The sequence below is a fragment of the Rattus rattus genome, chromosome 6, assembly GCF_011064425.1.
Source record: "Rattus rattus isolate New Zealand chromosome 6, Rrattus_CSIRO_v1, whole genome shotgun sequence".
NCBI classification, from domain to species: Eukaryota; Metazoa; Chordata; class Mammalia; order Rodentia; family Muridae; genus Rattus; species Rattus rattus.
The window spans coordinates 100,575,733-100,719,911 of NC_046159.1; the positions used below are offsets into that span (position 1 = coordinate 100,575,733).

At 41.1% G+C, this 144,179-nt stretch overlaps 3 protein-coding genes across 3 annotated transcripts in view; 2 read left to right on the forward strand and 1 right to left on the reverse strand.

Moving 5' to 3' along the window:
• Positions 1–9,004: 9,004 nt before the first annotated feature.
• Kdm7a (lysine demethylase 7A) lies at positions 9,005–73,679 on the forward strand. Its single transcript, XM_032906712.1, has 20 exons — positions 9,005–9,360; positions 32,511–32,596; positions 38,799–38,916; positions 40,803–40,963; positions 42,701–42,842; positions 43,307–43,493; positions 44,605–44,767; positions 48,133–48,220; positions 49,532–49,638; positions 55,424–55,515; positions 57,935–58,024; positions 59,422–59,631; positions 61,095–61,219; positions 61,416–61,570; positions 62,799–62,896; positions 63,263–63,411; positions 63,543–63,739; positions 65,082–65,167; positions 66,104–66,371; positions 67,191–73,679. Exons 1-20 carry the CDS (start codon positions 9,167–9,169, stop codon positions 67,283–67,285), a joined length of 2,811 nt encoding a protein of 936 aa, XP_032762603.1. The 5' UTR covers positions 9,005–9,166; the 3' UTR covers positions 67,286–73,679.
• Positions 73,680–90,097: 16,418 nt separating this feature from the next.
• Parp12 (poly(ADP-ribose) polymerase family member 12) lies at positions 90,098–136,867 on the forward strand. The gene is made up of 12 exons (XM_032906714.1): positions 90,098–91,014; positions 94,900–95,035; positions 97,752–98,052; positions 101,991–102,086; positions 107,314–107,437; positions 111,894–112,089; positions 117,926–118,067; positions 121,165–121,261; positions 132,059–132,134; positions 133,064–133,194; positions 134,080–134,231; positions 135,632–136,867. The coding sequence occupies exons 1-12, from the start codon at positions 90,671–90,673 to the stop codon at positions 135,955–135,957; spliced, it is 2,121 nt and encodes a 706-aa protein (XP_032762605.1). The 5' UTR covers positions 90,098–90,670; the 3' UTR covers positions 135,958–136,867.
• Positions 136,868–138,783: 1,916 nt separating this feature from the next.
• Tbxas1 (thromboxane A synthase 1) overlaps positions 138,784–144,179 on the reverse strand; it is a 168,371-nt gene continuing 162,975 nt past the window's right edge. Inside the window, exons 11-13 of the mRNA XM_032906715.1 lie at positions 142,143–142,280; positions 139,411–139,573; positions 138,784–138,988 (exon numbers count right to left, since the gene is read on the reverse strand). Of these exons, the coding sequence (XP_032762606.1) occupies positions 138,914–138,988; positions 139,411–139,573; positions 142,143–142,280 (376 nt within the window). The 3' untranslated portion in view covers positions 138,784–138,913. The remainder of the gene's footprint in view (positions 138,989–139,410; positions 139,574–142,142; positions 142,281–144,179) is intronic.

Here is a 144,179-nt window from a genome sequence, read left to right on the forward strand (position 1 = left end):
TCATGAGAACACAAAGATATGATTCGTACACTGTAATGGTTATTCTTCTTGATGTGAGCAATTCCTGCCAAAAAAGCAACTTGAGAGGAAGGTTTACTTCAGTTCACTGTTTGAGTCTATTACTGGGGACAGATCTGGGTAGAGAAAAGGGGGTACAGGTGGTTAACTAGCTTTTTTCCTTCTCCACTTCTATTCAGTTTGGGGCCCTGGCACATGGGGTAGTGGGGACATCTTCCCCCTCTCAGTTAAGTAATTCGGGAGACCCTCTTACAGATATACCCAAAACAAGGTATGTTTGGTAATCCCCTAGGAGCCTAGGGTTTTTTTTTGTTTTTTTTTTTTAAAGATTTGTTTATTTTATTTATATGAGTACACTGTAGCTGTCTTCAGACATACCAGAAGAGGGCATCAGCTCTCATTACAGATGGTTGTGAGCCACCATGGTTGCTGGGATTTGAACTCAGAACCTCTGGAAGAGCGGTCAGTGCTCTTAACCACTGAGCCACCTTACCAGCCCCCCCCTTTTTTTTAATCTTATTTATGTATATGTAGGTATGAAGGTTAGAGCTGTGTACTACCTTGCCCAGTTTTACTTGAGTTCCTGGAATCTGAGCCCAGGTCCTCATGTTGGAGTGGCAAGCCTCTTTATCTACTGATCTATCTCCTCGACCTGACCTGTGATGTATTTCTTAATCTGATCAAGTTGCAGTTAAAATTAATCATCAAATATATCAAGTGTTGTGAAATGGTTCCTAGTGACAAAGGCAGTAACATTATGCTCTAACCAGCCCCTCCCTGCACGATGTCCAGACCCATCCACTACTGGTGGCTGCTTTGACCTTGTGTAGCCATTTTTCTGCTGATTCCACATTTCTAAATAAATGTAGCTCTTTCTTCACATTTGGACATTAGCTGTTGATTTTTTTGCTACTGAAGATTTAACTTTTATCTCCTCCTTGTTCTTTTTCCATCTTTAAAAGTTTTAAAATATGTTTTATTAAGAGAAGAGAGGAGAGGGGAGGGTAGAGGGAAGAGGGGGAGAGGGGAGGAGAAGAGAGGAGGGGGGAGAGAGAGAGAGAGAGAGAGAGAGAGAGAGAGAGAGAGAGCACGCAATGTCATAGCACCTTTATGAAGGTGAGAGGACTTGTAGGAGTCAATTCTTTCCTTCCACTATGTGGGTCTCTGGAATCAAACTTGGGATGTTAGACTTTCTTGGATGAGCCTCTTTCCATCTTGTTTGTTTTTGCTTTTTTGAGACAGAGTTTCTCTGTGTAATCCTGACTGTCCTGGAACTACCTCTGTAGACCAGGCTGGCCTTGAACTCAGAGGCTGCGTCCACCTAATGAATGCTGGGATTAAAATGAGGTGCCCGAACCATCTTTTTTTTTTTTTTTTTTTTTTTTTTTTTTTTTTTTTTTTCCCCCGTTGAGGACGGGCCAGGCCTTACGCTTTAGGCAAGCACTCTACCTCTGAGCTAAATCTTCAACCCCCCAAAACCATCTTTTAAGAATAGTTATATCCTTTCATTTTTATTTAAACAATAGGGTTTAAGTGCGATGCACACAAAGCCCACAGTGTGCTGTGATAGCTTCTTTCCTCTTACAGTTTTGTTCTGAAGTTAAAGCAGATTTATTTTCTTGCACATTTTTCTAAGTGTTTATTTATGAACACTCCCTTCTCTGATGCTCCCATTTACTCAACTCATTCTTATCAGACTTTTTTTTCTAGTGTTAAAAAATGTATTTCCAGGGGCTGGAGAGATGGCTCAATGGTTAAACAGCATAGACTGCTCTTCTAAAGTCTGGGGTTCAATTCCTAGCACCCACACGGCAGCTCACACCTGTCTGTGACTCCAGTTCTAGGGCTTCTGACACCTTCAGACGTGATCATAACATTAATGAACATAAAATAAAAATAAATTATTATTTAAATTTTAAAGAGAGCATTTCCAGTGACCTTTTTTGTTTTCAGAGACCTTCATCTCCCATGCAGTCCCGTCTTCCTGTCTGATCTGACAGCTTCTTCTCTGGGCCTGGCGCTCAGCTTTAGTCCTGGGGTTCGTCTTTTCTATTCTGCCGTGTTCATGAATCTTAGCAGGAAGTACTTAAGCAACCAGCATAAACCATCCATCCTTCCTTGAATTGTACTTCCCATTCCTGACCCTGGGTCCCAGTCCCTATGAATAGATCACTATTTTGACATATTCAAGATAATTTAGGTACAGTACCTAACTTTTTTTGTTGTTTTCTTCATGCATGTAAGGTATGCACTTCACCACACTGAGCTGTATCACCAGCCCCTGTCTAGTCTTTTTATTTTGAAACAAGACCTTAACTAAGTTGTTCAGGTTGGCCTTAAACTCACTTTGAACTGCAAGTTGGGGCTTGACTTTGTTATCCACTTGCCTTATTCTCTTTAGTAGATAGTTACAAGCCTCTGCCACTAAGGCCTGCTACTTTATTCATGTCATTTTTGGTTTTTAGAGATAAGGTTTCACTCTGTAGCCTTAGTTGATCTTGGAGCTCGATATGTAGACCAGGTTGGCTCCATGCTCACAGAGATCTGCCTATCTCTGCCTCCTGAATGCTGAGATTAAAGACATGTGCCACCATGTCTGGGTCTAGATGATCATATATTATCATATCACATATCCTTGTTGTTGTTGTCATCATCATAATCATCATCGTCATCATCATCATCGTTATTGGTTTTTCAAGACAGGGATTCTCTGTATGTAGCTCTGGCTGTCCTGGAACTCTGTAGACTAGGCTGGCCTTGAACTCAGAGATCTCCCTGTCTCTGTCTCCCTCGTGCTAAGATTAAAGGGATACTCCTGCCAGTATGTCAGACCGTCTACTTTGTTTTTTAAAATAGTTTTCTTGGACAGCTGTAGGAGCACATACATTACAAGACCCTGTTTCAAACAAACAAACAAACAAACAAACAAAATCAAATAACTTGGACTGGTAGCACATTCCTATAATCTTAGCACTTGGGAGATGGAGCCTGGAGGGCTATCAAGGCCATTCTTGGCTACTAAGCAACTTTGAGGCTAGCCTGCATTGTCTACATACATGATTCTGTCTCAAGACAACAACAACAGTTTCTTTTATCAGGAGGCTGAGTCAGGATGGTGGAAAGTTCAGGTGCATACGCGCGCGGACACACACACACACCCACACACACCCACACACACGCATGTGCGCACATATGTATAATGTATATGGTTGCACAAATACTAACTACAGTGCACGTGTAGAGGTCAGAGGACAGCTCTGAGTTGTTCTCTCCTTCTTTACATGAGTTCCAAAGGTTAGATCGAGGTCATGAGGCTTGTGCAGTAAGCAACTTTAGCCATCATGCCATCTTGCCCATACCAGCCTGGGTTTCTTGAAGTATACCTGATATATAACAAATAAACTGCACACATTAATGCACAGTTTGGATTTAGGGATGTGCCTGTGAGACTATTGCCACAAGTTGGAGCACTAGACTTATCTGTTTCCCTTGTCTTGTCTTCTTATCCAGGGAGGTTCATCCTACCATCATGGAGGCCCTCACATCTGCTCACAGGTCTCCTTGATGCCAGTGAGCACATCAGCCTCTTGAGTTTACTATTATCTCCTGGGTTCCACATGACTGTGCCTTCTTCAGCAAATGGATGAGATGGAGTGACATCATGCAGACCTGTGGCGGAATCTCACCTGTTTCTGTCAGAGTCAGAGGACCACAGCACTACTCACACGAAGGCTGTAGTGATCAGAGAGAACATGTACCATAGTACTGGAAGAGCTCCTGGCATACAATATCTGCTCCATTCTCCAGTCTCTGCTCTCTTTCCACAACAGCTTTCTGTGTTGCTATCAGTTCTTCTATTTCTCTTGGACAATGGCATTTCTCCTTTCCCTGTGTAATGCCTTCTTCCTCCTGTATCAGCTTTCTCTAGCCTCACCACTTTCTACCTTTGTATGGTTCCCTTTGAAACATCACTCAAGAAATATAAGTCTAGGGTAGGCAGTGCTGTCTGGCATATGCCTTTAATTTCAGCATTCAGGAGGCAGAAGCAGCCAGATCTCTGAGTCCAAGCCTATCCTGAACTACAGAGTGAGCTCCAGGGCAGCAAAGGCTACACAGAGAAAACCTGCCTCAAAAAACTAAAATCAAACAACAAAAAAAGGAACAGAGTCTAGGGCTAGAGAGATGGCTCAGCAGTTAAGAACACTTGCTGCTCTTGTACAGACCCAGGTTCAATTCCTAGCACCCACATGGTGACTCACAACCACCTGCAATTCCAGTTCTAGGAGATCTGATGCCCTAGTCTGGCCTCCATGGGCTATTGTACTGTGGTACACATAAGCTTGTGCATAAACACATACATATAAAAATAAATACATGAATAAATGTCTAGATTCAAGCAGAGAACCTAGGTCACTCAATCCTGTTACAAATAAGTCAAATGGATTTGTTTCTTGTCTTTTTCTTCTTGTTGAGACAAGATTTCCTGGATAAAGGTGACAAAACCAAACCAGAGGTTGAACAATTTTGCTTTATCATACATCCACATTACCTCATCTGCCTCACGAATTGTGACTACACTTTCCTTTTTGATTCTAAATATAAAGGGTCCTTTCAGTTGCCCTTATTTTTAGCAAAGCCCAGCTCATCCTAAGCTTTGATCTTCCTGACACCTCTCATCCAAATCTGTGCCATAATTCTATATGTTTTTCATTGAGTGCCCCTTTCTCTAAGTGAAAATCTTGGGTTTGGAGGACCTTATTATCAACTCTTCTCTCACGGCCTCTTCCTTTCTGTTACTTATCATTTTCTTAAAAGCAAGAACTATTTTTATATTCCTTTTCTTTCCTTCATGGCATCTACATTGTAAAATCTTATTTTATTTCCCTGGGGGTGGGCATGCTAAGGACTGAACCTAGAGTCTCATTCATTCTAAGCAGGTTGTTCAATCACTGAGCTGTAACTCCAGTCTCCTCCAACTATAGTAAACTCTTTAGTAATTAAACTTACTTTTATTGCTATGAGCTAAAGTCATTTTTCACTGTATTTGTTTAAAAGTATCTTTAGGTGTGGTAGTGCATTTTTTTTTCTTTTTTCTTTTTTTCGGAGCTGGGGACCGAACCCAGGGCCTTGCTAGGCAAGCGCTCTACCACTGAGCTAAATCCCCAACCCCAGTAGTGCATGCTTTTAATACCAGCACTTAGGAAACAGAGGCAGACAGATCTCTGTATGAGGCCAATCTGGTCTACATACCAAGTTCCATGCCAGTCAGCCAGTCAGCCAGAGCCCCTGTCTGTGATATCTCACTATATGTAGTGAGACTCCATCTCCAATAGTAAGTTAACTATCAAACATATGGAGATACTTTTTTTTACCTTAATAAGTCCTGATTATTAAGGTTTATTATACAGTTATTACTGTTTTTGAGGTACTTAAAAAGATAGCTTGAAACTCTGATTTCTTTCCCTTTTCCTGTGAAGCAAAGTACTGAGTGGCAGTTTACATGTGTGCTGGCACCTGCCTTTAATCTCAGCACTCATGAGAGTCAGACGCAGAGGCAGATCAGTCGTTGTGAGTTTGAGGAGAGCAAGAGCTACAAACTGTGTTTCAAATTTCTTTTATTCTCAGTGAGCACATATGTGTTCCTGAGTGTGAGGAGGCCAGAGACAGACACTGGGTGTCTTCAACAACCCCCACTTTAGTGTTTGGGACACAGCCTTTCACTGACCCTGGGGCTCACCTGGCTAGCCTGGCTGGCCAGCATTTTCATCTCCCCAGTGTTGAGCTTTTTACTCAGGTGTCAGGGATGGAATTCAGGTTCCCAAGCCTGTGTGATAAGCACTTTACCAGCGGAGCCATCAACCCAGCTCCATATTTTACAACTTCTATGTAATTAGAAAACAACACTCAAGTTTCACATCCCTCTGGATTTAATGTTAAGGTCTTAATTCATACCGATAAAGAAATGAATCTGAGGTAATAGAATTGAGGCAAGACTCACAATTTAATCAAACCTACAGCCTTTTTAGAAATGACTTATCTATGGGCAGAAAGGCTGATGAAATGTATATAGAGATGGTTTTTTACATTTGTTTGTACAGTGTGTCTGGGAAGTGGGAGGATTTGAGGTACACGCATACTAAGCATGTGAGGGTCATGAGTTGGTTCTCTCCACTTGGGGATAAAATTCAGCTTGTCAGGCTCGGTGACAAGCACCTTTACCCACTGAACCATCTTACCAGTCCATACTTTAAAAATTTCTTTCAAACTCTAATTTGGGATAATTTCCTAGCTGCTGTTAGTCCTCTCTACTACTATTAATAACCAAACAATTATGGATAATTACAGTTAACAGCTATAAGGTTTATTATGTGCTATGAACTGTCCTCAGCAGTTGGTTATCTCATTTAATGAACCCTAAGCTGAGGCAGATATTCTTATCATTCTCATTAAAATGAAAACTCTAAAGCTTGAGCAGTTGTCATAGAGATAGTAGGGTGCAAAATCCAAACCCATGTACGTAATTGCTATGTCTGGAAGCTGCCACAAAAATGTTGGCATTATCCAGAGTTCTACTGTGCATCCTTTTTGCCTCACACTGAACATTTGTGTGTACAGCTTCTTACCACCCCCCTTTAATAGATTTTTATCTTTATAGTGTTATGACTTATTTTCTCATCTTTAAACCTATCTTCATCTCCAAACCCTAGAGTCAATCACGTACACCAAACAGAAATACAGGGGTTTATGAAACTTCTCTTAATGAATTCCATTGAGTGGAGTGTAATGTCTGATTGTCACAGTATTGGGGGCACTTGATCAGATGACTAAGGTGCTGTCTTGGGTGTTGTCTAGCATCATGGCTAGTTTTTAGTTGTTCTGGTTCTGATGGTTTAACCTCAGGTCTTAGGCAAGCCTAAGCTCTATCTTTAAGTTACACCTGCCTTCCCATTGGAATTACTAAGAATTTTGTGGGGACTTACTTGAAATTATGCATGTTATAATCTTTGTCAAATTTCAATGTATATATCTTGCTTTTTTCTTCTTTCCCAGTCCTGGAATCAACTACTTTGCTAAGGAAAATGAGGAATTATATTCAGAAGCCAAACTCTGGTGTTTTATGGATTCGTTTGCTCACAGATCATCTGAATGGACAGAGTATGTTCATATTTCTACAAATAGAGACGGACTCTATTACTTGCCTACCAGAAAAGGTGCTCTAGTTTTCTTCTTCCATATTTGTAACTCTCCTTTTCAACAGGGCAAAACCCAGCTCCCTCTTCCTTAGTATGATCACCTATTGAAACAATGTGCTGTCTGTAACCAATACTCTCTCTACTAGGTGTTACTCTTCTAAAGCCAGGTGTGCCTTCAGAGAACACCGTGCCCCAGGCTGCTTTCTGCATGGATGCCTCTGGCTTTAACGTGATAGCTTTGGCTGCCTTTCTTTCACTGGTTGTACAGTCCTCACGCAACCGCTTTAAAACACATTAAATAATGTCCTTTTACTTTTCTTCTTTCCCTCCTTTCTTCTTCTGCCTGAGGTAATTCAAGGAGGCATTATTAGCTATAATTTTTAATAGCTCTTTCAGGAATTGGTCAACCCATGATACATATGCTAAAATTACATATACTTCAAATTCATTGGGTTTGTGTCGACCATGATTTTCAGGCCTTTCTTTTCCTGTGATGTATGTGAGAAACAGTGGTGTAGTACAGAAAGGATTGGACATAGAAGAACCAAGTTTAGTCCCTATTCTGAGACTGTGGTAATTTACTAGGTTTCCTCTACTTAAAAAATAAAGGCTAGACTAAAGCAGAGAGGTTCACTGCCTGCGGACAGTGAATTGACTCACCTACTCATGTTCCCAAACAAAAGTTATCTGGGAGTTTTTGCTTTCTCTGGATATAAGGCTCACAAAAATTCAGCTTCCAAGTTGAATTGATAATCCTTAACATTCTACTCATTATTCTGTATTTGAAATTTGTTGGGTACTTTTATTCTTCAGTTTATCACCTCACATCTGATTCAGCCTCATCTTTGACTGAAAAACAGAGATGGCCTGTGGTACACACACACACACACACACACAAACACACACACACACACACACACACACACACACACAAACTCCTAAAGGACCCTTTCTTTTTCTTTTCTTTTCTTTCTTTTTCTTTCTTTCTTTCTTTTTTTTTTTTGTGGCATCTCCCTTCCCGGGGGGGAAAAGACGTTTCAAATTTTCTTCCTACTTTCCCAAATAGCAGAGCAGAGCAATCACAGCCAAGTTATGTTATTTATAAAAACACCGGTTCTTCATTCCTCTCACCAACTCCATCTCAAGACTGGTTCCCCCTTGGCGACAGATATTAACGGAATTCCTCCTGGAGACAACGTTCTTCCCCCTAGCAGTGGCTCCAATCAACACACAGATTACCAAGTTGCTCTCTGGGAATTTGGGCGCGACGCTTTCGGAAGTTTGAGTGCGTTTCACAAGGCGTTCCTCCACCTCGGGAGGCACAACTGCCTGACGTGTCACCCCAGTTGGGGCCCACGCAGGACGGGGGTGGCATCCTCAGTGGGCGGCTGCTAACTGACGTGAGGCGAGGCGACCCTGGAGGGCTGAAACCTCCTAGCTTCTCTGCTTCAGAACACAGCCACAGCGTCCACCTTTCACACGGCAGGAGCTTCCCCGCAGCCTGGGCTTTTCACTCAGGAACAGCGAAACCCGCTCCACGCACGCTCCCGCCGTTCTCCTCCGTCCCGAGTCGCGCGCCCGTCGCAGCCACTGCGGCGCGTGCCCTCGCGGCGTCTCCGCCCCCTCCCCGGGCCGCCAGCCCTTCTGCGGGTCGCTGCGCAGGTCGACGCGGAAGGTGCAGGGAGCGCGCGCCGAGGCTGAGAACGTGCGCGAGGGCACGGCCCCGCGGAGCGCCGGAAGCAGCAGACAGGCCTCGCGCATCGCGCGCGCCGCCCCCGCCCCTGAGCCGCGACCTTGCTCGCGCGCGCACTAAGGCGCCGCCGCCGCTGCCGCCGCCGCCGCCGCCGCCGCCGCCGGGGCTGCTGCTCCGGCTGCTGCAGGAGGCGGCGCTGGCTGGCGGCTGCGCTCGCTCCAGTCGGCAAGCGGAGGAGCGAGCGTGTGTGTGTTTTTTAAAGATGGCCGGAGCGGCGGCGGCGGTGGCCGCGGGAGCAGCAGCTGGAGCCGCCGCGGCAGCGGTGTCGGTGTCGGCTCCAGGTCGGGCCTCGGCGCCCCCTCCGCCTCCGCCTGTGTACTGTGTATGCCGGCAGCCGTACGACGTGAACCGCTTCATGATCGAGTGCGATGTCTGCAAGGACTGGTTCCACGGCAGGTAAATAAACCCCCTTAGTCCCATTGCCGTCGTCTGCGGCCACGGACCAGCCGCCGCCGCTGCCGCTGCCGCCTGCGCCTCCCTCGGGCTGGGCCGCCGCGTCGCGCCCCACGTCCCGACTCTGAGGCACTGAGCCCCCGGGCCGGGCGGAGGCGAGAGCGCCCCCCCCCCCGATTGCCCGGCAGGCTGCGGAGCGGAGCCGGTGGGCTCGGCCGGCCCGGGCGAAGAGTCGCCACAACAAACAGGAACAAAGGGGCCGGCGGAGAAGTTGGCAGGGGAAGCCGGGGTGAGGGGACGCGGCGGGCAGCGCAGCTCGGGTGGCGGCGGAGCGCAGGCAGGCCCGCTGCCCGCCGTCCCCCACTTCCCTGGCTGCTGCCGGCCGCTGTGTCCCGGGCTCCCGCCGCCCCGTGCTTGCCCTCGCCGGCCGCCGCGCTTGCTGCGCTTCCGGGCGGCCGCCGCTCGGTCCCGTCGCGGGTCGCCCCCGCCGCGGGTCCCGTCGCGCCCCCTTCTCTCTTTTATCAAACTTCCTCGCGCGGCGGGACGGGGTGGCGGGACGACGGCAGGAGTAAACAGAGCAACAGATGTGGCACTCGCGGCTCGCGAGGTGCGGGGCCCCGTCAGGGCACAGTTTAGCTATCCGCTGGCCCACCCCGCAACACACCCCCTACGGCCGGGGGCGGGCTGTCCGGGCGGGGGGACGTCGCCGCAGACCCTCCCGGGCGTCGCTGTAGCGCCTCAAACTTTAGACTGAGTGCGTCTTTGGCGACACCCGGACGGCCCGCAGCGGCGGCCCGGGCGCTGCGGCCATCCAACTTTGGGGCGGTGCGGTGGCGAACGATGCCCTCCGATGCCGCCGCCGCACCGCAGGTTTGACGTTTCGGAGAGCTCGGGCCGCCTCCGCAGCCAGGCCGCCGACTCGTGTGTTTTGTAATCAAAGTGTGAGGCTAATAAAGGGCGGCGCCAGAGCCTCTTGACTCCGGCGTGGGAGGGATTCGCAGGCATTTAAACAAAGAAACTAGTTGGGGTTGGGCTCCCAAAGTCCTTATTTGGGTGTTGTGGCAAAGCCTGCGGTCACCTTTAGGTGAGGCAGGTTTTCTGGGCACCGTTGTATGTTGTATCTTGACAAGAGCCCGCTTGGGAGTTATAGCTGATATGGTGACTGTGGTTGTAGGAAGTATCCTTTGATTGACAGCAGGACATTTAAATACAACCTCCGCTCCCCCTCCCCAATTTTACAGAAACAGTGCAGCACCAGGCCAGATGTCTTAGTCTCCCTCTACTGGTCTGGGGAGAGAAAACCACTGAAATTACAGGGTTCTTTCTGTGTTGACAACTAACTACATAGAGTTTGACTTAATATTCAAGTGCAGTTAAATTTACAGAGTTTTAAAATTATACGACTCTGATAACAGATAGCACACACAAACTTATCACTTCAAAAGAAGGGTAATATGCTCATTTTTGTAAAAGCAAACTTTAACAGTCTGATAAAAGTCACTTAGTAAAATGTTTTCCTATATTTTGATTGTACATAAAACTGAAATTTGTAGATACCAAACGTTTCCAATTTTATGCCTACAGTCTATGCTCCTATAACATTCCAAGCAACCAGAATTGACTATCCAACATTAAGTTCTAAAAAGAATAAAACAAGAATTAGTTGTAATTACTGAAAAGCCTGAAGTTTCCAGGGAACTAGTTGACAAAAATATATCTCTTTGTGTAATTCAGAGATTAGATAGGTTAATAAACTATAGATTTGAGGTTTTTAAAGCTTTTTTTATTGTAACGTGGGTTCTGGTGAGTCAAAACTCAGGTGCTCATGATTAAGCTGCAAGCCCTGTCATCTGAGATTTTTGTTTTTGTTTTCTCCTTCAAGACAGATTTTTAAATTGTGTAAACTTAGCTATTCTGAAGCTCGTTTTGTAGACCAGGCTGGCATTGAACTCAGACTTGTTTGCTTCTGCTTCCCAAGTGCTGGAACTAGAAGCATGTACTACCATGCCCAGTTGCACCTTTTGGTCTTAAATTAGGTGCCTCAATGCTAGAACATGACAAACCTCAGGTGTTTCCTGACTATTTTTGTCACACATTTAAGTACCAATTTGTAAAGAGCAGTTGAAGAATTTCATCTGTGCAGGTGACTCAGGTAAGTCCAGGGGCTTTTTGACCCCTAATTTTTGAGATGTTAAAGTGGTTCATTTATCAGGCGTTAGAAAAGTTAGTTTTATTGCTAGGCCCCATAAAAGTGGTATCTTTGGGGAGGGTGGGGCAAAAAAAAAAAAGTGGTATCTTCTTAGTAAGTATAATTTTTAAATATTGATAATTTAGAACCTATATGCTTTTTTATGATTGGTATTTATTCTAATGAGTCATTTTCTAAAAAGTGAAGTTACTTATGCATTAATTATTAAACATTATTTATATGAGAATTGGTTCCTAAAGTACAGAGAGGTATACCTACCTTTAATACCCATCCTCAGGTTTCCAAAAGTAGTCCATCTGCAGAGGAGCAGAGCAGATAAACAGCCTTTACATGAATAATTTTTTTTCTTTTCTTTTTTTTCGGAGCTGGGGACCTATCCCAGGGCCTTGTGCTTGCTAGGCAAGAGCTACCACTGAGCTAAATCCCCAACCCCACATGGATAATTTTTTAAATTTAATTTTAAATCTGTTATTATTGTGTCCTTATGTGTGCATGCTCCAAGGGGATGGCGCTCAGACAGTTAGGCTTGCATTCAGGTATCTTTACCAGGCACGTCTACTGTATGGGAAACCTCGAAACTTGTCTTAATTTATTTTGGAAAAAAGAAAAAAAGGAAAAAGAAAGATAGGGCCTTCCTTGGTGTAGCTAGGTGGAGACTCAAGCTTTGGTGCTTTCGTAGTGAGCAGGAGTTTCTACCCTATAGCTTTCTTAAGCCAACAGGTTGTGATTGTGTACTAGACACTCAGTGAGGCAGGATTCTATCTACTAGGGGCTTCTTTCCATCTTAAGCACAGAGTTTTTCCTCTCCAGTTCTGGTGGAAGTGAGGTGTGAAGGGGCTGCCCGCCCCTGAGCTCCAGGCTGTATGACTTTGATGTCATCCCATGAACAACAGCATTACTGTTCAAGTTAGTTAAACTCTATGACAGTGTTTGCTGTGTCCTGTTTAGTCATTTATATTAGTCTTTGTAATCACATTCTTTTGATTTTATAAAAAATAAAGAGAAATATAAATAACATATAAGGCCATATTTTTTCATGAATAACTATTTAACATTTGAGGTGTGACTTCTTTATATCCTTAAAAGAAAAAAATTGGAATTTGCTTTTTGAGTTGTTACTTTTTTTTTTTTTTTTTTTTTTTTTTTTTCCGGAGCTGGGGACCGAACCCAGGGCCTTGCGCTTCCTAGGTAAACGCTCTACCACTGAGCTAAATCCCCAGCCCCACTTTTTTTTTTTTAGTAGGGTATACTTTTGGTCATATTTTAAATCCCATTTGAAATTTGTTTTTGTTGGTTGTATGGCGTTCTTTGGTTGTATAGTGTTTAATTCCACAAAAGTACACTATTTGAAAGTCATTTTCCTATTATTTCTTACTTTGTTTTACTGCTTCTTGAGTTTACTAATGGTAATATGACTTATACTCTTTCTTTCTTTTTTTTTTTTTTTTTTTTTCTTTTTTTCGGAGCTTGGGACCGAACTCAGGGCCTTGCACTTGCTAGGCAAGCGCTCTACCACTGAGCTAAATCCCCAACCCCGACTTACACTCTTTTAACCAAAATTTTATGGATATCTCTTGTTCCTTAGATTAAGTCAAATCAGTTATTACAAGGAAATATTTAGAAGACCTGGCTCATACCAGGTAATAAGAAATTCCTTGAAACTGTTGCTGGTTAGAGATGCAGGTGTTTTTGATGTGACCTGTCTTTGCCAGGCTGTCCCCTGAAAGGGAAATCTGTTTGTTCTTCAGCAGTGCCCCTTCAGTTTCCTATGTTTTTGGTGATATAAAGTTAACAAACAAACAACTTTGGCATTTTATATATAAGTGGAGATTATCAAAAAAATTTAGGTACAATGGCACATGACTATTAGCTTGCATTCTGGAGATGGATGGTGGGGAAGCACAAATTTGATGCTAGCCTGGGATACTTAGTGAAACTGTCTTAAAACAAAACAATCTTTGCCAAAAAAGTACCCTAAAATGGTTTGTAACTGTCCTCAGATATGACAGTAGACTGCACAAATCTGATACATTCATAAAGTAGGCATAATAGCAAGCAGTAGAAAGGATGTGCTGTGACTCAGCTGCATGGACTGAACTCACAGGAAGGTGGATAGGAAATATATACTGCTTTTAATCCCAGGACTTGGGGGACACAGGCATGCAGGGCTCTGTGAGTTGCAGGCTAGCCTGGGCTACATAGTAAGTTCCAGTCCAGCCAGGCTACATAGTAAAACTGTATCCCCAAACAAACAAAAAAAAACATTTTTTTTTTTTTAAAATTAAGAATTGGCCATTTTGGTAGCGGACAAACAAGAGTTTATAATTTCCCGTCTCCCTTGAATGGAAACGCCTGCTGTGTTGCATCGTTGAGTTGTTTGCTTTAGTTTATAATACACTGGGCGCTGTTCTTGGTGCTAGGAGAGTAGCAGAATACAGCAAAAGCTTCATTCTGTACTAACAAGTTCTAGGTGGGAAGAGTGAGACAAATATGACAAGTAATGTGAGGAAAATTGAGCTGGGGAAAAGGCAGGTCAGGGTGTTGATATTGCCTCTTCTCTGTGCTGAGCTTGTGAAATCCTTGTGCTCATGATGCTGACAAGTTACTGGGCCAGAGAAAAAAGAAGTCCAATATCCTGAGTGCGGGCCATGCTTGAAATCTTCTAGGAGAGTCAGAACACCCATCTGGAGAGAAGTAGAAGAGACCACTGTTGGTTTTGTAGGCCAGGGCTAGTTAGTACTTTGAATCCTTGTGTGTGTGTGTGTGTGTGTGTGTGTATGAGAGAGACAGACAGACAGACAGACAGACAGACACACACACACACACACACACACACACAGAGGGATTGAACCTGAGGCCTTACCCATTTGAGGCAAGCCTTCTACCTACCATTGAGCCATATATATCCCCAGCTCTCTTTATTTTTTTAATTTCAGTCAGGGTCTCACTAAGTTGCCTGGGCTAGCCCTGAACTTATTCTGTAGCCAGACACACCTTGAACTTGTGGTCTTCCTGCCTCGACCTCCGAGTAACTAGGAATACAATCTTTTCCCATGAGACCCAGTGTTTTAATGTCTTATATTATCCCCCCCCGAGGTTTGAATGGAGAAATTTGTACTTGGGGATAGAAGAATTTGATTGGGTAATACTGTTGAATGGGAAGTTCTCAGATACTTGTTATGCAGAGCTCCAGGAATTCATCCAGGACTTGTACTGAATGCTTTAACCAGTCCTAGGCACTGTTAATTAACATATTTAGTTTTCACATCTTGGATAAGTGTTGTTATTATCATCCACATTTTACAATAGGAACCCAAGGGATAGAATTAAATAACCTTCCCAGGATGTAGAACAGGAAGGTGAGATAGTATTTGATCTTAGCACAGCTCTGTGGTCCTAAGTCTTCTCTGGGGCTGTAGCTAGCCTAGGAACAGGGTCTTGGTTTGTCTGTGTTGGAGGTGTGCAGACAGAATAGATGTTCCAGAGATGCCTGAACACAACTTACTATCTTGGTTCTTTTAAGGAAAGATTATTTTGAGGGGCAGGACAGATAGCTCCCTTGTGCATGCACTTGCAGGAGAGACACATTTGGTTCCCAGCACCAGTGTTGGGTGGTTAAGAGCTCTCTATAACTGTATAGCTCCAAGGAATTGGATGCCCTCTTCTGGCCTCTGGGCACCTCCCACACACTACAAATAAAAATAAAACTTAACAAAAAAAATTTTAAGTGAAATATGTTAAAATTATAAATGCCTGGGGGGGGTCAGAATGTTTAATTAATAAAATATTGGCAGCTTTCCTTATTTAACTGCTTTTATCCTTGTTAGAAGTGATTTCTTATTGGGGAATATTTAGCTTTCCTTGTTTTTTTGTTTTTGTTAAATAGGAGTTGGCAGAGGTAAGTGGATCTCTGAATTCAAGGTCCTGGTCTAAATATCAAGTTCTAGGCTGGCCGGGAGTATATAATGAGACCCTGTCTCAAACAAACAAACAAACAAACAAACCCTACCCCAAAACAAACAAACAAACAAACAATCAAACAAACAAACATTGCAGGGTGAGGACGAGTGTAGTGGCTTACACTTGTGATCCTAGCACCAAGCACTGAATTCAAGGATTCTCACCTCCCACTCCACTGATGGACCTCCCCAATAATGACACAAGAGATTATTGTTCATTGTAGGTTAGGCACTATAGTGGGGAACCTCCCGACTAGCCTTGTCTAACTTAAATAAACCTGACTATTCTAGTCCATGTCTGCCACATAGCCCATTACCTCTCACTCAGCTCTGGGACCTGTCATTCTGGCGAATTCTTCTGAGCCTGAGTCTTCTCATGGAGCCCGGAAGTCCCACCATTTCTCCCCTGTTTCAGCTATTGGCCGTCAGTTCTTTATTAAACCAGTCAGAAGGGGAGGGAAGTGTGTATTTACAAAACACTGAGGCAGGTGATGATCTGTGCAGGTACAGAAAGCAACCTTTGAATAATACAGAGACAGTCTTTACACAATGCACAAAATGATCACCCCAACACCACTCTGTAGCCCCCTTCCTCAGTAGGGATTGGAATAATTTTTTTTTTCTTTTCTTTTTTTCGGAGGTGGGGACCGAACCCAGGGCCTTGCGCTTGCTAGGCAAGCGCTCTACCACTGAGCTAAATCCCCAACCCCTGGAATAATTTTTAAAAGTTGTAGACACTATCCTTAATAATGATGTCTTAGTATTAATATAAACCTAAGTGAGCATGTATTTTCCTATAAGAAGACAAGAGGTCAATTATTGAACTTTTGGGTTACTTTTTAATTTTTTACTTCTTTTTTGGTAGGGGTAGGACAAGGTCTTGCTGTGGTTGTCATGATCTTCCTGCTTCCGCTTCCTGAGTATGGGCCAACTTCTTTCCTTGATAGGACAGTTTACTCTTAGGGGAGGCAGTGCTTTTTAATTAAACCTTCTGTTGACTGTCGCTGTACTAAAATCTTAACTATTAGTTTGGAGTTGATTTCTGCTTGTTTACCTTTTTTTGTCACTAGTGTTCTTCCATATTTAATTGAGTTTTCTGTTCTTTTCTTTTTGAAGTGAGTTGGAGGACTTGAAATAAGAACAGAACAGGTGTAACAGTCTGTGACAGGAGCTTTAGTGGCTCCAGGCACAGAAACTCAAGATCCTTTGCACAACTTTTGAACAGCTGGTGGGTGCTGCTCTTACAGCTGCTGAGTACTAAGGCTTTTGTTCTCTGTCGTTGTTGTTGTGGTTGTTTTAAAGACAGGGCTCTCTTTGTTGCCCTGGCTATCCTGGACTCACTTTGTAGACCAGGCTGGTCTCGAACTCACAAGAAAGAGATCACCTACCTCTGCTTGCTGAGCAGTGGGGATAAGGGTGTGTTTTGTTCTTTAGGCACTGCATTTTATTTCTGTAGTCAACCATGAGTTTTCCATTCAAGACAGCTCATGTTTCTTATCCAGTATAGTGTGGTTTAATGCTAATTTATGATTTTTCTGTGAGCGCCCTGGTCCGTTTATTTATTTATCTATTTATTTATTTATATTTTATTTTATTTAATAGAGAATAGTGTTTCGAAGTCAAGATCTGGTTGGCTGTAAACTTGACGTTATGTCTGGGCTTTCTCAGTGGACAGAGTTAGGAAATACAGTGTCATCCACAGGCATGCACCTTTATTTTTAGACCTTCTTGTCCCACATACAATACAGACCATAAGCTTTCACAGTGGTACCTAACAGCACAGGGATCCTTTTAGTTTTTATCTTTCTCACTATTACTTTTTCTTTTTCTTTTTTTCTAGTAGTGGGAAACTTAGCTCTTATCTAAAACATTCTTATTTGTTGAATCTTAGTACATTTATAATTGAGTCCTAGAATTACTAACCTATCCCCTCGTGAGAAACAAATTTGATAGATAGATTACATTTTTATATAGTTGCTTTTAGCTTTACAACATTTAGTAAAAATTATTGTATAGCATTGTTTTAATTTTTTTCAGGTATGTAAAACATTATTCAATGGTCCCAAGAAGTCAGTTATATGAGAGATAAACTCACTGCCTCCCCATCCCTTCTATAGTCTCTCATTTCTCTCTTCGTTCTAATCCTTTCCTATCCACCCCTTTTAAAAGTCACTTTGGCTTTTGTTTTTCCTTGAGAAGGTCTCACTATGTAGTCCAGGCTGGCCTTGAAATAGAGATCCATTTCTGTGCTCTCAGCACTTGGGACCCTGAGGCAGGTGGATCTCTGAGTTCAATGCCAGCTAAGGCTATATAGTGAAAGTGTCCCCCCTGCCCCCTTCCCTTCCCCTCCCCCACCCCATCATGTGTGCATGCCACCCTCCCCAGTCCTAGGACTTTTAAATTTGATTTAAAGATTAAAAACAAAACAAAACAAAACAGTTCACATGTAACAGTATTTTGCCTTCATTTATGTATTTGTATGTTTGGTTCCTTGGAGGCTAGAAGGGACAATGTTGTCTCCCCTACCCTGAACTGGAGTTAATGGACAGTTGCTCGATACTATATGGGTGTTGGGAACTTAACTCATGTCCTCTGTAAGAGGTGCTCTTAACGGATGAGCCACATCTCCAACCCCAGGTTTGCTTTTTTAATGACAAAGTTTCATGTGTCCTAGATTGGTCTCAAACTTGCTGTATAGCTGATGGCCTTGAATGTCTGACCCTCCGGCCGAGATTTTTCACTACACTTGGTTTAGGTGGTGTTGGGGTTTCACCCAGGGCTTTGTGAATACTAGGCAAGCATTCTACTAACTGAGCTGTATCACTAACCTAACCCTGGTTTATCTTTCTTGCATGCATGCATAGATGTGCGTGCTAAGGATTGAACCCAGGGCTTCACAAATTCAAAATCCATTGTCGACTAATGAATAGCATCTCTAGCTCTTGTGTTTTCTTTTAACTTAATTATATATGGGTGATGATGGCACACACCTTTATTCCCAGCACTCAGGAGGCAGAGGCAGGTAGAAATGTATATGAGTTTAGGCCAGCCTGGTCTACAGAGTGAATTCCAGCACAGCCAGGGCTACGTAGTGAAATCAGGTCTTGAAAAACTAAACCAATCAACCAACCAACCAACCAACCAACCCTCCCTAAATCCAACCAACCAAACAAACCAACCAATCACCACCAACAAAAACTCTTAAATTATGTTTTTTTATTTATTTTGTGTGTATGTGCATGTGTGTGAGCATGCGTGTTCTGTGGTGTATGTACCTGTGGAGGTCTGATGACTTGTGGAATTGGTTCTCTTCTCCCACTAGGTGGGGTCCAGGGATTGAGCTCAGGTGGTCAGGCTTTTTATACAAGCCTTTACACATTATTTTACTTTTCCCAGGCTTGGAATCAAAACCAGAGTCTTATACATACTATGCATCTTCTTTTTTCCTTTTTTTAAAAAACAAAACAAACAAACTTTGCTGTATAATTTCCCACGTTCAGTTTGAAGAAGTTTGTCTTATTTTTTAAATCTCTGAAACCACATAACCTTTGTGTGAATCTTTTGGGTCTTATTCTACTTCTCAGATGTAGTTTATAGTGTTTTGTAGTTACTAATAGCACTCTTATATTTATATACAGTAACTACCTTGTGTATATATGTATTTTCATATTGTTGGAGATCCATCTTTAGATTGTCAGTAATGGTAAATGGAGTCACAGCTATAATCCTGTCTACTTGGCAGAAGCAGAAGGATTGCAAGTTCAAGACTAGTCTGGGTAACTGAGTTAGATCCTGTCTCAAAACAACAAACAAAACCAAAACAAAGAGGCTAAGGAGGCCCTGGGTTCTGTCCCAGTGCCCTCACTGCCATCACCCTCCCTGCAGAGAATGACACATACACTGCTTTGTTACCATTACTATATTTCTTCCTGGTAATTAGACCAGTCTGAATTACCACCAACATTGTGTGGATCTCACCGTGTAGCCCAAATTATTTTGAAACTATTTAGCCCAGAGTGATTTTGAACGGAGGTCATTCTGACTCTACCAGAGGACAGGCCTGTGCCTCCATGCCTGGCTTCTGTAAGTGTTTAAGCTCTCTTGGTATATTAGGGATACTAGCCTTTTGTGGCAGTAGTGAATAGTTTCTTCCACTGTTCAGCTTGTTGTTCAGCTGTCTTCAGTTTGTTGTGGCGATTTTAGAACCATGGAAACAAAGTTTTAAGTTATATAGTCACATTTATTAATCTTTTCTTTTAGTTAGCTCTGGACTTTGAGTTTATTTTTTTAAGCATCCAGATTTCCTTTCTTTTCCTTTTTAATTAAAATGTCTGTCTCAAGCAGCTTTGGTATCAGCAGTATAAAATTATAATTTTTTTTTTCTTTTTCTTTTTTTTGGAGCTGGGGACTGAACCCAGGGCCTTGTGCTTGCTAGGCAAGTGCTCTACCACTGAGCTAAATCCCCAACCCCATAAAATTATAATTTAATTATTTCCTTAAATGGCACTGTAAAACTCCATATTGGTAGGCTAGGGAGATGGTTCAGCTGCTTGTGCTCCCAAAGACCCAAGCTCTATTTCAAGCCTCCATGTCAAATGGCTTACAACCATCATAACTTTGGCTTCTGGAACTTTAACACTTCTGGCTTGCACAGGCACTTGTAGTCACACGCACACATCTACATCTGCAAATAATTATTAAAAAGAATAAAAACAAAACTTTAAGAAATCCATCTTGGGGCTGGAGAGATGGCTAAGTGGTTAAGAGCACTTGCTGTTCTTTCAGAGGATTAGGGCTTGGTTCCCAGCTCCCATGTGGCACCTTACAACTGCCTGTAACTACAGGAGATCTGATGCCTTCTTCTGGTCCTATGAACATCAGGCATGCATGTGGTACACATACATATACACAGAAATTCACACATACCATAAAATAAATAATATACAAATAGATAAAATCTTTTTTAGAAAGTCTGTATCGACCCCAGTGTTTTAAGATGCTAAAACCTTGCATGCATGGTTTGTTGCATACAAACAAACATACATACATACATACATACATACATACATGGCTGAAAATTCCATGTGTGGTTGATTCTGTTTGCATACATTCTGTTCCACTAGTCTCTTTGTCTATTTCTGTAACAGTAGTACACTGTTTAAATTGCAGGGGCTTTTATAGTGTTTTTAAGTCTAATAAGGCCAGTCTTCATAGTTATTGTCTTCAATGTTTTTCTGACTGTTCTTAGAGATTTAGATTTTTTATGTGAATGTTACTATTTACTAACTTAAATTTTAATTTTTTTTTAAAAAAAAAGACTTTTTTAAAAATTCATCTATGTGTGTTTCTGTGTATGTTATATGTGTGTGTATGCCCGAGGAGGCCAAGAGAGGATGTGAGATTCCCCTGGAGTTGGAGTTTTAGACAGTTGTAAGCAGTCCAGTGTGGGGGCTGAGAATTTAGCATGGAAAAGCAGTAAGTGCTCCCATTAAACCATCTCTTCACTCTAATAACTTACTTAGTTTTATTTAAAAAAAAAGACCAAAACCCTTATTTGCTATTTTTATTGAGATTACATTAAATTTATAAATTTAACAGTAAGCTGATATTTTATAATGTTGAGTCATTTTCTCTAAGTAAAACACTATAACATAACACTTTTGTGTCTGTTAGATCTTTCTTGTATAGATTTTTTTCATTTGCTAAGATTATCCTAAGTATTTTTTTAAATTTTTTAAAGATTTATTTATTTATTTATTTTATGTATGTGAGCACATTGTCCCACATACTTCAGACACACCAGAAGACGGCATTGGATTCCATGATAGATGGTTGTGAGCCACCATGTGGTTGCTGGGAACTGGGAATCGAACTCAGGACCTCTGGAAGAGCAGTCAGTGCTCTTAACCGCTGAGCCATCTCTCCAACCAATTCCTAAGTATTTAATTTTCTTTACTACTGTTTGAAATGGGGCTTTCTCTTATTTGTTTGGTTATTGTTTGTATATATGAAGATTCTACTTTTTTTGTTACATTCTTGCTATCTTACTGGAAGAATTGAATTTAAGGGACTATGTAACTCAGTTGCTAGAGTGCTTACCTAGCATGTGGATTTCCTGAGTTTGAGTTTTCTGTGCACAAAACCCAAGAGTGGTGGTACACACCTATGATCATGGTACTCTGAGAGGCAGAGTCATCAGAAATTCAAGGCCAGTCTTTGCTCCGTAGTGAGATTGAGGTCAACTTGTGATAAAATTGACCCTGTTTCAAAACAACAAGCAAAAAAGAAACAAGCAAAAAACAACCCCCCTCCCCAACCCTGTTCTAATTAGGGTTACTATTACTGTGATGAAAGACCACGACCAAAGCAACTTGGGGAGGCAGATGCTTGGGTGAAAGTCTGCTAGCTCAGAGAGCAGAGAAAGCGCCTTGCTGACCTTCATACTCAACCGACATACCAGAAAAGAAAGCAGGCTTTCCTCCTCTCAGTCTTAAATATCCTTCAACTCAATGTCCCTCCTTTCTACTTCCTTGTGTTCACTCCCTGTCACCTGGTTGCTTGCTCTGCTTCCTGACCTACTGTTGACTTTATTTAGCTCTTGTTTACAGAAAGCTCTTGTGTTAAAGGTGTGTGCTAGGGCTGAGCCACAACAAAATTTTTCTAGTTTACAATCTTGGGGTTCACAATGTGATCAAATATCCTGTAATAGTCACTGAAGGAAACCAGGACAGGAACTCAGTCCTCACTGTGCCAGTTTCTGTTGGATGGTCCCCTAGGAGTCCAATTGCAGTCACCGTGATGTATTTCCTAGGAGTACAGACTTCGATGCCAGCTCTGTAGTGTGTACATCTGTAGTCACTTCATAAGCAGGAGACATGCATCTATCTGTTCTTCAGTTCACATGGGTAGCAAGTGTCAGTATGCTGCCTCCTTGTCTCCAAGTAAGAAGCACAAGTGAGAGATTGCTAACTTTGATAATAGAGAAAGCACTCAGAAGATTATAGTACAGCAAAGGTGGGGCGGGGGCAAGGGAGGGGGCAGGGGAGCAATACCCATGGAAGTGAAGTGAAATTGGGTATTAACTGCAGCAACAAAAAAATTACCTTGATGCTGCTTACTATGGAAGGACTACAGATGAAGCCAGAGTCATTTAGTGAAGGCACACTCACAGCAGTGCTTTAACTCTTAGTATGAAAGATACATTAGTTTTATTGTGGTTCTATATAAGCAACAATATGAGCATTTTTTTTTAAAGTTAAATTATTTTGAGAAAAGAGAACACCTAAACTGTGCCATTCTTGCAGGGAGGCTTAGAAGTGGCTTCCAGAACTAGTGGAACCAGAGTTGGGGAGCAGCAGCATGCACTCATGCATTTTTAATGTTTTGATACATTTATAAAGGTCGTGGAGTAATTGCAATTTCCACCATTGAGTATTAAAATAGCTTTGCATAATTCTGCTTAGGTGGTTATGTGGGCATGAGAGCCCACATTATTAGCAGCATGTGTGAGAAGTCAGAGGACAATTTTTGGGATTTGATTCTTGGTTTCCTTCTTGCCGACACTTGAACTTTTGGATAATTCTCTTGTCTCTACTTTCCGTTTTACTGTAGGGTTGCTGGCATTGTAAATGCATGTTACTGAAATTTAACTTTTCACGTATGGGTTCTGGAGATCACATTTGAGTTGCCAGGCATGTGCAAGAAGCACCTTTTAACTCCTGAGCTATCTTCATGGGCCAACATGGTTATTATTATGATCTTGCCCTACCATATTAGGCAGGGTTCTTTAGAGGGACCAGAACCAATAGAATGTAAATATGTTATTAAAGGGGACTTATTTGATTGACTAACACAATAGGGGCTGGGGAATCCAGTAACTACTGTCTGCATGCTGGAGGCCCAGAGAGCCAAGTAGTTATTTAGTTCACAAAACTGAACGTCTCAGCAGACCCATTCTGATGCTGGAGGCCCACAAGTTCTTTTCTAGAGAGTTTAGTATTTGAGCACTGTGAAAGACCAAGGAAGCTAGAGTCTGATGACAGTGAAGGATGACAGTAGTTGATGATAGGCACTTGGAAAAAGTGAAGACAGCCAATGTCACTGTATTTTCCTTGGCTCTCTTTATTTAGATTAGGGGACCTATTGAGAGGGGCCACTCTCTTTGAAAGTGGGTCTTTCTCTTTGTTAATTCTCCCTCGAGACACACGGATATCTATCTATCTATCTATCTATCTATCTATCTATCTATCTATCTATCTATCTATCTATCTATCTATATATATCTACATATAGATATATCTATCTATCTATCTATCTCCTGGGTAATTCCACATCCTGTCAAGTAGACAATGAAGGTTAACCACCACAGCCTCCATGCAAAACATAGACTGCACATATTCTTACATTTGCCAGGTCTGGATCATTTGACCCTCTAGTGGAAATTAACAATTACCCAGTGGACTTTGAGAAAGCTATGAGCGGCTTCAATATATAAACAAGTAGAAAAATCCTCCTTTCATACACATTGTATGCTTTATATCTTGCCTTGACTTTTGTGTTTTGAAATAGAACATTCTAATGTTCGCTGGACAGTTAGTACCAACCACTCTTTTTGCTGTTGATGAACACTTATTGTTTGTATTTTTACTGAAGTTCTTTTATTTTCTGGGTCCTATGTGAAATTTCATGTAGGAATATTTATTATGAATTATGTCAAGATCTCTATGTTCCAAACCCTACTCTGATTTATCCTTCTTCCAGAATAGAGAAGCATGCCATAAGTATTGTTTTCTTATTCAAGGTAAATGCTATCTTAGCTGATGTCTTAACAGAAATTCACCCATGAATGCTTTTGCTTGGCTCAGCCATTTCTTTTAGGAAACATGCCTCGGGACTGTTACTTACAAATCAGAAAGGTTAGCATAAAGACTCACTATCTTCTTTAGTTGACTCCTATCCTTTGTAGCTGACTGAATCACAAATTGTCTTAGAGGAGTCTTTTTTTTTTTTTTTTTTCCGGACCTGGGGACCGAACCCAGGGCCTTGAGCTTGCTAGGCAAGCGCTCTGCCACTGAGCTAAATCCCCAACCCCCTTAGAGGAGTCTTTTACTTGTTATCTTTTATTTCATGGTGTTGTCTCTCAGCTTTGTGTATATTAAACTTTATGAAGGTATCAGTTCTAAAAAAAATATAGCTATTCTTTCTATACTCAATAGTATACTACTCTATACTCTTTAGAAATGAAGCTGCAATTGGACTGAAACTTTTCTAATGGCTGTAGTTTATTTAAAAAAGTCTATTTATAGCCAGACGTGGCAGTTCATGCTTGTAATCTCCAGCATGTAAGAGGTTGAAGTAGGAGGGTTGTCACAAGTTTGAGCCCAGCCTGGTGTGCAGTGTAAGCCATTGTCTCAGTGGGGGAAAGCTGGGTTTGGTGACACTCGACTTTCAATTATAGTACTTGTAAGACAGAGGTTGCTGGGTCTCTTTGCATTTGAGACAAAGTTCAGGCTAGCCAGGGTTATATAGTATGTCCTTGTTTCACATTACAACCAATAAATGAATAAATAAATAAATAAATAAAGCCAAAAATATTAACAATCACCCTATTTCTATTTATAATCTATTTACCAGTATTCTTTTTATTAACAATGTTTGGAAAACCAAGATAATATATTGACAATTGGAGGTACACCAAAGGAAACATAATAAATAATTTTTACATAAATATGCAGTGAGTAGGAACATTTTGTTTCTAAACTTGGAGCCAAACCTGAAAAAAAATTAGGAGCTCACACCTTTAATTCCAGAGGCAGGCAGGTCTGTGGTTGAAGGCCAGCTTGGTCTACATAGTAAGCTCCAGGCTACACAGTGAGACCCTGTCTCAAAAATTAAACAAAAAAAAGTTAGATCCCATATCATCAGCAAAAATATGAATATTTCAGAAAAGAATTCTCGAAAGAAAATTTAGTTTGTTTCCCTTCATACTCATTTTACTTCACTTCCCTTTTTATATTTGCAAAATGTATCTTCTGTTTTTTAAGAGACAGGCTATATAACTCTGGCTGACCTGGAACTTGATAAACAGACTAGGCTGATCTCAAGACTGGGAGGTCTGTTTGCCTCTGCCTCTGGGAGCCCCAGATCAAAGGTATGTGCCGCCACACCCAGCTCAATGCACATTTAAACGTCTAGGATAGTAGACCAGACTAGCATCTCCTGTTCTGTTTAGCATTCCTGCTTTATGCTAGTCGATAAGGATTTTGTATGGATGGACTTTGAGGTGGAATTGTGTAGATTGGTCTGAATAGGAGATGCTGAATTGTGTGTGAATAATAGCTGTATGGAGCCTAAAGCCTAATCGCGGAAGGAACAGTTTTCCTAGAAAGTAGTTGTGCATCGACATTGTACTGGCCTCTCTGGTAGGGCTTCAGATTAATAGTTCCCCAGTGCCATTCTCTGCCAAGCTGGCTGCAAAAGAATCACTTGGGGAACTTGTTAAAAATAAAGATTGGGCTACCTGTTAACTTTCCCCTGTAGATTGACAGTGGGGTTTAGGAATGTGTGTGTGTGTGTGTGTGTGTGTGTGTGTGTGTGTACATGCACATGCACATGCATGTGTATTTGTATGGAAGCCTGAGATTGATGTTGAGTATCATCCTCAGCCATTCTTTACATTATTTTTTAAGACAGGGCTCACTGAACCCAGAGCTCGCCAACTCAATGAGACTGTGACCACTGAGTCCCAGGGTTACTATCTCCACCCCTCACACTGGGATTAGAAGTATATACCATGGTGCTTAGCTTGCTCTGGAGAGGGGAGTCTGACTTGGTCCTCATGCTTGCATGTTAAAAGTACTTCACAGATTGAGCCATCTTCCCACCCATCCCCTTTCTTGAAACAAGCAGTTCTCAATGCAGATTTCAGCTGCAGAAGACTGTGCAGAAGGCTGCAGTTAGCTCTCTTCTCCAGTTTACATCCATTATGTTTTCTTTCCTAGATGCCTCAGAATTGCTACCAGTTTATTGCAGTGTGTGTGTGTGTGTGTGTGTGTGTGTGTGTGTGTGTGTGTGTGTGTGTGTGTGTGTGTACATAATAGACTATCTGCACCTGGATTTGTTGCTTTTCAGGAAGATCTTCTCATGTCTCCTCCTCTGTAACTCTATCCTGTAACTTCCTTCTTTGGGAAGGCTGCGTAGTAGCAATTGGAAAAGATCCACCGGGGATCCTAATGGGTTATGGGCATTAGGAGTCACAGTCCGATTGTTACAGGGGTTAGAAACACTTCTTTTTGAATGTTCATTTTCTAAATCTTGAATTTTACAAGGAACTATTCTCATCAAGCATTTCATGGATTTCTAGATTCATACAAAGTTTTACATTTTTTTTCCTTGATGTGATTAGGTAGAAATCAGTAGTCTTAAATACATAATGAGGGGCTGGAGAGATGGCTCAGGGGTTAAGAGCCCTTGCTATTTTTGCACAGGACCCAAGTTTGGTTTCCAGCACTTAGGTTAGGTGACTATAACCACTGGTAACTCCAGCTCCAGGGTTTTGGTACCCTCTTCTAGTCTCTGCAGGCACCTACACCACACACAGAATAAGAGTAAAAATTAAGGTCTAGAGAGATATCTCAGCAGTTAAGAGCACTTCCAGAGGACCCGAGGTTTTTCCTACCACTCGCAACTGTCTGTAATTCTAGTCCTAGGGAACCTGATGCCCTCTTCTGGACTTTAGGCATTGCATACACATGATACACAGTACATGTGCAGACAAAACACTCATACCTCTAAAATAAGTGAATACATATTTAAATAAATACTAAAAACTACAGGGAATTGAGCTTGCATCACCTGCCTACAATCCTAGGTAGAGTTTGATAAATGGAGGATCAGGAGTTCAGGGCATAGCCTCAGCTACATAAAACCAAAAATTTAAAGCCAAACCATACTAAAGTATATGAAGTCAGCAGCATGAAGAAGGCATCATGTGATAGAATCAGCTACAAACAGGGATTCTCAATTTTCAGGCTCTATTGCTATTTTATTTTCTGTGGTTACAGGAGGGGTGTGTATGTGTGTGGAGTGGTTAGACAGAAGAAGGCAGAGGGCAGAGGCAAATTATACCAAAATCCTGCTCTACAAAACATTTCTTACCATGTATATTTCACTGTAATACCTGTAAGAGATACTTATATTTGTGTCTCTGTTAATGACTTACTTTCCTATTCACTGTGTCCAAACACATATTGACAAGAAGCTGCAGAAGCTGGGGTGTAGATTGGTAAATCGTAGTGAGGAGTGTTAGCCTGAGAGGTAGAATGGCTCGTGGAATGACTACCTGGCAGTGAAAAACAGCAGAACTTTGTGGTGCTTTGGAAGTGTTTCCTCCTGGAGCATTCTCATGGATATTAGTCCCTCCATAGAAAGTAGTTTATTCCTAAGTCCCACTGCAGTTGTACCGCTTGGTCTGTGTGCTCACTCAGTGTCCCTTGGACAGTCAAAACAACAAGCACGGGCAATTCTTCATGCTCAACACACACACACAGCTAAGGCGTCAACACCTGAACCATCCTATTTTCACACATTCCCTGTGGAATAATATCAGTAGGATTGTGTCAGCAATATTTTCAGAGTGTTTTATATCACAATTCATTTACTTTTTACCACCTACCATTTTTTCTCTCACTTTTTTGTTGTTTCCTTTTAAACTGTCTTCTGTTTTTCATCCTCATTAGTGAAGATGTTCTTAGCTGGTTGGGAAGCCATAGGACAGTTGGGAATATGAACCCGGCTGTTAGATGTAGGAAAAGTGTTTCATATTATGGGAAATTATGAAGCAGCGGAATTTGGTTTGTGTTATGTCCATAATTGTCCCAAGACCTAACCTGATTCTAGATTTAAACGGTGAAAGAAAATAAGATTATGCTATCCAGGAGGAAGAATTTGCTCTGGGTTTTGAAGATGAGGTAGGGTATGGCTACTTGGTGCTAAATGGAAAATGATTTGAAGAAAGTTTAATGGAATCCACTATAATAGGCTCTTAAAAGAATTTGACCACCTACTCTTACAGCTCCAAGAGTAGAGAATATAAATGGGTGCATTATCCAAGAGGTAGAAAAAAATGTTTGGCAGATCCTGGTAAATCCTGGTTAGTCATTAATTCAATTCTGTTTTCAAGAGTCCATTTCTCTACCCACCACCCCCACCCCCTCCAGCCAACTAAGCAACAATTTCAGAAGATAAAACAATAGAAAGGGCTAACGTTGTCACCACCACACTCACTAAATGGCTGTGAGAGTGTTCATTGATGGAAACTATTCAGCAAAGGTCATATTGTCACCCCTGTAGACACACACAGCGGTGTAGTAACAGTGAATTTTCTGCTGTTAGGAAAATTGTGACAGCTTGTATAGGAAGGAAAATTTAAAAAGAGAAATAAATGGAGATGAGACTAAAGGTTTTGTGCCAGACTTAAAAAGTTATAAAATGTTGTATTTCAAGTTGTGCATCTCATGAGTCCTGCTACCTTTGTTAGAGAGATTATAGGTTCTTTCAATGAGCAGTAAGGAGGGTGGAGTGGATAGGCTTGATAGAACTGAAGTGTGTTGGTTAAGAAACATTCTATTTTAATGTTAAATTTATTTAAAATTTTATTTTGACTCATAAATGGGCCTCTTCAGGTTTATTTACTTACTAAATTTACTATTTTTTTTCTATGTATGAGTACATTGTACCTCTCTTCAGACACACCAGAAGAGGGCATTGGATCTATTACAGATGGTTGTGAGACACCATGTGATTGCTGAGAATTGAACTCAGGACCTCTGGAAGAGCAGTCAGTGCTCTTAACTGCTGAACAATCTCTCCAGCCTCTAAATTTACCATTTTAAAAATATTTATTTTAGATGTATTAGTTTTTAATATAAATGTATTATAGACATTATGCAGTGCCCACAGAGAATCTGGTGTCAGATTCCCTAGAAGTGGAGTTAGAGACAAGTGTAAGCCTCCATATGGGTACTGGGGGGCCTAACCTGGATCCTCTGTAAGAGCAGCAAATGCTTTTAACCCAGCTGTCTCTCCAGCCTCCAAATTGACTATTTTTGAATTACCAAATTTGCTAAGTGTTTAGGTATGTTCGGATAGTTGATGAGAATTGGCTGAAAACTAGAAGACATCACTGGCATATCTTATATTTTATGTTTTAATACACATTATATTATTTTGTTCTTTGAGTGTTTCAGCGTAACCCAGGTTGGCCTTGAACTCACTGTATATTGACGATGACCTTGGACTTCTGGTCCTTCTTCAGCTGTGTTAGTGCTAGTATTGGAGAGGTGCATCATCACACTAGCTCACTGGCATTTTAATAAGCAGATAGATGAGATGAGGTGTAGTGAGAATTAGAAACTGCAGAAGGGAACTCATGGGTCTTCGAGAATTAATAGTCAAGTTTGTCCTAGATATTCTTTTTTTTTTTTTTTTTTTTTGGAGCTGGGGACCGAACCCAGGGCCTTGCGCTTCCTAGGCAAGCGCTCTACCCCTGAGCTAAATCCCCAACCCTGTCCTAGATATTCTTAACTAATTGGAACATCCTTGGCTTCTCTTTTTCCCTAAGTATGGTGGGAGTCACTTTTGTGCTAATAGGTGTGTGCCATGACATGTCTTTGTTTTTCTTGTTTTAAATTTGATAGATTAATTTGTAGAATTTTTAAAAAGTTATATGTGTCTGATACAGGTTTATACATGTTGAATGCAGTGCCCATAGAGGATGGAAAAGGACATTTGGCTTCTCTGAAGCTGGAATTACAGGAAGTTTCGACCTGTCTAACATGGGTGCTATGAACCAATTTGGGGATCTCTGTAGTTCTCTCACTAACTGCTGAGCCATTTCTCCAGCCTCTTAATTTGTAGAATTTGCTCGTTGAATAGTAATGTAGTTTTTCATTGAATATTCACTTCTCCATGGGATTCTATTATGAGAATGTACTGTAATTTTATTGTTGATAGACTATCATAAGTAGATTGGCTATGAGCATAAAGGTAGGTGTGTACTTCATGTGTTTTGTTCTCTAAAATGGCTGTTCATATTCGTATTGACCACACAGCTTTCCTCTCAGTGACTTTAGAGGAGATAATTACATTTTGGGTATAATTTCTTTGGTGAGTATCTTCTTTGGAATGTCCTTTATTCTGACTTATGTTTGCCCTTTATCATAAAATTGTAATTTAGTGAACTGAAGTTACTTTAATATGGCCTAAATGACCAGTTTCTCCTCTTGTAAGTGCTGCTTGTTTAAGATGAACTTTCTACCACTCAACCATACTTGCAGTACTATTCTGTAAAATGTTTGTACTGAGGTTTATCATCTCATTAAACTTCTTCTTTTCTGTCTTTGAGATAGGGTATCACTATCTTAACCAGGCTGGCTTCAGAGTCACAGAAATCATCTGCCTTTGTCTCTTAAGTGCTGGGATTAAAGGTGTGTGCTATCATGCCTGGCAACTACAGTGTATTTTTACATTGTAAAAACATACCTGATTTTTTTTTTCTTTTTCCCATGCAAATAAATGAGACATTATAGAACCTTTCATTAAAAAGTCTATCCTGTTTGTTTGCTCTGCAGTGACCCTTCTACATTCCCTTATGCCTAAGTGTCCCTGTGGATATGGATCTGTACTTGGGGAACACTGACATATCTAGTTTGAATGGTCTTTAAAATAAATGTTCAGATATAGTAGAACTTTGTTTTATCTTCTATGAATACTTGGCTATCTTGTGTATTCTCGGCCTTTTTCATTTCTACATATGTTTTAGAATCATGTTTAGAATGCGTTTCAGGTTCCATATTCTTTGATTGGGTTTGAATTGAAATTTATTAGTCATTTTCAGAAGAATTTAATTTTTAAAAAGATTTATTTATGTGTAGAAGAGTATTTATTTTTGGAAAATCCAACTCTGGTCTTCTGGAAGAGCATCAGTGATCTCAACTGCAGAGACATCCCTCCAGCCCAGATTTTTTCCTTTTAAGTTTCATGCAGTAGCTTTTGTCAGTTCTTGAAATTATTTTCTGTGCTATTAGACGCCTTTTCAAAAAGTCCTTGGTTGTGTCTGTTTGTAGTGCTTTGTATATATAGTTTCTCCAACAGTGTCAAATTTTAAAATCTTAAAAATAAATAAGATCTTTAGTCCATTTTGAAGTGAATTTTATGTTGGATAACCAATGCTGGATAAGTGCTGGGTTTGTTCTAGCTTTGTTCTCCATGGGAATGTCCAGTGTTCCTTGTACTAGTTGTTTTTGTGGTAATGCCATGTTGTTTCTGCTACTTGGCTCTGTAGTGTGCATTGAGATTAGACATTAGGATATTTACAGCATTATTCCTTTCTGTTTTGGATTGTTTTTATGTTTTCATATTGTTTTCGGATTGCCTTTTCTAGTTCTGAGTAGAATGTAACCAAAATTTTGATGGAGCTTGGTGAGTTCTTGGGGTTCATTTTGATATTCTTGGTAACGTTTTTGAAGTGTATATGCTTAGGTCAGTAATGCCAGTCTTCTTCCTTCAAACACATTCATTTAAGGATATACATTTCTACTTGCAAATTCTGCAATAGACAAAATAATTATATAGTACATTCATTGTTAAGATGAAAATAATTCAGAATTTCATTATGACTTACCTTACTTATCATTTGACTCATCTTATTGGCAGTAATTTCTGAACAATGACATTTACATAGTGCTTGAAGGTTTTATTCTTATAATTGCACTATTTGTGATGTCTCTGCTGTTCCTGGGAGTGAATCGCTTCCTGCACATTGGGTTGTGTTTCCCCCCACAATTATTAGCAAGTGTGTGGAGGGAGAAGATAATAAAATTTATTCTTGTGTTTCAGATTTGCTGTTTGAGTTATTGTACATTTCTCAGCTCAAGTCCAGTTGTAATAAGCAAAGCTTTTCCATTTACGTTTTGTTTTTGTCTTAGCTGTGTTGGTGTAGAAGAACATCATGCTGTTGATATTGACTTGTATCACTGCCCCAACTGTGCAGTTCTACATGGTTCTTCCTTAAGTAAGTACTAAATGCTTAAATGAAAAACCTTTGAAACTTAACATGCGTAAGATGGCACTTTTATTATAATACCTCCTAAGAACATTAGGAAAGATTTTTTAAAAAATACCTTTTTATGTCTGAAAAAATAATTAATAATTTGAGGCAATCTGTTTTTTAGCCCACACTGGTCCTAAATTTGTGTGGTGTGTGTGTGTGTGTGTGTGTGTGTGTGTGTGTGTGTGTGTGTGTGTGTGTGTGTGTGTGTGTGTGTGTGTTTTTCAAGACAGCTGCTTTGTGTAGCCTTGGCTGTACTGGAACGCACTCTAGACAGGCTTGCTTCAAACTTGGAGAGGATCCAACTGTCTCTGCCTCTCAAGTGCTAGGTAAGCCTTTGAATAATTAAATATGCCACAAGAATGAGGGAGAAAAATACTAACATTTTTAATTGCTTGTGTACAGTTTCTAAACTTAAGCACATCTTTTCAATTTACAAAGCATGTCAAGAAAAGCTTACTTGATTCTGGAAACTTACTGTGACTGATGTTGTATTGGAGCAGTGTGCAAAGTTAAGATTTGACTCTTAATGGTCAGACGCACATTGAATATTTAGGAGAAAATCAGGGTCTTGATAGGTAAAATAGTGCATGTGTTTACTGAATTTGGATGTCAAAGATTATCTGCTTAAAACTTCTCCCTTTTGCACCCCTAATGTCCATAGAAAGATAGGTATGGAGGGTAAGGCCAGAGCAAGTCTCTGGTGACAGTCTTTTTGGAGAATACAGAGTCAAGGTCAGAATCCTTTTTGTCCACCAGTCTAGAGTATACCAGCATTAGAAACAAAACAATATTTTTATTTGGTCTTTTACAGATAGTTCCAAACACTAAATTGAGATGTCATTGTCTGGGGTTGGGGATTTAGCTCAGTGGTAGAGCGCTTGCCTAGGAAGTGCAAGGCCCTGGGTTCGGTCCCTGGCTCCGAAAAAAAAAGACCCCGAGATGTCATTGTACCAGTGTGAGAGAAAATGTTAAAAAGGCTTTGGGGTATAGTTATTTCTTTACAAATTTTTGACTGTAAAATATAATTTTTGTGTTCACAAAATTAAAGGAAACAGTAGACTTTGTTATTTTAAAACTAGGAGGGCTAGAGACAGCTCAGCCATTATAGGCTAAGGCTTAGACTCTAATTTCCAGCACCCAGATCACCAAAGCCTATTTCTTCAGCTCCCCTTTCCAGTACTTGGAAGGCAGAGGCAGACACATCTATGGGAGTTCAAGGACAGCCTGGTCTTACATAGTGAGTTACAGGCCAGCCAGAGCTGCATAGTGAGGCTCTGTCTCAAAAACATACAAAACAAAACAAGGACTCTGGCTGAGGATACTTAGGTGAACATAGGTGGGACGTAGGCAGCCTGCAGCCTCTTTGTTTTCAGTGTGGGGTTTTGTCTCTTTATAGTTTTCTAAGTAGAAACTTCGTTATATAAAAATAGCATGGAAAAGAGATGTAGTAACAATTAGACTGATCATTTGTAAGAAATACTAATAATTTTCTTATTAATCTCTTTATAATAGACTGAGGAATTTAAGCTGTAGGAATACATAAGAATACTTTATGTCAAGTACAAGTGACAAATACAGTGTACACCTTTAATTTAGTGCCCCTTGTAGGAATGTTACATGAGTCTTGCTGATAGCAGTGCTCGTAGCGCTGATAATGTATGTTGTGTAAGTTTTGGTTAGGAGTGAGTTGGGAAGAAGTAAACAACACAGTATTAGTATTTCAGGTGGAACAGAACTAAATTCTATTATATCAGTTTTGGTATAGAATTCAAATATCTGTCCCTCAAATGAGATGATTTGAATTTTATTTATATGAAATAGTTGCTAAGGGGCAGTACTACTTCAAGAGATACACTCTATTTTTCCTATATGATGTCATCTTTTTTTTTATGATGTCATCTTTTAAAAATCCTACCACACTTGCTAAGTTGATTACACAGACCATAATGGATCACAACTTGCACTTTGAATAAAGATGTTTCAGAGAGATGCTTGCCTATTACTTGGCCCTTAAAGTCCCTCTTCTCTTTAAAGACCTTCATACAGACACTGGCCATCTTCTGGGCAAACATCCAACTTTGAGTACTCAGAGATGCCTAAGATGCAGTAATCTGTTTTGTCTTGATTTGGTTCATCCCCTCCCTCACTTCTCCTTCCACTTGAACCTGGGTAATTCCTTTTAATTCCTTTCCCTCTGCTATTAAGTGTTTCTTGAAGTCCAGGGTTTCTTGTTCCTGTCAGAATATCCCAGATGTCTTTATTATGGATGCAATCAAGACATTGTAATGCACAATAAGGTGAATTAGATTATACTTTCCAGTTGTTAAGAACCTTATTGTAAAGCAGAGAGCTGCTCAGCATTTGAATATATATTCTGTGTACTCCTCAGGCACATGCAACCAAGGCAGACATTTTCTCCCCAGTCTCTGTGACCACTACCAAACTATTCCTTCACTGGCTTCCTCTAAAATAAAATTCAGTCAGCTGTTGTAGTGGTGATTTTATATTTTAAGCTTGTTGGCCAAATAGGACAGTTGCATGCTTCCCTTAATCTATTGGTCAGCCCTTTAGAGGAAGTTATTATAGGTCAAGAGTAAGTACTTGACCTATGTTACCTCCTTCAATATGTGCAAAAATATTTTATGAGATGGTAAATTACCTGATTAAATCATGTGTAGTTATTTGTCAGAGCTGTAGTGTGGACTCATAGTTATCAAGTTATAAATTGAGTATACCTCACTGGTTAATGTGCTCTGCAAAAATTAAAAGGAACATCTAGGTGGGCATGGTGGCACATGTCTTTATCCCTAGCACTTGGGAGGCAGAGGCAAGTGGATCTCTGAATTCAAGAGCATCATGGTCTGCATAGTGAGTTCCAGGAATGCTAATAGTATGTAGAGAGACCCTGTGTCGAAGAAGGCGGTGGCGGGAAGGTGGGGGAGAGGATATCATAGTTTACTTAACAAATAGGCAGCTTTTGTGTTGTTCTACACCCACTTTCCTTGAGGCAGTTTTATGGTATATAAGTATCCTTAAAATAATGCTGTTTGTGTTTTTTTGTTGCTGTGATAAAATTCTATGACCAAGGCGACTTACAGAGGAAAGAGACTTACAATTTAATTGGGTTTACAGATACAGAAGGTTAGAGTTTCATTATGGCAGAGAGAAGGCATGGCCATGGTGGCAGGTGGAAGGGACAGAGCTGATCATATTTCTGTTTACAAGCAGGAGGCAGAGAGAGTGTACTGGGGGTGGTGGGAGGCTTGGAACCTCAGGCTGGTCAGCAGCAGCAAACCTCCTCCAACCATCCCCCAATCCATCCCTGATAGCCACCACATGGGGACCGACTATTTAAATATATTTAACATTGGTCCTGATGATAGAATTGAATTTTTCTCTAGTTCTTGTGATAAAGTATCAATATTTTTTAAAAGATCTATACCATGTTCTTTGGTTAAAGATTTGCTTTATATTAGATTGTTGCAGTACCTTTTTCTGGTGAATTTTGTAGCAGAAATAAAGTGATGATTGATAAGTCAAAAAATAGCCTTTGGCGGCTATTCTCAGTCAAATCACCAGTGTCTTCTAGCATTTCTGGAAATTTATCACAGAAACAGATTTATGTACTTGACTGTTAATCACAATGCTATATGAAGAAAGATTAAGAACAAATGATGTGCTTGTTTTAATTACTTTTTGTTGCTTTGATGAAGCACTATGATCAAGGCAACTTAAGTTTTAATTTTAATTTTAAACTTAAGTGTTTAATTTGGCTAATAGTTTCGAACAGTTTGGAGCTCATGATGACAGAGCAAAGGAACAGCTGAGGGCTCACATTGTGACAAACACCCATGAGCAGAGCAAGTATGCACTGGGAACTGCAGACTCTTTCGGAACCTCAGAGCTTGCCCCTCAGTGACATAGCTCATCCAACAAGGCCATACTTTTTCTTTTTTCAGTTATTTTTTGAAAAAACTTTTTATTCTTTGTGAATTTTACATCATTCATCCCAATTCCTCTCATTTCCCCATCCCTTCATAGCTGCCCTCCACCCCTGCAACTTCCCCCCCCTTAGTGAAAACAAAAAATAAAAATAAAAGAGAAAAACAAAACAGAACAAGATCATCTTGCTATGTGGAAGCTGTGTTGTGTCCCACAGCGTACCCTTTTGCCCAAACAGCTTTTCTTGCAAATGATCATTGCAATGAGTCATTGGTCTGGTTTGAAGCCTCTGGCTTTTGTTATAGTCAGTACTAGATCCTCAACTGGGACTCTTATTGGAAATTCTGCTGTTGTCCTGTGTTGTAGAGATCCTACAGCTTTGAGTCTGCAGAATGGGACCCTTCATATACTCCAGCAGTTCATAGACAGGGTAGATGTTGGGGTGGATGAACTCAGAGTCCTAGATCTGGGTCTGGGAGGAAGCTGAGTTGGTCAGCCTGTCAGCTTTCCTGTGTCCATGCCACCAGGGCCAGCTCTCCCACTTTGCCCAGGTAAGGGGCAGGGCCACCTCTCCTTCACTCAGCTCATGTTGCCTGTCACAAGGGCCAGCTCTAGTGTGCTGCCCAGGTGAGGTGTGGCCTGCTCTTCCAAATGCTTCAGCCAGTAAGGGATGGGGCCAAAGGCCACACTTATTATTCCCTGCAAAAAGTCTACTAACTAGGGACTAAGTATTAAAATACATTAGCCTCTGGGAACCATTCTCATTCAACCACCATTATGCTTAAGGATAAAAAAATAATTAAAACATGGCACATCCACATCTTAAAATTGTTGGCTGTTTCTAATTTGCTTTTGAATATTTAATAGGGAGAAAATGTTCATAAAACAAGAAAATAATTAGTATAAAAACAAGTGATACTAGATGAAATAAAAGTTTTATGTCCATGTATAATAGAGGCAAATCTACAATAAGATGTTCCTGAATTGTAGGAGTGGTTTTAAAGATTTGTTTTTACTTCTATGTGTGTTTTGTGTGTGTCTGTATTCGTATGTGCATATGTATGGGTGCCTGAGGAGGCCAGGAGAGGGCATCAGAGATCCACCTGATGTTGGTGATGGGCGCTGAATTCTAAGGCTCTGTAAGAGCAGTAAGTTTTCCTAACTGCCGAGCCATTCTACAGCCATTATATGAATGGTTTCAAATGAGAAGAAAAAAATAACACACAAAGGATATCTTAGTGGAATTTCTTAGGAAGATTCAACTGTAATTCAAAGGTTTTCTTGAGATTTTAATTGGGGTGGGGTAGGACTTAACTTTTTTGTATTGAAGATGTAGTCATAGTAAGTTACTTGGGAATCTTTAGAATCTTACATATAAATAACCCTGATTTCTACATCCGTTATGTCTGTGACTATTACTAGATGTGGATTCAGTGTTAGGATCTTGGTAGGGGAAGCATTTGCAATAACTTAAAATCAGGCTAGGGTATAATAGTTCAATTGGTAGAGCATGCAAGAAGTTCAGTCTGATTCCCAGCGCTTTATTTATTTTTTTTTCCTTTTCTTTTCTTTTTTTTCCGGAGCTGGGGACTGAACCCAGGGCCTTGCGCTTGCTAAGCAAGTGCTCTACCACTGAGCTAAATCCCCAACCCGATTCCCAGCGCTTTATAAACTGGGTGTGGTTATGTGCTCACCATGCCTTGCTTTAATTTCGTTTTGGTGAACTCTTCTCTGTTCTTTGTGTCAGTAGAAATGTGCTTATTTGGAGACCAAATCTTTAAATAAAAGAGAATGGTGTTATGCTGTTAGAATAGATCTTTGATGTGTGATTAAATGCCTTATCCTGAGAAGATAATTTGGATGATGTGGTTAATAACAGTATGACTTGATGTTTTAATAAAAATTAATTTTAAATAATTAGGACATATTATGGTTAAATGTGAGTAAATAAAAGACTTCATTTTCTGCTTTAAATTCTTTGAATTAATTTTTAAGTTATTTTGAATGAAATGATCAGGCTTTTAAAACTCTCAGTTAATTATAATTACAGCATTAGCTTTTGTAAAATTTTCTTTTGTGGGCTGGGAATGCATTAAAACACTTGAGTGTTTTCATTGTGCCTACTGTTGTTAACTTCTGATTATGTAAACTATAACAACTAGACAGTACATAATATTGCCAGTTACCAAAAATGTTTCTTTTTTTCTGACTGTAAATTCAGTGAAGAAGAGGAGGAACTGGCACAGGCATGACTACACAGAAGTGGATGATGGCTCCAAACCTGTGCAAGCTGGAACTAGGGCCTTCGTTAAAGAACTACGTTCTCGAGTCTTCCCAAGGTATGGCTTAAACAAGATTTAACAGCATTGGCTGATAAAGTGGCATTGTCTAAAGTGGTCTTTTCGAATTTCGGGGGCTCCATGTCATTGGTGTCAGCTAGCTTTTCACTTTTTTCTGTAAAGGAAATAAAAAATATCAGGACATTACAGGGCATAGGTGTAACTAGGCTTAGGTTCATGGAACCTCTGCTATGTTTATGTACACTGTAAAAATACTCATCCCCAGAATTTGAAAATATACTGATTTGAAGCAGTTCTAAGTTTCTGATTCCTTCTGATAATGCACCTGCTGTTTTTCTCTGGCCTTTTCCTGTTTTGCATCCCTGTTCTTTTCAAATCATTGTATTGGCTGTCTGGGCCCGGGCCCACCAGAGGCACGAGTGATTGCCTAGCCTCTGATGGCATCAGGACTGAGCTCTTTCTTGATTCTTAAAATAATGGAGTATACTGAGCTGTCTAGGCTAAACGAGAGTGAGAAAGCGTTATAAAGCATTTAATCATGCTAATTCAGATCATTTCCTACTCACTGCCTGACATCTATTTAAAGAGATAATGCTTAATAGGCTTTTACACGAGATCATATCTCAGCTTGTTAAAGAGAGGAAGCACAATTTAAATTAAATCACAGTATCACATTCGGCCTGTTACGGAATTTTCTCTCAGATTTTGCATTAAAAACTTCTATTTTCCCTCGGTCTTTCCCTCTGCTTACCACCTTTTAGTCCTTAAACAGAATCGTGACGAAAAACTACCCACCATCCACATCTGCCTCCCTCGGGTTGGGTGAGACAGAGGAAATGCGGACCAGTGTTTCCAGGTGATTTTTGTTGAAGTAAGAGTCTTATTCTTGGGCCAGGATTGGTAGCATTTAATCCCAGCACTGGGGAGGCAGATGCAGGTGAGTTTGAAGCCAGCCTGGTCTACAGAGTTCCAGGACAATCATAGCTGCTACACAGAGAAACCCTATCTTGGGGTGGTGGGGGTGGTGGGCTTTGTTCTCAAGCTGTCAGTTACCAGTTTGCTTGTTTTCCTTTTTACTCAACAATGCTTGATTTTATTTTATTTTATTTCTTTTTATTTCACACAGCCACAGATTTTTAGTCTGGGCTTATTTACAGGTCTCAGGTGTTTTGTGTTTTCCTAAAAACCATCTATGCAAATTCGTGTCTGTGTGGGCAGACATTTTTCAGGGAGAGGAAATAAGGCTTTTACTTATTTCAAAGATTTGTGACTCTCAAAACATAGCATTAAGATCCATAGTAATTCATTCACTCTTCTGCTGAGGTAAACCCAGATGAGAATAGGTTACAAATAGGATCACAGATATCTAAACTATTATTGCTGTTAACTGAAGGGCTTCTTTTAACTAACTCTATAAGCTTTTGGTTATTTAAACCATAGCAAAATACTTATTGAATTAAACATAGTTGATGAAATGTATACAGGGTATATAAAATAAATTGAATAGGTTTTAATAATTCCTATGTAAGACATAATGTAAGTCAAGATTTTTTTTATTTCAAAACATTTATGTTTATGTGTATGTGTATAATTCTTTAAAAATGTAGTTGTGTTATGAATGGTATTATACAGTTTGCTTTTTTGTGATATATATCATAGGTACCTTTTCATATGAATACATAATTTGACTCTAACAGTTGTATTACATCTAACACTTTACATTCCTATGTGACCTATTATTTTATTAATTAAACATGAATTTTACTTTAAGAGTTCTGTGAAAGTTTTAAAGAGGAGAATTAGATTGAGAACCACTGAAATGAATGCTTCCACATTCTTTTCTCTAAGTTAATTCATTACCTAATAGGACTTTTATAAACAGCTTATCAACAAAAATGACATTTCATTCTTAACATTTTTCTTAGTGCCGATGAAGTCATTGTAAAGATGCATGGCAGTCAGCTGACACAAAGATATCTGGAAAAACATGGATTTGATGTCCCTATTATGGTCCCTAAATTAGATGACCTTGGACTCAGACTCCCTTCACCTGCTTTTTCAGTGATGGATGTGGAACGTTATGTAGGTACGAACTTGGTTCCTTAAGTACTTGCAAAAACACGGTAAAGCTGTTAGTCTTAGCAGTTTTGTTGTGGAATGGAAAATACCAGCTCTGCATGCTGGATGCTTCATAAGGGTCAGGAGAAGTAAAGTCAGAAATGCCTCTGTTGAAAGCAATTCCACAGACCTACAATGGTCAGAAAAGAATGAAGCATTTTACCTATTCTTGCTTTGTCAGCCTTATCCTACTGCTTTCTTAGTTATTAAATTGATATTTGTGCAGGAAAGACCATTACTGAAGGGCAGCCATAGATTTCAAGACATGAGAAACTGGATAGGTTCTAGGTATCTGTAGAATTGGGGGTGTAAATTCTGAGCTTGCTAGTCTTCTGGATCAAGGCAGCTCTTGATCTCTTTTAGAGGAGAGGCTATGAAAAAAGAAGGTTGAATTCAAACATGTATTTATGTTAATGACTTGGTGAATATTGCCATTTAATGATACCTGAACTGACTTGTAATTCTGAGACCCAAGAAAGTAAGAAACAAGGCAAAGATTACTGTTTGCCATATTCTTGAATTTTCCTTTCATTCACGCTCACAGACGAAGTTGACTCTATGTACATGCCATTTGGCAACAAAAAGAGGTGTTGAGACTCAGAACCCAAAGCCACCTGTCTCAAAACTGTGTTCACTACGACCTATTGTCTCCCCAGCATGTCATATTGAAGAAGCTGTCCCTTTATTCATTTTCACTAACTGTTTCATTTAGAAAAGTCCAGTTAAATACCCTGACTTCAGCGTTCATCTAAAATTAAATATATGATAAACTTGGAATAAGGCTTAGATTTAATTTAAACCTAACTGCCTACAAAGTAAATTGTTAGTTAATTTAATTATAGGAAAAGTTGTTCAAACTCCTTTATCCACTAAAGTGGCAAAGCATTGCAAAGTTAAGACAATAGCAGTACAACTATTATGTTTCCTATGAAGATAAAGAAACCTGTGGCAGTATTAACTAGTCTATCTGAAGTTACATTGACAAGAATGGAACACTTATTTTCTATTTCAGATTGGTTAACTCTTGCCATATTTTGCACCCAAACTCATTCTGTACTCCCTTTTAAAGGGGTTTTGTTTCCTCGGGTGCTGCCTCAGCGGTCTGCAAGCATCGTCTTGTGGTTTGATAGGGAACACTGTGAGGTGATCACAGCTCAGAATATGAGCATCCAGACCACACTACTATGAATTGGCTTTTGCTTGATGACCACTAACTCTTCAGGGAGAATATTAGAAGACATAACTAGTGAAGCAAAAATGATTTCCCCTGATGAGCTTGTTTACTGATCCCCTGGTGCCTCCTTTTAAAACTTACACTCTTTAGCATTATAGAAATTAAAGGGAAAAAGCCAGTCTTTTTTTATGCATGAGGAAACTGAAACCCAGGAGACAGTGAACAATTTTATATCCCAATTTATTGTTCTTTTGTTTTTGTCATTTTAAGCTACCCACAAGAAATCTTTTTTTTTTTTTTTTTTTTTTTTCCTTTTTTTTGAGTTGGGGACCAACCCAGGGCCTTGCTCTTTTTTAGGCAAGTGCTCTACCACTGAGCCAAATCCCCAACCCCTCACAAGAAATCTTCTATGTAGATTTATAGTTGACTTAATTAGTATACTAAGCAAATACGATTTTTAGTATTTTTATTTAGAGTATTTATGCAACTTTAAAGGCCAATAATAATATGACTGTAATTTTTTTTCTGCAGGTGGTGACAAAGTGATAGACGTTATTGATGTGGCAAGGCAGGCAGACAGCAAAATGACACTCCACAATTACGTTAAATACTTCATGAATCCTAACAGACCAAAAGTGTTAAATGTGATCAGCCTTGAATTTTCAGATACAAAGTGAGTATCTCTGCACAGTTTGCCTTAGCAGTCTGAATTTTAGCTAACCGTAATTTAATGATATTTTAGTAAGAAGCATAATTGTAACTTTTATAGCTATCCTTTGGAAGCCATGTTCTAAATTTCACTTTGCCAGGCTCATGAAATATTTAAAACAAGATGCAGCTGGGTATAGTGGCGCACACCTTTAATCTCAGCACTCAGGGTACAGAGGCAGGTGGATCTCTAGGAGTTCAAGGCCACCCTGGTTCCAGGACAGAGCTACATAGCGAAACCATGTCTCCAAAATGATGATGACGATGACAGCGACAACAACTATGACATAAAATTCATTTAAGTGCTTAAGTTTTATTAATCTTGAGTGCCATTTAATTGCTTTGCTTGGGTGACATGGGAAGAATTATTTTAAGAAGTCTTTAATTTGTATTATGTTCCTATGTATGTATGTCTTTTTCTTTTTTTAGGATGTCTGAATTGGTGGAGGTTCCTGATATAGCTAGAAAACTTTCGTGGGTGGAAAATTACTGGCCAGATGATTCAGTCTTCCCCAAGCCCTTTGTCCAGAAGTACTGCTTAATGGGAGTTCAGGATAGCTACACAGATTTCCACATTGACTTTGGTGGGACTTCAGTCTGGTACCATGTCCTTTGGGTAAGAGTGGGGTATTTCTTATTTTCTTATTAACAAAAACATGCCATATTTTTCTGGTAGGTCATTCATTTGCTCTATGTAACACTTGTAAATATTTAAATATTTTTCTGCTTCTTAAACATTTTCTGCCTTGGTGCTTTTTTCTTTTTTAAATTTCAGGTAATAGAAAAATCATTGAAAAATTTTTTTTTAATTTTATTTATATGAGTACGCTGTAGCTGTCTTCAGACACACCAGAAGAGGGCATCGGATCCCATTACAGATGGTTGTGAGCCACCATGTGGTTGCTGGGATTTGAACTCAGGACCTCTGGAAGAGCAGTCAGTGCTCTTAACCACTGAGCCACCTCTCCAGCTCATCACTGAGTTCTTAGACACCTATTTTGCTTCTGTATTTTAAGTTGGTTCCTGTTAGCCCTCCCCCCCCCTCTCCTCAGTTTGCATTAATCTCTGAACCAAATGAGAAGGAAAGAGCAAAATTACAGTGACAATTGCTTCTGGTCTAAAGAGTGAGACAAGTTGGATAAACCACAAATGTCTATAAAATTACTAATTCTTTTAGTTTTTATTTGTTCACTTTATCTAGAACTACATTGCCTAATAAACATCAGGTTTATGTAGCTAGATTTAAAATAATTAAAATTCAATATAATTAAAAATTGAGTTTTCATTCTCACTAATTATATTACACATAGATAATGACTTATATAGTGGAGACATGACTCTTGAAAAACAAACATTCCATCACTATTAAATTTATCTGTAAGTTATCTATAAAATCTTCTTGGTTCTGAGGGTGAATTTTGAGAGCTGATTGTGCTCAGACAGGAGCTTGTTAACATAATGGTTTGTGGTTCTTTACCTCATCTTTATCCTCTCTCTCTTAGTGCTTTCTTCGGTAGGATTGTTGACTCTGTGGAGGTGGGAGGAGTTTTAGTTGCTGTGAACTTGTTGATTAGTGAATTAGCTGCTTATCAGATATGTGATTTTTTTTTTAAACTTAAAATCTTACTAAATTTTAATTTATATCCTTTTATTGGGAAAATGAACCAATATAGGTCATCCTGAGATTGGCTTTTCTTTTTCAAAGTAGTATGATTACTTCCTTCTAGGGTGAGAAGATTTTTTATTTGATAAAGCCAACAAATGAAAATTTGGCACTCTATGAATCTTGGAGTTCATCTGTGACCCAGAGTGAGGTGTTCTTTGGAGATAAAGTAGATAAATGCTACAAATGTGTGGTAAAGCAGGGACATACTTTATTTGTTCCTACAGGTAAGGTTTTAATCTCATCTCCTACTTCCCCATGGTTGATTGTTGAGGGCTGGGCTGATCCAAGGCTTTCCCTGAAGCCCCGATTCGTGGAGAATGAACAAAGTTCGTAATCTAAAACCAGGAACATTCGTGGCGGAGCCAGAAATGGCCTGAGGCTGGGACTTTGGGGGAGTTGCTTTGGATCCTGAGAGCTGGACTCTTCTACCTTACAGGGCTATAGTTACCAATCCCAAGGCCACTGTGTGCTCTGTCTAACAAAGCTCTTGAGAGCTATGTTCCCCTTTTGTAACATTGTTTGATTAGTGCTTAGTTCCATTGTATAATAGTTGTTGCTGACTTTGTCCTATTTCTGCTCTGGAAATAGTATATATAAGATGCTGTACTTCTTAATAAGTTTGCTTGGCATAAGACAGAGCTTGTGCAAGACCCTCTGTCTTCTTTACCTTCTCATCTTCTGTTCACCTCCCACCTAGGACCTATTACTAAAAAACCACCTTCTGGTCTAGATCAGTTGATAGTCACATGGAGTCGGCTTGAAATTAAAACCAACTTTGGCTTTGATGTATTAAGAATGTAGCTTTTATGTCCTTACACAAGGAAGACCAAGAACTTTTTACTTGTTTACATTCCTTTACATTTGAGGACTTGATCACCATCCTATTAAATAGTACAGTTTAATGATTTTTTTATAGATTAGTATGATCATACAACCATCAATATCATCTAAGTGGAGAATAGTTTCATTGTGTTCAAAAGACACCTCATACCTTTTAACAGATGCTGCCATTCCCTGCTTCCTTGACTCACTGGCAACTGCTAATACACTTTGCATGCATTTGCCCATTTTGACAATTAATGTTTCCTTTTGTGTCTAGTTTCTTCCCTCTGTCTACTTTTCTATCTCTTCCGTTATGTTTTTTTGTTGGTTTGTTCAGTTGGTTTTTGTTTTTTGTTTGTCTGTCTGTTTGTTTGGTTGGTTTTTGGAGAGAGGGTCTCATATAACCCAGGCTGGCCTGGAACTTACTGTGTAGCTGAAAATGTCTTGCTTCTCCTGAATGCTGACATTATAGGCATGTGCTATCATGCTCAGCTGTGAGTAACTTCTTTTACTATATTTCCTAGGCTCATCCATGCCATAGAACACATAAAACAATCTTTTTTGGCATAACAATATTCCTTTCCAGGATATACCATAGTTTGCTTACCCTATTCATTAGTTGATGAACATTTGGGTTGATTTCACTTTTGTTTTTTTGAACAGTTGTACAAACTTTTATGTATAAACATGTTTCTGTTTCAATTCTTTGGAGTATATAACAGATAGAATTGTTTTGTTGTATTATTTATCAGTGCTTAATTCTTTGAGGAACTACCAAACTTCTCTGTACTTCATTCCTCAAGTACTGGTAGTGTTGGTTGGCAGTGTGAATGAGCATGCAGGCCGTAGACTCTCCGGGCCAGCGCTTTTGAGAACAGTGTTCTTCTGGCTGGGGTGACCTAATGGTTCTAGGGTTCACAGTGCTGTTACTACATGCCTTGCTCTTTACCCTGCCTCTGGTGTAGACTAATAAATGTAAGCTTGACTAAATGAATGGGTCATTATTTACAAGTATTAAGATTTATGTGTAGGTTTGAAAGGCTACCACCTTCAGACCCTCTCTTAGTGCTGCCATTTAATCATTTTTCCATTGAATCCTTTTTAAAATCTTGATGTTCGTAAATTATAGAATATCCTACATAAAAAATAAGCTTCTTTCAAAGTCAATTTAGTGACCTACTGTAGGATATAAGGAAGAAGTTCAAAGATAATTTATGAGAAAGTGTGCATGTACTCACTGCAATGTTAGAGGCACAAGTGCAAACCAGTACATGTGAGGTGGGGACAGCTGAAATTCATCAACATTGGTGTAGCTTGGGGGTCTCTCTAGCTTCATGGAGCATCAGGACTACCAGGAAAGCTTAGTGTAAATGACAGACTTCTGGGCCTTTCTCTTAATGTTTTGACACAGAATGGGCCTTATGGTTTGCATCTCTAAGAAGTCGCTGACTGATGATACTAGTCTGAAGACTGCATTGGGACAGTCACTGCTCTAAGCAATGGGCTTTTCCCCCGACATGATGATTAGGAACTTAAAGACTTTCTAAAAATAATGTTATTTTTTTCTAATGTCCAATGAAGTTGTATTCCCAGAAATAGTGCCAAAACCATGTATAACTACATTTTTTTAAATAATGGAATTTTAGTTTCTGGTCCTGATTACTAGATATGATTTATTACCTTTATGAATGCCCACCAGAATTTGTATTTTATGTCTTTATGTTATTTAAAAAGTATTTAAAAAGCTAGGTATAATCTATAGGAAATATCTCTCATTTTGAAACACTTTTCATGGGAAATAAGACATTTGATTGTCAGCATTTAATGTTTATAGGTTCAGTGTCCATCCATTTAGATGCTGGTGATCTGCCTTTCCTTCTTTTGGAGCAGCCTGTCACCTTGTGTTCCCTGATTGTCCCCTGCTTATTCCTTTCAGGGGATACTTCCTGGTGACACTTGGGGAGCATATTGCACTACTTACATTGATTTTTAATTTCAAATTTCACAAAATACACTTTTCTTTGTCTGTAAACTAGTATTGTGAGAATGATTAAATTAGTCAGGCTTGGGTATTACCTGTGGAGCTAGAACAATCCTTTAAGTCAGGATTGCTATCAGAATTCCTAGAACCATTAGGTCACCCCAGCCAGAAGAACACTGTTCTCAAAAGTGCTGGCCCGGAGAGTCTATGGCCTGCATGCTCATTCACACTGCCAACCAACACTAGCAACACTTGAGGAATGAAGTACAGAGAAGTTTGATAGTCCCTCAAATGGAAAATGTGCTTTCTTTTTTCTTTTTTTTTTTAAACATTTATTTATTATGTATACATCATACAGCTTTCTGCCTGCATGTGGCACCAGACCTGATTATAGGTGGCTGTAAGTCACCATGTGGTTGCTGGGAATTGAACTCAGGACCTCTGGAAGAGCAGTCAGTGCTCTTAACCTCTGAGCCATCTCTCCAGCCCCGAAAATGTGCTTTCTTAATTCAAACCAGATTTGACTAGCCTCAGAATAAAGTCTTTCATTGTAAAGGTGATTGTTTTTAAATTATACAAACAAAAGTAGACTTAGCACAAAGCCTAGCATATCATTGGCCTTTAATAAATACTTAAATGAGTGAGTCAGTCAGTTATAGTAATCACCAACCTCTTTAGTGCCAGGTTGAGAAGTAACTTGATATTGGTATTTGAGTTATTTATTTCACACGTAGATAACATCTGTTTAGTTTAGAGATTGAAACATCACCGATCTGTGTGTTTCAGGGTGGATTCATGCTGTGCTCACTTCTCAGGACTGTATGGCTTTTGGAGGTAACTTTCTGCACAACCTCAACATTGGCATGCAGCTCAGGTCTGTGTCACAGAACATTTATGCTTGTTATAAAAAAGTACAATACATTTTGAGATCCTGTGGAGACAGGCCTTGAAGAATTTTTAGGAATGGGAACTTTTGGAGGATCCTTCCAAATGTAAAATAAAATTAATAACTTGTTCAATATGATAACTCCCACATTTCAAATTTTATAAAATATACTTTATCTATAAACTAGTATTGTGAGAATGATTAAATTAGTCAGATTCGGGTATAATCTGGAGCTAGAACAATCCTTAAGTCAGGATTGCTATCAAAACACCTTTATATTTTGATGCCGGTAAAGGATGAACAGTTATTTCACTTTTTGATGACATCCGACCTTTGTGCTAACTTTGTCCCTTCACCGTACCTAGAAAGCGTATACTGTTAGCCACATTACATATAGTAACAATATTTCATGATGGATACTGAGTGATGGCTTAGAAAAGGGGAAGTACCTTTTGGAAAGCCATGGATCACTGGGATTCCCCGAACGTGGTGATTCCTGCAACTATGTGTGTACATGGCAGCCCTTAATGTTTTGGCCTTTGAAGTTAGCAAAAGAGATGTATAGGCTACAGAATAAAGGCTTTTAATCCATGATAGGTTGTACACCTACCCATATACGTTTTAACTATTTTGTACCTGAGCTATTTCTGGAACAGAGATGACTACTATATGTGCTGTTGTTAGGAATATATAACAGAAGACCAATATTGTGCAAACTATGGTCCCTATCTTTATACTTTGACTAGTGCCCAGTATGTTATTGATCTTTAATGCTTAGCAGAGCCTAAAGAGATTGTTGGTGGGTACTGCAGTGTTGTCCAACAAATGAACGTTTAGCTGCATTTTAAACATTGTTTTATTAGTGGAACTATCATAGAATCCCCCTTTGTTAAAATAAGGATACAAATTCCAGGAAGTGAAGTGATCTTTTACAATATCCAGTGTAACTTTTTTTCTTTCGAGACAGGGTTTCTTTGTGTAACCCTGGCCATCCTCAATTTACTTTGTAGACCAGGCTGGCCTGAAACCCAGAGATTTGCCTGATTCTGCCTCCTGAGGGCTGGGATCAGAGGCCTACACCACAACTATCAGCTAGCCCCAATGTAATTGTTAGTTAGTTAGACTATCAAAGTCAAATTTAGTAAAGTCATAGCTCAGTGTTGTCAAAAAATGATATTGTTAGGTAAGTATACAGTCCTTCATATTTATTATGGCCTGCTTATTTTCAATTGATTACCTTCGTTTAACTTTGAAATACTAACATTAATACTAACTGTTCTTCAAATTTCATTCATTTAGGTGTTACGAGATGGAAAAAAGACTAAAAACACCAGATCTTTTCAAATTTCCTTTCTTTGAAGCCATATGCTGGTTTGTTGCCAAAAGTTTGCTGGAAACCCTGAAAGGTAATGAGTGATTTGCACACTCTGTTCTGTGATAAGATGTATGATTACAGAGTCCTTTAGGGATACCTTTGGCAGATGTCATCCTCCACTTTAAAATTGTTTTATTTTTATCTGTAATTTGTGTGTGTGGGGGGGGGGGGGGGGGGTGGAGTTGCACATGTGAGTACAGTGTTGGGAACTGAACTTGGGTCCTCTGCAAGAGAAATACACTCTTTTTTTTTTTCCTTTTCTTTTTTCGGAGCTGGGGACCGAACCCAGGGCCTTGACGCTTGCTAGGCAAGCGCTCTACCACTGAGCTAAATCCCCAACCCCAGAAATACACTCTTTTAACTGCTGAGCCATCTCTAGTCTGGCTCCCTCCAACTCCCTTTTAAAATATGTATTTTCCCCTTCCTCCTGACAAGGATCTTTTTAGCACTTAGAGCAGTGTTTCTCAACCTTCTTTAATATACTTCCTCATGTTGTGGTGACTCCCCCATCATAAAAGTATTTTGTTGCTATGTAAAAACTGTAATTTTATTACTGTTATGAATCATACTGCAAATATCTGATATGCAGGATATCTGATATACCACCCAGTTAAAAGGGTGCATAATCCATAGATTGAGAATCACTACCTTAGAATATTTAGTGTATAACAATCCCCTACATATTACTGGGAAATAATCATTTCATTTAGTGGATGAACGGCCTGCATACATTTTAGTATTTTTCTCTCAAAAGTGTAGTTTGTGTCATAGACTATTTATTACCTAACTATACCTATTACCTAACACTTGTTCTGAGATACTTGTCTAAAACATTAGAGGGTGGAGGATTGGCATGGTGGTGCAGGCCTTTAGCCTTAGCACTCAGGAGGCAGAGGTAGGCAGCTCTTGAGTTTGAGGTAAGCCTGGTGTAGTGAATCCCAGACCAGCTGGGACCTCCCCCATCTCAATATAATTAAGAAAAGAAAGAGAAAGAAGGAAGGGAGGAAGAAAAAAAGAGAAAAGAGGGGGGAATGATTTGTGTGTTCTGAATGTTTGTGCTGTCAATCACCATTGTGACTGTTAGGCTAGCTAGTTCAATTGACATGTTAGTATGCAAACCAACTGAAGGAGAATATTTGTAGCTGGGCCCGACGGTACAAATCTTTAGTTCTACTCAGTCATTTGAGAGGCTAGAACAGTAGGATGACAAGATCAAGACCAGCCTGGGCAACTTAGTGAGACTTTGTCTCAAAGGAAAAAGAGGGCTGGGGATATAGTGTAGCTCATTAGTAAGCAGGACTGAGGCCCTATGCTCAATCCCCCTAACACACACACACACACACACACACACACACACACACACACACACACACACACACACACACTCACACACACACACAGAGCAATTTTAAAGAATCTTTTTATATTTAGACTTGAAGATCCTTTTTGTACAGGATACAACTTCAGATTTTGATATATTTGTATTTTGATTTAATGTCTGAGCAGTCAAATTGGAGATTCGAACTTCATTTTCTTTTTTTTCTCCATTCTCTGTGCTAGCTGGAATATAATTTGTCTTACTAGTTAATTTGCAAATGGTGAAACCTTTTAATACTTTTTTTATTATTTTATGTGTATAGATGTTTGCATGTATGTATGTTTGTACACCATGTGTACCTGATACAAGAAGAGGGCGTGAGATTGCTCAGAACTGGAGTTACAGGCAGGTATGGGCCGGCCACTGTCTTAGTTAGGGTTTTTGTGACTGTGAAGAGATGCCATGACCATAGCAACTCTTTTTTATAAGCAAAACATTTAACTGGGGCTGGCTTACAGTTCAAAGGTTAGTTCACTGTCATGATGGTGGGAGCATTATCGTTTGTAGGTAGACATGACACCTACATCTGGATCTGCAGGCATGGAAGAGAGACACTGGGCCTGGCTTGAGCTTCTGAAACCTCAAATCCTACCCCCAAACACACTTCCTCCAACAAAGCCATGTCTACTCCAATAAGGTCACACCTCCTAATATAATGCCACTCCCTGTGAGCCTTGGGACCCATTTTCATTCAAACCCCACAGCCACCATATGGGTGATGGGCACTGAACCTGGGTCCTCTGCAAGTGTTTTGCCATCTCTCTAGCCCCAAATGATGAACTATTGTAGTGTTAACTCTCAGGAGATCAGATGGTACAGTCATCTAGAGTCTAGACATCTATTTCTTTGTTCAGTTAATAATTAAATAAGAAGAAAAGATGAAAAAAAGTAACAACCAAAAGTGTAGCTTGGGATTGTTTCCCTCAAAAGAAAAGAAGGGGCTAGTAATACTGCTTAGTGGTAAGGTGCTTGCGATACGTGCCTGACCACCTGAGTTTGAACTCTGGAACCATATAGGAGTGAACGGTGAGAAGCAGTTAATTCTGCATTTGTACTATGACCTCACTCACATACAAAATTATTAAAAATACATTTACAAAGATTTTGTCTCTTAAATGGAAGGTGAGAACAATGGCTTTTGCACTACAGTGTCAGGATAGAGGCTGTGACAGTTTTAGTGGTGTGTATGATGGGTAGGGTCTCCAGATGACGAAGACTACACAAGAACAGCCTATGCTCTAGCAGTGAGTCTTCAGTGTAGACACCCGACTCTGTCAAGTATTGTTCTTGGCTAAAAGAATGGAAGTGGACTGGAGAGTCGTACTCATTTCTCAGCAACACGTTTTATTTTTTTGTTTTTGCTGTTTGTTTTTTGTTTTCTTCTCTTGAACATACTCTTCAAGTTCAAGTCTCAGAAAGCAAGAACATGTATCATACATTTGTAAAAATATTTTTGGAGGTCTTAGTTTTTTGAAAAAAAAAAGTAAGTCCTGAACTATCTAGGTAAGGGACTAAAAGTTATACTTGAGTGGTAGAGTACTTTTTCTTGAATCTTTCCTCTTATTTTGGCTCAGGGACCTCAAGAGTCCATCACTTGGTTAGCCAGAGGAAGCTCTACTAGTCCATGTTCATTCTGTTCATTCTGTCTATCCCTCCACCCAGATGTTTTTTTTTTTTTCTTTTCTTTTTTTTGGAGCTGGGGACCGAACCCCGGGCCTTGCCCTTGCTAGGCAAGCGCTCTACCACTGAGCTAAATACCCAACCCCCCCCCAGATGTTTTCTACTGAGGTCCACTAACCTTTGAGAATAAAATAGACATTTATCTGAGAGATGAAATCTTGTTACTAACTGTAGCAACAACTTAGTCTTAGAAATAACTAGTATTTTATCAAAACACATAAAACAGTTCAAAAATCTTGAGTGAGGTCTATCACATTCATAATTCAGGATTTTTTGTTCTTTTTTTAAACAGGTTCTCACTGTGTATGGAACTTACTGTGTAGACTAGGCTGGCCTCAAACTCAGAGATTAGTTTGCCTCTGCCTACCAAGGGCTGGGATTAAAAGCATGTGCATCACACTTGGCCCAACATTAAATTTTTTGAAGAATGATCATGGAGCACCTGCCCTTTTTTTTTTTTTAGTGTCTTTTACAATGTTGTTAAACCTTGCACTTGCATAGATTTATTCCTAGGTATTTTGCAGTTTAGTGTTATTATGAAAATAACATACTATTGTATATAATTATTCCCATGGTAGTACATGTAAAATTGCTATTTTCATATTTCAGAATGGTCAAATACTGGCAATTCCATATGGTTCAGCCTTATTGCAAGGGTCCAACCCAGGACCTTTTGCATATTAGGCAAGTCTTCTACCATTTAGCTATAATCCTAGCTCTGAAACAGCATTTGTCAAAGCATCAATTACTTTGTTTTTGCTTATCTTGAGTAGAGAGTACCTTGTGACCTTCTTTAACTAGGTGCACAAAGTGTGTGTGTGTTGGCTGTCATTATAGGCATTCATTCTGGAGATAGGAATGGCTAGTTGTTACCTCACAGTACATTCTTTACCACTAAGCTTTTACTTCCAGTTTATTTTGTGGACTGTTTGCCAACCCTGATGCTGTAACACTTGTTATGATATGGGTTAAGTGAGTATAAATAGCATGAACCTCCAGATTGTATTTCATACCAGTGATTATAACAGCTATTGAAATATTTTGCTTTTGCATTAACTTACCTAAATTTTGACCACATATAAAATTACCACACTTGAGTTTTTAATCATTCTCTTTTAAAACAAAAAAGCATTTATATATGTGTATATATAAATCTATATATGTAACAAGGTTACTGAATAAAAAAATTGGTATAAAAATTATTTTCTACAGTCTTGTAAAAAGGTTCTTTTATTTGCTTGATGTAATCCTCCATTGGCTAACCTAGGCCTAATCTGGATGCTCCTAGCCTCTGTACAATCTAATCTAGGCCTAGAATGTTTTCAGTCTCCGAGACTTGTTGCTGAATAAGCTCACCCTTTTCTTGTTCTGAACCCTGGCTGGCTGGATCAACTCAACTGTTCTGGTTCAAACTCCTCTCCAAGCTGACTGATTCAATCTGGCTTCTCTCTCTCTTGGCCACTCCTGAGTTGTTCTGCTTGGCCTTATATTAACTTTAGCAATCCTTGTTCTCTTGCTTGTTCTGTCTTTACCTGCATCTAGCTTGTTTGCTTTCTGTAACTTGTATAAAACTGTTCCTTCTCCCTCTCTGTGCTGCTCTACTGTCCCTCTCAACTCTGCTGTACAGCTCTCCAGGAACTTTACTGTATCCCTGGACTGTACTTTCTCCTTTCCGTTTTCTCCCCCTTTTTATGATCCTGGGGTATAGATGATTCTGTAAATGTGCTGAGTATGTCTGAAAAAAATGTGCATTTTGCAATTCCTAGGTATACTATTCTATTTGATTGTTGAATCAAATGTTATATTTGCTTGAATTGAATTACCTTTTTTTCAGTCCACTTTATTATTTTTGCTAGAAATAATCCACTGTGATTGTGAAATTGCTTATAGTATTTTGTAGTTTTATCATGTTTTCTATATTTCAGGCTTGTTATTGTGCAAATTTTAAATGTTTTTCTAGCAAGTTGAATGTTTGAATGTGTTGAAATGATGCTTTATTAATATATTACTTTGGCTATCTCTACTTTATTTTGAAAGCTTGGCATCTTTTTCCCACTTTTTTGTGGGTGGGTTTCAAGACAGGATTTCTCTATGTAGCCTTGGCTGCCTGGGTAAATTTTTTTTTTTTACACTTCAGATTTTAATTCCCCTCCCAGTCCACCCTCTAACTGTTCCACCCCACCAGACCTCCCCACTCCTTGGGGCCTCCAGTCTCTTGAGGGTGAGGTGCATCTTCTCTGACTGAACCCAGACCCAGGAGTCCTGTGCTCTATATGTATTGGGGGCCCTCATCTCAGCTGGTGTATGCTGCCTGGTTGGTGATCCAGTGTCTGAGAGATCTTAGGGGTCCAGGTTAATTGAGACTACTGTCCTCCTACAGGGTCGCTCTCCTCCTCAGCTTCTTCCAGCTTTTCCCTAATTCAACCGCAGGGGTCAGCAGCTTCTGTCCATTGGTTGGGTGTAAATATCTACATCTGACTCTTTCAGCGGCTTGTTGGGTCTTCTGGAGGACAGTCCTGATAGGTCCCTTTTTGTGAGCACTCCACAGCCTCAGTAATAGTGTCAGGCCTTGGGGCCTACACTTGAGCTGGATCCCACTTTGGGCCGGTCACTGGACTTCCTTTTACTCAGGCTCTTCTCCATTTTTGTCCTTGCAGTTTTTTCTAACTAGGGATCTAGCTTAGTGGCAAGATCATTTCTCTTTTATAAACTTTACAACACTTTTAACTTCCTTTCCTGTCCCACTTTATTCCAACAGAATTGAAAGAAGATGGTTTCCAGCCTCAAACTTACTTAGTCCAGGGAGTGAAAGCGCTGCACACTGCTTTAAAGTTATGGATGAAAAAGGAAGTAAGTTATTGCTGGGCTTTTGTTTTAGTTTTAGGGGTTTTGGTTTGGTTTGGGTTTTTTGGTGTAAGATTAAGAAAACAACTTTGGTTGTGTGGGTAGCATTTATATGCCAGTTGTAAAAGGAATGGAAATTGTACTTTATATGCAGTTTGAACTCTATGATATATACAGACGTACTCATTCTGGTTATAGAATAAAGAACTTTAGCTTTTCTTTATTCTTGAAAAAAATAAAATGCAAGTATATTTAAGACACTAAGAAACAAGCATGCAAATAGAGTAAAGAAGAAGCCATGTTGAGCTCTTAGCAAAGCACTGGGCTTTGTCTTTCCATGTATGGTCTCATTTAGTCTCAGAGCAGCTGTATGGGGTCTGGGTGCTGCTGCTGTCCCCATGTAAGTAACTTTTCCAAGAGAGCTGGCATGGCTAGCATGTGAAGCTGGGCTCCGAGACTGCAAGTTCCTGCTCTGTACCACTATGGTAGATTTATATAAAAATGAGGGAAAGGAAGGGGCAGGACCTCGTCATGGGTCAATTGTTTGCTGTTATCCAAGCCTTTTTCTAAGAGTTCATCCAAATCTGCATTTGGAGTTAGTGTTTACTTTCCTTATGCTTCTGTAGCATGTCTTTACACACTTTGATTAAAGATTAATGTTTCCATTGTCTCCTTCAAATAAGCTTTTGAACTCTTACTTCAACCCCATGTTATTTCACACACAATACTAAATAATATAAATGATAATTTGTGTGTATTGATGATTTCCAGATTTGATATCAACTAAAAACAAAATCTTGCTATTAAAGGAAACGAAGAGAGCCAGCAAGATGTTGGGGTCTAGGAAGCATCTGCTGTGTAAGCATGCAGACAGCTCAATCCCAGGGACCAATGGAGAGGTTGAAAGAAACTCCACAAACTTGTACTCTGACCTCCACACATGTGCCTTGGCATATACACAACAGACACACAAACACACACACCACCACCACCACCACCACCACCACCACCACCACCACCACCATAAATATTAAAAAGGATGTATTTGGGGAGCAAAGGCTGTCGTCCTTGCAGCTTCATGTTCCTTTTATGTTAGAATTATTGCTACAGCTCTGTTAGGGCAAGGTACAATAGAAACATACAGGAAAGTGAAACCAGGCCTACCACTGTTAGATTTTATATCGTGTGTATGAGGAGGAAAAGCATAAGCATTGTACTGTTATGTAAGTGATAAAGTGAAAGCTGTGTGCCTTGTCTCTTGGTAGTATGCTGTATCCCTTTTTTATTACCTAACCCAGTGTCTCAGTTCTCTCAGTTGTAATGTGGCAATAATTATCATAACTTGTAAAAGGTTGAGCAAATCTGAAGTACCTCCAAATCTAAAGTATATCCCAAGTATCTCAGATGATGGATATCCAACCTGCAAGTATCTGTGTCACTCTGATATTGAGGGGATTAATGAGTTCATGCTTACCAAGTGTACGTAACAGTAACAGAACACAGAGTTAGCACTAATCTATATTACTGTTGTTAACTAATTTGTTTCAACAAGTTATACTACTAAAAACAAGTCTGAAAGTCCCATGCCTTTAAACCCAGCACCCGGGAGGCAGAGGCAAGAGGATCTCCGAGTTCAAGGCTAGCCTGGCCTACAGACGGAGTTCCAAGATAGCCAAGGCTACACAATGAAACCCTGTTTCGAAAAACAAAAAAGTCTGCTATAAACAAAAAAATAGAAATTAGTATCAAAAAATAAAATGTTATTAGATACTGAGATTAATACTTGTAATTAGACATAAAAATAGTATTAGTTTATAGTTAGTAGATTTGGTCATTTACTAATTAATTTCTTGTTCCTGTTAACAGTATCTTTTTTCTCATTTGCTTTTGACTATTAAACTTTTAACTCAAATTTATTCAAATTATACATTCCATTAAAAACAAGGATTACTTAGTACCAGTATTCCCTCCCTATAATAAGCCTTATGTATTTTGAGTAAAATATTAGGGTTAATTTCTTTATTACTAGTTGTAGTTAGAATCACAGCAGGATTTGAGGTGTAAAGTACATTATAAATAAGATTCACTGTGAGAGAGAAATCCATTTTAACCTTTTTTCTTTTTGGTTCTGGTTTTTGGTTTTTGAGACAGGGTTTTTCTATATATCCCTGGCTGTTCTGGAACTCACTCTGTAGAGCAGGCTGGCCTTGAACTCCCAGGTGCTGGGATTAAAGGCATGTGCCACCACTAATCGGCTACAATAATGTGGTCTCCTTAGGTGACATTCTACCCAGTATATAAACTCTTGAAAACTGATTAATATTATCTGGTAGTGTCTTTAAAATACAGAGAACTTTATAAAGTAGACTGAGCTTTTTATATTTAATTGACTTTGGTTTTCTTATCTTTATTGCTTCAAATACAGCTTGTATCTGAACATGCCTTTGAAATTCCAGACAATGTTAGACCTGGACATCTTATTAAGGAACTTTCTAAAGTAATTCGAGCAATAGAGGTAAGAATAGCGATGATCTTGTGTCTGCCTTGCTATCTGCCTTGAGAACCAAATAGGTCAGCCACTGTGCTATGGATATTTAACCACTGACACAGTGAAGAAACAGGATGAGCCAAATTAGCCTTACAGATTTTAGGTCTCTGATGTCTTACAGAGAAATTTAGAGTATTGTGTTATTATAAAACAACAGAGGCAGTTCCAGTTACTATAAATTCTTTTAGATTCCTACAAAAGTTCAAACAAAAGTTTATGTTTAGATCTATTTAGTTTTAATTACCAAGAGACAAATGTCTGTGAACTACTTAGAGGAAGGTATAAAACAGTGATTGAGTGAAGCTGGGTTGGAAAGAATAATTCGGGAAGTCGTTGGCCAAAAAGACTGGAGCACCTGAGAGGTTAATGACATTGATAAAAGCCCATAAAAATATGTGACGGAGTGTTTTAAGTTATTGGAGAGCTTTTGTTGGTATTGAAAAAGGGGGTTTTCATTAAAACAGTTCTTCAGGAAAGTAGTTTGGTTAGTGTGTAGTTTGAAATAAGAGGAAATTCATTGGAAGCCGTCTTGTAGCTTAACATGTTACATTAGGACTGTTTGTAGAATGGGAGAGGCTGGAGACATAGTTCTGCAGTTACAGGTCAGCTTATAACCAATGTCAAGAATGAAAAGCATTATACATCTACAAAATGGTAATCATCTCTTTGTTCTTGGTGTTGGGGACTGAACTTAGGGCCTTGTGCTTGTCAAGCATGTACTCTCCACCACTGAGCCAAATCTCCAACCCTTAAGAAAGCCACAATGTCAGGTTAACTATCCATGGATATAGTAGTTTGTATATTTTCAGATGTAGTAAAAATATACTAAAGAGTTGATGGTAATGGCATGTAAATGCATCCCCAATCAAAAATTTATCACATATAAAATATATAAACATGTTTAAAAAATATATGGAATATTATCTGTAACTATATGTGCATATATGTGTGTCTCATGCACAGTAAAACCAAAACAGAATAAACTCAAAATTAATAGTTGAGTAAACAGAAGTGTCATTTCTGAAGATGCCAAACTCTAATTTAATATTATGGATCTTAGATGGAAGATCAGTGTAGTGGTGCGTACTTGTAATCCTAGCACTTAGGAAGCTAAACCAAGCTCCCTCCTACCACCCCCACAAAAAAAATCTTCTCCAAATAACACAACACAAGGAAATGTATTGTTCACAAAATGTGTGGATGAAAGGGGAATAAAGGCATCTGGAAATCTGAGGCTTAACTTTGTCTTAAATAATTAAGTAGAATGTACTTTGATTTCTAAACTATTTTTATGGTCGATTGTTTAGTTAGGTATATGTATAGAAGCCTTTTTATAAAACACGCTCTGCATTTAATTCTTACAGGAGGAAAATGGCAAACCAGTTAAATCTCAGGGAATCCCTTCTGTGTGTCCAGTTTCACGGCCTTCAAATGACGCATCTCCACCTGGTCATTCCCGGAGAAAGATGAGGAGACTTCGAGATCATAATGTCCGAACTCCTTCTAACCTGGACATCCTTGAGCTTCATACAAGGGAAGTCCTCAAAAGATTAGAGATGTGTCCATGGGAGGAGGCAAGTATATCAGGATGGAAAAAGCACTCGGATCGTACATGTAGCAACCCAGCTGGTTTCTACTGTAGATTTCTAGATACTGATATTTTTGTCTATGGGAGACCATGAAGTCTAGTCTTTCTAGCCAACAGTGCCTAGATTTCATTAATTTGCTGACATGTTGTTTAGAACTCAATAAATAAAATTATTAAGTGTTTATCCAAATAATCATGTGCTCTTCTGGACTCTGAAAAAGATGCCAGAACAAGGAAACTCGCCTTTATGTAGGTCTGTCTTATCAGAGTCTTAGTTGGAAGATAGGACATAGATTAAAATAGTAGCATTCAAGATGGGCATGATGGTACATGCCTGAAATCCCAGCACTTGGGAGTTTGACGTAAGAGGATTGCTACAAGTTAAGGCCAGCCTGGGCTACACAGTGAAACCCTTTCTCAAACAAACAGCAGCAACAAAATATGTGTTTCCAATGCCGAGTGTTTTGAGGGAGCCCCAAAATAGTAGTAGCTGGCTGCTTGTTGCTGAAGTGCTCATAATACCTTTCAGGGGTTGATGTTTGAACTAACAGAAATAAACACACAATATTGCTAGCCAGGGAAGATAAATACAGAAAGCCTGTCCTTGAACCAACAGCAACCAATTCAACAATCAGAATGGGAGACTTAGAATAAATCTGTTTAAGTTGGAGAAATTCTGGTATACTGGACAGAGGCAGGAGAGTGTGGAGTAGTGGTACCTTTATAAACCATGCTACTGAGTTTGTGATAGGATTTGCACCATCCATAATTTTACATCATAAGTAGAGGATTGACAGTTAATTCAAAGAATGATAGAGGTATTGCTGACTTAAAATACTAAAAGTTACATAGATATTACAACCTTACATATTTTTATATTTGATATTATGTTGTTTTAAGATTAAGTGGTTCTGAACCTACTTAACCCATATAGTTATTTTGGGAACTTACTATGAAAGATCTCAAAGAGGAAGTAATCTTTTATACATTAAAAAACCAGCTCCTTTTATTTCTTTTTATCTGTGGTGGCTCTTGGGCCTGTGGTGGCAGTATGGATGCAGTCTTGATGGGAAGGAATGAGGTCAAGGTTAGGGTTAATGGGAAGTAGAAACAGCCAAGGAACATGAGATTGCCTAAAGCTGTGTGACTCCAGCCCTTTAGTACCCCCCAAAAGGGCCTGTGTTTGGATTTACTTTGTGTAGATTCTGTATTTTACATTAAAAAATATGCTTTATTGCTAAATTGCCCTGCTGAAAGATGAGCCATTCTGCATGTGTTGGAATGAGGAGCTCTGGATGATGGGAGACTGAGATAGCCCCAAACCTAGATGGCTGCCCCATCCCTCTACAAGGCAGGCAGGAGCATGGAAGGAGGGACAGTAAAGTCTTTTTCAATTGAGTAGGCCTACCTGAAGGTGGAGATTAAGTCAGTTCTGTTTTATACTTTAAGGACATATTGAGCTCTAAACTGAATGGAAAATTCAACAAACATCTTCAGCCATCTTCCACGGTACCTGAATGGAGAGCAAAAGACAATGATCTGCGATTACTGCTGACAAATGGAAGAATAATTAAGTATGTAAAGTAGATCACAGTGTCAGATTAACTTTTGGTGGGTCATCCTTTTGTCCATGTAACCCCCCCTACATTATTGAATAGCCAATTGTATTAGAGGGAAGGGTCTTAATTCTCTACTAGGTCTGAATGGAGGGGAAGGGAATACAGATCCTTGCTCTATTTCTGATGCAGTTATTTTTCCTCTGTGGCACAGAGATGAGAGACAGCTGTTTGCAGATCGGAGTCTTTATACAGCAGATAGTGAAAATGAAGAAGACAAGAAACCAACAAAGAAGGCAAACGTGAAGACAGAACAGAGCTCAGGAAGAGAGGCAGCAGAAAGTGACGGATCTCCAAAACCACTTAACAGTATGTTTTCAACCTTTTGCTAATGTGGCAGTAGGTAACTTGCTGGTGTTTGAATTGTTGTAGGATTGAAAATGTTGGCATTTTATAATACTGCTGGAAAATCTGAAGTATGTTTTGAGTAGTTCATTGATCAGGAAGGTGCTGAATGTGAATTTAAGTATACCAGCTAGGGTCAGAAGACCTAGATAGATTCACTGTTTTTAAAGTCATTTAAAAGCTCATAATGCTTTATAGCCTCTACTGTCCCAAATGAGTTTCAAGGTTAACTTAACTTCACATATGGTAAATATGAGAATGTCTTTCATTCTCATAGTTAAGAGACATCTGATTGGCTAATCTGTATCTAGTGGGAATCCAGGTAGTGTGATGCTATTTGATTCCTGTCAATAGGAGGCTTCTACTGGTTATTGGTTATTGACAAATTAATAATAGGAATATCAAACACTGTGGTAATAGCACCTTCTTCTTGAAGTCTTTTTCCTTTGAATAAAGTCTTAATTCCTGAACAGTTTTTTTTTTTTTTTTTTTTTTTTTTTTCGGAGCTGGGGATCGAACCCAGGGCCTTGCGCTCGCTAGGCAAGTGCTCTACCGCTGAGCTAAATCCCCAACCCTCCTGAACAGTTTTTAAGAACAGCATATAGCTTTCCATTTAAAGAATAATTAAAATCAATATTTTATTTTTGTGATGAAAGTGTTCTACATAATGAATATTATTGAATTTAATTTGAATATATCCGTTTCCACTAATTCCCAGTAAACCTAGTCCTCTGTAGTTGGTAGTTCTGCCTTTGTTTATATTTCAGGGCAAGGCAGTCCATCACTGAGAGCTGACACAACAGTTGCTATTGCAGCTGGGCTTGTGGAAGAGAAAGGTAGTGTTCTAAGAGCCCAGACTACAAACTGCTTGAAACCATGGTCCATAAATTCTCTTGAGCTTTGAAAGTTGCCCTTTTTTTCTCTAGTGAGAAAACCAAGGGAAAGGGAAAGTCAGAAGCAGCTTGTAGTTCATTTTAGTTTAACAATTTTTGTTTTGTTTTGTTTTTCTGGAAAGGAACAATACCACAAATATTCTAAGGACATACATCAGTTACTATTTTGAACAATTAGAAAAAGATGGGAAAATAAAATCAGTAAGAAAGGAGAGGTATGAAGCTAGAAAGTTATCTTGAAGCTTGGTACACTTTAGAGGTTAGGTCACGACTGCTTCTTATCCCCTCTTCTTCACCAGGAGTATTTCCAAGTGTGAAGTCGGACCTCAGGAGCAGACCATCAGAATATTCTGATGTCTCTGATTCAGAAGACTCTGGACCTGATTGCACTGCACTGGTATGCCTGGCGCCCCAAGGGTTATGTGTCATTGGGTGGGATGATGACCACCCATGTCGTTTCACCTGGAGGAGGAATGTTGATGACAGCTCTTCCCACAGCTTGTCTCTGCTCTGTGTGTGTGCCATCCTGTGACTGGTCATGTTCATAAGCATTTTTGGTTTGGCTGTGGAAATACTGAGAAATACTGCTGCTTATGATTCTGACAGGCTATATTTTTGTATTCAGGTAGTAGGTTACTATTGCTAGAGAATTTCAAATTTTGATATGAAATACAGAAGTAATTTTATGATAATTAAGATTCTAACTTCTAAACAGATAAACTGGTCAGTTTCTTTTTAGCTTTGTTTCTATTTATTATTTCAGAAAATTAATTTTGCCACTGAAGAGTCTGAAAGTTCAGGTGATGAAAAGAAACATGAAATAACATCAAACTTTAAAGAGGAGTCGGATGTAGTGAGGAACCTCCTTCAGAAGAGCCAGAAGCCATCTAGAAATGAAATTCCAGTTAAAAGGTAGGCTTGCTGATGGTAGTAGTCGTTTTACATTATGGTGTAAATGCTGTGAAAACAGTTTAGTTTTCAAGTGTACTCAGTATTTCATCAGAAAAAATACACTGTTGTGTTTTGGATCGCCTGCTCCTTAGGGAATGTCCTACCTCGACGAGCACAGAGGAAGAAGCTATTCAGGGCATGCTGTCCATGGCAGGGTTGCACTATTCCACGTGTTTACAAAGCACAGACTGCAGTGGTGAGAAGAACTCTCTCCAGGATCCCAGCAGCTGCCACAGCAGTAACCCTGAGTTTAGGCAGTTGTATCGCTACAATAAACCAGTGGAATTTGGTAAGAAACAAATATCAGTCTCTGAAAAGTAATAAACAACTCCCCATTTAGTAGTGCTGTGATATTGTTGAGGTTAGAGACTATATGGATAAGGGCTGTCTACTGTAAGAAGTACTTTATATAATCACATAAGATGCAAGTGTAACTCAAAATTTGGGTCAGCAAGGTGCTCAGTGGGCTTCCTACCAAGCCCCTGACGGCCTGAGTTTGATCCCCGGGGACCCACATGGTGGAAGGAAGGAACCAACTGCCACAAGTTGTCTCTACACACATGCTGTGGTATACATGTACGTACATACAACAGTTAACTAAAATGTAACTTAAATGTTAAAACTCAAAATGTAAATGACTTGGGGCCAAGTATAGTGTTCACAGGCCTCATTCTACCATTGCTCTTGCAAAGATAGTCTTATTTTTGGGTTATTAATTGTAAGAGCTCCCAGAGTGGAAGGAAATGTTTGGTGTTCTAAATGGTCTGCAGTCCATTCATTTTCCTTTTGGGAGAGGTGAAACAAGTTTTGGGTAGTTTTTTTCTGAGGCTAGGCTTTCTCAAACTTTTTGAAAAGGAACTATAAGGAAAAGAGTAGATACAGCATGTCAGTAATGTCTCTGTACTTTCAGAAGAAAAGAAATGATTTCCCCAAAATCTTAGGAATGTGAAAAAGATAAATAACAACTGTGTTCAGTCCACATAATTGGCGTCATCTATGTACCAGGGACCTTGACCTGATTTTACATGAAAAGGAAATATAATTTGATGAAGTAAATTTAGCTTGCACACTTTACATAAGTATTCAAATCTTTTAGAATTTGAACCCAGACCACTTGATCCCCAAATCTTTGCATATTGTGTAAGAGCAAAGTGAAGCTTGGAAAGGTTTAATAAATGTCTAAAGTTGTATTAGTATTTGGAAGAACTCAAATTTAAATCTAGGTTTGCCTGTCTTTCTCTGCTCCATTTTGCCTTCCTACACTCTGTTTGGGTCCTTAATGCAGGGGAATATATACTTTTGTTCTAATGGAAAATGTCATTTTAGAGACATGTGTATTGCATTTACTTTACGTCAGTAACACATGGCCATAGTGCTTGACTGTAGGTCTGCTAGCATCTAGCACAAAACTTGTCACATAAAGACAGTTTGAAGAAAATTAAAAAATAGCAAGTTTGATTGAGTTGTTACCTGTGGGTTTTTGTTTTAAGGAGTGTAGTGAAAGAAAAGGTTTGTGAAAAAATAATGTATAAACAAAATGTCAGCAGAATACATTTGCTTTCACTTGTAAGCACTAGGCTAGTTTTGTTTAAGTTTTTTGCAAAGATCATTTAATCAAAACTTCTTTCTAGGATACCATGCTAAGACTGAAGATCAGGATTTGATGACATCTTCCTGGAATAAACAGTTTGATCGAACTTCCCGATTTAATGCTCAGGTATATTCCAAAATAGAACAATGAAGAAGAGATTTAGACTATTCAATATTGTTTTTGCTTTTTTGTAACTGTTTAATTCTTTACTCTTTTGATGCTGGTTATGACCTCAGTTAATTTCAGTAACATTTGTTTCCTTACAAATTGACTCAATTATCAAAAAAGGCTGAAAGAGGTCTTCTAGTTACAAGAAGAACCAGGCATATGCCTTGGCTCTTGGAATTTTTTCTAGCAAATATAGTAGAGGTGAACCTTATACAAGCTAAGTTATAAAAAAAAAAAATAGGGGAGCTAGCTGGTAAAGGTGCCTGCTTCCTACCTTTAATGGCCTAGGTATTTCTAGGACCCGAATGGTAGAACTCAATTTTGAAGTTGTGAGATAACTTTTCTGGAAAGGTGGTACATTGCATTGAGAAACTATGATGAGCCAAGGAGACTGTGGGTCCTCTGCTTCTATTTAATTTTACCCATTACGGGAGAGTAGGCAGCACCTCTGATTGTTGGATCTTGACTTAGGAACTAATCTTCCAAACCTTTATGTCTCTTTGAGACATGACCTGACCATCATGAAGGGTGGTGGTGGTGGTGGGGGGTCTGTCTAGCACTGGTTAGAGCACTTGCCATTGGTACTGATGGCCTGAGTTTGGTACTTGGGACTCACATGGTAGAAGGAGAGAACCAACTCCCACAAGTTATCCTCCTACAAGTTGCCTCCACACATGTATCCTGATGTTTGGGCAAATATGGGGGCACGTGTACACACACACACACACACACACACACACACACACACACACACACACACGAGAAAAAGAAAATCAAAATTGAATAGTTTATTTTCTCATCTTTGTTGATTTTGCTAATGCAGAGAGAGCTTTAAATACCTCATTTATCTGAAATCTGAAGAATTTAGCTACATTTCTTTCTTTCCTTATTTAGGACTTAAGTAGAAGCCAGAAATACATCAAAAAGGAAAGCTCTTCAGAAATCAGTCAGAAGGCACAAAGCAGGCATTGTGTGGACAGCAATAACTCAAGCATCCAGAATGGAAAGTACACGCTGAATCACAGCTTGGTTTCTTGCCAGATAAATAATGGCAGTCTAAGTCCAGAAAGGCCTATTGGTGAAACTTCTTTTTCAGTGCCCCTTCACCCCACCAAGAGACCTGCATCAAACCCACCACCTATCAGCAACCAGGCAACAAAAGGTAACTGTATTTGGTTAAAAACAGTTTTTAAAAAAGGTTAAGTGTATTTGTAACTGTATATGAAGGCAGTGGTAGTAGAGACACTCTCAAGAGAACAGTAGTTCTCAACCTTCCTAATGTTGAGACTGATTAATACAATTCCTCACATGGTGACCTCCAATCATAAAAGCATTATTTTTATTGCTACTTCACAACTGTAATTTTTCTAATGTTATGAATTGTAATGTAAATATTTGTGTTCTCTGATGGTCTCAGGCAACCCCTGTGAAAGCATTGTTTGGCCAAAGGGGTTGCAACCCAGAGGTTAAGAACCATTCTCTAACAATAGCATGGTAGCAATGGGTATGAGCTACATGTGGGCATGGTCATGACGAGAGAGGGTCCTTGAGTGAGGCTCAGAAGGAAGTAGATCCTTAAAGAGGGTGGGGCTTGCCAGGCTTGACTAAAGGGAAGTTGCAGAAGAAACAATGAAAACAGCGGAGAGAACGTGAGACCCAGAAGGGCAATGGGTCCTGGGAATGAATCAAGTTTTGCAGCCCACTCTGTTGCTTGAAAGAGTTTAGAGTTTAGAAGGACAATTGCGCGCTCTCTCTCTCTCTCTCTCTCTCTCTCCCTCCCTCCCTCCCTCCCTCCCTCCCTCCCTCCCTCTCCCTCCCTCTCCCTCTCCCTCTCATATGATAAAGTGGAAGGTTTTTAAAACATGAAGTTTTGGAACACCCAACAAGCTTGTTTACTACAAAGCTCTCTATTTTAAGTCTTAAGTCTTCCTTGTATTGTATACTCTTTATGGGTAGTAACAGTGTTGTTGGTGTTTTATAGGTAAACGTCCAAAAAAAGGAATGGCAACAGCCAAACAGCGTCTTGGGAAGATTCTTAAATTGAACAGAAATGGCCATGCTCGTTTCTTCGTGTGACAGAGCTGCTATTGCAGTCACTCTTCCCTTTGGATGCCAGTCTTGGGGTGTGGAGCCTGGTGTGTCCACTACCCCCTGCCTGGAGCAGTTAGTGTGTACAGTAAGAATACTGCCTGGAGAACAGAGAACCCGATGCTGCATTTCACTGTGCCACACCCACTCAGCAATAACCCTTGGACCTGGCGGGGAGAGGAAGGAGGAGGGTAGAACCTTAAAAAGAGGCCTTGAACTGGAAAGGGGTCTCTTGTCAGGGCTTGAATTTAATTTTGTTGTTGATAGTGTCTTGATTTTATTTTTCAGTAGTAGGATAAAGAATTATCAATAATTTATTTAACAGATTTTTTTTTAAAGTTAACAGCTTTTAAATTCTTTTTTTAAAGCTATTTATTTGGAAGATTTCTGGAGAAATATCTCACTAATTTAGATTTAAGAATGTGAAGGTTTTTAAATTATTTTTGATAGTGTGTGTGTTACATGTGGGGAAAAGCCACAGTAGCAGTAGCTAGTCTGGACTCTTAAATTTGATATTCAGGTTAAAGTCTTAAACAGGGATTTGATGCATTAATTATTTTAAATTAAGATGTATATGAAATCATTTTATTTTATATATTTCATGTGTTTTTTATAAGCTATTAGCTTCGCTTTTGCTAACATCCAAGGTGCATACTATAATCCAGGTTGATTCCCTTACACCCCACCTTCCCTCTGCAGCCCAATCCCCAGTGTTTTGAGACAACCCAAGATTCTTCTCTTTGCAGGGAAACACCTTCATAGCCAATGTTTAAGAACCACATAAAAGAGTCCTCATTTCTCATTTCTTTAGACATGGTTTTCTTCTACAAGTAATGAATCAGGCTTATTTCATTTTCATTTTTCCTGATGATATCTGGGTCCCAAAGAGAACAGCTTTAATATCTTTTTCCTGCTTATGGGGAAAGTATAAGTTTGGTTAAAATGTCATGTTTGTCGTTTTTCCGAAAACCTTTATAATTACAGAGGGCCTTCTTCAATACTGCTGGTGTTGGAAGAGCCAACATCTATCACAGACTATATCTTACCATGCTTTTATTATCTAGACATCATTTTTTTAGAAATACAATTTGACTAAGGATGTTCAAATCTGCATAAAAGCCGTGATATATACCATATTAAGTTGTATAATAGCAAGCATGTTTGAGTAGATCTTTGTGTATGTGTGTGTGTGTGTGTGTGTGTCTGTGTGTGTGTGTGTCTGTGTGCACGTGCACGCTTTTTTATTAATTTACTGAAGAATTATTTCAATACAGACTTGGAGTAAAATGGGTGCTTTTTGCAGTTTCTTCCATCTGTCTTGACTAGTAGGATATGGAGGTTAAGTGTCTGGTTGAACTTTAAATAAGATAGTAATTTATCTCCTTTATGTACAATTTTTACTTAAATGCAATTTTCAGTGGCTTATAATAGTTTTTAGTCTCTCCATTTTCCCCTCATGGCATAAAAATAAATTAATATTAGGAGTCTGATGATACCACATTTTACAAATTCCTACAAAGACAATATAGGCAAACAACATGAAATTTATTTTTATGGAGAACTATGGCTATATAATGGATTTTTGTCCTTTTCAGCTCAGCAAGGTAGCTAGCCCTTTTCTTCTGTAGGAAGCATTGAGTTGAAAGAAAAGAATTATGCACCATTATCTTCATAGTTGATTCAATATGTATTTCCAAAGGGAAAGATCTCTAGTTCTGTCTCCTTTACAATACTTAGTGGGACAAGGAAGTTACAAACTCACCTCCTGGTCCAGATTGTCTGGACCAAAGTTCAATCATATTTTGGGTGTCAGGGAGAAGATTTTTATGGAATTCTTAGTATCTGTAGACAGCATCCCTAACCCCTGCTTACTCTATGCCATAACTAGTGAGAGAGGGATGCAGTCAGCTGGTTGTTAATTTCAACATGCAAGAATCTGAATCTGACTGATCGCTCACCTTTCCACAATGTATCACTGTGATGTCTTCGTTTTGTTTTATTGTTAGAACACACATTTTTATTTGGGTTAAGAAATAAGAGTGGTGACTTCTTTTCCCAGTTATGATCTGGATTTGTTTTAAACAACTCAAAATATTTTTTAATAATTTCATTTTTTGGCCATAAAAATTAAAATTTATGCTTATGAATTAAAATTGTGGCCAGTATCTTCCCTGTGCCCATAGGCTGATAAACACTAATTTTGGGTTGCTACATATGTAGTGTTTTAAATGATAGTTCTGTGGATTCATTATTTTATCATTTTAACCTATTAATGGGCTAAATTATAAAACTTTTAGCCAGTTAATATAGCTACTATTAAAGAACCCATGTATCTTTCTGAATTGATAAAAATTTAGCTACACAGCCAATGAGTTTTTCTAATCAAACTTCTTATAAAGTTCTCCATCTGTGGTGTGTCCTTTTATCTCATAGAAATGGCTAGACTTTGAGGTGTGACTACTGCTAGGATCTGGGCTCAACAGTAATAGGTAGTCTCTGTTGTTCCCATAGTCTCACAAGAAGTATACTGCAGCTTAACTCAGAAGACAATGGTGATAGCATTTAGTTAGCTATAAGCAAGTAAAATGTGTAAAATTGAGAATTAATAATTTAGTGTATGCAGCTTTAATAGTAGTAGTGATCCTATCTTAATTCAACTAAGTGACCCTTAACCTGGGATCTACTGTACTGTAATTCACAACATTATATAATATTATGCTCCCCAGTATTGGTGAATGATTAACAATACAAAATTGGCAGCTTAGTAGTTCAGGATCTTTGGAATACATTGAAATGAATTAAAATTCATAAACATAGTTCATTTTTGAAGCACACGATCAAACCATCTACTGAAATCATACACTCAGAGGAGACAGTTCCATCTATGACTAAATACTTAGCTTGAATACTATTCTCTATTTTACTAATCCTAATTCCTTTTCTATGTATTTTACTGTATTTATTCGTATGAGATCAACAGGTATCATCAGACACCTACTGAGTGCTCAGAAGGAGTGAGTACTGTGAGGAAGCTCAGGTTCAGTTTTGTCTGCCCATGAAGTGTCTTCTCCAGGAGGTTAGCAGTGTTGTTTTGACTTCTAAACAAAGTTGAACAGAAGGTGTTTGTAAACAGAACAAACAAAACAAAATCCAACTTCATTAGTTTCAGTGAGATGTACCACTGTAGAAGTGGAAGTGTTTAAGAATAAAATACCCATGTACTTTAACATTTAAGAAAAATTCTGTAAGCTAGTTGTTTCTGTTGGTAATATAAGGGTATGGTATTAGCTTGGAAGGAAGCAAAAGGCCTGCATGTTAGCCCTGTTCTGCCAGTCATCAGCTGAGATGCTGAGTAGTCGGTAAATTATCCTGAGTCTTATTTTTAAGTTCTAGTTTTCTTGTTTGTGAGTTGGATAAAAACTACTCAATGAAGAACAGCATTCTTCAGGTATTATGTCATGTCATACTTGTTAATTATTAAGTTACAACTGATGACGAGTGCACCTTCTGAGAATATTTTAAGTGAAAACTTTTATTAGAGGAAAAAGTCTAAGTGAAAATATACACCCAGGGCGGACTACCTAAAAACCTGACAAATTCCTAACAAGGTGCTGAAGTGAAAGAAAAAAATGAGCTGTCTGTGGACAGAAGAGTGAGAACATCCGTTATCAAGTCATTGGTGGTTATTTAGCACAACAGAGGAGCAAGCTTTAGGTTTTTCTCAAAGAGAAATTAGTAAAGTACTCATCTTCATATTTGGCATACTCTTCAGGTACTAAAGATAAAAGGGGTGGTAAATTTAAAATGATTTAGCAGCTACCCATGGGACTAGGGGGAAAATAAGGTGATTAGGAAAAAACTTTTTATAAGCAGTTGTGAGTTAGGTATAACAGCCCAAGGAGAGAGGGAAGTCAAAAGTAGTATAGAAAGGAGAATCAACTGGATGTGTTCAAAAATGAGTGTCAGCTTGCTTCAGAAGATGTTCTGCAGTGTGAGACAGTCCCTGAGAATTGGTGGGTACCACAGTATGGCCTAGTATACTGCTGCTAGAGAGATATCATAACAAATGTTCCTTTCTAGTATTCATATGGAGAGACATGAAACTTCATAATACAAATCTAAATATCTCTCACAATTCATCTCTCCCATTAAATATTAAACTAACTGCTCAATATGTGAAAGAGAAGATCTTGCCTTTCATATGTGCAAGACTCTGGGGCCTGATCCCTAGCACCAGGTAGTGATCGAGAGGAGCTAAGGCTTTTAGACTGTTACGGGTATCCTAGACTTTTCATCTAATGCAATCTCAAAAACAAACAAACAAAAAAACCAATTACGCATTATAACTTTTGTCCAGGGAGAGCTAGCTAGTCAGTAAGGGTGACCAGTGTAACCCAGATGGGACAGAGATTTGCCTAGAGACACTCAGTGGCTTTGGGATCTCTAGTACCTTGTTTTCTTACACGGATCCCATTCTTTGACACAGCAGCCTCTGCTTGTCTTGTAGGTACTGTCCATGTATGTTTTTGAAGCTAGACAAACAATTCGTATAATCCCTCAACTGCTGTTGCGCATAGTCACCCTTTGTACTGTAGCCTTACTACTAACCTTTCCTTATTTTGCTTTCATGCTGTAAGTGAAAAAAATTTTGATACCCTTTCTATAAACATTTTTAAAAGGTTTTTAAGAAGCAAATATCTATTTCCAAAGCAGCTGGCATATCATCACGACCACGGCTTTATTCTGCTATAGTAAGTCTCTCCTCTTTACTGGGGAGAAGCAAATCATTCTCACTGGAGAAACCAGTTCCCCCGTCACCTCTGGTGTCCTTCTAGTTTTTTAAGGCTTTGTCTTAACTGTGACATTACACTTACGTTTAAAACCTCTTAAAGGATGTATTCGATGATTCTTCCAACCAATGCATCTGCTCTGCACTATTCATTGATGGAACCCTGGCTACCACGTAGCCCTTGACCTCCAAGTAGTTTACCTATGCAAGACCTGTGACACTCTGGATTCATTTTTCTTCATTACAGAAAGTGATCATAAATGACTTAAGCATAAAAGATTTGTCTTTGAGGTTTTTTTTTCTATTTTTTTTAACATCAGCTATTTTCCCTCTGTAATTTTTACCAAAACAATTATCGTAAGTGCTAGAATATATACTATTTTGCAGGAATAAAATAACCAAGACATAATATATTTCTTTGGATTTTGTTTTGTAAGAAATGCCAGCACTAACTATATAGAGTTGATTCTTTGCCTAGAATAATTTTTTCCCTTTTAAGAGTCATAAGTAACATTTTATTTTCACAAAGCATGCATATAACTTACATGATATAGTCAGGGACCTGAGGTGTAACTTGCTAAGTGAACCCCAAGGTTATTTTATCTTGCAAAAGAAACCTAAACCAAACTAAGGGCCTTACAGTTTATGGTTAGACTGAATCAAATGCTGTAACCTCAGTTTTTCCAAAAACAGCTCCTGACTGCACAAGCAGGTCCTGCAGTTGTTGAGTATGAAATAGCACTGATAGGAAATGCATGTGCATCTTTGCAGACTGTATTTCCTCTGGAAAAGACTTTTCTACTTTTAATATAATTAAGCCATAACAGTTTCATGCTGTGGAAAGGATGAAAAGGTTCATTTTAAGAGATTATATAGTATGAACTTTCACATTTATTGTGAAACATCTAACTTTGCCAGTGTTCAGCAAGTTTTTTCTTTTGGGGTGTTGGAGGGTGGTAATGGGGAGGGGTAGTGTTGGTTTTAGGGGTTTTAACTGTGTGAAATTTGAAAACAGGACAGTTGTTGGCTATGGTACTTACTAGTTTTGTAGTAATGTTTTGCTAGCCTGACTTTCCTTCTGGTTTTTATGTCCATGTTTCCCAGTGACTGTTAACTCTTCTTGTTTGGGGTGTGTGCAGAATAGTGTCTCATCTGTGTGTAGGCAGTCAGTGTATGCACATGTGTCCTTTGACTACAGAAGCACACTGTGTGACAATGGAATGGGGTGTGGCTGGGAGTGGGATGCTGAAGCTTTAAGAGCATTTGTTTTTATTCAGAACAGTATTTCCCATCTTTTGCCTGCAGGCAGGGAAAGTGTACAGTATTTATTTTGTTTCTGTTTTACTCTGAATTTGTAAGTCTCTAAGTAGCTTATATTATTATTATAGGGAAAATAAGTGACTTGCTTAAAGTTGTATTTAGTATTCTTACTTCCTAATTTCTGTATTTTAAAATATTGAAATTAAAACTGTATTACTTTTGTTCTGATTTTTTTTAGCACTCAGTGTATTTTTTGCTCATTTTGTCTAAAAGTATAAATGTTGAAAGTTGTATAAAATGTCTCTGAAAGAAAAAAAATCTGAATTCTATATACGATTCTGACTTGCTGTTCCCTTTTTCTGAATCTCAAGACACTAGAATGTAGAAAATTGTATTGCGTTCTTAGTATTTCTGAGGATTTAAATGTGAAAAGTAAGACCTTATTATTTCATTAGAGGCCCTGCTGGGGAAGAGTGATGGCCAAGAGTGATGGCAAGATGAGATACAAGGTAGAAATAGATGTGGGAGTTCCTCTAGTTCTTTATTTTTTTAAAGACTATTTCTTTAATGGATGCTCTGGACATTTCAGAAGTGTTCACTACCCAGTGTTGTAGTAACAACAGTGTTACAGAAGTGGCAAAACCAAGCCTAGGCCTCAGGGGGCTTCTGTGAGACAACAGCAACAACAGGAGGAGCAAGGAAAGCAAGGCTCAACTACCGGCTGAGGGAAGTGTGTAAGTGAAGATCCTAGGAGGGAAGCTGGGCTTCATTTTGGACATAGGGCCTATGAGACAGGTCAAGGATGATATAAAAAGGGTAAGTTCTTGCACTGGAGGGAGGGAGTGGAGTCAAGAAGGAAGGAACCCTCAGGCAGTGCTTTAATGGGAAAGGCAGGGAAGCCTCAGAAAGAGGCAGGATGAGTGTAGCTCATGGAAATAGGCAACAGAAGACTAGGATCCTTGGTGCCTCTACCTACCCTTCAGAACAGAGGGCTGGAGCACTGCAGCTGTCTTGGCACCTCTTGTGTAATGCCATCTTTCAGACAGAAGCCTCAACTGTACATCTAGGAGATATTCTGATGGTCACCTGTTTCAGTGAAAAATAATGAACAACCTGATCTTGTGGGACTGGGAAATAAGGTGTTGCACTCCTTCAGATTTACAGGAAAGAACTGAATGCTTTGATACAGACAGGATTTGGACACAAGTCTCCATTACTTTATCGCAAATATTCACTATGTACAGGGAATATTTTTATTCTTCCTCACAGTGTCCTGGTGAGGTAGGAACTACTTCCCCTGTACAGTGAAACCAGTGTCTTAGGTTTTACTGCTGTGAACAGACACCATGACCAAGGCAACTCTTATAAGGACAACATTTAATTGGGGCTGGCTTACAGGTTCAGAGGTTCAGCCCATTATCAAGGCAGAGGCATGGCAGCATCCAGGCAGGCCCGCTGCAGGTAGAGCTGAGAGTTCTACATTTGAAGGCTGCTAGCAGAAGACTGTCTTCCAGGCAGCTAGGATGGGTCTTAAAGACCACACCCACAGTGCCACATCTACTCTAACAGTGCCACCCCCTGGGCCAAGCATATACACAAACCATCACATTACACTACCTGGCCCCAATACGCTAGTTCAAACATATGAGTCTATGGGGGCCATACCTAAACATAGCATAATGCAAAATACATTTAGTCTAACTTTAAAGTCCCCATAGTCTATAGCTGTCTCAACAATGTTAAAAGTCAAAAGTTCAAAGTCTCTTCTGAGATTCATCCAATCACTTAACTGAAATCCTCAAAGCAAGACAGGAAACCAGCTGGGCAAACTCTAAACTTTACATCTCCATGTCTGATGTCAAAGTGGTCTTCAGATCTCTAACTCCTTTTTCATCTTTGTTGACTGCAGCAAACTTCTTTCTCCTGTGCTGGTTCAACTCCCTATTAGCAGTTCTCCTCAGCAGATAGCCCACGGCCCTAGCATCTCTAACATCTTGAGGTCTCCAAGACAATTCCAATGTTACTACTTCTTATTTCAGTATCTGAAATCTACACATCTTCTGGGCTCCTCTAAAGGGCTGGCATCACTTGTCCAGCTCTGTCCTCTGTAGCACTCTAAGCTCAGTCTGATCCACTACACTGCTCCTGCTGTTTTTGGTGACCATCCCATGGTACTGGCATCTCCAATACGCTGAGGTCTTCCACTGTAACTAAGCTTTGCAAATAGCCTCTCATAGGGTCCCTTCATGGTGACAAGCCTCAACTTCTTTGCATGATTCCCAGTCCTGGGCCATCAACTACAATGGAGGCTGCACCTTCACCTTCCATGTCCTTCCATGGTCTCTCACAATGTCAAGCTTTGGCTGCTCTTCATGACCACCCCTTCATGCCTTTAAAACCAGTACCGCCTGGGTGATTCTTACACATTACCAAGTACAGCTGCAGCATGAGATACAACCTTGGCTGTCTCTGGAACACAGCTTTGTGCTCTCAGAAAATACTTCCCATAAGATTTCACCTCAGTGATGCTGGTCTCTTTTTAATCACCACTAATTTCTTAGTTCCAGCTAACTAGCATCAATTGCCCCAGTAGTCCCTTCTATTCTGACTCTAAAGCCAGAGCCACGTGGCCAAAGCTGCAGTTCTGCTTGCTGGGGCTGGGACATTTTCTATTACATTATTACCAGCTTTCTGTTTTCCCAACTCCTTCACTGCCTAAACTCAGCTGTCTTAGAACTTGCTCCATAGATAGGCTTTGAACTCTGCATGCCTGTCTCCTAAACACTGGGATTAAAGGTGTGGTCCACAAAGTCTGGATTTAAGATTTTCTTCTAGAACCTACTTTGTTCTAGCCTGGCCTTGAACTCAGAGAACTGCTTGTCTTTGCCTCCTGTGATTAAAGGTTTGTACTACCATGCATGGACTTAAATTTAGCTGGGTAGGATCTTGCCCCACGGTCACGACTCCCTTAATTGAATATCCCTGAACACAGGATTCAGCTCCATTTCACTTCCTGGGGCCCCTTTAATACTTGAACCATATATTTTATATTTTTCCTTTCTCGGCTTGCTATGCTTGTTTAAAATGTTCCTCATGAGACTTAAGCAGAGAACACAGGCTATGATGGGAGTTTCTGAGACTTTTGTCAATTAATCTGAGTCTTTTCATCTTAACCTCAGGCAGACTCTTCAGACAAGGGCAAAAGGTAGCCACATTCTTCACCAAAATACCACAAAAACAGTCTCTAGGCCACATACTGAAATTCTCCACTAAAACCTCTTAGGCCAGGTCCTCACAATTCAAATAACTCTCAGTAACAAAGTCTTCCATATTCCTACTAGAATAGCCCATTAAGTCACATTTAAAGTATTCCACAGCTTTCCAAATCCAGAGTCCCAAAATCTACATTCTTCCAAATGAAAGCACAGTCAGGACTATCACAGCAATACCCCAGTCCCTGGTACCAAATTCTGGCTTAGTTAATGTTTTACTGCTGTGAACAGACACCATGACCAATGCAACTCTTATAAGGACAACATTTAATTGGGGCTGGATTACAGGTTCAGTCTATTATCATCAAGGTGGGAGCATAGCAATATTCAGGCAGGCATGGTGCAAGAGGAGCTGGGAATTCTACATCTTCATCTAAAGGCTGCTATCAGAATACTGGGTTTTGGGCAGCTAGGATGAGGCTTTTAAAGCCCACACTCTGGGTTACACACCAACTCTAAGGCCACTCCTAATCACCTAAGTGATTAGAGGGCCTCACATATACAAACCATCATACCAAGGTACAGAGAAGGTGAATATGTCCAAATTCATCTACTCTTAAGTAGAACTCATGGCTGGAGAGTTAGCTCAATGGAAGAACTGAGTTAGGATTCCTAGCACCCATAATAGTGTGGTAACCCACATGTAATACCACAAGTTGAGATATACAGACCGACTCCCTGGGCACACTGGCTAGCTATACTTGCTAAATCAGTGAGTTCATTTTATCAAGAGACCCTGCCTCAACATACAAGGTGGAGAGTGATCAAGGAATACCCTACATGTGCTTATACACATACACTTGTGTACACACACACACACACACACACACACACACACACCAAAATTTAAGGTTTGAACAAAAAGTTTGTCCAACTCCTTGCTTCTGAGTTGTTTTTTATCTGTATTTTGAATTACAGAGGAGTTAGATGGTACTTGATGTAGAAATGGCTTGTGTTCCAAACATTTTTGTAGAGTAATAGAATTTCTTGTAGAAGTTTTGTTTTGTGCCTCTTCATACTGGTACTCTCAGGACAGATCTCACTTTGTGGTACAGGTGAGCTATAAACAGGCAATGGATGGGTAGCACTATTATAAAAACATGAACCCAGTGTTTCCCAAGTTGAGAGCTAGAGATTGTTATTAATATCAGATATCTCACTGCACCCGTGCGGAAAGAGCACACAAACCAACACCAACACGGTTCCACGTGGTAAGATTTAATGGGGGAAAGAGACAAGAAGGGGCAAGAGAGAAGAGAGGAGAGAGCGAGGGCAGAATGTGATGTAAAGGTTCCCAGGTGGAGGTGCGAATTGAACCAAAAGGTTTTCTGGGAATGTAATGGCCGTTGCCATGGCAATAGTGGCCAAATGGTGTCGCTGCTAAAGGCAATTCCTGATACCAACAGAGGCTTTGCCTGATGCATTTCTCCACCAGAAAGCTCATGCCCTGAGAGCTGATATGACAGCCTCTCCTACATTGAAGCCTGCTCCTCTATTGTTTTTGTTTTTCAGCTCCAAAAGTGGGTCATCCCATATAAAGAAGAAAAAGGCCAAAGGCATATTACTGTGGGACTTTGGGGGTCCGGCTTGTGGTTCTATAATAAAGACTTTGGGGCTGGGGATTTAGCTCAGTGGTAGAGCGCTTACCTAGGAAGCGCAAGGCCCTGGGTTCGGTCCCCAGCTCCAAAAAAAGAACCAAAAAAAAAAAAAAAAAAAAAAATAAAGACTTTGGATTTTTCGATGGGACAGTATCTTAGCTAGCTTCTAACATAAACTTGACCTCTCTGCCACTGTGCCCTTCTTCTACATGGCTCCCTCTGCTTGTCCTGGTCCATGCCCCGCCTGTGGTCAGTCTGCAGCTACTTCACCCCCAGCTCCAGCCACCAGCTTTTTTATGCAGAAGCTACACTCTTTACTCACCCAGTTGCCCTGGGCTATGTGACCTTCCCCAAGGCACCTCACCTTTCTTTTGGGGCAAGTGAAGTAGGAACAAACATTTACTATCCTGTTAGCCTTTTGGCAGTTGGCCCAGCAATTAACAATTGAGAAAGAACACAGGGACATCCTTTTCATAACTAGTAAATTCAGTATCTGTGGGTAGTTCACAGCCCATCTCAATGCTGGGACTGCCTTTGGAAATTCTGAGTTCTCATTGACCAGGCTATTTCCAATTTGTCCCCAAGATATCTTTTACATGATGGGGGTGTATGTGAGCATGCACATGAGAGGGCAGTGCTCATGGAGGCTAGATTAAGGGCATAAGATCCATGTAAGCTAGTGCCACAGTTGAGAAATGGCTGAGAATCAAACTCCACTCCTCCTCAAGAAAAGTACACTTAAGCACAGAGACATTTTTCCAGCCTCATTTTTATGTTTTTTTTTTTTAAAGAGTGCTAATTCTGATATGTTGTACCTTTAAGCTCATTTGCTGTCCCGGAACTTAACTGTAGACCAGACTGGTTGGGAACTCAAAGAGCTCCATCTGCCTCTGTCTCCAGAGTGTGAGATTAAAGTCATGCACAACCATTGCCCAGGCAGAAAAAATATTTTCCTATAAGTAATAATATATCTAAATTCCAAAAGATTTTTTTGTAGTGGTGGTTTTAAAGCAAATTGCAAATGATTTATAATACTAAAAATTAGTATTTAACTGATTTATTCCAGAAGTGTCCTACTGTTGTTCCTTGAACACTTTGTACTATTCCACGTGTCATGCAAGGCATCCCACTGGAATCCAGTGGCCCAAACGCTTAATGAGACCTCCAGTTTGAGTTTTCCTAGCCAATTGCAAATACACAAATTTTACTGTTAACCCTTTGGCATCAGTTCAGCCTTGGCCTCTTCTACACAGCTCCTGAGAGACTGATAAAGATCAGCATCTGGTCTGAGGCCAGAAAACCTGCTTTACAGGGTACTCTCAATTACCCCAAACCTCCCAAGGTCTCCAGCCTTTGCATACTTTTTGAACACTGGGGTCAGGTGAAAGCAAGCAGGACTTATTTGAGACTGTCCTCTTGACCTTGTGAGACTCTTTATTCCAACTGTAGACTCCAGGGCTAAGAGCACAGATTAAGGCCAGAGTTAAATATTAGCTTTGTTACTTCTATCTGGCCTTGGATACGTTATATTTCTTTTGGGGCCTCAGTCTGTTCTTTAGTGGCATTATTTCTCAACCTCACACATACATGCATTAATATCACTATGGAACCAACTTCCCATAACACCTCACTGGGCTATGGTTTATCTGGGATACAGGTAAACCATACATTTCACATCTCCTGAGTTGACCCAACCTTTGGCAGCTGTTTCCTTTTGCTTCAATTCCTGAAATAAAGTATACCAGTTGTTAACAGTGGCTGGTTATTTCATGAGTGGTAACCACTTAACACATACTTACATCAGATCTTCACCTGGATCTTTATGAGGCTACTGTGCTGTGTAAGTGGTTTCACACAGGAGAGTGATGAGGTGAGAAAGGTCACACTATCCTTTTGTTCATCACCTACGCTCTTCCCCCATCGCCATGCACAAAGCTAAGCACACCAACAAGTGTTAACCAAAGGTTTAGGCAAGAATTAGAGAAACTTTAATTTTCCATTCAATATGATTCCTCACAGGTCAAGGGAAAATAAACCATTTCAGAAATATTCCATTTCCTAGTCTTGCTTCTATTTCAGGACCTCTCTACTGGCATTTCTCTTCAGCTTAGTATTTGTGGAAGTTCCTTGAAGATGCACTTGGCACTCTCAAATTGAATAGTTACAGAGTTTAATAAATGAACTATTTATTCAAAAAGGGATGCTGAAGGCATCTTGGGGATAGTGGGGGTGGGGAGAAGAGGGGCTATTATTGCTAGAGAAGGAAGGAGTTACCAAAATTCACAGGCACTTTAGCGTCCAGCATGGTGGACGCTACATGACTACACAGAAGTCAACAGTAGACTGTCCCTTCTGACTCTTTCAACTTCCACTAGTGCTCTGCCAGACACACTAGACATTCAGTGAAGCTGACATTCAGTGACCATAGCGGAGTGTCCTTAAAAAGCACAGAACAGGATCTAGGAGAAATGACCCATGGAGTCACACCAAAATTATTCAGCACAAAACCCCATGCTAAAAATCTCCACGATAACCTTGGAAAATTAATTCTTGTACAGAGACAACTTCATCCCAAAGTACTGTGTAGCAATTCCCAAATCTAAGCCATTTAATAAAAAATAGCAACATTGGAGGTGTGGGTTAGGGGGTACAAGTGGTTTTGTCCAACCTGTAAACAAGAGGAAGGTTCGACATTTTTTTTTTTCTTTTTTCTTTTTTTTTTTTTTTCGGAGCTGGGGACCGAACCCAGGGCCTTGAGCTCGCTAGGCAAGCGCTCAACCACTGAGCTAAATCCCCAACCCGGTTCGACATTTTAAAGACTGACTTTTCTTTGTTCTTGTTAATGTGAGGCCAACATAAGAATGTGACTTTTCCTTTTTTCTTTTTCTTTTTGGAGGGGAGGGGGCATCTACTGCTTGGATGGATTTGTCCAGGCAGGGGATTGTAATGGTTTCAACAAGAAGAATTTATTTCCAACAGTTTAGGAGGTCAAAAGCATGAGATCAAAGTATCTACAGGTATATTAGTTATTTGTTGCTCTAACAAATACCTGCGGAATAATCTGAAGGGTTTAATTTTAGCACAGCATTTGCAGTTACAGTCAATTACGGTGGGAAGCCATCAGACAGATTCTTGATGCAGCTGGTTACACTGCTGCTGCAGTAAGGAAGCAAAGAACTTTCTCCTTTTTATGCAGTCTAGGATGCAAGCCCATAGTTTGCAACTAAGCACGTTTGGGGTGGGTCTTCCACTTTTAGTTAACCTAAATCTAGAGAGTCAAAGACATGCCCAGGGTCTGTTTCCATGGTAATTCTAAATCCTATCAAATTGACAAACACAACATCACAGCAGGATTGGTACCTTGGATAACCTTGAGGTAAAGATCTATTCCCAACCTTTCTGCTTTGTTTACAGATGGTCATCTTCTCTGTGTGTTTCCACATCATCTTTCTTCTGTTCATGTCTGTGTTTAAAATGTTCTAATGAAACCAATGTACAACACAGCCTTACACAAATGCCCTTCAGACAATTCTTAGTATTGTCCATATAAAATAGATTTTCTTACCAGTACATTATCAGTATCGATTCTTCTGACTGTAGTTAGTAGTGAATGCTGATGAATGGGACTCTTTACAGATCCATTGGTCTGTCTATGATTCTTAAGATGGCCATTTTCCCTTAACTCAAGTGAGATTTGGAAGAGATTCTAGTTCATACATTTCCAGGAAAAATCTCTGGGCTTTTCCCCGGTAGTGAGATTATGAATGACATATTGCCTTATTCCTTTCTCAAATGTTTCTGAATATTGGGTACTGTGCTAGAGAGGCTCTGAGTGAGTAACAGGAACAAGCTAGGTTCTCTTCTGGCAGAGCTAAAGAAATATACAATGTATTTTGCTACAGCAGTACCAATAACTTGCTCTTATGACTGGCATGAAGCCCTGGTCAGCAGCTCAAGACTTACACTGCCCACTACAGGATTTTCTCCATTGTCAATAATGTTCCACAGGGCAGAAAATAAGATACTTCTTGTTGTGGCTACCACTTGGGTCCTTTTTACACTGTCTTTGTGATAGTCTGTGAGTTTGCTTCTAAGGCCTGAATCAAAACTCTTTTAGAGGGCTGCCCTTCCTCTGTGCAGCTTCTTTACCCATTTGCAGGTAAGGAGAGCAAGAGCAGTTGGGGACTTTGCTCTGTCTCTGTACCTCTTCCCTCATGCCTTAGTCAATTAATGTTCAGAGCCTGTTGGTAAATGTGAGATCATTTGAAATCAACGTAGCTGTTGGTACAGAATCTGAAGGGCATTTTGACATAAAGGTCAAAATAAAGATTTGTCTCAAAGAGCTTTTGTTTAGTTGCATGGATTATAACTCAATATACAAAATAACCTAAACTGAACCAGCTCAGAAAGAAAGAATATAGTTCTAGAATTCAGTCTCCTCCACTCTCAATCTTGTGGAAAGCAGACTGAGAAAGCTCCTAATATGAGCCATTATTTAGATTTGTTCTTATCACTACTATTTTTAAATTTGTGCTGTGTTTGTGTGTGTGGTGTGATGTGCTATATGGAGTTATAGGCAGCTATAGGCTAGGAATGGAGCTTGGGTACTCTGAAAGAACGGTTCTTTAACTGCTGAGCCATCTCTCCGGCCCCGTGAGCCATTTCTTGTGAAGGACAATGGAGGGAAGAGCCAGGAACTACTATGAAAAACCAGACACTTAACAAACATGCACACCGGGCTTGTTCACATGTCTGCCACCAGCAAACTCTAAAGAAGCACAGGCTAGGCTTCTGAGTAGTGAGAAGCTGAAAGAGGAGGGGCAATTGTGGATCAGCTAATGATAGCTAAGGTCCCAGCTGAATGCAGCCACAGGATTTCTAATGTGCCAAGAGAAGACCTACGAAACCAAGCCTTGTCAACTCAGACCTCTGAAGAAAAAAAGAATCTCTAGTATTAGCTGCAAAGTTTTGGAGTTATTGTTGTGCATCAATAGGTATTTCTATTCTCTTTTAACCTCTTGATAGCATTCAATGCAGCTGAATATCTCTTATTAAAATATTTGGCTTTCGTGACCCCATATTCTCCATTATCCTCTTATCACACTGGCTTCTTCTAAACCTTCATAGCTCTATCAGTCTCTTCTTTCTCCATAAAGGGGAAGGTTCTTGGAATCCTTTTCTTCTCAATTTATATTCTCTTCTGAGATGACTTCATTCAACCCTGCGGATCCAAATGCCATCTGTATTTTCAAAGTTCCAGTATTATCTCTTATATAAATGCTACTAGACTCACATATCCTAGTGTCCACTAGATATTTCCACCTGGACTTTTTATAGTGATTTTTTTTGTTTATCTTAAAACCTTGAATAATTACTATAGTCAACTAAGAAATGCTATAAACAGGAGAAATGATCTTCTCCAGGGAAGAACACCCTCCCGCCATTCATCTAATAAAAAGTGGTCAGCCCTGAAATCATAGACATTCAAGTAACACTATGTAGACTTAGCAGGTTGTGTTTATATATTTAGAAATACATAAATTTATATTAGGAATATATATTTATATACTTAGGAATATATTCAGAAATATAAATATATATTTAGGAACATAAGAATATATAAAAGCATATTATTCCCTTGACCCAGCTTTGCAAAACACACACACACACACACACACAATAAGAGTCCATAAATTTGAGAGAAAGCAAGGGGGTTCATGGAAGGGCTGAAGGGAAGAAAGGTAAAATGATACAATGTAAAAAAAAATGTAAAACCCCAAACCTTTCATAAACAAATGATTACTCATGGATGACAAAGATGGCTCACCTTGTTAGAATGTTTGCTGCCTCATGCTCAGGACATGAGCTTAATCCATGGGACCCAGATGATGAAAGGTGTGAACCGACTCTCATTAAGTGTCCTCTCAACAGTGGTGGTAACACATGGTTTTAATACCAGCGCTTGGGAGGCAGAAGCAGGCAGATTTCTGAGTTCAAGGCCAGCCTGGTTTACAGAATGAGTTCTGGGACAGCCAGGGCTACACAGAGAAACCCTGTCTTTGAAGAAAAAAAAGTTGTACTTTGTACTCTGACCTCCACTTATGCCATGATGTGTGCAGACTCACACACACTAAACGTAACTTTTAGTATGGCAAGACACAGCTGTTGTTAGATTGAGAGAGAACTCTAGAGATAAGCTCATCATGCCATTCAAGAATACACAGGTAATTAAAAAATGGGGTTCAGAGTTAAACAAAGAATTCACAGCTGAGGAATGCCAAATGGCTGAGAAACACCTAAAGAAATGTTCAACATCTTTAGTCATAAGGGAAATGCAAATCAAAACAACCCTGAGATTTCACCTCACACCAGTCAGAATGGCTAAGATCAAAAGCTCAGGAGACAGCAGATGCTTGCGAGGATGTGGAGAAAGAGGAACACTCCTCCATTGTTGGTGGGATTGTAAGCTGGTACAACCACTTTGGAAAGCAATTTGGAGATTCCTCAGAAAATTGGACATTGCACTATCTGAGGACCCAGCTATACCACTCCTGGGCATATACCCAAAAGATGCTCCAACATACAAAAAGACACATGCTCCACTATGTTCATAGCAGCCTTATTTATAATAGCCAGAAGCTGGAAAGAACCCAGATGCCCTTCAACAGAGGAATGGATACAGAAAATGTGGTACATCTACACAATGGATTATTACTCAGCTATCAAAAACGATGCCTTTATGAAATTCATAGGCAAATGGTTGGAACTGGAAAATATCATCCTGAGTGAGGTAACCCAATCACAGAAAAACACACATGGTATGCACTCATTGATAAGTAGCTATTAGCCCAAATGCTTGAATTACCCTAGATGCCTAGAACACATGAAACTCAAGATGGATGATCAAAATGTGAATGCTTCACTCCTTCTTTAAAAGGGGAACAAGAATGCCCTTGGCAGGGAATAGAGAGGCAAAGATTAAAACAGAGACAAAAGGAATACCCATTCAGAGCCTGCCCCACATGTGGCCCATACATATACAGCCACCCAATTAGACAAGATGGATGAAGCAAAGAAGTGCAGGCAGACAGGAGCCGGATGTAGATCTCTCCTGAGAGACACAGCCAGAATACAGCAAATACAGAGGCGAATGCCAGCAGCAAACTACTGAACTGAGAACAGGACCCCTGTTGAAGGAATCAGAGAAAGAACTGGAAGAGCTTGAAGGGGCTCGAGACCCCATATGAACAACAATGCCAAGCAACCAGAGCTCCCAGGGACTAAGCCACTACCTAAAGACTATACATGGACTGACCCTGGACTCTGACCTCATAGGTAGCATTGAATATCCTAGTAAGATCACCAGTGTAAGGGGAAGCCCTGGGTCCTGCTAAGACTGAACCCCCAGTGAACGTGATTGTTGGGGGGAGGGCGGCAATGGGGGAGGATGGGGAGGGGAACACCCATAAAGAAGGGGAGGGGGAGGGGTTAGGGGGATGTTGGCCCGGAAACCAGGAAAGGGAATAACACTCGAAATGTAAATAAGAAATACTCAAGTTAATTTAAAAAAAAAAAAAGAATACACAGGTAAACACCAGTATAAGTTTGGAGGCAGAGATCAGGGGAAACGTGGCCAAGAGCCTTTATTGTGAGAGATCCCTTGAGAAAGAACAGATGATGAAGGGTGATAGAATAAGCAAATCTGAATAATTTCATCAGCCTGTGGGAGAATACAAGGACTGGCTCTCTCCTGATGTCAGAAACCTGGAGTTGGGGCAATTAAAGAAAAGGAAATGCCTGCCCAGGGTGTGAGAACCCAAGGTAAACTATGGCAAGGACAGAGATGGTTGTAAGAGTGGGCTCAGATCAGTCCTTTGCAAGTGAAAGGTACACCCACCAGTGAGTTTACTTAGGCTTTAGCCCAGGGAAAAGTGGTCAGCTCACCAGAGTCAGAGGTCAAAGCATCAAATACAGAACTAGAAATATAACAAATTTTATAACCCTTATTTCTGTAAGCTTAGTAATAATACCTTTTATTCTTGGTTATTAATTATTTTAGTCTTTTTTGTTATTCTAGGTGTAGATTTGGTAATGTTTTTAAAAATGTCAACTACAACTTGGTTTTAATAATTCATTGTACTATTTCCCTAGTCTCTATTGTTTTTCTACTCTATATTACTTGATATTATTTTTCTGGATATCAGGTTATTGACTTGAGATCTTTTCAGTTAGTCATTGACAGCTATTCATTTTCCCTAACATTGTTTTCTTTACACCTCCCAGGTTTGTTTTCTTTTTCTCAAGTATTTATAATTATTTTGTATGTATGGGTGTTTTGCTTGTGTTTAAGTCTGTGTACCCTGTAACCAGTGCCCACAGAAGCCAGAAGGCATTGAATCTCTTGGAACTGGATTGTATGTGTATGCGCAGCTGTATGGGTCTGTATGTGTTCTTTAAAATTGTCCTCAAAACAGATAACTTTAACTGACCTATCTTCAAATATTCTGATCCATTTTTTTTGGTTTGTTAAAATCTACTGCTAAATATTAATGAGCTTCTCTTTCTCTGTTCAGTTATTGTACAAAATTGCTACTCTGTTCTTTCTATAATTTGTTTCTTTACTGATATTTTCTGTTCAATTAGACACCATTTTCATGCTTTCATATTTTACAGAGTTTGAGCCCTCTGAACATTTCTCTGACAGCTTAAAGTCCAATATCTGGCTTTGTCAGGAGATGTTTCTTTTGTGTCTTTACATCTGTGCACTGTGTGTGCCTGGTACCTACAGAAGCTAGAAGAAGGCATTTGATTCCTCAGTAGTAGAGTTATGGTTGGTTATGAGCTGCCGCATGGTTGCCAGGAATCAAACCTGAGTCCTCTGGAAGAGCAGCCAGTGCTCAAATGTCGAGCCATCTCTCCAAGCCTTAGGAGCTGTTTGTATTCTTAGCTTTTACTTCCTCTGTATGGGTCACACTTTATTTCCTTGCACATCTCACAATTTACTTGAAGATGGACATTTCAAATAATGTGCAGCTTCCAAAGTCATATTTTCTTCTTTTCCTGGGGCTGTTGTTGCTTGATAAACTAGTAGCTGTGTTTGTCTAATGACTTTTTCAAACTAATTTTGTAAAGCGTGCATGTGCACTGCGTTACTAAAGTCCTACTTGGTTAGCTTACCTTTCAGCTAATAACTGTAAACACCACTAACCAGCATCCATCTTAGGTCTTTGTCAAGAAGCTCTATGAATGTTTTGGTAAATGCCTTCAATAGTCAAGCAGTTTGCAAGTATGCATAGCTTTTACTTCCTGTGTGTGAACAGCCTGAGCATCAGACAGAATTGCGTTTCCTGAGCATCTTTGTGGTCCTATGTATGTATATGTGTCTGTGTGGGTTCCTACAATATGCTCACTTTCAAAACCCTTACTTGTCCAGCCTTTTGGTTAGTTTATTGTTTTCCTCAACTGTTACTCATTGCTTCAGCCATGATATTAAAATATTTAATGACTCTGCTCTCTTGGGAGGATGGGGCATTGTTATGACTTTGCTAGTTCCAATGAGACCACATAAAGACCTGCCTTTTAGAAGTCCCTCCACAGTGGTCCTTAGGACGATCCTTTCAAAGAGCTCCAACCCTGTCTGCTCCCTTGGTATAGAGACTGGGAATATGAGTTGTCATTTTTCAAGGGTAGCAAAGCGTTTCAGGGTTAAGATAGAACTTGAGTAAGAGAAAATGCTGTGAAAATGGCTACTTTTATTCAGATTTGGCTGCTTTCTCCATTAAATTGTGGAGGAGCTGCTGCATGCTTTTAGTAAACATCCAGAGCTCTGAAAAAGTTATAGGATTTGCCAGCTTCTTCACTGGTTTTATGGAAGGACCCACCATTTTTACTGGCATTGCCTTTTCAGCCAGTCATGGTATTAAAATGGGGGAATGTTAGAGGGAGAGCACTTGTTTGACATGCAAAAATGAAAATAATAAGGTATTACTTCAAAAAACCAAAAGTATAAGTAAACAGTTAAATGTGTAAGCCAAATAAAAATATTTATCAAAATATCAAAACCACGAAAAATAGTCCAAGAAAATAAATTGCCCTCCACTTCACCCACTAATCCATTCTCATTTGTCCTTGTTAACAATTTAGTCTTTAGTTTCCTAAAAGATGTATGTATGTATGTAGTATGTATGTATGTATGTATGTATATGAGCACACTGTTACTCTCTTCAGACACACCAGAAGAGGGCATAGGATCCGATTACAGATGGTTGTGAGCCACCATGTGGTTGCTGGGAATTGAACTCAGGGCCTCTGGAAAAACAGTCAGTGCTCTTAACTGCTGAGCCCCCCAAATCTAGTCTTTATATTCACTTTTTTCTTTTTCGGGGAGGGTTGCTGCTGGGGAATTAAGCCTAGTGTTGCATGCTTTATATAGCCGACCACTGAGCTACAGCCCCAGCATGCTGTCTTTCTTTTTGTGGCATGTGTGCATGTGTTGGGATGTAATTTCTCAAGAACTTTCCATTTTTTTTCTTTTTTAGCGTGTGTGTGTGTGTGTGTGTGTGTGTGTGTGTGTGTGTGTTGCCAAAGCACACCTGTGAATGTCAGAGGGCAATATTTGGGATTTGGTTCCTTTCTCATCCATTTTTACCTGGGCTTAGAGAATCTAACTCAGGTTGGCAGGCTTGTACCACAAGCACTTTTCTCTGCTAAGCCATCTCTCCAGTTCCCACCTTTTTTTTTTTTTGGTTCTTTTTTTTGGAGCTGGGGACCCGAACCCAGGGCCTTGCGCTTCCTAGGTAAGCGCTCTACCACTGAGCTAAATCCCCAGCCCCCACCTTTCTTTTTTTGAGACAGGATCTCTCACTGGATCTCGGGGTTTGCCAACTGTTGTAGTCTAATCCTACTTTCTTACATTTATGTAGTAACACTCCCCCCTCCTTCCTAAGGATTGAGCCCAGGGGCTATACCCTCAGTTCCCCATTTTTGTAGTGTTTTATGCTTAGAATTTTATATTCGTTTTAAATTAATTTTGTAAGTACTCGACTCCCCAAGTTTTGACTGTCATCTTTCCTTTTTCCACATTCCTAGTACTTCCTACACACCACTGTAAACAAAGTGTTGAGCTTCCTCCATGCTCACTCAAAAACACCCTACTGCTTGCACTTTCAAATACAGACTAGCCTAGAACGAAGAGATTCCCTGCCTCTGCCTCCCAAGTGCTGGGATTAAAGGCATGCCTCTTCACACCTGTTTTGCCTGTGTGTCTGTTCACTAATGTGTGCCTGGTATCTCAAGAGTACAGAAGAAGGTGTCAGATCCCTCCTGAAAGTAGGCAGTTGTGAGCTGCTATGTGGGTGCAGGGAACTGAGTCAGGGTCCTCTACAAAAGTAGTAAAGACTCTCAACCGCTGTTCAGCCCCTTGGAATATTGCTATGTAACGATCTTTTCTCACATTATGAATGTCCCTCTAGGTTAAAACCAGAGATTTAACATAGTCTGGATAACATTCTTATTGTTTTCTGTCCTCTGTCCTCTCTTGTGAACATGACTTACTAATGCTTTTATTTCTGGGAGATTCCTGAAGGAAGGAATGGGGATGCCAAAAGTCATACTTATTTTAACAGGTATTCTCCATTCATTTACTTACCCCGAGAACGTTTAACTCCCAAGGTAACATATAGGAGAGTTCTTTCCGTTGAAAAATCTTGAAATACGTGCATAATCTTTATTCAGAAGGGGGAAGGGAAGAAGGATCGGCCCCTTTAAAGGCCGTACCTACCCTTTCCTTTTGGAAATGCGGAATCTACTACTAAAGCCGAATCTAGAGGACCATTTAGGCCGGTCTTGCAATTCCGAGCGACTGTTTCCGTTTGTTCCCGGGTGAGGTGAGGTGGGGTGGGACCAGGTCGGTCGTCCCGCTTCCGTGGGCCGCCTGCCAAGCCCGCTTTTGCTCGGGCGACTTCTGAGCCCCCTGAACGCGCCGCAGCGCAGGCAGACGCGCCAACCGGCCGCAACCGGCCAGCGCCGTCTGGAAACTTCGCTCAGCTTCTCGAGATCGAGGCTGCTGACTGAACCCCGGCGTCCCTCGGGCCTAGCTAAACGCGCCACTCGCCTCCCAGGGCGCTGCCTCGAAGGGAGCGGCCGCTTCTCCCTCAGACTCCTGTCCGGCCCTGTGAGGACCGGCGACCCGCATCTCCGACCGCGCGACGCCTCGAAGGCACGCCGGGTCGCTCAGTGTGCGCGCGCCGGCCGCCGTCGAGTCGCGCGGTCCCCAGCTGCGGGCCCTTAGACGAGGGCGCCGGCACCTCAGCTGTGGCCCGGGGGCGTGGCAAGGCCCCACTGCTTCTGTTTTCCCAGCTGGGGCCGGCTTTCGGTTTCGTTTCCTTCCAGCGAAACAGTGGGGCTGGGCCCGTGAACAACGCTGTCGTCCGTGCTAAGCCTCGGTCCGACAGCCATGGCCCAGGCCGCGGTGGCCGTGGCAGAGGTGACCCAGTTGCTGTGCGCGGCGGGGGGCGCCTTGGAGTTGGCGGAGCTGAGGCGCCGCTTGCGAACCAGCCTGGGCGCCGACGCGCTGGAGCGGCTGCTGCGGGACCGCGGGCGCTTCGTGGTGGCCTCGCGGGAGGGCACGGGCCCGGCGACCGCGGCGGCGGCGGCCTCGGAGCGCGTGGTAGTGGCTGTGTCGTCCCTGCGTCTGTGCCGCGCGCACCAGGGCCCCAAGCAGGGCTGCACCGGGCTCTGCGCGCAGTTGCATCTCTGCAAGTTTCTCATCTACGGTAACTGCAAGTTCCTGAGGACCGGGTAAGGACGCCAACGATGGGCATGGGCGGATGCTCCTGCCCCTCCACTCCCGGGCCTCCACTCTCCCGAGATTGGGGCAGACAGCTAGATGGTTCCTCAGCCTCGCCTATCCTTCACTCAAGAATGTTCATTGATCACCTACTTAATGACTGGCAGTGTGTGGTGAAGTGGCTCAGATAGAATGTGGTGCCAACAGGGACTGCTGAGTATGGCAGTATGGCTCCCAGGAGGGAAGTTGGTCCTCAGGGCTGCTTGGAAATTGGAAAGGTCGCTTTGAGGAGCAGGCAGCAAGGCCTTCAGTCACAATGATAAAGAAGTTTGCTTGCTTAGAAGCGGAAACTCAGATTTTCAAGATCCATAGGGGGTCCCGCTCTCCCCTGAGTGACTTTCTGCCCTTCCTGGTTTGTTCTTTAGTGCCTAGGAGCAGGAGCTGAAAGATTATTCGCTCTTTTGAGCTCTTTCTCTTCACACCACACTGTTTACTGTCCTCATTAGTTTGGGCTGCTCTCTGCGTTCTGCGCGCACCTGCAAGGTGATTAGGGAAATTTGTTTATACTGAAGAATTTGGGCCTCACCTTAAAGGTGGTAAGGTCTGTTGAATGTCAGGCATGAGGTTTGTGTGTTAGGAAGATGTCTTGGGTAATGGTGTGGGGATACTGGGTTAGGAGAGGATGTTGAGACTTTGTGCTTCAAAAGCCAGTCCAGTTATCAGGAGGATTAGTTTCTTCCCTCCCTGCTTCCTTTTGCTATAACACAGCAGACATCATTTTTTATGATGTCAGATGAATGAAGTCACCTTGGGTTAGTAACCTTGACTGATGCAGTCAATCAGGGATCCAGGCTGACACAGATACAGCTGAACCCTCAACACTTTTGAGGTAGTTCTAAGCATCAAGTTCTGGGAGTTGAAGGAAAATAGGACAGGAGAGAGGGTCTGGGGGGAAGTTTGTGTGGGCCAGGTCTAGAAGTGATTAAAAGCCCATTTCCCAGAAGCTGTCTCCCACCCCTACCTAAGGAGTATGGTCTGGGAAATGTGGTCTCTAGGACTCATTTATTAGGAAATAATGCAGATTAGAGCTTTTCCAAATGATGTGTATGTGAGAGATTTGGGGAAGTTAAAAGAGAGGGCGACAGTGTGAAGAGAGGCTATGGGAGAGATGGTGACTCTTGTTTCTGCTCCCACTGTGGACTGAAAGCGAGAGAGGGTTTGAGTTCTTTACTTAAAAGGAGGGCTAAACCCTTACGTGCTGATTTGGAAGCTGCTAGGTGGCAGATACTGTGGCCCCAGTCACAGAAGTAGACCAAACAGATCTGTAGGAGAAGGTGGGCCTACAGAGAGGGTAGAACTCAGGAACTCTGCTGTGCAAGAATGAGACATGTCTGGGGTGAAAGAGTAACAAGCCCAGAGAAAGAGGAACATAGCAAGTAGTGGCTGACTCGATGCAGTGACAGTAATGGCTGGTGAATGAATGAATTTATGAATGAATATCATATATTGAGCAAGTGGCTTGATATGTTGGCCTATTTGGCCTGAAACTTGCTCTGTAGACCAGGCTGGCCTCCAACTCAGAGTCTTCCTGCTTCTGGGACTAAAGCCATGATGCACTGCTGAGTCTGCCTGGTGAATCTTTATAATGTGCTTAATTGGCAAATAATCATGGAACAAAGATCTGTTCTTATGCCAATTCCTGACATTTGGGCTCAAACTTTGTACTAGAAATCTGGACATTTGATATTTCCTGGCCTCCATAACAGACTTTTCTTCCTCATTCTTCATCCTTGTCTTTCCCCATGATTTGCACTAGGTAGTTTCCTACATATTTTTCCCATGGGTAATGGAAAGTGAGTGTGAGTAAGTGTACTTTCCTTACTTGTCTTCTTGATCCCAAGGTTAGATCTCTAAGAAACAAGCCTGAGAAGGAGTCCTCAGCCCCTGACTTCATCTGCATCCTCTCAGGAGGCAGTGTGCCTGCTGATCAAGAGCACGGTCCCCTGAGCTAGTCACCTTGTTTCAGTCCAGCTCTGCTCTTTGCTGGCTAGTAGTCTTGGGCAGGGGGCTCTATGGCTGACCTTGTTCCCTCAGTGATGGAAAGATTGCTTACCCCACAGGTTTGTTGAAGGCTGAGTGAATGAGCTCAGGAGATGTTAGGCAGAGGCCCCTGTTGCACGGTGGAGCTCGCTAAGCTTTAGTGGCCATTGCTGCAGTTATTTGCTCTACTTGGCTTTGGCAGTGCCACCTTCCCTTCCCTTCTCTCACTTCGTCAGCGTTTTCCTGGCCTCTGAGTGTGCAGCTCATTTGTTGTTTCATACCTTCCAATGGCCTCTCAGTGCCTGAGTACTCTTACACAGCTGACCTTAGGCCTTCCACTCCACGAGTGAGTTCTTTTCTGTTGTACTCACCAGTTGGGGACGAGGAGTCAAGGATGACCTCAAGGTTTCTGATCTGTAGGGGAGGAGGGAGGTTAACTTTTGACAGATCAGAGAGCTAGTAGGAGAAAAGGGTTAGGGGATGGATCAGGAATTTGACATTCTTTCAGGATGTTTATCACAGATGTTAAATAAGGTATGGTAGTGTCTGCATCAAGCAGATGCCACTTGCCTGGCTTTCCAGGTGACTGAGACTGTCATTAAAGATTTGTCCCTGAGTTCTTAGGGTGGAGTACCAGTGCCTGGTTGATAAGTGCTCACCAGATGCTTGTGGGTTGAAAGTACGGAGGAGAGGAGCTGCAAAAGGGGTGGACCCAGGAGTATCTGTGTCTGTGTATACCCATACCTGGAAGCATGAGTCACTGTGCTTAGCATTTAAAAAAGATTTTTTTATTATTTTAAATTATAATGGGGGGTAGAGTGGAGGGAATGGTACACATAAGTGCAGGTGCTTTCAAAGGCCAGAAGAGAGTATTAGTGAGACAGCCAATACGGGTGCTGGGCATTGAATGCAGGTCCTCTGGAAGAGTAGAATAGTGTCCCTAACTACTGGGCCATTCCTCTACCCCCTGCTCAATTTTGGGGAGAGGGGAAGGGAATGGATTAGGTTGAGACAGGGCCTCTACCCTGGCTGTCCTGGAACTCATTATGCACCCAGACTGGCCTCAGAAATCTGCCTGCCTTTGACTCCCAAGTGCTAGGATTAAAGGTATGTGCTACGTAGACTCACCCCTGCTCAGGTCTTTCATCCATGTGCTTACTGAGTGGCCAGTGTGCTGTGACACTGTTTTGCACGAAGGCCCCACCCTTCTCTTTACATACATGCTGAGAAGGGTTGTTCTGCGCCCTAGACATTGTCCAGTCTCATCTCTTCCTGGTGAACAAGTGTATGTTTGCATGCATAGCTGTTTTTCTCCCTGCTGCTTATAAGGAGGGTCAGGAAGTGTTGTAAAAAAATGCCATGAAGAATGATTTCACCAGCTCTGTAAGTCTGCCAGGGCTGCCATAACAGAATACCATAGAATGGGTGACCTGACCTTTCTTCTTCCCTCCCTCTCTCCCTTCCTCTTCTCTCTTCTCTTCCATTTCTTCTCTTTCCTTCTCCTCTTCCTTCAAAGAGGCTTGCACTGTTGTCTAACTAGTCTACAACTCATGATCCCCCTGCCTCAGCTTCTGAATACTGGGATTACAAGTGTATGTTATAATAATAGCTGGCAGACTGGGAGGCTTAAACAACAAAAATTCATTTCTCACTATTCTGGAGGATAGAATTCTGAGATAAAGTTCATGTTGGAATGGGGGCTACTCTAATGACCTCATTTTAATTTACTTGCCCCTCTCATGACCCTATCTTCAAAAGAAGTTTTACATTCTAAGGATCTGGAAGTTGGAACTCTTAGCAGAGGATTTTAGGGAGGTAAGATTTAGCCTGTAAACGTCGTCTTTGCTTCTTTGCAGGAAGAACTGTAGGAATGGTCACAACTTGAAGACTGATCACAACCTGAGTGTGCTGAGGACTCATGGTATTGACCACCTCACGTATACTGAGCTTTGCCAACTCTTACTTCAGAATGACCCTTCGCTTTTACCAGATGTGAGTTCTTAGAAAGGTGGGGGTCTGGGTGTTCTTTTTTGCAAGTAATAGTGGAAAAGCCAGATGGTTGGGAGATAGATAACTCTTAGTGCTGAGAACCCCATTTTGACCAAGAACCAGAGGAGACTTGGATTTAATATTCAGCTCTGCTAATTAAATCTACTAGATTTAATATTCAGCTCTGCTGATGTTGGACCAGCCTTGGCATTTATTGAAAATTTTTCTTCCCTATCAGTTGGGCTGGCACCACCACTGTAGTGATTTAGTGAGGTTGACCAGCACCCGAAGTAAGTGTTATTTAGAACTAAGCAGAATGAGAGACCCCACCTGACCCATCCCTGACTAGTAGAAATCGGAACTGCATGTTTGGGGTGCTGCATGTTTGGGGTGTTGCTTTGGAGAAGCCTTCCAGAGCTGCTTGACAGTCACCTAGTACTCTGACTACTCATTCTGTTGTACCCAGGAGAGTATGTACATTAGCTGACATGAAATCTCAGCTTGTGTAAGCTTACTGCATTATCTCTGTATCATTTGGGGGGGGGACGATTAACAGCACAAAAGGTTTGTTGGTTAAGAAGCAGGAGAAAGTATAGAGAATCTTTTAGACAACAGCAGGGTGGGGATGCCATTCATGGCAGAGGAAAAGGAAGGCAGGAGCTGAGTAGGAGACTGACTAAAGCATGATTCAGAGAACAGTTCTACCAGGCCCAGGTGCTGCTGGAGGTCGATTAGACCTGCTTTAGGATCAGGGCTGTTTTCCATTGTGCTGTGCAAGGCCTTAGTGTGAACAGGACCCTGGTTCTCTAGGGCTTCCCTGGGCCTTGAGTTTCTCCAGCAGATCTGAGCAGGTTGTTCTCCATGTATGGGGCAGGATATGTGGGATGCTTTGGCACTGTTACTGGTGTGAGCCAAAAGATCAGATTGGCATATTTTAATGCAGATATTTCCATGTTAGACAATTAATGTGACATTTGAGGAATGGTAGCACAGCATCATGACTAGTACATAATAAATATTAACTTTTTATATTTGTCTTTTGAAAATTCATATTGGTTTTTAGAATTTCCACTGTCAGCTAGACATTGATGACCAGAAATCCTGCTTTGCCCTTTTTAAAAAAGATTTATTTATTTATTTATTTATTTATTTATTTATTTATTATATATAAATGTACTATAGCTGTCTTCAGACATACCAGAAGAGGGCATTAGATCCCATTACAGATGGTTGTGAGCCATCATGTGGTTTCTGGGATTTGAACTCAGGACCCATGGAAGAGTGTTAGTGCTCTTAACCACTGAGCTATCTCCCCAGGCCAACCCTGCTTTGCCCTTAAGGGAGGCAAATCAAATGGTGGGATAGGAAGGTCAGAGGATAATTTTGGGTGATGTTTAAGGCACTGTCAAAGTTCACATTCCACACTGTGGGGAAAGGTGTTTTGGGGCAGATGAGACCTGCCAGGGTCCTGTCATCTAAGTGAGGAAGAGGGCAGTCTGGTGACTCCTATATGTCAGCATTGGTTGGTGTTTTCATGGCTCCAAGTTCAGTAATCACAACTACTCTGTGACATTGATGGTGTTCTACCCATTTTAGACATTCAAAATAGGGAGTCTCAAAGCTGGTGAATAGCATGTGTAAGGCAGGCGTCAGAATTTCTATCTGACCTTTTCTCTTGGATAGACCATCTGTAGAGTGGAGGCCTTGAAAGAAAACTGGATTCTGCCTTTGAACCCTCAAGGAATTTTCCTGTAGCTTGTGGAATGTAATGTCTAGAAATTGAGTAGGTGGGCCACTTTTCATGTTGAAGTATTTGGAGTGTACAGAAGGAGCAGTTGATTGAGGTTCAAGTTGCAAGTTTGTAGTTGTACATTGTGGCGTGTGTTTGTGATCCTAACACTTGGATGGCAGAGACGGAGAACTAGAAATCATCCTGTCTTGACCTATGTAGGTTGAGGGCAGCCTGGGCTGTGGAAGACCTTGTATCAATAAACCAGCAAAGAAGTTTCAGTTTTGCCAATAACCCAGTTGAGCAAACAATAGATTCAGTGACTAGCTATGTGACTGGGACTAGCTGATGAAATTTAATAAAATTTATTAAATTCATTAGGGAGCACAGATATACTAGGTCCAAGGGTGAATGTGAGTATGCTTGTCCAGAGTGTGGAGGTCAGATGATCCCTCTAGAGAGTTGTTCTTCCCTCTGGTTATTATGTGGGCTCTGGTACTGAGTCTGGTTCCTTTACCTGTAGAGCCATTTTGCTGGCCTTAGCTGTTTAGCTTTGGAGTCCTCTAGTTTCCTTGAGAAATGAAGGGTGGTGTTGGGCCAACTTTGACATGCCTTATCCCTAAGAACCTCTCTGACTTTGAAATTTGAAAGGAAAATTGGGAGAAGTGAACTAGTAAAGTATATTTGGTTTGGTGAGGCTTTGTGTATAGGTAAGGGTAGGTATATTGAGGTAGAGAGGAGGCTACTGCACTACTGCTCTGGCCTCTCTGAAGTTCTGTGGATCTTTCCAGGAGAAGGTCTTGTTTGGGTTTATTTTAGCTTAGGGAATATTTGGTATCTGTATCTTAAGCAAGAGATGAATTCTCTATGGCCCGTGTGAATGGTGAAATGATACAATGACCATGAGGCCCCTTCCCCCATGGCATGGCTGTTGAGGTGTGCTGTATACAGTGTTCATGTGATGATGTCTTTTTTCCTCTTTGTCAACAGATCTGCCTACACTATAACAAAGGTGATGGACACTTCGGCTCTTGCTCCTTCCAGAAGCAGTGCATTAAACTCCATATCTGCCAATACTTCTTACAGGGAGAGTGCAAGTTTGGCACTAGCTGTAAGAGGTCCCACGAGTTCACTAACTCAGAGAATCTGGAGAAATTAGAAAAGTTGGGTTTAAGTTCTGACCTGGTGAGCAGGCTACTCTCTACTTACCGGAATGCATATGACATCAAGAATAAGGGCTCAGCCCTCAGCAAAGTGTCCTCTTCTCCTGCAGGCCCACAGGGGACTTCTGGTAAGGCTCATGGAAAGTGCTTTGGGCTGGGGGCCTGGATTTCTGTTGGTTAGTAAGTAGAATATGACTTTGTGGATGTGTGCATCTCTTTCATTGAGACTCACTTGTCCTTTCCTAGCTAGAAGGTTGTGAAGATGGTTGGAATCTAGACACAGTCAAACAAGGCATCCCAGATGATGCAAGTTGGGGTTGGCACATTCTTAATTCTGGAGGAGCTGGGTCTTCACTGAGATGAGGTGTAATTGCCTTCACCTCCTGGAGAATTTTTCTTTTCAGTGAGGATCTAGAGTTGGGATGTAGTTATATAGCGCTAGGGCTATCCATTAGGTAGTATTCTTTATGATATTACAAATGAATGTAAGAAGGTATTTGTAAAGCTGTGGCTTTGGCCATCCTGCCATGATCAAGCATAAGTTTCCCCCCGTAAGGTTTTTTGTTTTTGGCCTTATTCTCTGTGCTTTTTAGCACCTGGACAGTTCCTGGTCCATAGTAACCCATCAACAAGATTGAGTGTGGTGGGGTTTTTTTCTAAGTGTTTGTTAAACTTTGAGACAGATAGATGGAGGAATTTCCACTTGAGATTTTATGTTCATAAGTGATTTTCTTGTGTGTCTGTCTGTGCTTGCAGAGGCCAGGAGAAGGTGTTAGATCCTCTGGAGCTGGAGTTACAGATGGATATGAGCAGCTGTGTAGATGCTAAAAGTTATACCTAAGTCCTCTGGAAGAGGAGCCAGTGCTCTCAATGGCGGAGCCGTCTCTAGCCCCTAGTAGAGATTTTTTTTTTAAAGAATAATTTTAGTTTTCCTTTGATGATTTTATACATGTATATAATAATCATATTTAGCCCAAATTCCCTTTCCACTTTTTCCAGTTCCTTCCAGTACTTTCTTCTTCAACTTTTATGTGATTTTTAAGCAGGTTTTTTAAAACTTTTATTTATGTGTATATGTTGCTTTTGTGAATGAATGCCACATGTATGCAAGTACCCATAGAAGTCAGAAGAGGGCATCAGGTCTTCTGAAACTGGATTACAGATGGTTTTGATCTTCATGTGGGTGCTGGACTCAGGGCCTCTGGAAGAGCAGCAAATATTATTAACCACAGACCGATTTCTTTAGCTCCCTCATGCTATCATTTTAAAAATTATTTCCAGCAGCAGGCATGTCTTTTCTGACAGCTGATGCTGTAGCTTGCAGAACCCACCGTAGGTATGCCATTGATGCCTTTTCTCCTCCAGTGGCCTGCCTTGTGCCTTCTAGCACTGTGAAAAATCAGCCGACAGGGAGGGTGATTTCAGGTCAGTTCCAATTTGCTGTCTGTTTTTCAGACTGGGTTGTGTCTTCAGCAGCCATCTATCTGTGCTGAGCAGACGAGCAATAGCAATGCCTGTGTTATTTTTATGGAGGTGCCTCTGGGGCTTCCTGACCAGTGACTCAGAGAGGGGTATCCCACGCCTGGAACTGAGTAATCCATGTGTTCTGGGGAAAAGAATTCTCCATCCATGCCGTGTACCTCTACTCAAATTTCTTTTTTAAAAATGATTTAATTTAAATGAGCATATAGAGCAATGCATAGAGCAATGCGTTTCCATAATTTTCCATAGATCCTTGGTTTCAGTTAATGCTCCTTTACCCTTTTCTCCCCATCGTACCCCAGACCTTAACTGTACTTAAACCTTTAACCTCCAGTGTTTCCCAGCTACTACTGTTCTAACCATCTCCTGCCTTATGGCCTGTTCTCTTCCTCGTGTGCCCCTTTTCTAGCTGCCTAATCTCTATAGACACTCTTAGTAAATATACAAATCTAAAAATTTTAAGCTAAAATACACATAAGAATATTTTTGAGATGACTTCTCACTCTGTTCTCAATACTGGTCTTAAAGTCAACAAAATGATCTTTTGCCTCAGTCTCCCTAGTAGTCAGGTCTTTAAGTGTATGCCTTTGTGCCTGCTTAAAGATTTAACAATCATTTTTTAACAACCTGCTATATATGGACCTTTGAAAACTTGGTTCATTTGGACTTCACAGTAGAGGCTGTTGGCTGGCCACTCTTTCAATTCAGTAGCTTTGAGAATTTGCCATATGCTAGTCTCTGTCCTGGCCTGAATTAGACTTTAGCAAACATGAGAACAGGCCTCTACCCCCAAGTACCTCATCATGCCCATCCACTCATATAGCCATTGAGACAGAAAATATTTTTAATAGATCTTTTCCTAAAATAATATCAGGTGAGTGCCAAGACCACCAGCAAGCACACTGACCTTTCTAATCTTATCTGATTGTCATAGTTAAATATAGTGCTTGCTACCTCTAGTTTTCTTTGTATTTTCTTCAATTTGAGTGTGTGTGTGTGTGTGTGTGTGTGTGCATGTGTGTGCATATGCATGCATGTGTGCACATATAGGTATGTTCATATGTAAATAGGTCATGTATACTAGTATGAGTAGAGGCCAGATGACAGTCTTAAGCGCTGTTCTTCAAGTACTGTCCCCCTTGGGTTTGCTTCTTTGAGACAGACTCCCTTATTGTCCTGGGCCTCACCACATAGGCTAGGCTGGCTGGCCAGCAAGCCACAGAGATCTACCTGTTTGTCTCTACCTCACCAGTCCTGGGACTCCAAGCATACCCAGTCATGCCCAGCTTTAATATAAATGTTTTGTGGTTTTTGAGGCAAGGTCTCTTGATGTAGACTGGGCTAATCTTGAGCTCAACAGAGATACATCTGCCTCTCTTACCACATGCTTTGACTAAAGGGGGTATTATCATACCTGGCCTAAATGTCTATTTTATTACTTATGTATATCTGTTTGCCTGTCTGTGCATCACTTGCTTGGGGCCCACAGATCAGGAGAATGGTATCAGATCCCTTGGAAACTGGAGTTACAGATAGTTGTGAGACACCATGTGAGTGCTAGAATGTGAGCATGTGTCCTCTGGAGGAGCAGCTAATGCTCTTAACCGAATTGTCTCTCTAGCCTCACTTGGAGTTTTAAGAATGTGGGTTCTGGGGGATTGGCCGTGATCCTCAAGCTTGCAAGGCAAGCACTTACTGAGGAGTCTCTTCCGATATTTTTGTTAACCTCAATATATACAGAGGTTTTGCTTTAAATGATGTTTGGAGCATCATCTGGATTATGAATGACTTTATTGAAAACTGAGGGACAGATCCACTGGTGAGTGGCTCAGGTCTCAAACAGTCACTACTCTGGAGATAGAGAACTTCAGGGTCTCACAGGTGTGGATTTTGAGGCCCAGTCTATGGAATATCCAGGAGTTCATAAGAAAGGGAGGATGCAGCTAACAGAGGACAGGTGATAGGATAGTGAAGGAGGCGAGGGTATAAATGAGTTTTTATTCTCACTTAGGTTTAAGTGAAGAGGGTAAATATAATAGGCAAAGACACAGTGGGATGGTAATAAGAAAGGTATACTGTGAAAGAATTTACTATGCTTGTCTTATTTTAAGAGCCCTGCAAGTAAAGTAAAATTAAGACTATTTTATTTGGAGATAAAAACTTCCCACAAATTACCTTTTTTTTTGTTAGTACCCAGTTCTAAAGACTTCACTGACAAATATTTGCTGTAGAAATTAAATGTGATTTATAAAATACCTTTCTACTTTTCCTTCCTAGTGACTTGGATGGATAGTCAGAGTTGAAAAAAAAAAAAACAACAAAACAAAACAAAACTCTCTATGGTGTCCTGGACTTAGTAAAGAGCAATGTGCTGGGTATCTAGGATTCACCCTAAAAGTCAGGTGCCCACCTGTGTGACTGGGGGTACTTGTATCCCTCAAAGGATAGGTCCTGTCAGTTTGCCTGGGCCACATTTGCACAGCAATGGATAGATAAATCCTTCTTCCTTTTAGCTGTGAAGTGCTGTGATCCTACATGAAAAGTGTCGATAACAGCTGACATCTTGTGTGCTGTTTCTTTGTAGAAAGAAAAGACAGTTCAGTGTCCCAAGGCACTCTTAGCCAGGAGGAGAGTGAGCAGATTTGCTTGTACCATATTCGGAAGAGTTGTAGCTTCCAAGGTAAGTTAGACGCTCTTCCTCTCACCGGAGAGGAACTGCTCCTCATTACTGGAACTGCTTGAAGGCACCCTTAGACAGGGCAGGGGTCTTGCCAAACGAGTTCTGAATCTGCTTTTGTTGAGGGTAGAAAAATTATTTGCATTTTCAAATGAAGCTGTTGATGAATTTTTAGGAATATAGGCCTTTGGATCTGTACCAGGTGAGTGCCAAGTGACCACAGAGTGTCATGAAATGGGGCTACTTAGTCTAGTGAAAGCTAATTGCCACTTCTGTAGGGTGACAGCTTAGGGGAGTCTTGGAAACTGGGACAACCTCAGTGAGGAGATGGAGATACTTGTATTAGTACTTAGAACATTGCTCAAGGTTCCTCAAGTATTGGGCCGGTGGCCCCTGCTTGCCTTCCTTGACCACAAAGAGTAATCCTTGTATGGTCAGTATTTTCACAGAAACTTAGTGATCTTTACTGACAACTTAGTCTTTGACTAAAGATTCTTCCCAAGTCTTGTGACTGCAGCCATTTTTAGTCTTTAGATGTCATACAGATAATTCATGAATTTTACTTTGTGAAGGAGTTAGGTAGTACACAGCAGAGCAGAAAGTTCTCCGCCTCCTTTATCCTTCTCCAGTGGTAAACACTTACTGTATGTTGTACTACACTTCTTTTATGTACTTTATTTCAAATTAAATTGTATCTTATGTGTATGGTGGTTTGCCTAAGTGTATGTCTGTGTACTGTGCTTGTGCCTGGTGCCCAAGAAGGCCAGAAAAGGGTGTCTGACCCCTTGGAACTGGACTTACAGAAGGTTGTGAACCACCATGTCAGTGCTGGGAAGCAAACCTGAGTCCTCTGGAAGAGTAGTGCTCTTAACTACTGAGCCATCTTGTTTTTAAAGATTTCTTTGATTGATTGATTGATTGATTGATTGATTGATTGATTTTTACCTCTTTTTGCTTCAGTTTTATTCTGCCTGCTTTTGTAGTTCAGGGATTCTTAAGTGATTCTGTTCACTTTGGAGCACTTTTCATTGCTGCCGAGTACTTTTTACGTTTCCTTGTCTCTCTTGCCTGTCATTTCAAGGTACATGAGAAGGAAGCAGGTGTGGATATGGGTGTTTCGCCTTCCAAATTGAGATTACACTTATGTAACTCAGCCGGGAAGCCTAGGGCCTGGATTGTATGGAGGTAGGGGCTTTAGAAGGAGGCAAGGAGGCAGATAAAGAGGGCAGGGTGTCAGGGAGGAAGGGTTGCTTCCTGCATTTACTATTGTGCTGAAATTCTCACCAGTTGCTATGGTTGCAGGGGCTTTTCCCAGGGGCCTCCAGCTGTGATTGGCCTGAGCACCACATTCTGTTCCAAGTCTACTCTTAGCCACAGCCTTGGGTCCCTGGGTCCTTTCTGAGGCCTTAGTCTGGTGGGCATGGGGGAGATACTCGTGCTCCGGAGCTGATGTCTTCCACGGAGATTTTCCTTAGGCTACCCAGAGTTTGCTTGTACTTGGAGTTTGTCAACATAGCTTTTCAACAGTGGGTGCTTTCTGCTCACCTCCCGGCATTTCCGCCAGTATCCTTCAGGCAGGGAACAGGAACTCTTGATTTGACCACAATGTCTGGACCATAACAGCCTGGCCCAGTGCTTCATTATTTGTTAGGCTCATTCCTTGTCAAGAATCCAGATATCAAAAACTATCCTCAACAATAAAAGAACTTCTGGGGGAATCACCATCCCTGACTTCAAGCAGTATTTCAGAGCAATAGTGATAAAAACCTGCATGGTATTGGTACAGAGGCAGCCAGGTAGATCAGTGGAATAGAATTGAAGACCCAGAAATGAACCCATACACCTATGAACACTTGATCTTTGACAAAGGAGCTAAAACCATACAATGGAAAAAAGATAGCATTTTCAACAAATGGTGCTGGTTCAACTGCAGGTCAGCATGTAGAAGAATGCAGATTGATCCATGTTTATCGCCCTGTACAAAGCTTAAGTCCAAGTGGATCAAGGACCTCCACATCAAACCAGATAAACTCAAACTAATAGAAGAAAAAGTGGGGAAGAGTCTCGATCACATGGGCACTGGGGAAAATTTCTTGAACAAAACACCAGTGACTTATGTTCTAAGATCAAGAATCAACAAATGGGACATCAAAAAACTACAAAGCTTCTGTAAGGCAAAGGGCACTGTCATTAGGACAAAACGGCAACCAACAGATTGGGAAAAGATCTTTGCCAATCCTATATCTGATAGAGGACTGATAATCCAAAATATACAAAGAACTCAAGAAGTTAGACTCCAGAGAGCCAAATAACCCTATTAAAAATGGGGTACAGAGCTAAACAAAGAATTCTCAGCTGAGGAATATTTAATGGCTGAGAAGCACCTAAAGAAATGTTCAACATCTTTAGTCATAAGGGAAATGCAAATCAAAACAAAACAACCCTGAGATTCCACCTCACACCAGTCAGAATGGCTAAGATCAAAAGCTCAGGGGACAGCAGATGCTTGCGAGGATGTGGTGAAAGAGGAACACTCCTCCATTGTTGGTGGGATTATAAGCTGGTACAACCACTCTGGAAAGCAATTTGGAGATTCCTCAGAAAATTGGACATTGCACTATCTGAGGACCCAGCTATACCACTCCTGGGCATATACCCAAAAGATGCTCCAACATACAAAAAGACACATGCTCCACTATGTTCATAGCAGCCTTATTTATAATAGCCAGAAGCTGGAAAGAACCCAGGTGCCCTTCAACAGAGGAATGGATACAGAAAATGTGGTACATCTACACAATGGAGTACTACTCAGCTATCAAAAACAATGACTTCATGAAATTCATAGGCAAATGGATTGAACTAGAAAATACCATCCTGAGTGAGGTAACCCAATCACAGAAAAACACACATGGTATGCACTCATTGATAAGTGGATATTAGCCCAAAAGTTCGAATTACGTAAGATACAATCCACAGACCACATGAAGTTCAAGAAGAAGGATGACCAAAGTGTGGATGCTTCACTCCTTAAAAGGGGGAACAAAAATATTCATAGGAGGGGATATGGAGACAAAGTTTGGAGTAGAGACTGAAGGAACAGCTGTTCAGAGCCTGCCTCACACATGTGACCCATATATATATATATATATATCTCCACCAAAACTAGATAAGATTGATGAAGCTAAGAAGTGCATGCTGGCAGGAGCTGGATATGGATATCTCCTGAGGGACACAGGCAGATCAGGTCAAACACAGAGGCGATGCTAGCATCAAGCCATTGAACTGAGAACAGGACCTCTGTTGGAGGAATTGGAGAAAAGATTGAAAGAGCTGAAGGGGCTTGCAACTCCATAAGGATAACAATGCCAACCAACCAGAGCTCCCAGAGACTAAACCATTACCCAAAGACTATACATGGACTGAGACATGGCTCCAACTGCATATGTAGCAGAGGATAGCCTTGTTGGGCACCAATGGAAGGAGAAGCCCTTGGTCCTGCCAAGGTTGGACCCCCAGTGTAGGGGGAATATTGGGGGGGCAGTGGATGGGGAGGGGAGCACCTTTAGAGAAGAAGGGGAAGGGGATGGGATAGGGTGCTTATGTCCGGGAAACCAGGAAAGGGAATAACATTTGAAATATAAATAAAAAAAAATCCAATAAAGGAAAGAAAAATAAAGAACCCAATATGTTTCTGAGTCCAGTGTGAGTCATGTAAGGGCAAACTCTATACAAATGAAGGAGTTGCAAGTTCCCGAGATTTGTTCTGCCTTGTAGAATTTAAGAGCTTTCTATGCCTGGATACTCCAGCTTGTTTCCTGAGGCCTCTTGATCTTGTGCCCCTTTTTGCGGTGTCCACACAGCTCCTGGCCTATTCTCTGATAAGCCCTAGCAATGTTAACAGGCTCCTCTGTGGTACCTTTTGTAGAATCTGGAAAAGATCTGACATTGAGAAAGAATGTACAGACTTTAGGAAATTTTAATTTTAAACTGTTAATTTGCTTTAATTAATTTTTAAAAATACAAATTAAAATGGGTTAACTACAGTTAATAAGAAATGAATCTTTATCAACCTCCATTTTCTTAGCATCTAGGTAGGTCCTTTAAAAACAATGATTTCCTGCTTCTTGGGTATCTGTCTAGAAAGATGTGACATGTGTAGTAGTATATATGTCTCTTATATTAATGTATATGTATATTTGGTTTTGTTCTTATGTAGCACTATCACACCCGTACTTTCCTTGTTTTTCTTGACCAGTTGCTTACTTTTGGAAACTACATACTAAAGTCTTAAGACTTAATTCAAAACATGCAAAATGATGAGCGTCTTTCCTTACGATTCTACATGAAATATCTGCATTCGTATGTGTATTTAATTAGAATGCTACCAATCTCTCTGTCTCCTGCTTTGTATGTAGGAACATTCTACACTTGATTGAGTATCTTTCTAATAGATTACATCTTGGTTATATCTCCATTTCAGTGAACTTCCCAAACCTTTTTTCTTTCTATCCTCCTCACTATCTCTGTACAGATGTACCAGAAACTCACAGGACTTTGGAAAGTGTCAGAGACAGCAGAAGCAAAGATAGGGTAGGGTGGAAGGGCTTGAACGGGGAGGGCAGTGTGGGCCTGTGGCACAGATGACAGAGAAAGTCGAGCGGAGTCATGGGTACTGATGGATACCAAGCCACCTTCAGTAGGATGTTAAGGTTACATGGATTCCTTCCTCCCTCCAAACCTCCCTTCTTTCCTTTGATTACAGATTGAACCTAAGCCTTTTTTCTGTGCCTGGCAAGTGCTCTGTCACTGAACGGTATTTCCAACCCTATTTTTATTTCGAACTTGTGATTCTAATACCTGAGACATCCAGCCATCCATCTGGGGTGGATTCCGTTAAGTCTGGAATCTGACCTCATCTTTGTGTATAGAGACAAGGAACAACTTGGCTGCCCTCTTCAGGGCTGGGACCTTCTTATGATCAGTTTCTTTATGGTCATGGAATGATGTTCTAGACTAACACATAGATTTTGCAATGTCCCGTTTGAAGGGAAGACTCACATAGTAAGATCTGTAGTACTTCAGTATGTCACTGCATTAGCAAAGCATAACGTCCTCATAACTTCCCAGGATGTTCTCAGGCCAGTAGTCAGGGTCATCCCATGGACAGTTACAGGATGGGGTCACACTGCTCACTGCTAGGGTGGCTGACTACTCTCTGTTTCCATTTTAGATAAGTGCCATCGGGTACATTTTCATTTGCCATATCGGTGGCAATTCTTGGATGGAGGTGAATGGAAGGATCTGGACAACATGGAGCTTATTGAAAATGCTTATTGCAATCCCAGTAAAGACAGGTAGGAGAGTGAGAGCATGCCCTTTGTCCCAGCTGTGTGCAGCCTTTCATGTGCAGCGTAAGGGATTCAGTGTAAACAATAGTATGTGCATGCATGCACAGATGCAGACGCACAGCCCATGCACGCACACTCACCCCAAAGCTTGTTCTGGAGGTGAAGCCTATGTTTATACTGGCTATGATTTATACTAGTTATCTGTTGTCCATTCAGGGAGGAGCTGTGGGAAAAGAAGGTGGTACCAAGATCAAGTAACCTCAGTTGCTGCTGGGATTGATATACACAGTTACTCATTATTACAGACAATCGAGATTGTCTTTACAAACTAGGAGTTTGTAAACTTACAGTCTTTCCACAAGGTCACACAGCCAAATTGTTTTAAATTGAATGTTTTTAGTCTTTAATTTTTTTCACAAAGCCAATTCATGTAAACAAGGAAGACTCAGGTAGTCGTCTTTTAAGTATTTAACCATTATTTGTTTTAAAATGTGCTGTGACATACTGCTAAAAAGATAATTTTTTTTATTTTGAGCATGGGCTAGAGAGGTATCATAGTAGGTAGAGAACACATTGCTCTGCCAGAAACCCTGCGTTTGGTTCTGGCATCCACATGGTAGCTCACTGTCTGCAATTCCTTCCCATTGTAGAGGATCTTTTGCCCTTTTCTGGCCTCTTCAGGTACTGTACTCATGTGGTAAAGTTGTGCAAACAAAATACCTATACACGTAAAATAAATAAATTTTATTAAAATAAAAAAGGTTGGGCTTCATTTTATTTTTGGTTATGTTAATGTGCATGTCTGTTAGAGAGAGAGAGAGAGAGAGAGAGAGAGAGAGAGAGAGAGAGGGAGAGGGAGAGGGAGAGGGAGAGGGAGACGGGGAGGGAGGAAGAGAGAGAGAATGAGAATGAGAATGAATGGAAGTAAAGGTGCCTGCAGAAGCTACAGTATTGGCACTCCTGGAGCTAGAGTTGTAGGCAATTTTGAGTTACCCACAGTGGGTGCTGGGAACCAAAATCTGATCCTCTGTAAAAGCAGCAAGTGCTCTTAGCCACTGAGCTCCCTAAAAAGAGAATTTGAAATCTAAGATAAAAAGTGTGTATGCGCAAATTGCTCTTGTCTAAGAATGTAAAACGTATTTCCCTTAGGAAGATTAAATAGCCCACATACCACCCATAATCTTTCTCTTTGAAGCTAATTTTAGACAGTGTTATTCACAAATACTAAGTATCCAGCTCAGTTACTTTTAGTAAATGTATTTGCCTGTGTAGCTAGAATACAGAGGATCTCATCACCATAGAAGGTTCTTCATTTGACACACTTCCTAAATCTGTCTTCACTGACTTCCCTCACCTTAGATTAGCTTTGCTCATTTGTGGACCTGTAAGTTGAATCATTTGCTGTATACTAATAGGTCTTGAGTCTAATAGCATTGTGGTTTCTTTTCCTTGAAAAAGGTTTTCAGTGTTGGTTTTTGAGACAGGGTCTCATTATGTGGCACAGTCTGTCCGTAAGCTCTCAGTCTGACCCACACCTCCCAAGGGCTCGGATGATAGGGTGTTCCCCAGGCCCAGGATTGTATTGGGTCGGTCTTCTGTGTAGCATACATGTGTTTACATGGAGAGATTTCCAGAGTGTCTTCTGAGAAGTAGGCTGTGTTTGTCCCCCTGACAGGAGATTGGTTTTTCAGGCGATTGTAGTGCTTTCCAGCCTCATTAGCAGTGTTTAATGACGTGCCCCCAACATTGGTATTGCTGAATATTTGCATACTAACAAGTCTAGAGTATAAAATGTTTTCTCAGTTGCATAGCCATGATTTCCAATGAAGAAAATTTTTTCATGTGTTTATTAACTGTTTTTGGTTAATTTCCTATGTAGTATCCATCCTTAAACATATTTTGGGCATAGGGAGAACTGTGTTTTTATTTATCCTTTTATTTTGAGGCACTTTCTGCATTTTTGGATATTAAATGTGAGGTAAAAAACTCAGTCAGCTAATAGCACCTTTAATAGAGAAATATTTGTCCATCTTTTCCTTTGTGGTTTTGTACTTTATATGTCTTAAGAAATCTTCCTTTATTGCAATAACAAAAGAATTCTGAGTTTTTTCTAAAAGCAAACATTTTAAGTATAACGCTATATATTTAAATTCTCTTTTTTATGTGATTAAATTTGAGCCCAATTTCGTCTTTAGGTGATTCACCAGTTTCTCCAATAACTACTTTGAAAAGTTTTAATTAATTTGCTCATGATTAAAATACCTGTCATAAAATTTAAACTACAAAGCACACTCATATCATACAGGCTCTGTGTCTACTCATTTTTAGATGTTTATTTTTAAAACCACCTAAAGAGAGCCAAATTTGGTAAAATGTTACACATTTCATTTTAGTTTTAGTTGTCAGATACCATGTTTTTACACCCCTGTTGAGTGTCCCTCTTCAGTGTGTTTGTCTGTTTCCTGTCTCTGGTCAGTTCTTGTCTATCAACCCCCACTGTGACCCATGGAAGCTCAATACTAGGTTCTGGCATCTGGAAAGGCAAAGGCTCCTCCCCCTCACTCCTTGCTCCTCCTCCTGCTTCTTGCCATTTTGTTCTTTAGGAATTTAAAATCTATCAGCTTACAGATTACTCCGTTGTATTCTTGACTTGAAGTTACAATGGCTGTTGTGAGTTTGGGGAGAATTGTGTCTTTCTCATTTTTATGCACACCACGCCCATCTTCTGAGCCCTTGGACTTGGTCCCTTCTAGAACTGCTGCTGGGACTCTGATAAAGTGTGTGCTGTGCGCCCTGAACGTCCTCACTTTACCATTCATTCTCCTGAGGTCTCCTCCACTCCCTTTCCTCTTCGCTGCGTTTACAGGGACTCTTCTCGCATTCCCAGGCCACGAGTTCAGCCTCATCTGAGATGTAGTGAGGCCATCTGTGACTCTGAAGTTTATGATTTATTACTTACTCATAAATCTTCTTGTTTTTTCCAGTTTGCCTGCTTATTTTTTGAAGTTTCTAATCCCATTGTAGACTTTGATAATTAGGAAGAACCATTTTACACTGTTTGCATCCTTAGATGGTAGTTTGTGTCTCAGTCATCTGGAAATCCTTGTGAAGTAAATTCCTCCTGAGAGTTTGTGTTTGCTTTTTTGGGAATCACTATCCTTACAGCTAATTCTCACGTAGAAGTGTGAAACATCCTAAAACTTGTGGGAGGCTTGACTGGTTGAAAGTTCTGGGGAGCACATGTGTATGCAGGTGAATTTCCTTCGGACTGCCTTGACATGTTTCTGGGATCTATCTGTATAGAACTCTGTCTCTGTTCTCTCTCTTTTCTTCTCCCTTTCCCTCTCATTTGTCTAGGTGTTGTCTCAAGTAACTCTGCCTATCCTCCAAAGCACTGCGCAGCTGAGAATGACCTTGAACTTCTGGTCCTGCCTAGACCTCCCAAATACTAGGATCCCAAATACAGGGATGTGCTACCAGGCCTAGCTTCCTGAGCTGGGTCTAGGGGTACAGGGCTGTAATACTGTCTCTTTGGGAAGATGAGGCAGGAGGGTCACAAGTTCAGGGCCTGCCTGCACAACTTAGTGACTGCTTCAAAATTAAGAGAGAGTTGGGAATGTAGCTCAATTGAGGAGTGGTTCCCTAGTGTGTGTGGAAGCCCTTGGTTCATTACCCAGCACTAGAGGGGAAAAAAACTCCTTAGATTTGGCCTTCATTCTTACTCAGATACTACATTTGCTTGTGTCCCTACCCTTATCTTGGCTGCTAAAACCACAACTCTGTCCTACTCATTGACACTGTCCTCACTTTCCTTTCTGGTTTTGTGATTCCCTTTGGTCTTTGAGCATTACCACATTTTGAAAGAAGCCTGGACTGGTGGCTTGCAGTGTAGCTGTGTAGTTAGACTGTCTCCTTTATACCTTGTTTGTGGGCTGTATTTGCTCAGATGTGTTTCTTAGCATTCATGGGCTTTTACTTTTCCATTTGTTACGTGGTACTAATAGTCCTATCCCATAGGGTTGTAAAGATTGAGTCTTCTAAACCTAAATTATTTTATGCAGGTGCCAGCAAATGCTAGCTATTGTTAATTTTGTCTTGTAAGGATTTCTGCTCATTCTGACAGTTTTGTAATGCCTTTTGTTTTTGTAGCTTTGGAGGTCAACCCAGGGCTGTTACTGCTCTGCCCTTGCCGTATTTCCAGCCCTGATTATTTTAAAGAAGAAAATTTTAACCAACATTTCTGTATTTACAGTCAGAATTTTTATAATATCTGGTCTTCTGTATCACAGAGGAGAAGCACTGATCCTAAAAAGCAGCTTTCCCCACCTTTAGAAACATTCAGAGAACTGAGTACAACATATTTGCTGTTCGTATCTTCCCATCGTGTGTTCTCATAGATGGAAGCACAATGGCTGTGTTGTCTGACTGGAAAGTTTTCATCTGCTCTTTACTTTGTTTGCAGGATTGTATACACAGAATCAGCCGCCGGCTTCCACTTTGACAATCTAGATTTTAATTCCATGAAGCTTGGCCACACTCTGGCTCGCCGACTCTCCACAGCTTCCTCAGTCACCAAGCCCCCACACTTCATCCTCACTACTGAGTGGGCTTGGTACTGGATGGATGAGTTTGGTTCTTGGCAGGAGTACGGACGACAGGTATGTGTGGTGAGAAGGGATGTTGCTTTACATAAGATGAAGGAGCCATTCTAAAAAAAAAGCACAAAGGAAGCAATTTGGTAGACACCAGAATCTCCAGATACCTGGAAGACTGTATATCTTTATAAGCCTATCTTTAAACAATTAGACATCTTTGTTCATTAATTAAGGCTAAATAACTCATGAATGTTATTTAATATTAAATAACTGTCATGATGGCAGCTTTTTCATTGATTTTATTAGTTTTTTTTTTTTTAAAGTTCACCAAGTTTAATTTTTAATAAGGGAAACCACACCACTTAGGTTATATGGTTGGCAGGAATACACAGGAAGAAGCTCTGAAGATGATTTTGAAGCTAAAACATTGTCATTTCTTTGCTAGCCAATAAAGTAATTAAAACTGTTTCACTCACTTTTATTTTTTAAATATGCTATTAAAACTTTTAAGGTTTATTCCAGAAAAATGGAAAATATTGTGACACACATTTTGCTCCCTTTCCATCTGACTCAAATTATGTTTGATCTAGTTCAACCCTTCCGAATAACTAGCATCCACAGTTTTAATCTATTTCAGCATTTGCAATCAGTCATTAATTCTAAATACTTTATCAATACATATAATAATATAAACACATACATACATAATATCCATTTTGTGCATATTTGTCTGCCAAATTAAATACTACATTATTTACATGCCTAAGTCATTGCATTAATTTTCTTGAAATAATTGAACTTACACTTGAACTACGTCTTTAGACGTAGAATTCCTTTTGTAGAGAAAATAATGAGCTTCTACAGCTTTTAATTATTTCAAAGAATACTTTCTTGTATTCTGAAATACAATTTCATACTCTTTATAAAGCACTGTAAAATATAGTTAGGGGCTTTCTTGAAATTTTCAAATGATATAATTTCAAGATTAGACAAAATTTTTTGTTATTATTTACAGATGCAAAGGCTACATAACTTCCTGTTTTCCAACTGCAATTTTTTTTTTTTAACTACAATCTGGTGATTCTTGATTTTTTTTTATTAACTTGAGTATTTCTTATTTACATTTCGAATGTTATTCCCTTTCCCTGTTTCCAGGCCAACATCCCCCTAAACCCTCCCAATCCCCTTCTTTATGGGTGTTCCCCTCCACATCCTCCCCCCAGTACTGCCCTCCCCCCAACAAACACGTTCACTGGGGGCTCAGTCTTAGCAGGACCAAGGGCTTCCCCTTCCACTGGTGCTCTTACTAGGATATTCATTGCTACCGAAAAGGTTAGAGTCCATGGTCAGTCTTTGGGTAGTGGCTTAGTCCCTGGAAGCACTGGTTGCTTGGCATTGTTGTTCATATGGGGTCTCGAGCCCCTTCAAGCTCTTCCAGTTCTTTCTCTGATTCCTTCAACGGGGGTCCTGTTCTTAGTTCAGTGGTTTGCTGCTGGCATTCACCTCTGTATTTGCTGTATCTCTCAGGAGCATCTACATCCCGGTTCCTGTCAGCCTGCACTTTTTTACTTCATCCATCTTGTCTAATTGGGTGGCTGTATATGTATGGGCCACATGTGGAGAGGCTCTGAATGGGTGTTCCTTCTGCCTCTGTTTTTAATCTTTGCCTCCCTATTCCCTGCCAAGGGTATTCTTGTTCCCCTTTTAAAGAAGGAGTGAAGCATTCACATTTTGATCATCCATCTTGAGTATCATTTGTTCTAGGCATCTAGGGTAATTCAAGCATTTGGGCTAATAGCCACTTATCAATGAGTGCATACCATGTGTGTTTTTCTGTGATTGGGTTACCTCACTCAGGATGATATTTTCCAGTTCCAAACATTTGCCTATGAATTTCATAAAGGCATTGTTTTTGATAGCTGAGCAATATTCCATTGAGTAGATGTACCACATTTTCTGTATCCATTCCTCTGTTGAAGGGCATCTGGGTTATTTCCAGCTTCTGGCTATTATAAATAAGGCTACTATGAACATAGTGGAGCAAGAGACAGACAGATAGACCAACGGTACAGACCTGAAGACCCAGAAATGAACCCACACATCCATGGTCACTCGATTTTTGATGAAGGAGCCAAAACCATCCAATGGAAAAAAGACAGCATTTTCAGCAAATGGTGCTGGTCCAACTGGAGGTCAACATGCAGAAGAATGCAGATCGATCCATGCTCATCACCCTGTACAAACCTCAAGTCCAAGTGGATCAAGGACCTCCACATCAAACCAGACACACTCAAACGAATAGAAGAAAAAGTGGGGAAGCATCTTTAACACATGGGCACTGGAGAAAATTTCCTCACTAAGTCCGCAGCATGGTGCCTCAAGATATCTGCTAGGTATCTTGGCGGAAACACATCCCAACTCCTCGGCGGCCCAGTGTCTCTTGCCGCCACATACTTTCCTACACTCAAACTGTAAATACACAGAGCAGAATCTTAACATCACCTGCCATGGCTTCTCTCTCTCTCTGATTTTATTAGTTAATAGAGAACTCTGCAATTAGTACTTACTACAACTGTAGTATAATGTTGAAGGCTTTCAAATTGCCTTTCTTGCCTGTTTCTACAATTTTAGAAGATAGGATTGAGTGAGAATAATGATTTATATAATACCATTGTTTGGAACCTAAACCAGGCATCTCACTGTCAGTTATTTGAAGATGTCCACAATGGCTGAGATCAAAAGGAGTCTCTGGAGACTTATAGAATGCAGTGTGTGAAGAAAGCCATTTATGTAGAGATCCCCTTCCACAGTGAAAATCATCTGGGGCCTGATGGGTACTTGTGCTCCCTGGCTTGTTGGAGGTTGTACCAAGTCATGGGTTTCTTGTTCTTAGTAAATGTCACTTTTATTTCCTCAAATGAGGTGATGAGATGAGAGCTGTACCCAAGCTGTGTGAATACAGTTTCTAGAAACTAGGTGTACACCTTTTGAAGTGGCCATTCTAAATTCTAAGATTTTTGTGAGATGATAGTTTCCTGTATCCACCAAATCTTCTATTTTAATGTTGTTCACTTGCAACTTTAATTTTGGATTCCAGTTATTAACAACTGTTTGCCAAAACACATGTTTTCCTGTATTTCCTAGTCCACCTGGTCTTTCTGCTGGAACAACCTTGCCTTTGATATAGGGAAGCGGTTATAGCTGAGCAGTCCTGTCGCCTATGCTCACTTGCATCTCTCTTTTTACATGGACTATGACTTTAATTTCTCCTTTGAAATCTTTATCTATAGTTCTTGGATGCACAATGAATTCTTGGGTAGTCAATCCACTCCTTCCCAAGACCATTCCTACTGTCCCTGGTAGCAAAGGACCATAAACTCTAGTAGATATTTTGTACCATTGGATCTGGGGGACTGTGGCCAAGTCTAGAGCAGCAGTACCCACAGTAGCATGCATTAGATCTTCAGTAGAAGATAGTTGGGGTTTTCCTGCTTGTGTTTTATTCCTGGCTGATGGGGGAAAAGCTTCTACTTTTGCTGTAGGATCTAGAGTTAGGCCTCCAATTTTATTTCTGATGATAAGAAATTGCCTTGGATATCTCTCTTGGACTTATATTCGTTGGTCCAGTTGTAACCCTTTGCCATATTGCCTGAACACCCTGGGAAACTAGGCCTTCTTTGTTGTTTATGTTTAGAAAAACCATTGTCCTTAGAGATGCCCTTAGAAATGACCATATTTCTGACAATTAAAGCACCAGTCATTCCAAGGGTGGTTGGTTACAGTCTTTACAAATGGCTATCTTCCACAGTTAAAGCACCGTGCGTTTTGAGATCTAAAATATTTAGCTATGGCTTGCCCAATGTTCATGGCATTATACAAATAAGAACCAATGTCAGTCTTCTACCTGAGCCATTCTTCCATAGATTTTGCTCTCACCTTTAATGATCTAAAAACATTTTTACACTTGGTCTTCATATGTTCAAATGCTTACTGCATTTGAAATTGAACCCGCAGAGAACAGCTACAAATGGTGCCTAGTATGGGGCTGTTTGTAGGAAAAAGAAACATTAAAAGAAAAAAGAAAAAAACCCGCGTTTTACAATAAGGCTAGGGAGGTTTGATTTCAAGTACTACAGAGCAAAAGGCAGGAAAAGAGGGATGGATACTGTGTTTTAAAAGATGTACTGAGGCTGTTGTTAGGACATGCTTCCCATGGTTTTTAGCAGTAGTTTTTTTTCTCTCTCTCTCTCTTTTTGCTCATTTTAGGCTATTTTGTTTATAAAAGGGTTAAATGGAACTGGAAAAAATATGGGTGGAATTAGAGAAGCTTGAGAATAAAAAATTAGAAGAAAATATCAAGAAAAGGGACAACAAATAGGTTCATTCCCAGTGACTAAAACAGAGAGAGGGAGTTTCTCCTGAATAGAAAGAACCAAATGTTGGTGGCCTCTTGGATTTCTGCGATATAAAAAAAAGCCAGCTGGGGGGCTGGGGGTGGAGGGGACTAGCAGATCGAGAAAGGAAAGTTGGAGGGGAAGATATTGCTAGGAGACAGATGAACCAGTGAAGACGAGTGAGCCGATAGGCCAGGACAGTTGTTACAGTTCTAGTTGTAGTACTGGGGAAACTGGGAGAAGCGGCTGTCTCCCAGTTTCAGCAAACTGTTGGCCAACTGAAGGAGGAAGAGTTGGGAGAGACATGGAAGGGTCTGGACTGGAAACTGGGAAGAGGGTCGAAGCGAGTTACGGGAAATGGTTACTGTGGTAAAATAGCTAGCCATTTTACAAGAGGCAGCAGTTTTTGAGCTGATGAGTTAAGTAGCCTATGTGAATTTGCTGTTGATATTTTACCATCATTTGAAGGATTGTGTCATCTGTTCTGAAGATTTTTTGAAGTAAGTGTGTGTGTGTGTGTGTGTGTGTCTGTCTGTGTCTGTGTGTATGTCTCTCTCTCTCTCTCTCTCTCTCTGTGTGTGTGTGTGTATGTGTGTGTGTTGGGTATGCTCATGTTACTGCATGGAGGTCAAAGGGCAAATCATGACAGTTGGTTCTCCTGTCATGTTTTCTATTGTTGGTAAGTACCTTTTCCTGTTTGAGTTATGCTTTTTGCTGCTGTTCTATGATTTTTTTGTTGATCATATCCCAATTACCCTGCTTAGCAGGACCTGTAGTTACTGTCTTCTGTCAACAAGAATAGGTTCAGGAGAGTCATGTCATTCCCTTCCGTACCCCCTCCCCATCCCCTCACTCTGCTCTCTGGTACCTTCCTCTTTTCCTATAACAAGATTTTCTGTCTAAAACAGAGGCTGGATTGACAGCATCTTTGTTCATCACCATAGGCTGTAGACATAAGGTTTTATATGCGGGTACAGTGTACCCTGGGTTAGTCTGTCCTCAAATCTTGTTTCAATCCCAACACAGCATTGTAGTGCTTATACATGAATCTCCTGTCTCAAGTTTGTGTAAATAGTTCTTACCATTTATTCCCTGCCTTGTCAGTAAATGCTGATCACCCAGTGGCTGGGCAGAGTAGAGAATAGGGTAGGATGTCTGCTAACTAGAGGAAGGAGAGAAGGAGGGCAGATATGCCGGTAGGATGGAGAAATTAGAGCCATGAAGAAGAGGTCTAAAGAGCCAGATCAATAATATGCAGGTATCATGGGATGGTGCTGGGAGGTAGCCAGACTAACATAAAAAATAAAGATAGATTGTTTAATTGATCAGCTGTTGAGGTGCAATTTTCAATAGATCTTGGTTTCTTTGTGTAGTCATCGGGGACTAACACAAGGTAAAGAAATACAGCCACCAGATTAATTCATTTCATTGTTTTATATTTATATTAATAATTCATCTTCAATAGGCTCTTGACTCTAAGACATCTCTGGATTTTTCCCTCACAGGGCACAGGGCACCCTGTGACCACCATCAGCAGCAGTGATGTGGAAAAGGCTTACTTGGCATTCTGTGTTCCGGGGGCTGATGCCCAGGCAGCCATCTTGAAGTTCCAGGCTGGAAAGCACAACTATGAATTAGACTTCAAAGGTACTTCCTACTTGTGGAGTAGAGTCCAGCTTCCCATATTAACCTGGGGCCTGGGCTGTTGCTATAAAGAAGGAAAGGAGGATATATCTGTCCCAAAAGGCAGAGAGACCCATCAACAGATGACACTGTCCTTTGCTGTCAGGGAGATGTGCTTTGAGGATGGGAGGATAAGGAGATGGAAAGACAGTGAGTAGTGTGGCTGTTCTGTTTCTGAAGGTTAATCTCAGTCTCCAACAAGACCCAAGTGGCTCTGTTACATAGTGTTGCCCTATTATTCCTGGTGTGGCACTGAAGCTACCACCTTTTCTTTCAGCCTGGATGGGACGGTCCGGTTTAGCACACACTAATTAAAAGTTCTGTACATGTAGTGTCCAGAAGCTGGAGCTGAGATGATTTCCCTGTATATCTTCACAGATAAAAGCAGACCAGTTTCCCCTTGGCTAGTTCTTCAGGGGCTGATTTGTGAGAATGTTTTTTCAGTTTTTCTGTAGTCTGTCATGCCATCTCCAGGCAAGCATACCATATGCTCTGCTCAGTTTTGATTACATATAATATTTTATATTTAGCATCTTGCAAATCCAGCATGTTAAAGGGAGTCAGAGGGCTTGGTTTTGGTGCAGTATGCTGGCTACCCTCACTGTTTTGTATATTTTGTTCTGTGTGGAAAAGCAATGAAGTGCCATTAGTGATTTTTCCTCAAACCACTTGGTTGCTTGCTTTGGGCCAGTTATTTTTGGCTTGTGCTATTGCAGCACTTGTGGTTTTGTTTGAGGAAGGCTCCCCGCAGCTTGTCTTGCCTCTCAGAGAAGTTTCTTCTGTTCTCCAGGGGAACGACTTCTACTGGAGGATACCAGTCATGAGTGTCACAAGTGACAGTCACTGTAATTGATGCTAGTGTGTAGGAGGGCACGGGGTAGAAAGTCAGGACTGCCTCGTAGAGCAGTTTATGCAGCTGCCGCTCCTCTAACTGATGCTGACCAAAGTTTAGAATAGTTCCTTTAAACATCTGGGAAACATACATCCAATACAACAAAATGTCAGACACATCTTCCTTTTCTTTTTTTTTTAAATTGGAAATTTTTTTATTTATATTTCAAATGTTATCCCCTTTTCCGGTTTCTCCATCCATAAACCCCCTATCCCATCTCCCATCCCCCTTCTTCTATGAGGGTGTTCCCCCTCCCTAACCACTCCCTCTTCCCACCTCCCCGCCTTGACATTCCCCTACACTTGGCAGGACCAAGGGCTTCTCCCACTGGTGCCCCTCAAGGCCATCCTCTGCTACATATGCAGCTGGAGCCATGGTTCTGTCCATGTGTACTCTTTGGATGGTGGTTTAGTCCCTAGGAGCTCTGATTGGTTGGTATTGTTGTTCTTGTGGGGTTGCAAACCCCTTCAGCTCCTTCAATCCTTTCTCTAACTCCTTCAATGGGGACCCCATTCTCAGTTCAATGGTTGGGTGCTAACATTCACCTCTGTATTTGTCATGCTGTGGCTGAGCCTCTCAGGAGACAGCTATATCAGGCTCCTGTCAGCATGCACTTCTTGGCATCAGCAATATTCAGACATACCTTTCTAGTTCTCAATCTGGACTTCAGTCTCTGGAGATAGAACAGACTTTTAGGACCAGGATCTAGCTATGTCTACAGGCATATATCAAGAAAAATCATGTTCATAGTGGCCTGACCTAAGGTCATTAGGTGGTCACAGTTTGTCCATTGCTTTTATTTTTTGGTGCATAATAGTATCTTCAAAGGAAAAGGATGAAAGTCATGGGCTTCACCTACACAGTCTTTACTATATATAATAAAATAGAGTCTCAAACCAAGCTATCACACACATTTACTGATGACTGGGAAGCAGATACTTTCAAAATATATATAGACAGCAGCCCAGATGACTTACTGTATGTTTGGGGAGACCAGCTCTGGTAAAGATCCTTTTCATGAAAGAACTCTAGGCAACTCTAGGCAATGGCCAGGCATCTAAAAGCAGAGTAACGGCATTCTAGTTACTGGCTATCAACAGGCAGAGTCCTCTAGAGCGAGCTCCTTTGGGGATCTACCACAGTATGAATTAAGGAAACAACAAGGTTATTAGGGAAAGGGCTCTTTTTTCTCCATGGAAGGTTAGAGAAGATATCTAACATATGTGTAACCAGTCTATACATCCTGAATAGCCTGTTTTCACTAGGGAAAGGTCATCTGAGATTCATTATAGATAATCAGCCAAGCGCATTAATAAGCAGAGCATCAGTCAGAGGCTGTATGATGAGTGTCACAAGGGTTATGGAAGCTGCTATGTGAACAGTGGACTCCAGAAATACTGTGTTTAGCTACAGTGTAAGAGACACGCACACCCTCCGGTAATTATACAGTCTATGTTCAAAGACAGGTAAATTCTAAACAGCTACAATTTTTAATATTAAAATGTTCCTAAAACGAAAGTAAAAGTTAGCTTTATATATTTAAGTGTAAAAGTAGCACCTCCTAGGAGACACGCCCTCTAGACATTTGTTATTTTCAATACAGGGTGGATGATACACATCCTCAGTTCTTGGAGTGAATCTGATGATAAGGGTCAATCGAATGTTTAGTTTATTAAAGAGTTGAAAGGTTGATTAAAACTGCTTTAGAGTCAGCTTACTCAAATTTAAAAAAAGATATAAGGACAAAATTATTACATATAAATTTCATTAACTCAAGATACAGTAATTTGGTTTCAGGCTTGGCTGGATCTTTTTTTACATCTAAGCTGGAAAAAAATTGCTGAGCAAAGTATTAATTTAAATATGATTGGAAGGGACAATTCAAAGGCACTCATATATAATTGATGCATCAATTACTAATCATTTCTCTATTTATTAAACTCAGTCTCCTATGGATACCTATTTTCTTTATGAATATTTGAAATGTATAAAATTGCCTTATTTTTAAGACCTATCTTGGGTTTACATGTTGTATTATCCATCCAACCCATTTATGTTTATAGAACATTACTGTTGTGCATGTACCCCCCTCCCCGTGTGTTGTGTGTGTGTGTGTGTGTGTGTGTGTGTGTGTGTACATGTGTTTTTTTCATTGGAATGTGTTTTCAGCCTTTCTGCAGAAAAACCTTGTGTATGGCACTGTCAGAAAGGTTTGTCGCAGACCCAAGTATGTGTCTCCCCAGGATGTGCAGATGAAGCAGTCCTGGTAAGTAACATTTGTGAGCTTCTTGGTATGTGGTCTTAGTTGAGGAATGCTTTGCTTTCAGTAACAGGAAGCTCCTCAGACTCCATGGAAGGGTACTGACTGGCATGTGAGATTAGCATACTACTGTCATTCAGTCCTACTAGTTGGGGAAGTCTTTAAGCCATAGTGAGAATAGCATTGTGTGTTTCATCACAGGCTTACAAGGTTGTTGGTATGTACAAACCTGGTTAGGTTTGAAGCCAACCCATCAGTTTGTCTTTGAATGTGACAACTAAATTATAAACCTAAATCTTTACAAAAGTTGAAGCAATGAACTAATAAACGCTCATCAAGTATTTAATTCTTGAATTATCATGGAATACCAAGGTAAAGAAAGTGGTATAATATCATTAACAAACCAGCTTTACTTTCACAGTGGGTTTCTTTGTGTCACAGGATGGCTGCTAGGGCCTCTGTTTGAACCCATAGGCAGAACATAAGGGAGGAGAGAAACTTTCTGCAGCAGATGGAGAATTCTTGAGCTCACTCTATTGATCAGATGTCCTTAAAGCAGGAGTGGCTTCATCTTGGGTAGGTTTGGAGCTAGCCAGACTATGTATGGACTAGAAGAAGATGTACCAGGTTTCCCTAAAAGTCTAAGTTTGCCATGGCCAAAGCTGGGACTTTAAGCCAACAAGGTAGCTAGCTGCCCATAGCTTTATCAACCTGAGAAGCCAGGATTGCTTGGGTTCAGTTGGTTCTCTGAAGACTTCAGAGGTAAAGTTTATTGATTGTGTTTGTAAAACAGGGAGGCCATTTTAAAAAGATATGGTATAAGTAAGAGGAAAAGTATATTATCAATCCAAGAAACAGTGCCGTGTGACTCAGCTATGCCCTTTTTTCCTTTCTTAAAGTTTATTTTTGATGAAATTTAAAACAAATACTTGTTTAAAAGTCAGAACTCTCTATAATCCGTATACTCAGTAGCTTGTGTCTGTTTACCCTGTTCCCATTGAGGTCACCATTTTTTGGTGCTTCTGATTGCTCCTTTCTGTGTTTATCTTGCAAAAACAAGATAATTTGTATATATGCACAGGTACACATAAAGCCATCTGCTTGCTTCCTTTCTTTGCTTACATAAAAGGTAGCCTACTTTATATACACAATTCTGTCTCTTAAATATCTTTAAAATGTCCTGGTAATTGCTCTGTTTGAATCATCGGAGACTTCTTTCATCTGCTCCTCCTGTGTGGCTCTTTAGCAATTGTACGTAGTATAGTTTGTTTTCCTCTCTCAGGATGATTGTGTTTTTAGTCTTTTGCTAGTACAAAATACAGTGCTACAAAGAACTCTTTGGTGGACTTGGAGGTTGTGTCAGGTCAGAGTCAGAAGGCAAAATGAGTTCCTTTCCATGAACTTGTGCTACTGTGTCACCCAGCAAAGTCAAGATTTCTTATTTTTCTTGGCCTTGCCATGACTCATCAAGCCCTTGGGCTTCTGCCACTCTCACAGCGTACTTTAGTTTTCTGCCGTCCTCACAGCGTACTTTAGTTTTCTTTCTTTTCTGATTGAGATTGAGTATATAGATTTTTAAAACATAGGGGTCAGTTTGTTTTCCCACTTTGTGTTTCTGCTGTGGGCAGTTTTTAAATTTGATTTTTATTTATTGTGATTGTGTGCTTGTATGATGAATGTGTGTGAGAAGACTTGCATAAGCATGGGCCATGCATAGAAGGTTGGGAGAAAACTTTGGGAGTTGGTTCCCTCCTTCCATGGTGGGTGCCTGAGAGTCAAACTCGGGTCCTCATACTTATGCACCAAACACTTTCCAGCTGAGAGCTTTTTCATCTGCTTGGGCCTTTTAGCCCTTGGCTACTGCTCTAAGCTTCAAATATATTATCTTGGCTTATTATCTGCTTTAATACCTTGCTATTCATAAGGTGTTTTCACTAGGGCTGTTTTGTGTTTGTTGTTTTACTGCATTGGTTCAATGCCAACTTTTTTGGTTTTCTAGGTTTAGTTGTTGTTGACTATGATGGTCCTGTAACTTGAAGTATTTTTTTTTCTTTATCTCTGAAGGGCTTGCCCTAAGCAAAATTTAGAGAAGTCTTTTTGTTTGTCTCTTTTCTGAGACTAGATTTCTAGTTTTTAGGGGACCATAAACATATACTTAGCATGCTCAGTGTAAGGACCTGGGTTTGACTCCTAGCAACACCAAAACGTAGTTATTTTGATCAAATACAAAATAAAATACAAGTGATTCAAGACCTCTCCTCTGCGGGCTGAGAGCTAGCAGGCGAGGTGTCTGGTTTCTTCCTCAGCCTTCGGGCAGTAGCCAGTTGTCAGTAGCTCTAGCAGCAGTGACTGTGCACACGCAAGCCATACCTTAGTCCCAGGGAGTACCAGCTAATGTAAAATTTGAAACTGCATTTGTATGCATTGAGTTCAGTTCCATTTTTGATAAACATAATTCAGGGCTGGTAAGATGGCTCAGTGGGTAAAGGCATTTGTTACCAAGCTTGACATATCCAAGTTCAATTTCTTGGACCCACGTGGTAGCAGAGGATAAACAACTACAGTTTCCCTGTGGCCTCCACATGCATACTATGGTACGTGTGTGTTTGTGTGTGTGTGTGTGTGTGTGTGTGTGTGTGTGTGTGTGTGTGTGTACACACACGCACACAGTCATACACACAATTAAGTGTAATAAAATATTTTTTAAAATATTTTTCACTCTACTAGTTTGGCAGTTGTTCAGTATGTTAAAAACAATGTAGGAAACTGGGTTCTTCATTTAGGCACAAAGAAATGAATGTTTTTGCTTTCCTTCTGTAAGGACATTCATACTTTCTTCTTGATTTTGTTTTTGTTTAACTTTTTTTTTTTGGTTCTTTTTTTTCGGAGCTGGGAACCGAACCCAGGGCCTTGCGCTTCCTAGGTAAGCGCTCTACCACTGAGCTAAATCCCCAACCCCTTGTTTTAACTTTTAAAGACACTGTTGTTTCATACTGTGAGGGTCTCATTAAATTACTCACATTTTAACCTTGGTTTGTCTTTTTAAATTCTTTAGGTAAGATATTTCTTATGGGGAAAAAGATGTGGCCACTTCTAATTTGTCTAAGTGTCTTTATTTTGTGTTTGAAAGATGCTTTCTCACTGGGTGCAGACTCTTAGAGCACCTGAGCTGCCACCCAGTGTCTTCTGCTTCCCACTATAGCTTTGGGGAAGTCAGCTGTTGGTCTAACGAGCACTTTTTGGTGCTATCACTTTTTACCCGCCTCCGGCTCATTTTAAAGGTCTTGGTCTTAGAGTTCTGTACCTCACTCTGCTGTGTGTAGGCTTGTGTTTAAATTTATTCTTCTATATTTATTGAGATTCTGTGGTTGATGAGTCTCCTCCTCAGTTCTGTTCTGTCTCGAGCTTCCTCAGGTTCTTGACTGGATTCCTACTAGCTCAGTCTCTCTCCCATGTTTCCAGTCTCCTTGCTCTTTGAACTAATTTCCGAATACTTTCAGCTCACTTCACTGTGATAGATGGGTAGGTCTATGAGTTAGCCTATCCACAGAGTTCCTGTTGTCAAGGATCTGCTTTTCTCACAGTTCTGCTTGGTTCTTGTAGGTATTGTTATGCTTTTCCTGCATGTGTATTCCAAGTGTTTTCTTTAGGCATCAGAAAAATAACTGCTGATTTATAATGTGCTTGGTAATTTTGCCATCTTTATAGGTGAAAGAGGTGAAGAAAGGACCTTGAGGCTGGTTGTGCCAACAGATCCTTGCTTAGTTATTTCTAAACGTGAGGTCTTCCTAGGGAAAATATTTCTGGGGTGTCCTGGAGGCGTAGGGTGAAGGAACATGTCCCATGTGAGCAGAACAGAAGGAAGGACAGCGAAGTTCCAGTGAATGGGAAATGGATTGGATTGTAGTTTTGACAGTAATGTTCCTTAGCCTTTAGAGTCATACGGTTTTCAGTATGGTTTTTATTTGTTTATATTTTTAGAAGGTAATGCAGTGCCTTTGTTACATGACATCCTTTAATTTATAGCACAGTAGCGTATGTGTATGTATTTCAAAAAAGGATGCCCATTTAAGAAGGAAAATAATGGGCCACAAGTAGCCTCTTATCAGTTTAACTCAAATTTCTGTTACCAAGTGGGTTTGGGTACCAGTTTTACAGCTTTGAAAATATTTTCTGTATGTCAAGTGCATATCATTAAGGCTTCAAAAAAAGCATTTGGTGCTTTTTGAGTGTCAAGAGTTGGATAAAGGCTGGGGCCTGTGTATACTGTTTTAATCAAGCGCTTTGTCCCTTCTGTGTGCTTGGTGGTATGCAGGTGGGAAGTGTACCTCTCAGGACTGACAGTGTTTTGGTTTGGCTGGTAGGCGAGATGAAAATGTTCTTTTGTTGTAAACATTGTGCTGTGTGCTTCCTTGTCCTCTAGCTTTTTTTTTTTTTTTTTATTATTAACTTGAGTATTTCTTATATACATTTCGAATGTTATTCCCTTTCCGGTTTCCGGCAAACATCCCCTCCCTCCCCTTCCTTATGGGTGTTCCCCTCCCCACCCTCTCCCCATTGCCGCCCTCCACCCAACAGTCTAGTTCACTGGGGGTTCAGTCTTAGCAGGACCCAGGGCTTCCCCTTCCACTGGTGCTCTTACTAGGATATTCATTGCTGCCTATGGGTCAGAGTCCAGGGTCAGTCCATGTATAGTCTTTGGGTAGTGGCTTAGTCCCTGGAAGCTCTGGTTGGTTGGCATTGCTGTTCATATGGGGTCTCGAGCTCCTTCAAGCTCTTCCAGTTCTTTCTCTGATTCCTTCAACGGGGGTCCTGTTCTCAGTTCAGTGGTTTCCTGCTGGCATTCGCCTCTGTATTTGCTGTATTCTGGCTGTGTCTCTCAGGAGCGATCTGCATTCACATTTTGATCATCCGTCTTGAGTTTCATTTGTTCTAGGCATCTAGGGTAATTCAAGCATTTGGGCTAATAGCCACTTATCAATGAGTACATACCATGTATGTCTTTCTGTGATTGGGTTAGCTCACTCAGGATGATATTTTCCAGTTCCAACCATTTGCCTACAAATTTCACAAAAAGTCATTGTTTTTGATAGCTGAGTAATATTCCATTGTGTAGATGTACCACATTTTCTGTATCCATTCCTCTGTTGAAGGGCATCTGGGTTCTTTCCAGCTTCTGGCTATTATAAATAAGGCTGCGATGAACATAGTGGAGCACGTGTCTTTTTTTTATATGTTGGGGCATCTTTGGGTATATGCCCAGGAGAGGTATAGTTGGATCCTCAGGCAGTTCAATGTCCAATTTTCTGAGGAACCTCCAGACTGATTTCCAGAATGGTTGTAGCAGTCTGCAACCCCACCAACAATGGAGGAGTGTTCCCCTTTCTCCACATCCTCGCCAGCATTTGCTGTCACCTGAGTTTTTGATCTTAGCCATTCTCACTGGTGTGAGGTGAAATCTCAGGGTTGTTTTGATTTGCATTTCCCTTATGACTAACGATGTTGAACATTTCTTTAGGTGTTTCTCAGCCATTCGGCATTCCTCAGCTGTGAATTCTCTGTTTAGCTCTGAACCCCATTTTTTAATAGGGTTATTTGCCTCCCTGCTGTCTAACTTCTTCAGTTCTTTGTATATTTTGGATATAAGCCCCCTATCTGTTGTAGGATTGGTAAAGATCTTTTCCCAATCTGTTGGTTGCCGTTTTGTCCTAACCACAGTGTCCTTTGCCTTACAGAAGCTTTGCAGTTTTATGAGATCCCATTTGTCGATTCTTGATCTTAGAGCATAAGCCATGGGTGTTTTGTTCAGGAAATTTTTCCAGTGCCCATGTGTTCCAAATGCTTCCCTAGTTTTTCTTCTATTAGTTTGAGTGTATCTGGTTTGATGTGGAGGTCCTTGATCCACTTGGACTTAAGCTTTGTACAGGGTGATAAGCATGGATCGATCTGCATTCTTCTACATGTTGACCTCCAGTTGAACCAGCACCATTTGCTGAAAAATGCTATCTTTTTCCATTGGATGGTTTTGGCTCCTTTGTCAAAAAATCAAGTGCCCATAGGTGTGTGGGTTCATTTCTGGGTCTTCAATTCTGTTCCATTGGTCTATCTGTCTGTCTCTGTACCAATACCATGCAGTTTTTATCACTATTGCTCTGTAATACTGCTTGAGATCTGGGATAGTGATTCCCCCTGAAGTCCTTTTATTGTTGAGGATAGTTTTAGCTATCCTGGGTTTTTTGTTATTCCTGATGAATTTGCAAATTGTTCTGTCTAACTCTTTGAAGAATTGGATTGGTATTTTGATGGGGATTGCATTGAATCTGTAGATCGCTTTTGGTAGAATGGCCATTTTTACTATATTAATCCTGCCAATCCATGAGCATGGGAGATCTTTCCATCTTCTGAGATCTTCTTCAATTTCTTTCTTCAGAGTCTTGAAGTTCTTATTGTACAGATCTTTCCCTTGCTTGGTTAAAGTCACACCGAGGTACTTTATATTATTTGGATCTATTATGAAGGGTGTCATTTCCCTAATTTCTTTCTCGGCCTGTTTCTCTTTTGTGTAGAGGAAGGCTACTGATTTATTTGAGTTAATTTTATACCCAGCCACTTTGCTGAAGTTGTTTATCAGCTTTAGTAGTTCTCTGGTGGAACTTTTGGGATCACTTAAATATACTATCATATCATCTGCAAATAGTGATATTTTGACTTCTTCTTTCCGATCTGTATCCCTTGACCTCCTTTTTGTTGTCTGATTGCTCTGGCTAGAACTTCAAGAACTATATTGAATAAGTAGGGAGAGAGTGGGCAGCCTTGTCTAGTCCCTGATTTTAGTGGGATTGCTTCAAGTTTCTCTCCATTTAGTTTAATGTTAGCAACTGGTTTGCTGTATATGGCTTTTACTATGTTTAGGTATGGGCCTTGAATTCCTATTCTTTCCAGGACTTTTATCATGAAGGGGTGTTGAATTTTGTCAAATGCTTTCTCAGCATCTAATGAAATGATCATGTGGTTTTGTTCTTTCAGTTTGTTTATATAATGGATCACGTTGATGGTTTTCCGTATATTAAACCATCCCTGCATGCCTGGGATGAAGCCTACTTGATCATGGTGAATGATTGTTTTGATGTGCTCTTGGATTCGGTTTGCCAGAATTTTATTGAGTATTTTTGCATCGATATTCATAAGGGAAATTGGTCTGAAGTTCTCTTTCTTTGTTGGGTCTTTGTGTGGTTTAGGTATAAGAGTAATTGTGGCTTCATAGAAGGAATTCGGTAGTGCTCCATCTGTTTCAATTTTGTGGAATAGTTTGGATAATATTGGTACGAGGTCTTCTATGAAGGTCTGATAGAATTCTGCACTAAACCCGTCTGGACCTGGGCTCTTTTTGGTTGGGAGACCTTTAATGACTTCTTCTATTTCCTTAGGAGTTATGGGGTTGTTTAACTGGTTTATCTGTTCCTGATTTAGCTTCGGTACCTGGTATCTGTCTAGGAAATTGTCCATTTCCTGCAGATGTTCAAGTTTTGTTGAATATAGGCTTTTATAGTAAGATCTGATGATTTTTTGAATTTCCTCTGAATCTGTAGTTATGTCTCCCTTTTCATTTCTGATTTTGTTAATTTGGACACACTCTCTGTGTCCTCTCGTTAGTCTGGCCAAGGGTTTATCTATCTTGTTGATTTTCTCAAAGAACCAACTTTTGGTTCTGTTGATTCTTTCTATGGTCCTTTTTGTTTCTACTTGGTTGATTTCGCTCTGAGTTTGATTATTTCCTGCCTTCTACCCTCCTGGGTGTATTTGCTTTTTTTGTTCTAGAGCTTTTTAGGTGTGCTGTCAAGCTGCTGACATATGCTCTTTCCTGTTTTTTTCTGCAGGCACTCAGCGCTATGAGTTTTCCTCTTAGCACAGCTTTCATTGTGTCCCATAAGTTTGGGTATGTTGTATCTTCATTTTCATCAAATTCTAAAAAGTCTTTAATTTCTTTCTTTATTTCTTCCTTGACCAGGTTATCATTGAGTAGAGCATTGTTCAATTTCCACGTATATGTGGGCATTCTTCCCTTATTGTTATTGAAGACCAGTTTTAGGCCGTGGTGGTCCGATAGCACGCATGGGATTATTTCTATCTTTCTGTACCTGTTGAGGCCTGTTTTTTGACCAATTATATGGTCAATTTTGGAGAAAGTACCATGAGGAGCTGAGAAGAAGGTATATCCTTTTTGCTTTAGGGTAGAAACGTTCTATAAATATCCGTTAAGTCCATTTGGCTCATGACTTCTCTTAGTCTGTCTACGTCTCTGTTTAATTTCTGTTTCCATGATCTGTCCATTGATGAGAGTGGGGTGTTGAAATCTCCTACTATTATTGTGTGAGGTGCAATGTGTGTTTTGAGCTTTAGTAAGGTTTTTTTTACGTATGTAGGTGCCCTTGTATTTGGGGCATAGATATTTAGGATTGAGAGTTCATCTTGGTGGATTTTTCCTTTGATGAATATGAAGTGTCCTTCCTTATCTTTTTTTGATGACTTTTAGTTGAAAATTGATTTTATCTGATATTAGAATGGCTACTCTAGCATGCTTCTTCTGACCATTTGCTTGGAAAGTTTTTCTCCAGCCTGTCACCTTTAAGGTAATGCCTGAGGTATGTTTCCTGTAGGCAGCAGAATGCAGGGTCTTCGTTCTATGCGTATCCAGTTTGTTAATCTATGTCTTTTTATTGGGGAGTTGAGGCCATTGATGTTGAGAGATATTAAGGAATAGTGATTATTGCTTCCGGTTGTATTCATATTTGGATGAGGTTATGTTTGTGTGCTTTTCTTCTCTTTGTTTTGTTGCCAAGACGATTAGTTTCTTGCTTCTTCTAGGGTATAGCTTGCCTCCTTATGTTGGGCTTTACCATTTATTATCCTTTGTAGTGCTGGATTTGTAGAAAGATATTGTGTAAATTTGATTTTGTCATGGAATATCTTGGTTTCTCCATCTATGTTGATTGAGAGTTTTGCAGGATACAGTAACCTGGGCTGGCATTTGTGTTCTCTTAGGGTCTGTATGACATCAGTCCAGGATCTTCTGGCCTTCATTGTTTCTGGCGAAAAGTCTGGTGTGATTCTGATAGGTCTGCCTTTATATGTTACTTGACCTTTTTCCCTTACTGCTTTTAATATTCTTTTCTTTATTTTGTGCGTTTGGTGTTTTGACTATTATGTGACGGAGGTGTTTCTTTCTGGTCCAATCTATTTGGAGTTCTGTAGGCTTCTTTTGTATGCCTATGGGTATCTCTTTTTTTAGGTTAGGAAGTTTTCTTCTATGATTTTGTTGAAGATATTTACTGGTCCTTTGAGCTGGGAGTCTTCACTCTCTTCTATACCTATTATCCTTAGGTTTGATCTTCTCATTGAGTCCTGGATTTCCTGTATGTTTTGGACCAGTAGCTTTTTCCGCTTTACATTATCTTTGACAGTTGAGTCAATGATTTCTATGGAATCTTCTGCTCCTGAGATTCTCTCTTCCATCTCTTGTATTCTGTTGGTGATGCTTGTATCTACAGCTCCTTGTCTCTTCTTTTGGTTTTCTATATCCAGGGTTGTTTCCATGTGTTCTTTCTTGATTGCTTCTATTTCCATTTTTAATTCCTTCAACTGTTTGATTGTGTTTTCCTGGAATTCTTTCAGGGATTTTTGTGACTCCTCTCTGTAGGCTTCTACTTGTTTGTTTATGTTTTCCTGTGTTTCTCTAAGGGAGTTCTTCATGTCTTTCTTGAAGTCCTCCAACATCATGATCAAATATGATTTTGAAACTAGATCTTGCTTTTCTGGTGTGTTTGGATATTCCGTGTTTGCTTTGGTGGGAGAATTGGGCTCCGATGATGCCATGTAGTCTTGGTTTCTGTTGCTTGGGTTCCTGCGCTTGCCTCTCGCCATCAGATTATCTCTAGTGTTACTTTGTTCTGCTATTTCTGACAGTGGCTAGACTGTCTTATAAGCCTGTGTTTCAGGAGTGCTGTAGACCTGTTTTCCTGTTTTTTTTCAGCCAGTTATGGGGACAGAGTGTTCTGCTTTGGGGCGCGTAGTTTTTCTTCTCTACAGGTCTTCAGCTGTTCCTGTGAGCCTGTGTCTTGAGTTCACCAGGCAAGTCGTTTGTAGCAGAAAAGTTTGTCTTACCTGTGGTCCCCAGGCTCAGGTTTGCTCGCGGGGTGTTGCCTATGAGCTCTCCACGGCCTCAGCAGCCAGGAAGATCTGCGCCGCCCCTTCCGGGAGGTTCCGTGCACCAGGGTTCCAGATAGCTTTTGTTTTCCTCTGGGGTCAGTACTGTGTGCAGCGTGCAGTCTCTTCTGGTTTCCCAGGCGTGTCCGCCTCTCTGAAGGTTTAGCTCTCCCTCCCACGGGATTTGGGTGCAGAGAACTGTTTATCCGGTCGGTCTCTTCAGGTGCGGTGTCTCAGACGCAGTGGATCTGCTGCTCCTGGGCCCTCCTCTACGGGTACCCAGAGGCAGAATACAGTATCCTCCTGGGCCAGGGATGTGGGCAGAGGTGGGCGGCGTTGGTGGTCTCCTCCGCTCTGCTGCCTCAGGAGTGCTCGCCCGACCAGGCGGCGAGAACTCCCCTCCAGGGGGCCTGGGAGCAGAGAGCTGCTGAAGGCAGGGATCCTCCGCTGGTCCGGGACTCTGTCCTCTAGCTTTTAAATGCAGTACACTGAGACTTGGGGCTGGTGATACTGATAAGTAGAGTTTACCTGCTTTCATGTGTCATAGATAGGCTTTCATGTGTCCGAAGATTAAGAGTCTATGTTTTGTTTACCTTTTAGCAATACTAAGTTACACGGCACAAAGAGCATTCCAGACTATTGGGACCCTGCAGCCCTGCCGGACCTGGGATTTAAGGTATGGGAGTCATGCCCTGGAGCTGGACAGAGAAGGTTCTCTAGAGATGGATGAGTGTGGAAAGAATGTTTTATGCAGCTGTCTCATGACACCACAGGGGAGAGATACATTTGTTTTTGTAGATCTTGGGGATTTTAAGACTGGGTGACTTTCCATAGGTTGACTGTAGCTCTCAGAGAAAGGAAGTGGTTGATATGAGAGAAAAAGATGAGCTGTGACATTTGCCAGGAAGAGCAGAAGTAAGGGCCTTGTAAGCAGGGATGGACCAATCCGATTCATTAAGAATTGAAGAGACACAATATCTGACTATTTGAATGTGATGAGGGGCACTTAGAGGGGAGGGTACTAGACAGCATTGGTCAGGAGGGACATTTAGTAATTCATTTGAGGTCTGCTTTCTGGGAGCAGTACTGTGCAGCACAACACTGTCCTGATGGATGATGTCCCTCATCAGTGTGAGGCATGCTGGCTGATTTCCCATGCTGGGAACATGCCTAACAGTGCAGACAGACCGTTCCGTTATGAAGCCTATCCTGAGAGAACTTTTCTCACAAAGCACACACAAATTGTAACATGACAGAGTGTGAAGGGCTAGAGAAGCTCACACACCTTTGTTGATTCTCACAGGCCATGTGCTCTTATGTTTTTGTCTTTGGCCTGTGTGGGATGTGACTGACATCCTAGAGACATTTAGGATGGTGGCTTAGACACCATCTGCCTGACTTATGGGCCATTATCAAGGCAAACAGGAGGGAAATTACTATACCTTGTAAACATTCCATATCTGGAGAGACTACATCCTGGGAAGAGGGACCAAGCCATCATTTTTTGGCTTTATCCTGAAGTTACAGAAGTTTCTAGTGATCACAGGAACAGTTCTTATATTTAGTCATTTGACAATAACACATGAAAATATTTTTCTCTTGTAGAGGATCACTCTGAGTTCCTCCTCAGAAGAGTATCAGAAGGTTTGGAACCTCTTCAACCGTACACTACCTTTCTACTTTGTTCAGAAGATCGAGCGGATCCAGAACCTGGGCCTGTGGGAAGTCTACCAGTGGTATGTGTGACTGAGCGCTCTCTTTCTTATCCTGCTAGCTGCTTATTTACTCATGTGCTCTGCCTCTTCAGGACAATCAGAGGCAGCCCATGCTTACCCAGTGCTGTCATGTGCCGTGAACTGTCTGTCCTCTTACTTTGTTATCCTAGGGCTCTGTAATGATGTGGCCCCTTGCAAAAGGGAGGGACTAAATGTTCCCTAGCACAGGTCCTGTTCTCACTGTGACCAGCAAAGCCAGACTCCACTTCTGTCCACTCTTGACTTTCTGAAGATCAGTGGGACCTGAGAAAGACAGTTCACTTACACCATCAGCCTCAAGAATGTAAAGCTATAGCCAGAGAGCAGGGACATCATCTGTCTGTCTGTCTGCCTGCCTGTCTTATCTACCACATGAGGACCAGCATGATCATGGTCACCTAGCTTTTCTCCACATATGGTAGAAATTCATTATGGCTCTCAATGGTGGCTTGGGGCCTGCTGACTTGTCCTCACATGGGTCTGGGATGATAGCATTCTACAGTGACAGAGACAGTCATAGCAGAGAAGGGAGGATGTGCTCTGAGGGTTTATGCCCCTCCCAGACCAGACCTGCGGCCTTAACTTTACTTCCTAGCTCCCAGGTTCAGCTCCACTCAGGAGCTGGGTGGAAGAAGCTGCTGCTAAGAGCTGTCTGCTTTGGAGCCTTTTGCTATGGCGAGGAAGCTTTGCTTTTGCTTTTTGGCCCGGTCCACCTGTGCTCTGTGGCTTGAGCCTCCAGGAGTTGGCCAGGGCAGCCACAGCCTTTTCTTCTGATCACATGATGCTATTTTAGAAGATGGGTTCAGGAGGCTGTTCTTTGGAGGTCAGCACCGTCTTCCCTCAACATGTATGTTTCTACTATTCTAGGCAGAAAGGCCAGATGCAGAAGCAGAATGGGGGGAAGGAAGTAGATGAGAGGCAGCTGTTTCATGGCACTAGCACCAACTTCGTGGACGCCATCTGCCAGCAGAACTTTGACTGGCGGGTCTGTGGTCTGCACGGAACATCCTATGGCAAAGGTAAGGCGGGGTGGCTTCAACAGTAGTTGGGAAATTAGTTGAAGGCAGCCTTACAGAGGCTGCAGTTGGAGCCAGCTGCCAGTGAGAAGTGGCCTTCTGGCCTCTGGAACAGAGCCACCCCGAGCTGGCAGTACTTTGGCTATTGCTCTGCTCTGTGTGTCAAGAGTTCAGTCAACTTATGGCAGGGCAGTCCTGCTTCACGGGACGTGTTTGCCATAGACTGGAGGCTCTGAGAGGTAGTGAGAGTTAAGAGGAGAGCAAACCTTTTTGACCTTACTGAGCAGCCTAGGCTGTGCCTTCCTGAGTCCTCAGGACAGAAACCTGAGGCTGTGTTCTCTCATCCAGTGCAGGAGCTCTGGCCTCCTTGTCTCTTGGTTGTTCTAAAACAGTGTTTGGAGTATTTGGTGGTGATTGCAAACTCACAGCAGAGTTGCAGACTGTCTGTATACTTACACACACGTGTGGTCTGTGTGGTTCTTCTGTACATTGTATCCACACCCCTCGATTTTAATATGTTGCCATGCTGACCTTTTTATTTTTATTTCTGAACCATTTCCAAGTAGCCAGCATCTGTGGTAGCTTCTCACCCTTCAGCTTTCACTAAGAAGAGAGTTCTCCTGTAGCCACATAGTGATAACCAGACTTAGAAAATTCAAGGATCTGTTTGCTGGCCAGGCATGGTGGTACACACCTTTCATCCAACATTTAGGATTCAGAGGCAGGTGGATCTCTATGAGAATAAGGCTGTCCTGGTCTACATAATGAGTTCCAGGAAAGCAAGGACTATGTCCTTTGTTTGAGACCTAAGTCTCAAACAAAACAAAACAAAAAGACAACCCACCCACCCACCCCCAAAAAACCTACCACACCAACAAAAAGAACCTGTTTGTCTTACTCTAACTCCATGGACTCCCTGGTCATTGGTTTCTGTCTGATGTGCTGATGTCTGTGGGATCAACAAGCTGGTGATAGATTGGGAAACCCATGCAGAGGGAGCAGTTTCTAGTTCAGGCTTCCATTTGAAGAATCTTTGTTCTGTATGTTGGGGTGCTTGTACCTGTAGAATGGCTCAGTAAGAGGAATGTTACTCATTCTTCATGTCACCCAACTAAGACTCGATGGGGCAGCTCCATTCTGTAGATGGGAAAATGAAGTCTAGAACTAATTATCAACAGATTCTAGATTTTCTCTAGATTTGAAGCTGAGAATAGAGGGAACTAGGTGGCCTCTTTGGATGCCCTGCCACATAGAGAGGTGTTGATGCCTCCACAAGTGAGGGCAAAGGTGGAGCAGTGGCATGGGAAAGGGGGTGTGGTGTTGAAGGGGCAGAGACGGCTGGCATCGCCCATTGCCAGGCTGTGCTCTTCCGTGCCCTGTGCAGCCTGTCTGTATCGTTTCAGGGAGCTACTTTGCGAGAGATGCCGCCTATTCGCACCACTACAGCAAATCCGACACACACTCCCACACCATGTTCCTGGCCCGGGTGCTGGTGGGAGACTTCGTCAGGGGCAGCACTTCCTTTGTCCGCCCTCCAGCCAAGGAGGGCCAGAGCAATGCTTTCTATGACAGCTGCGTGAACAGCATGTCCGACCCGACTATCTTTGTAGTTTTTGAGAAGCACCAGGTCTACCCCGAGTACCTCATCCAATACTCTACCTCCTCCAAGCCCCCAGCTGGCCCCTCCATCTTTGTTGCCCTGGGCAACTTGTTCACCAGCCGACAGTAAGCATGGCCAGTTTGCATTAGGCATTTCTGCCACATCTGTCTGGTGGAGCTATTTGGAAAGGTGTTTTTTTTTTTTTTTTTTTTTTTTTTTAAACAAAACTTTTAATGAACTCTTGTTTATTGTTAGCTTCTCAGTGAAATTACATTTTCCCCCTAGTGCTGGGAATGGAACATGGGGCCTTGTGCTTCTAGAAAAGCACTCTACCACTGAGCTAGATGCCCCCAGTCCTTTTAAAATGTTTTTATTATGAGGCAGGATTTTGCTAAATTCTATTATGCCTTAGTCTCCTGAGCAGCTGGGATTAAAAGCCTATATTACCAGGCCTGACTTGAAGCCACAATCTTAATCCTTGGCTGATAACAATTTTAGGTTTTAGGTCCTTTTAGGTTGGCTTATGATCTTAGCAGTAGTGATTGTGAGCCCAAGTTTGACTTATAATAATGTTAGCATTGCATTTTTAACTCTTTGCTGACTTTGATGTTTATTAAGACCAAGCACAGAATTTACAATGCTGTTTTATGGATTTGTTTTAACCGTGAAGAGTTTATATCTCTATAACAATTCTGGTTTTGGAGGGTCTTGTGGTCCATTTTGCTTTTGTCAGAGGAGCATAGTGGTCTTTATGGAAGGGGACTACAGGGAAGGCCTCGGCATTGCTGTCACTTTTGCCCCCTGCTTTGGAACTAACCGGGGCAGTCCTTGATGGAAGGGAAGCATAACTCTCCCTGGTAGGAACATAGATTAATGTCCTCCTCAGTCCTGGGCTTGGCCCATAAGTGCCTCTACCCAAATCCCTTAAGCACACTGGACGCCTTCCAGGTGTGTGTTTTATGTCTCAATGAGATTGAATACCTGTGCTTCAAATGTCACATGAGAGTATGGAAATAAAAGACTATCTGAAATAGATGAAGACTGGAGTTCATTTTTTTATTGTCTGTTTATAAAGAGTACCAGAGAGGTACCAGGCCCTTTGCTACATGTTGGGGTTATCTTGGTCCTGTAGGCTGATATAGCAAAGTATTATAAACTGAGTGGTTTTAATGAACACTAGGCACTTATTGTTTTGGAAGCTAGGAAGTTCAAGATCAAGGCGCCTGTAGATTCAGGGTCTGGTTCTTATTCCTTATGGCTGGCCATCTTCTCAAAGTAACCTCGGTGGTAGAGGAGACTCTCCCGGGCCCTTTACTGTGTGCAGGTGCTAATCTCACTGATGAGGGATTCCTGTTTTGGACCCAGTCACCTCCTAAAGAATCCACACCCCCAAACAATCATAAGTAGTGCAGATTTAACATGGGTTTAGGGGTAGAACATTCAGACCACAGCAAGAGATAACCAAATTAATCTCACAGGCCTCAGTAGGACTGAAGATCTGGGTCCCTCACTTGTTACCTCCCCTTCCAAGCTCTAGCAATATGGTCACATGTTCACATGCATGTTTATATTGTTCTTCTTACCTCTACCTGATAGGGTTTGGCCCATAAAATGCAGTTTCCTTACAGAACAATGTGTTCTCCACAGGCCGCTGTGTCTGAGTTCACTCATCTGGTCCAAGGTGGCAGGGAGACTGGCTCCATCTTAAAGAGCTGTGCTGTCATGTCTCTTGGAGATTAACTCTGATGCAGCTTAACTGCAGTTACCATCTTTGGAGTGACCGTAAACCTTACCCAGGGCAGTGTTACTAACCAGTCCAGAGAGAGCTGAGTGAAGTGAAACATAAGCTCCCACCTTAGGGTCACCACACAGCTGCAGACTGTGGTTTTCATGGGTTTCCAATGTGGCTCCATTACATCCTGGGTGGTTCTGAAAGTTCACTGTGTTTTGTTTGAGCTCTTGGTCTTGCTGTGATAGTGTGTGGGGGGGGAGTAGTGGTGAGGAGGGCATTTGTTTGGTCCTGTGAGTGTTGGAGACCATTGTTTGGACTGACAGTGGCTAGGGAGAGGCTTAGAGCCTGGCTGTGTGGAGTTGGGGAGGAAAGGCTGTTCCTGCATTTATAGACCCCTGGCACTATTTGCCTTCCCTTGTCTGCTGTGAATAGGGACACGGCTGCGCCAGAATCACTGGACTCCTGTCCCTCGATGGCAGTTTGAATCCCCAGTTCCCTCTCTCGCCCTGCTTACATCCCACTTTTTTCTTTGTCACACCAATAACCCTGGGGCAGGAAATGGGATATGCACAAAACCTGGTAGATCCCAGTGGGGTCCTCAAGAGCCTGCGAATCAGTTGCATCTACATGTTCTTGCCCTGGATCCTGTGCACCTTGGCACCCGATAGCATTCTAACACATTTCATAGATGCCCACCCCTCCTCCACAGGCTTTGGACTGTTCCTTCAGGGGAACCTGCACACTTAGACCTGCGGTGGCTGTAGAGCGGTCAGGAATTGGGAGAGCTGCCAGGGAAGTAAGGGAGGTCTGGAGCTCTCCAGCAATGTTTGGTCTTCTCCAGGGAGTCTACACCCCAGGGCCAACTATCAAGAGAGTCAACAGTGTCCATTTAACCTGTGCTATTCCGTCTGTGGAAACCTCCAATCAATTTCTCTGTCCTTATTTAAGAAACCAAGGTATAGTGAGGCTTTGCAGCTACTTTGGAGGCTGAGTGTCTGTATACATTATTTCTCTGAAACCCATGAATTATGAGAAGCTAAAAAAGCCTATACCAGTGCTTATACCCAGTCCAGTCAGGACTGTTCACCTGTGTCCCCTGCACTGTAGAATACCTCTGTCCTGAGGCCAGGACTTCCTTTGACACCTTACCCTCAGTTTAATCAAAATGACCTTTCCCTTATTTAATCTCAGTCCCAAGAAAACCATGGTTTGAACCCCACTGGTAATGTCAAAACGAAGCATGACAAACATTTATTCAACATTTAGAACTGTGACATAAATGGCGCCCTCCTAACAGTGATGCACAGACGTCACCATTACAAAGTGCTTCCTCTTTCACACCTGCCTTCTATGTCAGCGTGACACAATCTTGACGTAGACTCCATTTTTGGGGCTTAGAGCAGATTTGGATTCTAGCTGAAGTGGAACCTAAAATAGAGTAAATTAAAATATTTGACAAAGTTAACCATGCCTACCAGAAAACTTTCTTAGAACCTAGCCTGAGGCATTTCCTTGTGGAAATTTAGCTGTGGGCTGGGAGACAAGGCTTTTGGGGTCGGAAGGAGCCAGAGGGAGGCTCCCTGGCCTCTATAGGGAAAGCTGCACACGCCAAAGCTCTTAGGATACACGCTGCTGTACTGAGGGTGATGCTAATAAGAAAACATAACATGGAGTCATGGGCCAGCACTTATCCAAGCACGAAGCATTCCTTCATCTCCCTTCTCACGGAGGATGACAGAGGCTGCTGTTCTCATCAAGAGATGGGCATCCCTGAGAGGAGAGGAACTGGACTGGCAGAAGCTATGGGCAGAGAAACAGGGTTGGCCCTACCCTGGAATATCAGACCCTACCTGAGTCTCAGGGCAGGCTTCAAAGCAGAACTTATGTAGGACCTGGAGCAGTGTCAGCTTGACCACCAGCAGCCCCAGCCGTACTCCAAGGCAGCTCCTGGGACCAGCTCCAAAAGGCAGGTATGTGAATGGCTTCTGCTGAAGCCGGGCTTCTGCTGTGAACCTAAGGGTCAGGTGAAGGTTACAGTTGGCCTGAACACCTCTTCATCTAAAGCAAGGCTCTCAACCTTAGTGCTGCGACTATTTAACACAGTTCCCCATGTTGTGGTGATCATAAAGTTATTCCACAGCTATTTTGTGACTAATTTTGCTAATGTTATGAATCATAATATAAATATCTGACATGCAGGATATCTGACATGTGACCCCCAGAGGTTCTCACAGGTTGGGAACCGCTGATCTAAAGTCCCATTTCCAACTGACTGACTCCTTCATGTGAGACCCCTTCCCTCATCAGAGCCAACAAGATCCTGTGTCCAGGACTGTCCTTAAGACTCTGGGTAACTGGTAGCTTCTGATCACCAACATTTCAGCACTGTTTTGCCCAATCTTAGAAGCACTGTTCCACTCAGACAATCAGCTGAGTGTACCTTCTCACCTCACTTAGAAGTAATTATCCAAGGGTGTGTGAAGCCAGGACACAATCCGAATTCCAAGGCTTGAGCAGTGTATCCTGACCGTATTGTGCCTCACCTCCCCCTTACATGGGACCACACAGCTCCTCTGATTTTCTCTCAGCAAAGATTTTAGGCACTTCGGCCACATTCTTGAAGCCTTCCCAGGGGCCTAACATGTCATCTCATTGAAGACTGATGGCCACCTCCTTACTACCCTGGCTTTGCTGGTCAGGGTGTGGGAAGCTTGAGGCCCTGGATATAGAGGAATTTTAATCCAGCAGCATAGCTGCTCTGACTGGAATAAGGATGTGCCCCTAGTTACACATCTTTAATCTTAAACAGTGAAGGTAAGTTTAGTTTGTAGAAGGAAGCAGCCATGTTTGAAAGTGACCTCTAATTGAGGGGCAGACAAAGTGATGAGTCAGAGAAAGATTTGACAGAATGAGTCAGAGCTAGGATATACCCAACCTTCATGAAAACAAGACAGGGAGGAGAAGCTACTTAAGAGCAGTGCAGGGAGGGGGGGAGTTGGAAGTGATTAGTTCAGTCAGCTGAGTGCGTGTTCAGTCAGTTCAAGTGGAGTCAGTCAGCTGGGAGTCAGTGTAGTGCAGTGGAGTTGAGTTTGTTCATGAGTTCATGCGGTCTATTGCAGGTCGGCTGAGGCAGGGGAAGCCAGAGAATAAGGAGCCAGGTTAGAACACAGTGCCAGAGTCCGTTTGAAGACAAACAGAGCTATTCACTTAGAAGCTGAGAGAAGCAATTTAAATCAGTCAGCTTGGAGAAGAGTTTTGAGCCAGAACAGCTGAGTTGAACCACCCAGTCAGAGTTCAGAAAGAGGTAGAAGGGGAGAACTTACTCAACAGTAAGCCTCGAAGACAACAATTACATCAGGGGAATAAAAAATACCTTTATACCCAGGAGCCTCAAGATTTGGACTAAAGGTAAAATGGCTAGGCTTGCCATGAGATCTCGTCCCTAGTTCAGTGGAGCTAAGCGACAGTTTGCAGTCTGTGCTGGCCATCTAGTTTCTTACCACCTCTAGGCTTTCTTATGATGCTCTGAGCCCCACAGTTGCTACTGCTGGCTGTGAATCGTTACCATGTTTGTGGGACCCACTGAGATGGGGGAGTTATCTGAGCCTCTCAGCCCCTGAGCAGGTTATAGAGGCAGGCTGGGTTCAGATGGAATCAGGAAAGGGAGAACTACAGTGGTGCCTTACCTGCATCCCCTAGTGGGTCACAGCAAAAGGAAAAGTGACTGATTCGACAAGGAGTAGGGTGTGAGGGCTGGCCAGGTATTTATGCCATGGAGCCTAGAGATGGAGTTGACAATGGACCAGATCTGTGTTCATGAAAGGAAGAGGATCCAGGTCTTTTGGAACTCATGGTATTCGAGCTATGCTGGTGTGAATGCACTAAATGGAGGTGATGTTCTGTTTTCTTGTGCAACTATTTATATCTTTATATACCTCTGTCTGTCTGTCTGTCTGTCTGTGTCTGTCTGTCTCTATCTATCTATCTATCTATCTATCTATCTATCTATCTATCTATCCATCCATCCATCCATCCATCCATCCATCCATCCATCCCTCCTCCCCCTCCCTCCCCCCCCTCCCTCCCTCCCTCCCTCCCTCCTCCCTGTAAGGTAGAGATGGTTCTGCAGTTAAGATCATGTTCCACTCGTGTAGAGGACTGGAGTTAGGTTCCCAGTACTTATGTTAGGCAGCTCATGCCTGCCCATGCTGCAGCTCCACGAGACCTGATGTTCACCCAGCCTCACAGGCACCTACACTCACATGCACATGCTTGGATACAGAGACATGTGATACACATAATTGGAATTGAAATCTAAAAACCTAAAACAACCACCAGCACTCTGTCTCCTGTATCCTAGCGTGGAAAAACAAAAGACACTGATCCTTGTGTGCATTATGGCTGTCATACTAGATCTCTGGGTTGAGATTTCCTTTGGAAATGATGCCTCAAGTCTATCTGAATTGGTGTGGTCTTTGAGGATGGCTATGCCCATGTCTCCTGGCTGTTGTCTCTATGGCAAAATTTCTATCCCTCACACTCACATCCTCAGGGACCCCTGTTCTAGACAGGATTCACTTACCTTTCAGGGTCAAAGGTCTCAGGGTTCGGCCAGTGCTCTGGGTCGTGGTGTAGGGCACCCACAGCAATCTCCAGCACAGAACCTGCAGGGATGTGCTGTCCCAGCACCTCACAGTCCTGTGCTGCCTCCCGTGTGAACCTGTGGGAGACAGAGGGAGGGAATCTTGCCAGTGTGCGAGCAGGCAGGGACCTCAGGGTGTTATGGACCCAAGATGGGTATGGAATGATGTTGGAGACACGGGACCCAGTCCTCTTCCTGAGGTGTGAACCATTCAGAAAACAAGTTTTTTTTCCCATGAACCCCCTACTCTCAAGGAGCCTCCAGTCTCTTAGAGATAATGGGCACGTCCTTGGGCCGAGCACTGTGGATCCCTCCATGGACCCAGGGGTTTCAGAGGTGCCTTCTGGCCAATCACTGCCTCTCTTGTCTCCCCACTCACAGTTAGTTAAGCCTCTTCTAATTACCCCATCTCCCTTGGGTTACTCTCCTCTCATTTGGTAGTGCAGCCCTGTTGTCTGGCTTCGAGCCTCTGCCTACGACTCTGTGGTTGGTTCTCAGGATAAGATCATGAAAATAATGGGTGGCTCATCCTGTGGACAGGCAACCTATATCTTCACTTAGCCCTTATGTGCCATCGACTAGTGGTGGACCAGCCATTACTGGACAGTCTCGGTTGTCAACTTGACATCTGGGATCAACTAAAACCGAAAAGCAGGGCACACTCCTTGATCTGATTATTTGAGATGGGAGACCCACCCTAGATCTGGGCCATACCTCCTAGCTGCAGCCATCATAAAAGGATGCTTTGCTTTTTGCCTGCTTGTCCTCGCGCTCACAGGCAAGCTCATCTACCCTGCAGATGAGCCATCAATCCTCCACTGGTGCTAGGACCTGCTTCTTCAGGATTCCTGTGCAGATGAAAACCTTACGCTCTTTAGGACTTCCTAGGACTCCAGCACCAGATTGGGACTGCTGAGACAGCCAGTCTCATGGACTGACATCTCCCAGATTCTTGGCCTTTCCCCTCAGGAGACAGCCAATGTTAGAGCAAGACCACAGCTGTAAGCCACTCTAATATATAATTACAATGTATATATACAATGTGTATAATGAATAAATATATATTCATCATTATATATGTGATATATATATGTATGTATATATATATATTTTTTCATTCTATCAGTTCTGTTTCTTTAGAGGATCCTGACTAAAACAACTGTATTCCATGGAATAATACTGTGACTAGGAGAAAGCAGATCAGAAACCAGGAATCTGGGGTCGTATTAGGATGCTCAGGGAGAAGACGCTTGGACGGGAACCTGTGGCTAAGATCATGAGCAAGTGAGGGAGTGGAAGCTGTTCTTGCAGTGTGAGATGTTTGCCTGCTCAGGCTGCAAGGAGTGTGGAGGCAGGACTGAGACAGAGCTGGGTCTTCTGAGCCACCCTTACGGGCCTCCTCCGCGGCCTGTCTGTGGTGACTGTTCTTAGTTCCTGGAGTTGCGTGTCTTGTCTTACATAGCTTCTCACAAGGACCATTACTTGTGAGTGCATGAATTCCATCCCTTAAAACTTGCAAGCCCAACATAATTCTCTTGACTTTGGCTTTACTGCCATGGGCCAGACATCTAACCCAACAGCGGGCTCTACAATTCTATAGCCTCAGGATTCCACCTTTGGGTCTGAGCATGGAAACCACCTGGGTCAACTTCTTGCCCCTTCCTTTGAGTTCTTGCCCAAGGTAGGACTCTAGATCCATCCTGCCAAGTAGGACCCAGAAGTAAAACTACTGCTTGCTTTTAGTAACAGACACAACTGATTAATTTGTCCAGCTTGAAATAGAGCAGACAGTTTCCACTACTGAATCCTTTCAAGTCCTTTGCTTTTCTGTATTCACCGAATCCCAGCCTCTTCTCTTGTCCCCCCACCACTGAAGCCCAGGCTCCAAACCCTGTGATGTCCTTACCTGACTTCCAACCTGAGCCTCCTTCTGTATGCTCTTCTGCTTTGGGACCAGAAATAAGTTCTGGAAATCAA

Excerpts from the sequence above, each read along its gene's own strand:
- Kdm7a (XM_032906712.1), top strand. The coding sequence starts at position 9,167 with ATGGCCGGAGCGGCGGCGGCGGTGGCCGCGGGAGCAGCAGCTGGAGCC. Across the intron at positions 43,494-44,604 it reads TCTGGTACCATGTCCTTTGG|GGTGAGAAGATTTTTTATTT; the intron begins GTAAGAGTGGGG and ends ACTTCCTTCTAG. Across the intron at positions 61,220-61,415 it reads ACAAATGGAAGAATAATTAA|AGATGAGAGACAGCTGTTTG; the intron begins GTATGTAAAGTA and ends TCTGTGGCACAG.
- Parp12 (XM_032906714.1), top strand. The coding sequence starts at position 90,671 with ATGGCCCAGGCCGCGGTGGCCGTGGCAGAGGTGACCCAGTTGCTGTGC. Across the intron at positions 102,087-107,313 it reads GAAGAGTTGTAGCTTCCAAG|ATAAGTGCCATCGGGTACAT; the intron begins GTAAGTTAGACG and ends TTTCCATTTTAG. Across the intron at positions 121,262-132,058 it reads GTGCAGATGAAGCAGTCCTG|CAATACTAAGTTACACGGCA; the intron begins GTAAGTAACATT and ends TTTACCTTTTAG.